Here is a 144,179-nt window from a genome sequence, read left to right as displayed (position 1 = left end):
AAAATAAAGGAGGGATTATTTTCCACTTTCTGTGTTGTAACTGGGCATCACCAGAGGTTCATAAGAATCACAACCAATATAGACACCACAGCATTCAAATACAGTACATCATAACAACCATCCATAAAACTTGAAGAATGAAAACTAAAATGCACAATGACTTTATATTAATGTAAGTTTTGAGCATCATGAAGGATATGTGTTCTTTATTCCCTGGCACAGTTCTGATGATAGAGAAACAATTATGCCCAATCTTGGAAAAAGCAAACTCATATTTCTTCTAATAATGTGCACAACCATACCAAAGTTACCCTATATACTGTACAACTACTGTATGCATGTTTAATGGGTTTCAGGGTCCTACCTATTCCACAATATGTTGAAGGAAATCAAAATTTCCTAAAATAAAAAACATAAGATGGCAAGATCTCTTGTATAAATGCTCAGAATCTGGTACTCTTTATAATATTTTATTCACCTGCACATACAGTGTGTCTGCTCCTGTGTTTCTGCTGTGGACAATTTCTAGGAATGGCCCAGTGTCACTATTTGCTTCAGCAAATTAATTCACAATGGCTACAATAGGGAGAAGAGAGAGGGAATGGGCATAATCTACTGTAGACATCCAAATCTACAAGGAATCTTTGCCTACAGTAGATGCTCAAATCCTATAAATGTGTAAACGTTGTTTTCAAATATGCCACAAAGGCTCTGTGTTTCAACAGATGCAGGCAGCACAGTCATGAGTGGTTTTGCTCTCCATTAAAGTCCAGTATTCCTTAGGTCCACACTGTTTATTCACAACAGCAGCTAAGATTTAAAGACTTGTCATTGCACTGTTCCCTGCACATTAGCTTCAATTCAAATCAGTCAGTCTAAAGTTAAGACTGAATTCTAAAACTAGGATAGCTTCTTTAATCTTTATGCCACTCACAATAAATAAAATGCTGAATCAGCAAAGCACCCTCCCCCAACAGCTCCAAGAGTCAGAGTTCCCCTGTCTGTACCACTCAGCTTTAATATTTGCTGTTCATATAATGTTCATACATCTGCAAGCGATCGATTACAAAAGGTTCACTTTAAAAGGTTTCTCAAAATTTCCCATTTAAATACTGGTGTGTGTCACAAATTGTGATGAAAGAAGCTGAGAAAGAATTAGAATTTCAATCAATTGCCTTCAGAAGAAGCAAACATCCTTCGGGAAAGTCTTAAACATTGCATCATTGCTGTTTCTAAGGTCTTAGCGCAAGCTTTGGGGACCTTTAGAATCTTAGATCTAATAAGTCGGTGTTGATGCATTTGTTTTGTATGAAAGTGGAAAGCAACTTTCTGCTCCCAGAATTTACTAATATCTTTGAATTCTCAGTCTGCTACTGTATTCTAAAGCATTTTCTCTTTGTCTTCACTGCTCTATTATGAGTAAAAATGAACTACAGTGCCTTGCGAAAGTATTCGGCCCCCTTGAACTTTTCAACCTTTTGCCACATTTCAGGCTTCAAACATAAAGATATAATTTTTTTATTTTATGTGAAGAATCACCAACAAGTGGGACACAATTGTGAAGTGGAACGAAATCTATTGGATTTTTGAAACTTTTTTAACTAATAAAAAAATGAAAAGTGGGGCGTGCAACATTATTCGGCCCCCTTGCGTTAATACTTTGTAGAGCCACCTTTTGCTGCGATTACAGCTGCAAGTCGCTTGGGGTATGTCTCTATCAGTTTTGCACATCGAGAGACTGAAATTCTTGCCCATTTTTCCTTGCAAAACAGCTCGAGCTCAGTGAGGTTGGATGGAGAGCGTTTGTGAACAGCAGTTTTCAGCTCTTTCCACAGATTCTCGATTGGATTCAGGTCTGGACTTTGACTTGGCCATTCAAACACCTGGATACGTACATGATTTTGGATGTATGTTATAGAGTTAATGATTCAGAGACACCACTGTAAACTTTTAAAGTGGTTCAGATACTTCTTAATATTTTTATTTTTTTTAATAGCAATTATTTGCATTTTTTCCAGGACATTGGGTTCAAATGCAAAATGTACTGTAGCACCTTACTATAGTGAATGGCAAACTCCATTCAATTGTACAGGAACTTATAAGGATTACAAAACTTAATTAATGTTAGAAAATAATGGATACACTTCAAAATATGGGTTAATTCCAGTGCATATACAGTACACTTTAATTACCTCATAATTATTTGTCATTTACACTTTGAAATGCATGTATTTACATATAAATCAAATGATCAATATTGTAGAAGCATTATGTAATTAAGATTAATGAGTTACAAATATAGATTGGCATGCTGTGAAAAACTACATTTACAGTGCAATTACTGGTTCAGTCAGGAGTATTATGTGCAATTACAGATATTGTTGTATTTGACAGTGAAAAATCTACAGTCTAGATGCTGTAACTGGAGTCAAAATCTGTTCAGACAAAGCCTACACATCAACTACCACAATTTATATTATTCATCTTATTCATCCAGGTGGTGCTGCACATTGGTGGTGGTGGAGGGGCGTCCCTATTATCTGTAAAGTACTTTGAGTGGAGTGTCCAGAAAAGTGCTATATAAGTGTAAGCAATTATTATTATCTTAAAAGATTTGAGACTATTATGACAAGAAAAGCCACTAAACTATTCAGAGCTTGTTCATTTCCTTTACACTGAATGTTTCCCTAGCATTAAATCCAGAGTTCTTAGTAATTATTTAGTTAATACTCCTCTGTATATTTTTCATTGCAAAATTTTGATAGTTGAAAACTCTAATGGGAATTATGGTCAATTCTTTAAACTTCAGTTAAATTGAATTTTAAATATTTTACCAAAACCGAGATTATTTTGACATAATAATCCCTTAGATTTTGGAAGAGCAACTGTATTCCAATTTACCTCTTTATCTTAAATACTGTACATTATATCGATCCATTTTCTAAACCACTTTATTCAGCATAAAGTCATGGGGAAGCCAGAGTCTATGTTGGCCAGCAACGGGTGCAAGGCAGAATATACCATCACAGGGCAGACACACACTCACAGCAGGGCCAAATTTCCTAAAAGACAATTATCCTACCAGTATGCCTTTGGACTGCTGGAGATCTTCTTTATTTTTTAAATTGTTTTCTTATTTCTCTTTTTCTCACTATTTTTTCTTTTTTCATTTCCTTTTTTTTAAATCTTACATTCAGAAAAAATAATTAAAACACAACAAGAAAATAAAAGATTAATTCAAAAACTTCCTACTGATATTCTTAACATTCAGTGCCATTCAAGTATTTCTCTTATGGGCCACAAACATTCCTATACTCATTAAGTTTCCCTTGTAAATTATATGAAATCTTTTCAAATTAAACTTGTGATTCAGTCTCTTTAATCCATTCTTTGTACAACAGTTCTGTACCGTCCACCCATTTTCACAATATTATTCTTTTAGTAATAGTACAGAGAGTCAAGAAAGCAATTTTATTTTGAATTGCTGCTTTTAACCTTTGATAAATAACCAAGGATACATGTAATGGGAGTAAGTGGAATTGAGATATTAAGGTACCTGAGAGCTTTCCCCACTGTGGAGAACTGGTGAGACATCTTAAGACTTCTTAAGACATCCAGCCGAGTAGATATCCTGGATGTTTTTCCCTTTCCAAACCAAAGATGTAATGATTTTATGCAGCGCCACAAACCTATAGGTAGCATTCTCAATGTATAATTTACTTTAAGTAATATTGACATCTTAACTAGATTAATTCTGCCCACATGGAAATAGGTAAACATCTCTATCTAAGTATGTCTCCATTTATTTTATTTAACAAGTCTCTTAAATTTACATCTCTGGTACTGTAGCTTTTAAGCTAGACTTTATTCACAGCCCCAGATACCCTATCTCTGTTGTAACGTACAGTGTAGCCTGACATCTTACCAAAACTTTCAATAACATCTAGTACTGCAGAGACTGATTTGTACACATCTGTTAAAAACAGTATAACAACATCAGCAAATACAGTAGAGTGATCTTATAAACTTTTTTTATGAACACCTATACCTTTTATCTGGAATATCTGATGCTCTTATATTGCAGGCTAAATAAAATAGTGAAAGAGGACACCCTTGTTTGGTGCCTCTATATAAACAAAATGGTTTGGGTATTCAGTTGTTAATCACTATAGATGCCTGTGGACCACAATATAAGATTTCAATCCATCTAATGAAATTTGGGCCATAACCAAACAATTTTAACACATTAAATAAGTACTTCCATTCAACTCTATCAAAGGCCTTATAAGCATCCTGTGTGCATATACAGTAGCTGATGCTGATTTACTGAGTTTATCATGATTAATCAAATTAAACAGCTTTCTTGTATTATCTGAAGAATATCTGTTTTTCATAAATCCTGTTTGATCTCGATGTATGATTTTTGGTAGCGCCTAACCGATTAGCGAGTACTTTAGCTAGAAACTTATTGTCCAAATTCATTTAGCTTATAGAGCAACAACTACTGCACAATGATGGATCTTTACGCTTCTTAAATATGAGGGATATTAAAGACTCCTAAATAATAGTGAAGTCTTATCCGTTAACCACATATTATTAAATGTTTGCAGTAAGATTGGACTAATTATGGACTGAAATACCTGGTAGAACTCAGTTGTATACCCATCGGGTCAAGGAGATGTTTTGTGAGATAAGGAGGCAATAGCTTCTTTTACTTCTGACAAAGTGAGAGATGACTCAAGAATGTTCCTATTTTCTGTACTATGTTTTGGGAGCTCTGTATCTGCAAGAAAGCACTGCATATCTTTCAATGTGCTAGAGGCTTCAGATGAATATAATTTTTCAAAGGTTGAATTTCTTTTTCTGATCTTGGGTAATTGACCCATCCATTTTCTTGATGCTGCTAAGAGTATTGCGAATAAAGCGCTTTTTTAACCTGGCTGCAAGCATTTTCCCTGGAGGAAACTTGAGAACCTGGTGGAAATCCCCACAAACATGGGGAGAAATTATATATATAAATATAAATATAAAAATATAAAATATAAATTCCCCAAGAATTGAAACCAGGGCCACAGCTCTGCAATGCAGCAATGCTCACCACTGTACCATTGTACCATCCAAAACTGTATACTGTATATGTATTATACATTTTTTATGATAAGGAAATTACAACTTAATGTGGCATTTCAGATGTGATCTAATTTGAGTTTCTTACAGTTGTATTTGAACAATTTCTCTTGATGTGTATTTTATGCCTTTTTCTAAGAGTGTAAGCATGTGTAATGTAGCAGTCCCTTGCCTGAATACTGAAAAAATAATAGCCCCCATACTGTAGAACATAAGTCTTTAATCCATCATGTAATTTCTCCAGAGAGAAGCAATAAAAAGAACAAAAGCTTGGATATATAGTAAAAAGGTTATTTTTCAAGTTAAATCAAATACTTCTGAAATGTCATGCTCCAGTACCTAGTGTGCTGAATTGTGTTAAATTCTAGAAGGAAAAGCCACATGAATAAGGTAATCACTGAAAGGAAAGATGCTGAATTTCTTTAGAAATGAAAGAATATAGGAAATTGTTTGAAATAATTGTTTGAGATAATACTAACAAAACCACTTTAAATTCAATTACATGATGGCACAAGTGTAAATCAAATTTAAGTGAATCGATGCCAGAAAACATATGGCTCTTCCTTCTGTTAAAATATTAAATCTACATAGCTTGCCACATATCTTTCTACTTCTGAATCGTACTTAAAGCATCTACAGTAGCATTAAGATAGATGCTTATAGTTCGGACTATACACTCCAGCTTAGAACCATCATGAAACGTATGTAGCTTACTGTTTATACTGTGAATTTTCTTTCTTATGATGTCTTTCTCTTTAGTATGTACAATAAAATATCATAAATGTTACTATGTGATAAAAGTGATCAAAGATACCCTACACTGTATATTGAATTTAGCTAAAATGCTCATTTCCATTTGCAGTCCACAAGCAGACAGTGATGTACAGTAATCTCAGCATTCCTTAAACACACACTGTTAAACAAAAATGTTTATTATCCAGCAGTTTACAATACAATGCAGTACAATACAGTCAGTCACTTGGGACAATATGTCTGCTGTTATGGTATATTGTTAACTTAAAGTTAATACTAATAAAGCATAGCTCATCATTAAGATCACACATACAATATAATTCATAATAAGGAACTCACATATCTTAAATGCATACCAGTTAAGTGACAGCTCATAATTTTACAATTTACTGTTTTTTACACATAATTCTGGCTGAAATCTCTGTTCATGAATTACAACCTAACAGAGCTAAACTAATGATTACTTATCTGTTTAAACCATAATGTATTTCTATGGGCTATATCTCAGTTTATATTCAAATTAGAAGCCTTGCCACTCTACCCTACACAGATTATGTTCTATTAATCCATTCTGGTTTACTCAATGTTTTATTTTCACTGTTCAGCCAAACCTCTGGCCTCTAGCCACCTTCAGATGGTCTCAGACTCAGAAGAAAGAATAGCCCCCAGCAATGCCAGGGGATAGGCTACCCAGAACAGACAAATGCCAAATGTCATATAGAGTCATAATTGCTTAGAGTATGTTGACCTTTTTCATAGCCTATGTCATGTCAGCATGCCCAGCTACATTAAATATGCAGTATTTTTGACTTTGTCTTGTTGCTTTCATGCAGGGCAACAAACTGACCTTGAGCATCATAGTAAAGAAAAACAATAAGAACAGCAAAAACTGAAAAGCACTAAAATGCTTCCCGCCTTTGTAAAAATATATTTGAAACCTTTGGCACAAGTAGCACACAGTATATGAGTGCCAGCTTTTTTATACAATGAAAACATTATAAATCTGCAAAAACATAGCAATCTAATCACCACAAATATTCTGCAATGGAAGCACAGAAAATAGAGTTTAAGTTCATTGAAAGATTGGTTATATTATTAATGGTTGCCTACACTTACATCCAGATGGATCCCAAAGTGCTTTCTCATTGGAGGGGATCCATAGACGAAGGAGGAGATGGTGATGATATCAAAAGAAGGACATTTTACATTAGAGGAGCAGTGGAAGGGTTGAAAACATTTCCAATCCATCCAATACGAATTGAGGGTGTGAGGTGCAACTCCGAATAGAATAGTATTTTGAGCCAGCTGGAGGTACTGATGAAGAGGGTTTACAAGAGTACTTGATTTAAAGGAATATTGGATCTGAATAAGGAGGAATTGCACAAGGATCCAGGTTGGTATCTGGGGCCAAGTTCTTGGAAAAATCAACAATATTTTTTAGATGACTGGGGATGTGAGCCGCAACAAGTAGAAACTGATTTATTAGAGAAAGCCATTTTAAGCAATGGAGGAATTTCATGATGAGTTTAGACAATGATTTTCCTATGTTGATGATATGTACAACTACTGTGTTGTCTGAATAGATAAGGACTGATTTCTGTTTCCAATTGTGGACCCAAACAGAATCAGTTACGACAATTAGAAATGATTTGAATAAGGAAGATGAATAACTGGATGGACAGATAAAAGACAACTTAGAGGGCCAGGATGCCAGAAACCATTGGCCTAGATAATAACTTCCTTAGCAAATGGAAGGGGTTTCAACTATGAAAAGCTGGTCTTCTGGAAAGGACAAGAAATAGTTGCAGAAAAAATATAGCCAATTTGACAAAAACAGGTACGACAACCAAGGTTTTGCCTTGCAATTTGGATTGAGAGTCACATGGTGGTAAAAAGATTAGATTGATGACGCAAGGTCAAGAAGATATGAAATGAAAGACTGGCCCTGAAGAATAATTCTCATAGTATAGTTGAAGGGACCCAGCAAAAATAGAAGTTCTTTTATAGTACAAGAGTTAGCTGACAGGAAGTTGGGTGTATATACTGTAATTTAATGCATTCAAATTTGTTGCTAGTTACAAATGGTGTAATCTTGGAATTGAGTATGATTCTAAGGAATTCCAGGACTGCAGAGGAACCAGATGTTTTATCTAAGGCAAAAAGACTCAAACAGTTTTGAAAACTGATGTCAAGATGGAAGTGACCTTTGAAGGGGAAACTTAGGGAAAATCAATTGCAAGGAAATTGTCAGAGAGATAGAGGAGAAATTGGTGCTTGTAACTGTTTAAAAGAATCCAACAGAGGGCTTCAGCCAGAGTGTTGAAGATTTTTGGGCTGCTCCTATAGCTAAATGTTAAACGAACTGCTAAGTAGAATGTATTGCCCCAACATACTCCAAAGAGATGTCAGAAATCAGGGTCAACAGGCATTATTTAAAAAGTGTTAGAAATATCTGCTTTCGAAAGCCAAGCTCCTAGTCCTGCTTTCTTATTTAAAATGGCATGATCAATGATAGCATAATGAAGAGAAAAATCAGAACAGGGAATAAGGCTATTTTTGCTTGGTACGGAGGAATTATGGGGGGTCCGATAGGTCAATTATCAGGAGCCTTTTTCCAGAATATTTACAAATGGCGATTCTGATGGTACTGTTTTTTTTTCTATCAAAACAAACTTTATTTCACAAAACACATCTCACAATAAGTACACATTCTAGCAATACATTACACTTTAATTAGTTAAAAACTTTTTTGATTCAGTGATTGTGCTTTTTCAATCAATCAGATCAAGTGGAGGTTGGAGCTGGATTTGCACAATGAAAGAGTCCCTCCAAGCCCTACAACTTGCTGTTTCCATGCCTTTTCCTTGTCCTGGCTCTGAAACTGAAGTCTTCCAGTCCCCTGCAGGAGCTCAGGGAACAGGGATTTCTTCTTTAGTCCCTGTACAGGGCCCAAAGTCCCTTTCAGCACTCCTTTGCCATTGAGAAACCCCATTAGGCAACGTTGCACTTCATCTACCCTTTGAGATTTGCAAGAATCCTCTGCTCCAGCCCTCTCACTCCCCACTCTGTGTCAGGGCCGATGGGGATTGTAGTGGTAATGCTTATTAATAAGGATAGAATTAAGTGTCGCTGTGCTTTCCCAGTGAGGCCTCTCTCTCATCTCTGTGGTCCAGCCACAGAGAAGCCATTCATTGCTTATTGACTTAGGAATGTTGTGCTTCTGATAAGAAGAGCTCCCAGGATCAGGAGGCAACCAGCTATCATAACAGAAGGTGCTGGGATGTCTGGTCAGAGCTACTCGGACCCTACACACACCTGGTTTATGGTCCTACGGTCAGAGGTCATGGTCAGTCATTCCTCAAGGTGACCAACCAATCAGGAACCTGTAGGGCACGTGGGTCTCAAATCCCCTCCAAACTCTCAGCCAAGCACCGCCAATACAGTATGTGTTAACAGACAGAATTGGCAACTTGGCTCCTCTGTTCTCTCTCACGCTCAACCTAAATTCAACCACATGACTGTAAGAAAGAGACGAGCCGGGGGAAGACCGTACGTAAAGACAGAATTCTGCCCGAGGTCGAGCCGCAGCAAGACTTCGTGAATTGCTTGCAACACCGTGAAAGCCTGCCTGGAGGGAGGAAATTATTTCATTATTAATTATGAATTACAGACAGCTGAGGATGATTGAACTTGGCAGTTATCCTCCCACCTGAACATTTGTTATAAACTCAATTTCATAATAAAAGTTTGTGCCGTTTTAATCTGTCAACAATAAGATTTGTTATAGTATTCTTAGATGCACTCAGAATCAAACAATCCAGAGTTTAAAAAATCTGTTTTCAACATACAGGACTATAAAACAAAACAAAAAAAATGTTATCGTAAATGCTGGTTTTCAAATATGAATGTCAACATACAACAGCATACCATAGAAATTCAAAAATTCCTTTGCATTACAATAAATGCCTCCATGGATTTATTCTCTTCAAAAGACGAGGCTGCCACACAGTAAGAAGATAATAGTCATTCTGCAAACGTTGGTTGTTTCAAATCTCCAAACAAATCTAGACAGCTAGCATATTTGATAAGGCTATCAAAAGCCAACTCTGGTGTTAAAGTGTAATAAATAATGCATTGAATGAATAAGTGCTCCCAGCAGTTACTTAGTAACAAGAGAGACAAATTAACAGGAACATAAATGAAATCTTTAATCTAACTCTACAATGGAATACCACTACCATCACCATACACATACTGCACACTCCCAGTTCCAAGCAACAACAAGAACCAAAACATCTTATCCATCCATTTTCTAACCACTTTATCCAGTACAGGGTCGCAGGGCAGCTGAAGGCTATCCCAGCAAGCAACATGGTACTGTACAATTTATAGTACACCCTGGATGGGATGCCAGTTCATTGCAGGTCACACAGAGACACAAACATACACATACCCACCCCAGGGCCAGTTTTCCCAGAAGCCAATTACCCTACTAATATGTCTTTAGACTGTGGGAGGATGCCAGAGCTTGGAGGAAACTGGCACAGACATGGTAAGAACATAAAACCCCACACAGATAGAACCCAGGGCTCTCGTGCTGTGGGGTACAGTAGCAATGCTTTTCACTGCTCCACCATGCCACCCACCGGCACACCCAGGGAAACCCACATGTACAGGGCAGAACATTCACGTTCCACACACATAGCACCCCAGGCACTAAACATGGAGAACCAGTGCTACAGGCCACAGAGGTAACCACTGCACTATTGTGCTCCATTATTTTTTCAAAAGATGTTTGAGTTAAGTCAGTTTTGTGTTCTGTACCCAGCTTGCTTCAGCTTCCCCTCTTGAAATTTGACTACTGTAAACAAGTAATACTTTTTTAAGTATAGTATACAGTTACAATGGTGCATTTGCATTGATTTGGGAATTAAGTCTACCAGATGAGGAGCCAGTTCACTGTTACTTTCCACATACAAATCAAAATATAGAAAATTCTCTTTCAAGGTCAATATATGTTGTTAGCCTTAGTCTAACTGTACAGTAAGAGCTATGTGCAGTCTGGAAGTGGCTTCCATCCCACCATTTCCATGCACATCCCAAATATTCGCGGTTCTCAGCCTTCCTCCAACCCTGTACAAATGAGATCAGGACTATTAGACTGGCTGCCTTCGAATTACAAGTACTGTAGGTGGCTATTTTTCCTCCCAATCATCTTCCTTCACTTTCTTCTGACATTGAATTACCTGAGTGAATTAGTATTTGCTAAATCTATCCACTTGAAACATCTTTTTCCTTATTGTTTTTCAAGCACCAATCCAGTGGAGACTCACCTTCACTCCGGCAAGCTACTGTCAGCTCTCCCAAGTCATAATCTGCTGCTCTCCACCTTTATTGCAGCTGGTTCAGCTATCTCCCTAAGACAATTTCACTCCAGCATCTCTGCTGCTGCTCGCCAGGCAGCGTCTATCCCATTTGACTTCCTGTCTTTTTCTCCGACAAGTCCTCAGCCAACTTTCTCACCACTCTATTCTCCCTCAAACATTCTGCCTGCCTGCTTCTTCTCTGTCAAGTCATCACTCTCAGCCACACTCCCAACAGATCTTTCCAGAAACTCCCAAAGAGCCCCTGAGTCCTGCACTTGGGTTTAGGCCTGTCAGGTTAACTTCTGTTATTAAAGGAACAAAGGAGATAGTAAGTGGATTTGATTCAAGTATCCGTTACCCTGGAAGATTTTAAAGTCATACCAAAAACCCTTATACTCATATTAAAGGAGAATTGCAACCCATTTTTAGATTTCGCAAATAGAAATCATTTGCATTGATTAGTGTATTTCAAATCACAATGAAAGGAAAATGTACACAGTAAGATCTACAAAATAGACCAAATTGCCCAGGTATGCCCAGTGCCATATTCTGCAATTACAAGAAAACCAAAAACCAGTGAGGTGAAGCGGTTGTATTACATTGTAAATAAGCACACTTAATCCAATAGAAATATTGCTCTCGACCTTGAGATATTGTTACAAACAAAACAACTTACTTGTTACCTCTCATTACAATCATATTGCACCATTTCTGTGGTGAAATGTCAACTGCACAACCTGTACTTGTACATTGCATTACATTAGTCAATAAAAAACTAGTGAGCAGGAAGGGCCCCTTCATGTCACAATTCATACAATCCAGGGTTTGTGACAGCATGACTACTCTGTACTTTCACAAAGTTAATGATTTTGTACTCTATTTGAAATTTTATTACCAAGGTTTAATAACCGGTCTGAGAAAACAGGACTGTAGTTTCCCTTTAAGTACAATTACTAATTATCCTAAGTGAAGGATGGCTATTATTTAACACTAACCAACTGGTAATGTTAACCAGCTGGACAATACTGCAGTTGTCAATTCCTCCAACTCCCACTTCTCCTTTCCAAAACTGTTGCCACATCTATCCTCAACTTAATTAACGAGTACTGCGTCTGAATTAATTTACCACTTCAGTTATAGGTGCTATAAGAGCTCAGCCTGCTGTTGGCTGTTAACAAATTCACAATGTCTGAGTGCTAGATATAAGTCTTTTGTCATGAGGCTGGACCAGAGGAGGTTTGACAGAGGACTTATAAATGTTTCATTATAACTATTGGCCTATTTGAGACATGTACCCACTCTTAAGCAAGCTCTTTTGTCATAATAATATATAATAATATTTGTTTAATAATGTTTTTAATTATGTACCCCTAAACTGGTCCATATTCTTATATATTTTAGATTTCAAATGCAATTTAATCTTCACTAAAGTCTTAATCTAAGATAAAGACAACATAATTAAATACTGCATAGTGCAAAAACATACTGTACTGTTTACCTGGATTATTCAATTAACAAAATCATCCAAAGGTAAATAACATTATGTAAATACTGTAAGTATGTGAATCCTTAGATTCAGAAATCTGTTGCACCTCCTTCATTAATATTGACTCTTGCATCATTTTTTAGGACTTTTGGCATATCATTCCTTATGGAACTGCTTCTAGTCAACTTTGAATTCTCACAAGAGTTTTCTTGCATGAACAGTTTACGTCAGATCTTCCGATAACATTTCAGTGGGTTTACTGTGTATATAGACCTTGACTTGGCCAATCCAAAATGAAAATGTTTCCTTTTTCATTCATTCTGTTCTAGATCTGCTTGTATGTATAGGATCATTGTCGTACTGCATGACAAATGAAAGCAAGACATTTTCCTCTAAAAAATGTGGATAAAACACTTAATTCATGGTTCTGTCAATAATGGAAATGACAATTCCACCATTGTGCTTAAGGCTGGGTTGGATTATTTGGTTGAAAGGTAATGTTTATTTATTATTTATTATTTATTTTACAGAGATTTTATACATATTCGCCTCATGATGTATTAGGTCAATAATACAGGGTGATGGAAATTCAGGAGTTGTCTGGTAGAGATTCAGCAAGTGGAAGGCTCCCTGTGATCTATGAAAACACAACCCCTCCTGTGATTTTACATGCAGTTGGTGAGCTCCTGCTTCAGAAACAGTGAGCACCTGCAGTCAAGTCGCGATACATCACTGACATAGCATCTGTCTCTGGGAGCTAAAGACCTCTGCAGTTCTTTGAATAAGCTTTAATTAGCCTGAACCAGGAATGGTGCTGTATTAAACCGCCGAGAGAATTAACTGCAATTTGATTCCACAGAGAACCAGAGGGTTTATGAGGTCCCTAAACAACTGCACAGGTCAAAGTTCAAACTGCAATATGCTTAAACATATTTCATTTTTGTTCCAGTATTTTTTGTTAAGTAAAATTTGTTTATAGTTTAGAAAATCATCATTGAGGTTTTCTTTGTATTCTAACTGTATTGAAAATCCTTGAAGACCCACAGTGGGGGGTTTATTTAATTGTGCAGGGAAAACCCCTATCCCCTAATGGTGCATTTAATTATAATACTAAAGATGAGGATTAAATTGTATCTACCTGTAAATGGACCCTAGCCAACTTCTTAAGACCCGTAACATTTACTGTCAATAGGCCATACAATTCAATGGGATATTACTGTTGCATTCAATATGGTCTAAGTATGATTTATAGGAATATATACACTGAGTTGCTTGTTTTCACAGCATCTTCACTGAAATGGCAAATAGATCTTAAATTCTGATCCTGCAGTGTGAATGCATGTTACAACAACCTAAACCAGGGTTACAGAATACAGTCATTAATAACAGTTCCACAATACTCTGTGCTGTACAATAAGCTTTCCTTCTAACAGAACGTTTAGACAGGGGCAATCACAATCTGCTTGCACATTTCAAATTGTATAATATAGTTAGGATGCAAAAGTAATAGAATCAATGCATGAGAGTACTGTACTTATAGGAAATGTAAGATGAAAAAGCAAAAAATTGTATTCATTACTGTTTTTTATTTTGCATAAATTAGGTATGCTTTTAAACACAAACAAACTTAAATGAAAACAAATGATGATGTGCAGTCACAATGAACACACAATGAGCACATTAATTCCTGTAATAAGAAATTGTCTGTGCATCTGTGCTGATGAAGACAGATTATTAATAATATTATTAGTGTCCAACAAAATAATAAGTTTACCTGCTACTTCATCATCATTGGTTGGAGCTGTACCTAGTAGTGAGTCATAAAGACAACTTACACTGTCCTTAAACATTTTTTGCAGTATAAATCCTCTAAAGTACTCCCCTTAACCTTAGAGAATAACACAATATGTGTTTTTCAAGATCAATACGTGACATTATCAAATGTCAAGCAAATCTACGAAGAAATGTGCTTCAGAGAACATCACAGGACAGATCATTAAGGACATTTATAACAAACTGATAAAAGACCGTGATATAACATCAGAAATATTTTTATGCAATTTATGATATTTTCTCTCTGCATAGACTCATCATCAATGAATCTTGGATTTTGTGTCCCTGAATCCGAATAACAAAAAATGTTGCTTCATTATTAGAGAATATTCCAGGGGGGCCATTTTGTATCTGTCACCATGCAACACCACCCATCCATAATGCGGGCAGTACCTAGGTTGTCAATATATACAGTACATGCAAGCTACATCTCAGTTTTTGATCTGAGGCAATTTGTTGCTTTTAGAAAAATTACAAACAGAGGAGGCATTCAACTCACCTTGTCCATTTAAATGTTAATAGTTTATTGATCAAGGGATTGTACTCTGCTTTGTTGTCTCAGATATGCACATACAACGTAATTAAGCAATTGTAGATGAAAAAACTAATTACCCACATCTAGAAATTATTGCTGCTTATATATTTCACATATTATAACACACGTATATGTATACATATATACAGTATATATATATAGTACTGTAACAAGTAATAGGTTTATTCAATGCTAAAAAGAGAAGAAAGAAAACAACATTTCAGCAGTGGAGCCTTCTTCAGGTGTGAGCACAACTCACACCTGAAGAAGGCTCCGTGGCCGAACCATTATGTTTTCTTTCTTCTTTTTTCAGCATGGAATAAACCTATTACTTGTTCCTTTGCAGCCTACGCATGCTGACGCAGCTACCCACCTGAACTACTTGTCACGATTATAGTCCCCCCTCCTTAAGGGTGCTCCAGCCCTTTCACTAAGACTTTATTCTCTGCACTTGTTCCCTATTCCCAGCCCACCTTAAAAGCCAGGCGCTGACGCTTATCCGGCTCTGCATCTGATTTCCATATCGTGCGAGTCCGGGACCTGGAAGCGCCTGGTCCCGTTAAGGTTTTAACCTCGGTTCCCGTTCCCGTTCCTGTTCCCCGTCCGCCGGTTCCGACCCGGCCTTCGTGGTTTTTTAACTTGTTCTGATGGATCTTCTGGTTTTGGACTTACCCTTGTGTTTTGGATACTCCCTAAGGACTACTCTCTCGGATTGTTCGCCTCGGCCACACCTCCCCCGTGCACCAGCGCACCGTGGACACGCCCCCCTGTCTTCTGCCCTGTATTCCTGCATGACGTTTCCCTAGTGTCTCCCCACTCCGTCGGATTGTGTCATCCGCATAGGGTCCGGAAAGAACTGTTCGTTACACTACTACACTATACTGTATATATATATATGCACTGTAGAAACAGTCACTAGCTTTAGGTTTTTTGGAACCCACATTTCTAACCTGGACTGTGAATAGAGACACTATCTTGATAAAAACTCAGCAGCGCCTCTATTTTCTAACATGCCTGAAGCGATGGGATGCCAGTTCCTGTTTTGATGCACTTGCTGTTATGGTTTCTAAATTATTAGAAACTGCTAAAGAACCTAAACAGACCCTATGCAGCACAGTGGAAGCCCTTAAAGGGCAAGAACCAGAACTATAGTCTGAACATACGTTTGAATACAAGGTTATAATAACAAACCCATGGGAAATAATACTATAACATTGTCTAAAACACAGCCTAAAGTCAAGGCTATCAGGTGAACAGGATATCAGGATTTACAAGTCCAAATACAGGCATAAGACAAAATACTGAGTCCCTCCAAAACCAGACTTCTGCGATCATGATGCTTCTGATTGGCCACCGTTTTCTGACTATTAACGCTTCCTGACTCCTACTGTACCACTGCACCATCGAGAGCATCCTCACCAATGGGATCACTGTGTTGTATGGCAACACCTTGAGAGAGGAAGGCACTGCAGGGAATAGTGAACCTGACCCAGAAGATCATTGGCTGTGGTCTCACAGAGATTAAAAAGCTGTACAAGGACCATTGTGGTAGAATTCTGGCCATCACAGAGGACAGTCACCACCCCGTGCATGAGCTTTTCACCCCACTGCCCTCAGGCAAGATATACCACCAGTTTCCTCAGTAGCTTCTACCCACAAAGGTGCAATTGGCGAACACACTTGGCCATGCACCTCGGACCACACCTACACCATCTACCTCATTGTAATTTTATTAATTTATTGCACATCTGCAGTCATGGCTGCACTGTTTACATTCGAACTGTTTACTTGTATATTATCTACTGTTTGCTTGTATAGTGTCTAAATGTACTGTCTGGACTTTGTGTGTTTTTTGGGGCTTTTTGTTTTACAATCGAGAGACTTTCTGTAAGTAATATTTCCATTGTACCAGTACATGTGCCAGTTACATAATAAAGTTCAAGTTCACTTACTGTACCATTTAACAAGTAATCGGGGTAATCAATTGTAATAGCATATTAATTAAAATGAACACCCTAGAACAGTTGGTGTTTTAAATTTTTTTTTCTTAATTTCACTCTGACAATAAAAAACTCTTCTCTGGCTTAATAACACTGGCAATGTGGCTTTCAGGTAGAACAACATAGAGGTTCTGGATACTGCAAATTACAAAGCACAACCTGTCTACTCACCATGATGAGTCCTAAGCACAGTTTCCTATATTTAAAACAGAAACAGACATGAGGAGACTTGGAGGGGAAAGTTAATTAAGTATAAACTCCCAAAGTGTTTCCAGCACCCACAATTGCATTTTCTCTCTCTCCCAGCCTCTCTTCTCAGCTACATTCACGGCACTCACAAGTATATTTTACTTTGGCATGTGCCCATTAATCAGGTCCAGTCTATGAGCACAGAATGCTAAAATCTTGCATTTTCTCCTAGTCCAGTAGCAAAAGGACATCTTAACCTTGCAGCTTTTCTTAAAAAATTATTTCCAATCTGAAACTTGGCAATTCAAGAAAAATATGTTTTTTTCAGCTTTTCCCATTACACCATAAGCTAGAGATCTGTTATGAGTGGCATGAGGAGAGGGATACTTTTGACAGTTGAGGATAAGGCTTAATTCTGTAATCTTATCTTGAAATCTCGGCCTGCAATAGTGCAGGATACTTGCAACCATAACTCCTGCTTTGATGTTTATCATTAGACACCACGGCACCAATAATTTTCACATTCTGTCTTTGCTAAACCACTAATTCTACTCTGAAACATAACTATAATGTGATATGCTTTAAACTTCTTTTTTTTCAATTACAGAACAATTTATAGAAAAAAATGATTACAACACATTTCCCAATGAATTAAGGTTTTGACAATTGCATAAGGACATCTTATTTGGTGGAGGAAAATTGTTTTTCAATTTAATTTTACATTTAGACTTTTTCATTAGGTGTGCTTAATAAACAATATATAATACAATATTATAAATGACTAATATTTATAAAACCCTAATATTTGCCCAATACTGAATATTTTGTTTTCCCAGGATAGGTTGTCCACAAAACCCTTGAAGGTCTGTCTAGTTATTTCCTTCTGTCCATTTTTACTTTATAAATTGCCATCTCTCCAGAAACGGATTTGAAGAGGGAGTGCTAAACCCTTTATAGTGGGACTTATCATGTTTATAAACTATATACTGCAGGCAAAAACTGGATGGAGAAAAATGATTTTTTTTAAACTCCCCAATCAATATTTCAGTAAGTATAACATACAGCAACCTTCCAAAGATTACTGTACATCAATTTTTTTCTGGCTCAAGGCAGACATTTTATCAGACATAACCTAAAAACAAATTTGAAATCTGAAGAACCATAAGGAATTTAAAACAATGTCATACATTAATCCACATTAATTTTTTTACACTACATTTTACCGTTCTGCTTACACATTTAATGTATTAAAGCATGAAAAATTCTAAGGAGTCATAATCATCTAACCTGATCCTAAATTATGTTTACACATAGAATAAGTGACATCTGAAGATCCCCAGCAAGAGACTCAAACATGTAACGAGAAATACATGCCCATGGTGTTATGAATTAGCACATCCTCGAGAGTACTGAGTCACCTTCTATTATCCAGACATTAGAATTTAATCAAATTTGTCAGAAGAGTCTTGATGTAACCTGAGTGCTCTAAATAAAAACTTGTTCAATAGCTTGAAGCACACATTATCTCAAAAGCTGTGTGAAAGCATTAGGCACATTAAGGAGGAAATGTCAGAGAGCAACAGTAAATGATACCACACAGCATGAAGAGGTGTCAGGATTTACTCTATAATTCAAATAATTGTCACTCTACACCTGTACAATAACCCTCAATACAGAAGATCTTGAAATTTCAAAATGCATCTCAATTTTCCCTCAACTGCGTCTTTTCATTTTTACAAAGTAGCTATTCTATTATTATTTCTACATGAGGTACTATAATGGTGTTATACTGTAGCTTTTATGTCAGTAAAGTGTAATAATTCAGTAAGTACAATATTATGATAGCATTACAATCACCAAAATATTTTACATTCTCTCAGTGATTTAATACAGTTCCAGAGATACCCATTCTTTACCATTATTCAACCATATTCATAGATGAGGTGGTGTTTCTTAATGCATCTGAGTTCATTTTTTCCACTTTTTCCAACATTTTGGTAAATGGAATCTTCATCTGTCTATAAAACCTTGTCATAAAACTCCTGGCTCATCTTTGCATTTCCAAACAAATTCTAAAGCATTTTGGAAGTAATGTCATGACCTGGCATGTATAACTGCCTTTGGAACTGGTTTACTTATCTTTATTGATGATGTAACTATTGATGGCAGCAGCAGAAAGAATTCCCATAAACATTTTGTCTGCTTATGCTAAAGAAAATGCTTCCATACTAACTCATCGGCACTTTACCAAGCATCATTGACCCAAATGACTCAAAGCATACAACCAGTGTAACCAATGAGGAGAAAAAAGTGGAAAGTCCATTTTCTTACTTAAATCCATTTGAATGCTGAAGTACAGATTGAGGTCACAACTCAAGGAAGAAGAAGCAAGGATTGGCAAAGTATCACAGAGCATTACATAGAGTTACGCAAAAATACGTCTCTGTAAGTATTGTTCCTGATCTCATCTCAGTCTGTCAAACACAGCATACATTCGACTGTAACTACCTGTCCTCACCTCAGTCTGACAAACGCAGCGCACATCTGATTGTGTAACTACCAACTCTCATGTTTTTCTGACAAACACAGCATATTTGACTGTAACTACCTGCCCTCACCTCAGTCTGACAAACAGCACATACAGTATCTGATTGTGTAACTACCTGCCCTTAACTCAATCTGACAAACACAGCACATATCTGATTGTGTAACTACCCACCCTCATCTTGGTCTGACAAATACATCACACAACCTATTGTGTAACTATCTGCGCTCACCTCTGTCTGACAAACATGGCGCTCAGGTGACTGTCTAACCATTGCCCTTACCTTGGCCCTGACCTCGGACAGTCTGGCTCCACAGCAACAGCAGGATCAGGTTGCCCAGCAGCAGAGCGGGTGTTCTGACGCTTTCCTGTCTTCCAGCCATTTCATTATTGGGAACTAAAACACAAGTAAAAAGGAGATGGAACATTTCTGGGCTCAATGTAATGTGATCATTAAAATCTGAAAATTTCATTTAAAATTTAAAAGGTACTGTGTATATATTTCAGAACTGTGTGTAATGTGTAAAGTTGACTATTTCCTTGTACTAAACACTTTCAGCTTAATTTAATAAAATATTAGTTGTCCTAAGAAAGGTTGTCAAAAAGGCACAAAAAATCATTCCATAAAACTAAGAACAGCGTCAGTTGGATTAATTCACTGATTCTACTTTGGAAATTTAATGACAAGGAAATCATGGGTTATTCATATTCTTGCACTATTTATCCAGCAGTCTTAATCTCATCTATTCAGTTCTGTCCAAATATTTATTAAATATTTTTTTCTGACCACACATGGCCTGAAAAGTGTGTTTTTAAAAATGGATGCCCTACACTTACTGTATATCTAATTTTTATGAACAGTTTTTAGATGACACTTTATCTCTTGAAAAGAGGAAAAGCTTGAACTACTTGTAACATACTTCAATGATAGCGTCTATGATAAAAAATATTTATAAAGCATTTCACAAAGGAAAATGTATAATAATGATAAAGGGCATTAATGTGGTTGACACGCAGCCCTGACTTTTTTAACTGTGTTCTAGTTTTGGACAGAACTGAATAGATGAGATTAAGACTGCTGGATAAATAGTGCAGGAATATGAATAACCCATGGTTTCCTTGTCATTAAATTTCCAAAGTAGAATCAGTGAATTAATCGTAAATGGATATGTACATGAATGAGAATTAGGTTTGTAGTGAAGGAAGCAAGAAACTGAATAGCAAAAATTACTGTCTGTTCTCTGCCGGATTTACAATAGATGAAGATATATGCCAAAATGGCCCTTACATAGCATGGCCATCAAATGAAAAGGGCTGTTGTAATCATGCAAGAAAGGTCTAAAAAGCAAAAGCTTTCTAATATCCAAGAAATAAATAGAAAAAGGAATGTAAACTCTGCTGCACCAAAGGTTGCCATTTACAAATGAATCCCATTTAATTCTTGGCAGGATTATCACAGAGTAGACCAAGTAGACATTGAAGGGTTGTGCTGGAATTCAAATTAGAAAGGTATTTTCCTTTAAAATATTTTTCTTTTAAAAGCACAAGAAAGTTTAAAGAAGAAAAGAAAAATTAAAAAAAATAAAAAATGTAATTTAATTTTAATGTCTTAAATAGCAGGAAGTGTCAACAATGATGGCTAACTCAATACAAAACACAAGAGACATGGTAAGTGAGAAAACTCAGAGAAGACATCACCAGCTAATTAAGGGCTAGCACTTAAACAGGCACAAAGTCGATTTGCATTTACACGAAAAATAATCTTCAACCTTGAAATTTTGGATTTTAGGAAATTAATCAATTTAAATATTTTAGAATAACTTTATAGTGAATATGATAGTGAGTGTTTAGGATTTGTGACTACCTCAATTCAGGAAAGGGAGTTACAGTATGCCTCCTTTTAGAGGACCAGGTAAGGATTTGCTTTTGCATGTTGAGAAAAAACACTGCAGCTGCTTGTTTTCTACTTTTCACTGCAGAATTAATTTCCACTTGTTCGTGTTTCCTATTGCTTTCATATCAGATTATCAACATTTAAATTGGTTTTAGCCAGGAAACCAAGATGCCCAACAGAGAAGAGTATTCAGAAAAACTGTACAAGGAGGGCTGTGTAGTAAGTCTAGATTCTAATAGGAATGCATTTTACAGTGCATTCCAAATGTACAAAGAAAGATGTGGTTTACTGTTAGAAATGTTTCTGTGGTCTATGGGAAGTGTGTGTGTGTATGTTTATGTGTATATATGTGCGTGTCATACAGGGCTTAGGGGCTCCCTGGTACATGAACAGGGTGTTTGTACAGTATATGAGGTAAGAATACTGGAGGTAAAGAGAGATGGTGGGAAGAAAAAGAATGAGCATGTCTATTGACAGAGGGATCTACTGTATATAACTGTGGATAGGGAAACCGCATACTGTACAGAGTGGTGAATACAGAAAATTGGTGGACATTTTTTCTTCACCATTGTTTTTCTGTTTAACCCCCCTTGGACTTTTTCACATTTTATTGTGTTACAATATAGAATCACAATATATTTCCTGATATGGGATTTTTGCCAAACAAGAATGGACAATTCTGTTGGTCTGAGGAGGTGGAAAGCAAGTTAATGTGGTGATGAAATGCCTGGAGAAGCTGGTGTTGTCAAATATCAACTCCTCCTTTGCGGAGTCGCTGGACCCCTTACAGTTCGCCTACCAGAACAACAGATCTCCCAGCTGTGTTTACAGCCTTGGAACAACTGGACACTAGGAACTCATATGTGAGAATGCTGTCTGTGGACTACAGTTCAGCATTCAATTCAATCCCAATACCCAGCCAACTGGTGTCAAAGCTCAGGGGACTAGGACTGTGCAACTCTGTCTGCAACTGGCTGCTGGACTTCCTAAACGAGAGGCCACAGGTGGTGCAGATAGATAATAAAACATCAACCCAACAAGGTCCAACATCAACATTCCAAGGCTGTACTCCCTATTCACTCATGACTGCACAACAAGACACAGCAAAGATCACATCAATAAATTTGTGGATGACTCCACTCTAAAAGGCCTGATCAGCGATGATAATGATTCCACTTACAGGGATGTCGTAAAGCTGCTGAGGTGGTGTCAGAACAATAACCTGGACTTGAATGTGAATAAAACAAGAGACACAGGCTGCACACTCACAGCCCACTCAGTATTGATGGAACGGAAGTGGAAACAGTCACCAGCTTTAGGTTTTGGGGAATTCAAATTTCTCCAGCAGCCATATCACTCTGCAACTCACAACTGGCAACCCACTGAAGCTAAGCAGGTGTGAGCCTGGTCAGTACATAGATGGGAGACCTCCTGGGAAAAACTAAGGTTGCTGCTGGAAGAGGTGTTAGTGGGGCCAGCAGGGGGCGCTCACCCTGCGATCCATGTGGGTCCTAATGCCCAAGGATAGTGACAGGGACACTATACTGTAAACAGGCGCCGTCCTTCGGATGAGATGTAAAACCAAGGTCCTGACTCTCTGTGGTCATTAAAAATCCCAGGGCATTTCTCGAAAAGAGTAGGGGTGTTACCCCGATGTCCTGGCAAATTTCCCATTGGCCCTTACCAATCATGGCCTCCTAATAATCCCCATCTATAAATTGGCTTCATTACTCTGCTCTCCTCCCCACTGATAGCTGATGTGTGGTGAGCGTTCTGGTGCACTATGGCTGCCGTCGCATCATCCAGGTGGTTGCTGCACATTGGTGGTGGAGGGGAGTCCCCATTACCTGTAAAGAGCTTTGAGTGGAGTGTCCAGAAAAGCGCTATATAAGTGTAAGCAATTAATTCATTAATTACCTAACCTGAACTGTGAACACGGACATTATCTTGAAGATGGCTCAGCAGCTCCTCTCTTTCCTGAGGTGCCTCAAGTGATGGGGGACGTCAGTACCTGTGCACCATCGAGCATACATACATGTCTGCTTTGCTTACATTTGAACTGGTTACTTGTTTATGTAAGGAATCCAACTGACGAAGTAAAAGGATCCTATGGAGGTGAGAGAGTAGAGACAGCAAAAACACAGGTGTCTAATCCAAATCGTCACACAAGTTCATGGTCAAAGAGCAAACTAAGTCCGAAAAGCCAAAAGAGGTCATTCGAAAGGGTTTTCCAAAAGGGTGAGGCAGGAGCTCTCAAGGAGAGAGATCAATACCGAGAACAGCAGGAGATGATTAGTTGACGCATGCGGCGGTGTCTTGTGTAATTAAGTGGCTGCTCAGTCTGTTTAACTTGATTTTCAACGGGTGAAGGATTGACAGTTTACTTGCACAGTCCACTGTTTATTTGTATATTATCTTGATGTACTATCTTCACTTTGTGTTTTACACTTTTTTACTATTCAAAAGACTTTCTGTAAGAATTCCGTTGTACCAGTACATGCATCAGTTGTATATGGCAATAAAGTTCAAGTTCAAGTTCAAGTTTCTGAACGTCATTAACGGTATCATTGTATGGATCTAAATATAATACATTTCTATACAGATCCAGCCGTTCAGAATGTGCAACAAATAACGTGTCATAACTTGGTGCACATATATATCCCACGTAAGAGGACCCGGGGAAGGGTCATTTATAACCGGTATTTCCGGAACAAAACACTGAAAATACTCGATATAGACCTGGGCAAGATGGCCACCCAGGATAACCAGCTGACCTGCTATTGGGAAAAGCCTATACAGCGAAACAAGGAGACACATCTGAACTACATCAGGAAACAGGATATAAATGCCCCAGAAGCGATGAGCCGGTGCAGAAGCCGATAAGGTGAAAGCGTTTCGGAGGAAGAAGAGATTTAGGACTGTGCTGGAAGGAATTTAAGAATAACGGACTATTGGATATGGGTTTTGACTAAGATTACGGATTACGGCTTGGATAGATTACGGATTACGCAGAGTAGTGTGGACATCCGGATTTGGGAACTTGGGATCATTTAAGGATACTGGCAACTGATTGCAGAACGGATTTGGGGAGACATATGGACGAAGAACACAGAAGATCAATGTGGTGTGAGATATATCTCTTTTACACCTATTTTCCCCTGGCAACACCACACCCATTACAAAGCATTTTTAAAAAAAATTCTGTTGCAGACTGCACTATTTTGTAAAACTGCCATGTGCATTCTATAATGCCTCAAATGTCACCAGAAGCAAGGGAAAGAACTATTGGCATGCTGCAGGCAGGCATGTCATGTGCCAGCGTTGCCAGACACTATGGAGTAAGTTGCTCCACTGTGCCCCGACTGCAGAGAAGGTTTCAGCAGACCGGCTGGACAGATGACCATCCAAGGTTCGATCGCCCTCAAGTGGGCCAGACAGAGGCTGTGATGGACTTGCCAGCAGTGACTTCAGCTCCTCTTCACGGATGAGTCACTCTTCAGCGACGTCCTTCAGACGGGAGGGCCAGAGTGTTGAGGAGGAGGTGCTGCGTTTCTTTTTCCATTAGCATATTTGAAATTTATACAAAGGGTTGTGGAAGTATAGAACAAGCTAACTAGCCATGAAGTTGAAGCCAACAACTGATAAGAAATGAATGATTGAGATCTTTAAATTCATTAGCTACTAGATATTGTCAAATGTGCTAGTTGGGCCTATTTTAACTTATAATCTTTCTTGTGTTCTTTTTTGCAGAAATATGCAGTCTGATAGAGAGAGATTAGATAATTTCAGCACAAGATATTTTTTATTTGTAAATATGATTTCTTGACTTTTAAACCTTAGAAGGAGATACAGTATTTGAGCATTTGAGCCCTCATTTTTTCATTATTAATCTGTAAGTATAGTATGTGCTGTAAACAAGAATTGGGAGACCAGAACAAGTAAAAGTTCTATTTGACATCAGAAGCATATACTTTACATGCCACCATTTTTTAAAGATGGAAATACTGCCAATGTTATACTTAATCTAACATTTATCTTACCAGGACATTTCATACATTGCAATCATATAGATATAACTCTTCATTAAGCATATTGGTAAAACCCATAAATTTTATCTCCAAGTGTACTCTTAAAAATGCATCATTAGAATTTGATGAATTGTTAGTTCATAAAAGCTTTATGTATAATGAGTAGCTCCTATGGGCTGGAGGGTAATGTTTATTTGTGTTATATCTTCAGTATTAAACTAATCCTATTACAAAATTGCTTCCCCAAAGACTAAAAACAATCTGCAAGTACACGGGTTTTTAATTAGCTTTAGTAGCTAAACAATAGAAACAGTATATTAGTCTTACAAGTTGTATGCCTCACAGCCATACAGTATTTATATTTAGATGTTTTTATTTCTTCCAAATAGAAATTTATTATTCCATTGCTTCCTAATTAACAACATACATGCTAGAAGGGAAATCATTGAGACCATCATCATTGTAAGTAATATTAAATCGGCATTGTGCTATGATCCTGGGTTCATTTCTAGTCTTAGCTGTTTAGATGTGTTCAGGTGTTTCGTATTCCTCAGACCTTCAGAAATTTGCTGGCTAAGTTTGATTAGATAATGCAAGTTGTCCCTTTCTCCTTGTACCTGTGATGAGAAGGAGAGGAGGTACAGTAAGTGTTCTCAGCCCTGAGCTTCTCTAAAAGGCTCTGATTACACGAAGTCAGTACATTATGGAGCAAAGCAATTGTTTGAGTTACATATGGAAGTATGTTTGCAAAGTATTGAGTCAGTGCCCAGATTAGCTTTATTGTCCCCATATGCAATTATTTTACACATTGTTCAGTTTTAGATACGTCTGCTAAGATTGTACTGTAAGTACTTTGCCAGACATCATTTCCAGATGTAGATATTATGAAATTGTGGTGAAAATCTGTGTTGAAAAGGAACGAATTCCATCCACTCATCCAAAGCCTAAACTGGCAAGCAATGAAGGCCTTGTGTCCATTATACTGTATACACCCTGAATAGGGCTCTAGCTAATCATAGAGCATAACAAACACTAACACGCACATACTCACACCAGGGCTAACTTTCATAGAAGCCAATTTAGTTTCCACTATATACGGTAGGTAGGGGAATACTTCATACAATATAGCATGGTGTGGTTTGAGGGGCTTTGCAGGTGCTAGACAGGAGGCCAGGTTGAGTCCCGAGTACTCTCTGGATTTACCATTTAAAGGCAGGTGCCCTTGGAAAGCATGAAAAGTAAGAACTACAAACAGCTTGTTGTGTCACGGGCGCAAGTGTTGGTTACAGAGGTGTCCCTGGCCAAACAAGATCAACAGGTATAGTGCAGACAGGTTATTAGTTTAGTGAAGATGTGGTTCTCTGTGAAAAAAAAGAGCAAAGACTTGAGTTGAAGTGAACACAGTGTAAGTCTAATTGTACACTCCAGTGCATGGTTGTCAATGAATAGTGATTAATGAAGATTAGATTTGGGCAACAAGAATTAATTAGGTTGAATACTACAGGGCTTGGTGATTGATGAAGATGGTGATGTGAAGAATTGTCATCTCATAACTGTAAGCATTTGCAAGTCTTTATAACTAATGAAGGATGCAGTGAACATCTAGTGACTTGGAGTAGAACAACTAATGAAGGTGGAGTTAAGATCTAGTGACTTTGTATACAACAAACTGAACAGCAACCTAAAATGAGGAATACTGTTTAGATGTCTCTGAGAGGGCAACTAGCAAGAGCTAGGATCCCTGAGGGAGTTCAGAAGATGAATGACAGTAAGTGGGAAAACATGCTGTGTCACAGTCCATCAATTATGGTGTTCTTGATGTACTGTATAACAGATGTGATATTTTCTGTTCTATGGTGGCATTAGTGCAGCTGCTTAGAGAGCTATGGGCTCTGTGTGTCTTCTATGTGACGATTGCATATTCTCCATGTGGATTTCTTCTGTGTGCTGAAGTTTCCTCCCACAGGTCAAAAATACTCTATATTATCCCACATGTGCACTTTGTTTTGGTTTAGTATTTCATCCAGGATGTGTTCTGTCACCCATTGCCTTGACTTTGTCACGCCCTCTGTAGCCAGAGGGCGCTCTTTCTCTGTCCTGTCCCTAGTTTCCGGTCTGCTGTCCTTCCGGTCCCTCTCTTTCCCTTGGGCTATATATTTCCGGGTCTTGCACTCTGTCCTTACTCAGCTTTGACGTTCGGATGTCCTGAGACCCGCCTAGCACCAGGGCGCCCCACGTCCGCTCCCTGAGGGCATAGATTTCTATGCGGCATTCCTGAACTCTTTGCACTAATGAGCCCGGGCCTTTTTCCCGTCTCGCCACTACGCATATGGGTCTTTTTCCGCTCTCCTGCTCCCCACGGTTAGTCCCTTTGGACGTCCGTGACAGACTTGTGCTGATGTGGGCTGTGGTATACTGTATTGGACTAATCTGATTGATGAAAACATGTCTGAATTGCAATATTATATTTGAAAGAAAATTTAAGGAACCAAATAAACACTTGCCCTTACCAATAGATTCTTTTTTGAATGTTTCCACGTTTAAGTCAGCACGAACTACAAAAAGAAAGTACTTTACATTCCACAAGGAGAAATCAATAGGGAGTGTTCCTACCTTTAAGTACAAGAATATTCAGTCTAGTTTCCAAGAATACTCCAGAAGCTTCTGTGTTGCAAGAGGATCTTTCTCTTGGATATGATGTCAAACTATTCACATTGTGAACTTTTACGTCCTCATGACTAGAGCTGAGGTGTGAATCACTTTGGAATTTCCACAGCCACTGCAGGCCAACAAACCTATCCTGCTTAATTTTGGTTCTGTCTTTCTAACCCCCTCATTCTATGTACAGTATACACACTGTCATTGACAGTAAAGCAAATACAAACCTGTCAGAGTGTCTCTATATCTTCTTATTGTCAGTAAAGATGCAGTGAGTGCAAGTCTGTCACTTGGAATTAAATAATATGACCTTGTACTCTACACAAAAGCTGTTTCACTGCATTAATACATCTTTTTACTGTCTCTGACACTCATTACCACAATTCTTATGATGATTTTCATGACTTAGGATCTTTTTAATGAAATGTCTTTAGCAATAAAATCATTAAATATTGTTAAATGTGTTTTTCATTGGTGACTTCATGTATCTTTTAAAAGTCTCTTTTCTATCACTCTCTATTAATCTAAATTATGACCACCACTGGGGAAGTGTGTATATGTTCACAGGTCGGTATATAGATCTGAATATTCTTTTAAGTAATACAACAGTCCAAAAACATTTAAGGATAAAGAAAATATATTTTGGGACAATACTTGAAGCTTCAAACCAATGAAACGAAGTGGTTGGACTTGCTAAATAAATATTTTACTAAGGAAGAACAGAAAAAATAAAGTGTATCAAATAATATAAGCAAAGAAAATGTACTGTACTGTGCTTCCAGTACAGGAAGCACTCAAGTTTCATAAATCCCCAGAGCCTGAAGATATTTTGACAATTATCAAAATGATCCTAAGGCCCAGTCAATGTACTTTTGTAAAAAGCAATTTTCACCTGAAAAACTTAGAGTTCCTCAAACAAGCAACAAAAAAATAATGCACACGTAGCCCTTTACGAGGTGGGGGTTCAGATGTCGGGAACAGCCCCTCACACAAGGCAGGTAGTTAGACCCTTGCTACCAGCTTGCTGTCCTCCCATCTTCTAAATATCTCTAGAAAGTTTTATTTTTTATTTTTAGGTAAAACCTGTAAACCTGAAGCAATAAGGTTTTTTAATGGTCTGTAGTTTTATGTTTAGTGATGCCACAGTTTTGTTGTTTAAAGTTCAAGTGTTTATATTTGTTTTAAAAGGTATAAAAAATATACTTGGGGCTGCAGGATGTCAGAGACAAATATAGGACTTTATTATCTGAATATGTTAAGTCACTTCAGTAGGTGAAAGGTGTCTCTGTGTTAAGTGTATTGTGATAATAATGTTAGAAATTATAGTCTTGTGTCATGTTTACATGTGTTGTAGCATATTAAAAGTTTCAAACAGGGGAAATAACATGTATGAGGTGGGTAATTAGATACTCTCTACCAGCTTGTTGTACTCACAATTTGTAAATACAGTATCTCTGGAAACTCTCCCATGTTTTTTTTTCTTATTTTTTTAGAAATGTAACTTTTAAAAAGGAATCCTGTGTGAATTCCTTCTGCATTTGCCAGTGACAAGAGATGATCAACCATGAAGATGCCAGAACCGGGAGTGACCTGCAAGACATCACAACAGCCAGACAGAATAGGAACTGTGAAGTAGATACAGTACCATCAGGAAGTTGCTCAGTGCTCAGAAAACATGAACCAGAACATGTAGATAGAAACTACTGTACTCTTAAAAATTGAGAACAGATTGTAGTATTTTATCAAAAGATCTGCGAAAATCTGGAACCACCCTGTTCACGAAGCTAATACTAGCTTCCTTTGGGAAACAGCTGCAGGAGACCCGTGGTTCAATTAGCTACTTACTATCAAATTGGCTTCATGGTCTGAATGACCTCCTCTCGGTTTGAAACCGTTCAATGGCTAGTAAGCAAAAGTGCTGACTGATTTAGTCTAATCTCCATTGGCTAACATAAATGTTACTTCAGTGAATCACAGGCAATCACTTATGATCATTCAAACAAAACTACTTCCACATCCATCCATTTTCTAACTACTTCTTCCAGTTCAGTGTAATGGGGGAGCTGAAGCCTACCTGCTAAGGCAGGGTGCCAGTCCACCGAAAGGCAGACACAAACATGCACACACTCACACCATGACCAATTTTCCCAGAAACCAATTAACCCATGTCTTTGTATGTCTCTGGGCTGTGGGAGAAAATCAGAGCACTTCAAAATGTTTAAAATCCAAAATTCATACAGTATGTTACATACAGTACAGGAGAAAAAAATAACTGAGCAATTATTTATTAAAAAATATTAAAGATTCAGCTGTGCAAAGGTACAATACAAGTCTTGGAAGCTGACTGCCTGTCAGACATGTACTACATTTTTCTAAAAACATAAAGCGATATGTTTTTTTTTTAATGTTCAGTATATTTTTTTCAATATCAATTATGACTTTCAATGAGATTTAACTGATATACAGTATGAGGAACTTGTGAGACTGGTTACAAATATGAGTTGTGAAACAAGGGAATTACATTTTGAAAGGTACTGTATATTCAAGAATTTTTCAAGAATTTTGAATACTTGGTTCAAGTCCCTTTGTCTTTGTCTGAGCAGTGCGGTGAGCTAGCTTTGACGCAGCAGCTGGTTACATCACCAGTCAACCTTGTCTCCTGTACTTTCCCTTAGTGCATTAGACTGTTAAAATTGCATTCTCTGGCTTTGACCCATGTCCATGATCTTGGACTGTGGACCCTGGTTTCCTAACCTGTCACAACACTCCACCTTAGCACAGCTCCCTGAACAGTTTCCCTCAGGGCACACAGTCTGTTCAACCCAGACTTCCTTTGACTCAGCTGCTTTTTTCCCAAATTTTGAGTTTTCCCTAAGCTTCAAGATCGGATGCTAGCCCCACCTTAGAAGCACAACATTACAATTATGCATTATTCATTTTAGTTAACAATTATTATAGTTTAAAGAACATTTAAAAACACCCCTTTGTACTTCTAAGGTCTATTACTGACTGTACAGTATGTGCTGTTGGAAAAACATGGAATTGAAAGTGCCTGCATTTTCCTGGTGACTATGCATCCACTTGCAAATGTCCAGTATTGTGTTTTGCAATACTTGTGTCTATAGTTCATCATACTGTATGCACCTTTTTCCAGAAAGGAAGAAAACATTGTACAGTGAATAGGAGGGGATATGTAGTTAGAATTCTGTTAATGATTTAATCTTCTTGTAGTGTACTGTCCTTTGCAGATACTGTACTTAACCACTATGGCACAATCTCAGATTGCACTGTCACAGGTACTGAAGTTCGGTCAAGCTATGGCTGATGTCAGTGGTTCTTTTTGACAACCACTTGTTAAGCAAATGGAATACAGTACCTGTAATGGTAGACCTGAAAAAAAACAGTGGAATCCATTTACTGATTATTTAATGTTGGTGTCTGTCATTTCAACTTTAAAGCATTTTGTATCAGGTGCTACTGTTCTATTCCTTTCATTCATGGATTTCCTTATTTATGCAGAAACAGAACAGTTAACCATGTTGGTTAAAGTTAACACAAAACTCTGATTGATATATATATATTTTTTGTAATACAAACCTAAAATTATTTTAACATTATTGATATGTAGAGGAAAAAAAACATCTTCCTCATGAGGAATGCAATCAATGACTTGATTGGAAATTGTGTTGAATTATCTACTTCACTGATTCACATTCACTGTCCTTGTAAAATTTTCCCTGAGTTATTGTGAGCAACTTTTTGAAGATTATTATCAATGTAAATCAAAGATGATTAAATGAGAAGCTTGATTTCTTCTCACCTAACCTAAATTGTACTAATAACAAAGTTGTTATAATAGTAAAATTAGAATAGCAGAAATTGCTAGTACTGTATGAGTATATTATTGGAATAATATCTATAAGACACAAATATTGTATCTCTATAATGTGTCTATGAAGTCACAGTCACACTTCACTATGACTATGGCTATGAAGTCACAGTTGTGCACAAAATTGTACTGTATTTAATTGCGTTTGCACAGTACATTGAGCATGGTTGTTCTGTTATGCTGCCCCCCTGTCTCAAAACAAGTATTTAAAATTTCTGCTCTCTTGTTATACAGTGACTGTGAAATTCTGTCTCAGTCCCCTATATCTACAACTATGGAAAAATGCATTTACAGGAAATGTATGTATCTACAGTGAAAACAAATCTAATGGTTAAAAACCTGAAATGTTAGTTGTGAAAATGAGAAATGTACTACATTTTTACAGAGAAGGTCACAAACACATTAATGATTTCAATTCAATATACTGTACCAGGGTCATGGCAGAACGATCTATTAGGGATCTATTTCCAGAACTCTATCAGTAAAATCCTAGAGAAACAGATGTGAATGACAAAACAATGTAGATTATCCTCCTAATCTGTTTGTAAAACAGAAGTTGCAGAACCCTCTTAGGATTCAGTTTACTGCTGATCCAAGCATATCCACAGTAAACTGCAGTTCACTAAGTGCCATTATTCACACATGGGTTTCACAAGGTTGTACAGGAAAATCAATAGGCTTTACTTACAAATCTCCCATTTGCTTCCCTTTTTAAAACACCTTCAGCTGGGATATAAAAGAGCAGAAAATTAAGTGTTGCTATTGGATTTTGGTAATAAATGAAACAAAGACATGATTACATGTCTCAGTAAGCAGAAAAGATTTTTAAAAAATCTTAGATTCTGTTTGTGGGAATAAACATACAGGCAACACAGCTATCTTATCAATTTGTGTTTCTTCAGTTTTATTACATGATAAAACGTTTTGTTACCTTTTAAGGGTTAATGGCCAATAATGTCTTTAAAGGTACAATGTACTGTATACTGAAATGTATTTGTGTACTGAAAAATCCTTAAATATGCACTTAAAAAGATTGGGTAAGTGCCAGATAAATGAACTATCTAGCACAAGAAAAGAAACAAAACCTAATAATTAAGAATGTGCACAACAAGCTGATGTTTCTCATCATGAAGATACAGATGCAGCCATTCAAAGTGCACGGTACAGACTCGTACCGGAGGTAATTGGCTACGGCGTCGCGCATTGTGATGCAAGATGACGCACAGTACCGCGGTACGTGATTGGTTGACCGACAGGGGCACTCGTGGTCCGTTTTTACAGTAAACGTCTTTACTGTGCCCGTTGTAGTATTGAATATTCATATGGAATTTTACCACTGAAGGGAAATCTTAGTAGCTGAGCATAAAAAGAAAAAAGAGCATACTGTAACGCGTGTGAAGGCCATAAACGATATTAATTTTGGAACATAAACATACAGTATATGGCTGGTCTTGGTACTTTAAAGAAAAAATACACACCAGTATTCCATTTCTCCCTAAACATTTTAAGCATCGAAGTCTTTAACTAAAGAGATACCGGAGTCAACAAGCATACTTTTAGAATTTGTTTAAAAGGGAATATAATATGGAATCGCGTATCTAAAGAAATTAATAACGATCTAATTATATTCATGTACCGCAACACAAGAATAGTACACGCTGTACATTGTCTGTCGATAATGTTTCTGTAGTGCTTTTTCAGCACTCTGCATGTGACCTTGCTGGTGGCGCTGTGGGTTAGGTTCCTGACTCCCATGTCACATGGTCTGTGATTGAATCCCATGTAACTATGACTTTTTTTTTAACAAACATTTCTTTGAAAAAATGAAACATTTCCCTTGGTCAGAGATTAAATAAAACCTCACTCGCACCAAACAAATTTATATTTCTAAATATCACAACATGATCGAATTTAAGTCTTTTTAATAACAATGAATAGTCACCTATGCGTTACAAAATAAACATATTGATTTGAATCGCGTTTTGATTTAAATCATAAACGCGTGTTTAAATATATGTGTCTAAAGGCGATATATAAAAGCACTGATTCTTATGGAATGTGTTCCGCTGGGGATTCAAAAAAATTATTTTTTTTAATCGTGTATCTAAGGAAAATAGCAGTATAGCTTTGTTCATGCACGTCATTATACAGTATCTCATTTTGTATTTCTATTTAAAAAAATCGTTTGCCCAGCCACTATTGTTGTTATTGTTTTTATCCTGTAAAGCGCTTTGAGGAGCACAGCTTTCTCACCACTTAGATTACTTTTTGATACCATCCTTACACAAAGCAGAAACTTCTTGTATTTTCCGATGGTATACAAGTGGAAAGATTACAGATTTTAATCGTTTATTTTCTGAACCAGGGAAAATCTGATCATGTTTCTCTATAACAATAATAAAAAACATTATTTTACATATCACCTTTAAAAGTGGCATCTCAAAACAATACAGTAGATGTAAACCACAGATTACAAACTAAATACCCAGACAAACGCAAACGCGTTTTTAATAAAATGTTTCATTCATTCAGCAGAGAGAGAGCGTAAAACCTGGGTGTAACAGCTGTTCCTTTTTCTGATCACTCGCTCTCTGGATGAACGTCTCGCCTGTCCTGTTCTTTGTTTTCCTAATTTGCCGATTATGCCTGCTGCGATCCACTCCTACCCTCACACCTAAAGAAGACTATTTTAAATTTCTTTGCGCGTCCTTAAGGTGATATCACATAAAGGTGATATGTAAAATAATGTTTTTTTTATTATTGTTATAGAGAAACATGATCAGATTTTCCCCGGTTCCGAAAAACAGATCTAAAGTATACTAGTTAAGAAAAATAAATCTAAACGGGGAGAAAGCTATGCTGAAAGTTTATTAAGATACTTAGAAGACAAAGATATCAATTTATTTTAGTTAAAATTTTATATATCACCTTTAAAAGTGGAATCTCAAAGCAAAGTAAATACCCAACACTGATTGTACCCATCTGTCATGCTAATAAAACACCTTGAATTGAATTGAATTGAGGAAGAGAGGGGGGGAGGGCGAGCGAGATAACCAGGACGTAAGGCAAATAAGATACACTCCACAGACATTCACAACAGCGACATATGAAACGTTTGCACATATAGTTAAGTTATTACTTGGTTTTCAAAGTGCAATGAAATACAATATTGTTGTTGTTGCTGTTCTTGTTGTTTTTATCCTGTAAAGCGTTTTGAGAAGCCACCTTTAAAGGCGATATATACTGTAAAAGCGCTGATTCTTATGGAATGTGTTCTGCCGGGGATTCAAAATTGTTTTTTTTTTTTTTTTTAATCGAGTATCTAAGGAAATCTCAGTATAACTTTGTTCATGCACAAACAGTGGCATGTTACATTATAAATTTGGGTGTCTCCTCTTGCCAGAAAGCTCTAAATTGCATTTTGAGTGCATTTTTTGACTTTTTCTTAATTGCAACCCATAAATAAACTGCGACACTTATCATTCAACCAGAGCTCAAAATATCACAAGGACCCTCAAGAGCACAGCAAAGACTGTATTAAAAGAATCGCGTATCTAAAGAAATGAATAAGATATAATTATATTTGTGTACTGCGACAGGGCTGTGTAGGGCTGTTTCACCTCTCTCTTCATGTGACTCTATACAAAAGCCATTTAGCAGAGAGGGGATGAGAAGAGTGACAAACTAGTATAGCAATATGTATAGTATAGCAGTCAAGCAATATGAAGCATCTCCTTTTACTTTTAAGTCCCTTAAATACATTGAGCACAGCTTTCTCACCACTTAGATTACTTTTTGATACCATACTTACACAAAGCAGAAACTTCTTGTATTTTACGATGACATACAGTACAAGTGGAAAGATTACAGATTTTAATCATCTTTAATTTTGTTACGTTATACGTTTTAGGAACGTTTCATCTATACAAACACCACAAAACTATTCTCGATTGTATTTCTGAATGTTATGTTACACCTACAGTAGTTCACTGCTTTAAATACATTGAATTAAGAAAGTTAGGTGTAGCACTTTAGATCTTTTTTTCTGAACCAGGGAAAATCTGATCATGTTTCTCTATAACAATAATAATAGACATTATTTTACATATCACCTTTAAAAGTGGCATCTCAAAGCAATAAAGAAGATGGAAAAACAGTTAGAAGGGACCAAAGTAAATACCAGACAAACGCAAACACCTTTATAATAAAATGCTTTTATTCATTCAGCAGAGAGTGAGAGGGACATCCAGCAGAGAGAGACACTCACACCGGTTTCCATTGACAAAAGTAATTGTTTTTTTACATTCCTCTTGTCTAGTCGCACGAAGTAAGGGTTGAGAATCTCCGATTCACCATGCTACTAATGGTTTCCCGGAGATTGCAAGGCAAGGCACTTTTGCCTCTTGACCCATCGAAATTTACAGACGTGGTCCACCCCCAGTAAATTTCAAAAGTCACAAGATTTTGAAACACGAGAGCGGCGTAGCGGTCGGCTCTTGCTTTCCCGTCTATGCCGATGCACTGCAAGTACAACCCCCCCTCCATCTCTTGAGTGATGAGTAACGGTTGGATATCTGGGAGAATTATTCGTCCCACTGGCGTCTGTGAATTCCGCTCTGTAAACGGTGCTTCCTGGGGGGAGATAGACGGCGGGGACAGCATCAACGAATTCCTGCACGGTGGTGAGCGGAGAGGCCGGGATGGAGTGTCCTGAGGCGGTGTGTGCTCTGCAGGGGGCAGAGCTTCCGCAGGGCATTGGAACCTGCGCGGTGGGGAGTGGCACTTTTCGGGAGACAGCTGCTCAACTGTTTGACTGCTGGAACATACTGTCTCCTTCCTCTGCATTTTCAGGAGTGTCTCTAGCCTCCCAATCCTCCCCAGTAATGCGTTGTACTGCTCCCGCTGCTGCCGAAAAGTCTTCTACACGTTGGCACCCTGGCCAGTGGCCGAGAGCAGAGACCCACGGCCTGTGGCAAAATAACATAATTCATGTAAGAAATAAAGTCACACAGTAGTATTCATCAGTCGCGGAACAGACGTCAAAATAAACTTACCGCTTTCTTTTTTACTGTCCTGGTGGTAGATTTCGAAGATCGTTTTGCCCGTGTGGTGTTTTCTTGAAGAACAGGGTACGAAGAAATAATTATAATTGAATTTAAAATTCAAAACGGCAATAATACCTTGTAATATGCGCTGTAATCGCGTATTTCAGATGAAGTCTGCTGTATTTGCTTACCCTTCGCTCTTTGAAAGCTGGGGCGGCAGAAGCACCCCGTCTCTTCCCGTAAAAGGTCTCCATACTGTACTGTGGTCGCTGTAGTGCAGGTTCGCAGTTTTTTTTGTAATGGGAGCTCACCCAATCCCTTGGTGTATGTATTTATGCTATATTCACATGTACTGCTAGAATGTGTTCATTGTCTTCCAATGAAAGGCGGGTGCCTTTTGCCGAAGTCGGGAGACATTAGAGGCTTGCCACGCCTGGACTGTTAAACCAACGCATTAGCACGTCAAAGCCCATTGAGGACCCGGGCGCAATAATTGTTTTGTCCCTTGATTTACTGATCTGCATTAATTATGGAAATCGAGTTCCTGCTCTTTGCAGACGACCTTGTCCTGCTGTCGCCCACAGAACAGAGGCTGCACGAGAACCTGGCACTGCTGGAGCAGCACTGTCAGACCTGGGCGCTGACAGTCAATCTGGACAAAACCAGAGTTATGGTTTTCCAGAAAAAAAGCCGGACCTCAGGGAAACAGGTACAAATTCACACTTAACAACACATTAACACCTAACAACGGGAGCAGGGACGAAATAGGCCAGTACCCACTATTGTTAAACATACAGAAAAGAATATTAAAGTATTGAAGTATTGGCTTTAGTATTAGCCATACAGAACATTAAAGTGCCCCTTTTCCATTCAGCGGGTGCCTGAGCCGCTGTGTCCTATCTTCTGACAGTCGCCGTTGTGAATATCTGTAGAGTGTATCTTATTTTTTGTACTATATTTTTGTATTATATTCCTTATTAATCAAGCTCTAAGAGTATGTATCGGCTTGTCCCCTCCTCCCGCCCCTCTCTGTGTACAGTAGAGCCTCCTGTCCAGCCAGCACATGTCCACAGACATTCACAACAGCGACATATCATAAAACGTTTGCACATATAGTTAAATCATTAGTTGTTTTTCAGGAAGTAAAAAAAAAACACTTGAATTACTTATCCAGTCTCTCGAAATAAAGTTATTTTTCAAGCAATGCAACAAATGTCGGGCAATGTGGTTTTTTTAATCCAACATTGACAGCCACATCTTAAATCTTGTCAGTCAGCTCTTTTTTCTCTATTTGAATTGTGGCTTACACATCGCACAACTTTAAAAGCTAGAAAGACAGGTTTCGATTCACATTAGCTGGCGAGCCTTGTTTTGTCAAAGGACAGCACAAAAAAATACACAGGGAGGGGGAGGTCAAGCGAGAGAGAGGGTTTTTTACCCTCTGTCAAAAAACCCAAATAACCCGGGGCAGAGACTCTGGGGGGATCATTGCGTAGTACAGAGCGGAACTCAATCAATTCTTATGGAATGTGTTTTCTTTCTTCTTTTTTTCAGCATGGAAATTTCAGCATGTTACTTGATTCGTATGAATGCCCAGTTCCGCCGAATGGTTTGGCATTCGTTGAAAGACTACGTTCGGAAAACTGCTAAGCCCGTCACAAAGCAGGAACTGATCGATGCAATCTATAAATTCTGGGAGGAAGAACTGACCGAACAAAATTGTAACAATTTTATTAACAGGCTGTTTCGTGTTCTTCCTAGGATTGTTGACCGGGGCAGGGGACATTTGGGAATATGAGTCTGAGAAAGATAGTCTCACGTTTGTGGACAGTCTGTCCACAAACAAAACATGTAAAAAAAATGTAAAAAAAACAATTACTTTTTGTCAATGAAAACCTGTGAGTGTCTCTCTCTGCTGAATGAATAAAAGCATTTTATTAAAAACGCGTTTGCGTTTGTCTGGTATTTACTTTGGTCCCTTTTAACTGTTTTTCCATCTACTGTATTGCTTTGAAATGCCACTTTTAAAGGTGATATGTAAAATAAAGTTTTTTATTATTGTTATAGAGAAACATGATCAGATTTTCCCTGGTTCAGAAAAAAAGATCTAAAGTGCTACACCTAACTTTCTTAATTCGATGTATTTAAAGCAGTGAACTACTCTAGGTGTACCATAACATTCAGAAATACAATCGAGAATAGTTATGTGGTGTTTGTTTAGATGAAACGTTCCTAAAACGTATAACGTAACAAAATTAAAGATGATTAAAATCTGTAATCTTTCCACTTGTACTGTATGTCATCGGAAAATACAAGAAGTTTCTGCTTTGTTTAAGGATGGTATCAAAAAGTAATCTAAGTGGTGAGAAAGCTGTGCTCAATGTATTTAAGGGACTTAAAAGTAAAAGGAGATGCTTCATATTGCTTGACTAATTTTAAAAACTAAGTTATAAATGCAGACGCTCCCTCGGTGCCGGACCGGGTGTAAATATCTAAATATACATTCGTCCCGGGCAGAGGCCGAAGAGCGCCCGGCTGGGGTGCGCGGGGAAGAGCAGGACAGGAGTGAAAGTGGTCAGGGCGGGGTTTAGGAAGGCGTACAGTCTGGGCAGGTATAGATTACACTTTTCTAAAACGTATTTGAAAAATAAAAACGATTACAATCTAATCCTTCCACGTTTGATCCCAAAATCCCAAGAAACATAAATCTAAACGGGTAGAAAGCTATGCTGAAAGTTTATTAAGATACTTAGAAGACAAAGATACTGTATCAATTTATGTTGCATTAGTTAATTAAACACGCTTTTGCGATTTGAATCAAAATAAATGTTTATATTGTAATGCATACTGTCCAGCCTCCATTTCTCTAATTTACTTTATTACAAATTTACAATTTGTTGATAATAAAAATGTTAGGTTCTCTAAAGCTTTGTGATAGCTGACCCACCCAGGCAGCAAAAGATCAGCTGCACTGGTAAGATGTGACACCGAAGATATGATTAATAACCTTTTAAATCTGAAGGGAGATCTGAAGGGATTCCCCCCCCACACACACAAACACACAATAGAAGCAGGAAGCAGAAGCAGGGACCGTTGTCAGCTTCGATCATGTTGTGATATTTTGAAATATAAAAGTCAATTGATTGTTCATAATATTGCTATTCTATTTTTTCGAAGAAATGTTTGTTAAAAGAAAAGTCCAGCACCAGCTGGATTTGAACACACAACCCATGAGTTGGTAATCGGGCACGTAGACCAGTGGGCTACAAGGGAAGTCACATGAAAAGAGGCGAAACAGCCCTACACAGCCCTGTCGCAGTACACGAATATAATCATATCGTTATTAATTTCTTTAGATACACGATGCCATATTATATTAGCAGAAAAGCTTAAAACTACCACTTTCTCACACGCTATTTCACATGTTAGTTAAATACTTCGATGCTTAAAATGTTTAGGGAGAAATGGAATACCGGTGTGTATTTTTCCTTTAAAGTATCGATTCCTGGAATCTGACTGGCTTCTGAAGTAGTTCCATAATATCTGGTATACGGAAAAGAAAGCGTTGATAAAAAAGCCTGGATTCTCATGTATCTCATACAAGTATCTTTTAATACAGTATTTGTTGTGCTCTTGAGGATCCTTGTGCTATTTTGAGCTCTAGTTGAATGATAAGTGTCGCATTTTAAATCATTTACGTAGTTAGAAATTATGAAACGCCATGTTAAAAGCAAGGGAGTTTTTATGCCCATTTAAGTAAAAGAAAATGCCTGACAAAGTAGGGCTTGGACAGATTCCAAGTGCTTGTACAAATGTGCTAAAGAAATTATACTTTGAGTATACAGCTTGTCCAAAGTCATTCATTATTAATACTATTAGTAATATCTTCGGTAAAGGCTTTGATGCATAAATATTTCTGATAAAGGTAGGTTGTGTACTTTTGTCCAACTGAGCAATCTTGCTTTCATAAAATATACCAGCATTTTAATGACTGATGATTAACATGCTGTAATACACAGTTCAAATTTAAAAGCTCAAATGCTGTACATGAGAGGTTAAGCTCCCCCTGGCGGTTTTACAAGGTGATGCCGGATACTACTGCATGATACCGCGACACGCTCACTGGGGTATGCCGCGAAATACCCCACCCATTTTGAATGGCTGCATCTGTAAGGCTGCTATCAACATAAATTAGGAATATGATTCAGAAAAGACATACAGTACAGGATATAATACACAAACTATATACAAAACCAAAACTAAAGCAGATAGAATAAACAGAGAAAGAAGGTCGCATGGTGGTTATCACCACTGTCTCACAGCTCTGGGTCCTGTGTTGGATTCCAGCTAAGGACACCTGTCTATTTCTGTGGAGTCTGCTTATTCTATTGATTTTTAAAACTTTTTCCTATTTGATTTTCTGCTCTAAATGATCCTTTTTCCTAAGGCAGGAAGGGTCAAAGAGGTTATCATTTCTTGGGGAAGGTATTATTTCTAGTCTTACCAGTACTGCTTATTGGCTATAGAGGTCATTCTGATAAGATGAAAAATACTCCCACACACTACAAAATTCAAAACTCCCATTCAACAAAACAAAATAAGATGCCAACACAACATAGATACCATTCTCCTATACCTTCTCCTATGCGTCTGCAGAGACAGTTGAAATGTGCAGATGTTATACCTTTCTTATTTTTGCCTTTTCGATCAAACAATTCTGATAAGTGCAAAGGCATGCAGCTCATTCTTCAAACCAAGGTATATTATTTACTAACAGACCTTCAACTTCAGTTCCACAGTGTTTGTCTTTATATAAAAAAGAGAAATATCTTTGAAAGCTTTGTTATGCCATAAAGTTCAGGATGGTAAAAGTCTCTGTCCATCCATCAAAACAACATTTCAATTTGATTGAATTGTGGTACATTGTTTACATACTGTAGTTAAATAATGTTATTTCTCTTATGCCCATGGAACCACTGATATCATTGTTATTGAGGCATGTAAACAATTGTTGCACAGATTAAAATCTGAACTAGCAGTAATTGTGGCACATTAAAAAGGTGAGATTAAATGAAATCTGATATTGAAGGACATCTCTAAATGGGCAGCATATCTACTGTTATAAATTATTTTAGCAACACAACATTAATTTCCTGAAATACACCTACGGTATATCTTATTTATTATTAGCCAAGCTTTAACAGATCATTACAAAGATGCACATATGAGTGTATTAATTTCTTTCCATTTTTAAAGAATGCTAGCTCAGATTTCCAACAAGGAATATGCATTGTTGGAAAAAATACATATTTACCTCAGTGCTGGGGCCCTAGTTTCATTTCTATCTGAATGTAGTTTTTATGTTCTTCTCATGTCCATGTGAGTTTCCTCAGGGTACTCAGGTATCCTCCCACACTCCAAACTCATACCGGTAGGTTATTTGGCTTCTGAGAGAATTGGCCCTGGTGTGAGTGTGTATGTTTTAGGTGTGTGAACTCTGAAATGAACTTATGGCCCATCCGAAAAAAGCATAAGCAAGTATGCAAGAAACATAAGGAAAAAGTAATTCTTTATTCCATGCTGAAAAACAATGTTTCGGCTTTGGAGCCTTCTTCAGGTGTGAGAAAGAGAGGAAAGGCATCACCTGTAAATATACTGTATATCCAATACCCCACATATTCAAGGCTCCTCTGTACAATTCCGGATCACTCAGATGACATCTTGTACCTTCAGCAACCTTATTTACTGCATCTCTTGCAGAAAATACCCAGCTATCTATATTGGGGAAACAGGAAAAAGACTGGTAGACCGCTTCAGGGAACATGTCAGGGCTGTGAGTATCAAAGATCTCTCCAACCCCATCGTTTCTCATTTCACCTCTAATGGCCATGATCACACTGATCTCTCTGTCTGTGTTCTCTGTGTCTGAGAGGGGTTTCTCAACTCCTATTACAGAAAGACATCCGTAACCAAAATTATCCTGAAACTAGGATCACACCTTCCCCTTTTTCTCAACGACAGACTTCACACCTATCTTCCCCTCTCTTGACTTTGCACCGCCTGAGTGCCCACTCTTCCTCTTCCCTGCTCCCACCTCCTCTCCACTCTCAGCTTTTGTTCTCCCATGCTATATCAGCTGACATTTCTCTATTTCTCACACCTGAAGAAGGCTCCACAGCCGAAGTATGTGTTTCTTCTCTTTTCAGCATGGAATAAACCTTACTTGTTCCTTTGCAGCCTATGCATGCTGATGCAGCTACCTACTTGAATTGCAAGAAACATAATATGTATAGATAGGAGAAAGTGGACAAGGTGAGGGTTTGACTCCCTGTTGAACTTTTGTTTTTTTATCATATTAGTACTCCTAAATTGTTAGGTACTGTAATCCTGTTATTCTACAGTATAATAATTTCACAGATACAACGATGTCCAAATTCCCAATATATTTAGCTGGTGATTAAGTGTATAAAGTAATAGCACTTTAAAACAGTTAACCTCTGTGCTTGGTTTTCCAAATCCTTCTGTTCTGGTAGTACTCTTTGTGTTACTTATGCTTGCTCTCTTTGAACATTAAAATAAAAGTTGGCTCTGTAGCTGCCATTTCCTGTTTGGGAAATTATTATCAGAGGTGTTAAAGTCAATTGTGTCAGCATTAACTTTAAACATAGCAGAATGTTCCTTCATCAGCACGTTGTGAGAATAAGCAACATCTTGGAAGATTAATTGCCTACGTGCTAAGCTGGTGCATAAACATTAATTAGTCAGCACTGGCAAAGTACAGCTCAGTATTTATTGTGGTGTGTTGCCACAGAAGTTGCAAGTCTGCTGAGAGGTACTCATGGGGTTTCTGTGCCCCCTAACTACAAGTGGAAACCATCGTACAGTTTAGAGTACACCTTATTGGCATGTGGAAATGTCTTCTGTTACAGGCAGAAAACAAGTTGTGTGAATTTAGTTGTATGACTGCATCTATTCTCCAAGTTTCAGGTTATGAGTTATGAGTTCAGCTTCCTCAAGAATGTCCTCTCTACAACCACAGTTTACATTTATTATGTTAGCATGAACAGTGATTTTAAAAAATCTTTTTTTTACAAAAATTCAGCATAAAAATTTATTTGTAGATGCTTAAGATGAAGAACTGCAGGGCAGTGTACAGTATATTCATTTTAAATATCCACAGTTAATCTTGCTGCCATGTTATTTTGACAAATTACTTTCAATTTTTATGGATTGTAATTTACCTCTGAGCCATACTGAATTTTGTAGTGCCATACAGGAACTTAAATGTTAAACTAAATAAACACATTATGATGTTTTGCTTTACAAGCTGTTTTTTAAATGATCAGTAAAAAGAGTGCAAATCTTAAGTGCTCAGTAGCTGAATGCCTAAGTGAGATACCAGATTAATGTGTAATGTGCAATACAATATTCAAAATTTCACAAACAAAATACTAATTGATGTAAAAATAAATTTTGAAAAACTTTAATTCGGAAAGAAGTTATATATTCAATCAACATTCTTAACAAATTTAGATGTTTCATTATGTATGTTTTTAAAAATGTCAAATTCTAGTATGTCAAGTACTGTATGTTCTATTTCTACTCAATTGACCCCAGTTCAGTTCTACCCAACTGAACTGTTCCCTTTTGTAACCACCTTCAATCAGTGACAAAAATATGGTTATGGATTATAGATTTATTGTAATGTAATGCTTAGAATTATATGTGGCTAAAACATTTGTTCCATTTTCTTTCCGTATGCACATAACTATAGATGTTACAAGATGAAACTTAAATCATGTTGTGTAAATGGAAACAAAAGGACTTCAGATGTACTGTATGTTTAGCTGTTAAACCAATGAACTAAATTATTTTGCAAGAAAATAATGCTCATAAAATATACCGTCATTACCTTACAAAACTATTCATACCCTTCCTATAATGTCCTATTTTGTAAAATTATAAAAAAGATTCATAAACTTCTTAAAAATAAAAATTTAATCTTAGCCCAAATGCTCAAATTGAAGACTTCTAAGAATAAGATATTGTAAGCTACAATAAATGTCAGCAAAACCTAAAGAGAAAAAAAATGAAATATCTGGGTTTCATGAATATTCAGATCAGTAAACTCAATATTAAGTGGAGGCACATTTGGGAGCAATTACAGTCACAAGGTTTTTGGGGTTAATCTCTACAGACTTTAAACACTGGCTTACTGCAGTTTTGTCTATTCTTCTGGGCAAGGTTGGTCAAACTCTCTCAGTTTGCGTAGGCATCTCTTATGGACAACAGTCTTCAAGTATTTTCAGAGATTCTAAATTGGATATAAGTCAGGAATTTGACTGGCCACTGAAGCACATCCACTTTTTTATTCTTAAAACACTCCAACATGTTTTTGCCTTGTACTTTACATCATTGTCCTGCTATAAGGTGATGTTTGTCCCAGACTTTGGTCTGAAGCATGTTTCCCTCTAATATTACCCTGTACTTTACTCCTTCTATGTTCCTATCAGTCTTGACAAGTTCCAATTTTGTTGTGTCTGACCACAAAACATTTTGCCACTTTTAGGTATCCATATTAAGTACCACTTTAAAGCTTTGCTGGATTTTAGATTTATTTTTTTCATTTCCATACCGTACAAACGTTCTTTATGGTTCTGGGATATTGCCAGCCCATGGACATTTTCTCCTATCTCAGGAAAGAAAGTGATGTCACTTTTTCAAAGTTTTAAATTTTTGGTCTCACAGTTACATCTCTAAAAGTTTTTTTTTCTTTTTTGCCTGGCTGCTCTGTTTGGAGAGACAGCCTGATCTAAGCAATGTCTGTCTCCTACATCTCAATTATTAATTTAATAATGGTCAATGGATATTAAGGGGATACAGTATTTTAAAATGTGTTTTAACTTTCCTCTGGACTGTGTCTTTATACAACTTTATCCCTGAGTTGTTTTCAAGTATGCTTTGTCTCCATGGTTAAATCTTACCTTGAAATTCAATACTTGACTGAGGGATCTTATAAAGAGGTACCGTACAGTATGTGTATTTATTAAATCATGTAGTGGAAAGAACCACCATTTTGCACACAGAGTGATAAGTTAATTGTGTGGTTCATTAAGGTAATTTTGTTCAACTAATTTAATTGAGTTTTGCCAATGAAAAAGGCTTGAATATTTATGCAATGATGACCTTCTATTTTTTTTATATTGTTCTTTTTTTCCTCTGTTTTAACTTGACCACTTCAGAGTGTCATGAATGCAAACTTTCAAGCATCAAATTGTGAAGACAGTGCAGGGTCTGAATATTTTGAAAGGTACTGATTGTTGCAATACTGCATTATTATTTTAATAACAAGCTTTACAATAACAAACTCATTGTATCACAAAGTGCAAGTGAGATCATTTTCTACTTCTGATATGAAACTCTAACTAAAAAACATAAATTGACAATAGAGACCAGCACACAAGGGATGGGAGAAACACTGTTATTGCCAGGAACACTGCCATGGGCATTACATGTGGTTTAATGCAACTGACATCCCGTTAAAGAAAATCACGACATGGAACAGTATTAAAAAAACACTGTTGAATAAAACCTGTAACTAAAGTTTGGGTTGTCTGTGAATAACACTGCAAGTTCAGTCAGAAGTAAAATATAAATTTCATATCCATCAAGGTTATAACCATTCTTTTAACTTGCTATTTACATTCACTACTCACAATACTAGTGACTACTAAATAAATGTGTTCAAATAACAGGAAAAGTTTCAGAAAGTGATGACCAATTTGATTCCATTTTTCCATCACGTCTATATTTAGTTGAGGGTAATTATGTTGATGCAAGTTCTACCAGTTTTCAAGAGATTTAAGATCTGAGGGTTTGTTCTGGCCAGCGGAGGTGATAGAAACCTGACTCATGCTCCTTGATCCAGACCACATACTACCAAAGATTCTGCTCACTTCATTGAACTAATCTATTCATTGTCTAATATTTTTGCCAGGGGTGTGCATTAGCACTATTTGTGTACGGTGCTATACACACATACAATTACCTGTTGCACTTGGCAAGTGGTTGCCAATAAACCTAGACAGAGCAATTGTCCTTTATTGTTCACCTTAATATTACATTTTGAACAGGAATTAAAGTCATTGTCACACAAGTGATAGTTTACTATCTGTATATAAAAACCATGTGATTTAATGTAATTGAGTCCTCACAAAAGTTCTTCATCACATGGCACTACAGCACATACTGTACATTGCTAGTGGAATAAAACTTGGGACTAAAGTGTGACTTGTCTGCACATGACATTGAAAGTTCAATCAGAAATAAAATAATAATTTGGCTCGGATTAAACTAGGAAGCAAAAACTCATTATGCAAAGCAAATCTGTTTGTAACTGATCAGTGCCAATAAAATGAATAGCAACTGTTAGAAACAACAGGATGTAAAATTCTAAAATTCTTCATTTGATTCTTTTTTTCTCCCAATATCATACAGGCGTGAATATCTTAAACTTATTAATATTTCAGAAAATACAAGAAAAAATAAATGAATTATTGGAATCTTTGAGCAGGTGTGAGTCTTCTAAACTTTCCAGTTAAAGGAATGAACCTGTGGCGAACACAGTGCATCCGTTCGGTACTGATGCCATTCCCACTGCCTTGTTGGCAGTCTTTGCACTAAGAAACCCTTCAGCAGAGACAAATAGAGAAGCTTCAAAAGTGCCAGGCTATTGCATTCCTGTCTGGTTCAGCACCTTGACAGAGTGAGCTGCATCTGCTGAGACAGGAGACTCTGATAAATGCAGGTCCAGTGGCCTGTACCTTTTGAACACATTGGCCTTTTGGAAATTTATATTTTTGTCATTTTGCTGCAAAGGCATTCTCCATTAAAAGTAATTAATAATACAAGGAAGAACAGGACAGTCAGTGCCTTACTTCTCTTTTCCTGCTACACCATTGGTCATTTTATTGGCAGGTAGCCCAGAAAAGACTGACTGGAAAGAGTGTGCTGTAATATTCACTTATTACTCAGAATTCCTGCCCTTACCAGACTAATACAGTATTGGTACACTCAAATACTCATCCTACAGTATGTCCAGTAAACACATTCTACAAATATACTGTAAACGTACAAGCATTGCAATATTTTCGCAATAAGCTTTAAAAAATTGCATTAAAATTTAATCAGACACTTTGTTCCATCAACAAGTGACTGGACAAAAGACTGAACAAAATCCATTTTAATGATCAAAAATGGTTTCTTTCACAGTTCTTTACAAGATCTATATCTTTGCAATGCACACATAAAGTGACAAGATGTTATTATGTAGGAAAATTGCTTTAGAAACGCTGATGTACAGTAGCAATTGATTTGTAAAACATCTTGCATGTTACTTGCAGAAAACATTTGCTTGCATGCCTTATTTAAAACAGACTGAAAACTTGATTTTATTAGCTGAATTAACAGGTGCTAGAAAACCCAAAACAGAAATTTAGTGCAAATGTAATATGCTTGAATATGGTTAACGTGCTTAAATTCTGCAAACAAACCCAGGACTAGAGCAAGCAACACTTTAAAAAGGTACATCTTATCTCTTAAATTACACCAAAGTGTTACATTACAGGCAGCTTCACTTTCAACAACAGATGTGTCATCAACAGGAGATCCCAATTCCAGTTGTCATGCCTCATGCTGTTTGATTGCTGTTCTAATTTATTTTCACTACATGGTCACAAAAAGTTTAAGGGAAGATACAAATGTCATTCTGAGCTGCTAAATTATAAAAGTTACCTGCTGATAAAGCCCTTTCTGTCCTCTACAACACTGATAGGGACATGACTACTTGATGGCTTTTTAAATTATAGGATAAGGCAGGAATGCTGCTTAAACCTGCCTGCTATAAATCTCTCTTCTAAGCTTTATCTGTTTAAGGAATCAAAACATCCTCCTGTTTTACCTCTGCCTAAGTGCTTGAAAAAGAGATGTGTCAGGGCACTAAACAGTTTTAGCACAAAGGCCAAGAACCCCTAAAAACTGTCTATTACTGATGTAGCACTTAATGATGGAGATTAATGTCAAAAGGCTGTATCAGTATACAAGCTGTCTTTTTCCTCATTGAATAGTCTACTTTACCTCACACTTAATGAAAATCAAAGAAGGTCCCTCACTCACCTCTGTCTCACCCCCTCATAAAGCCAGATGAGATTTATCTGCCTGTGCACTCCTAGCGTAATCCAAGTGAAGAGAGAGTAGAGTCCTGTTTCAATTGATCGTACTGGGAGCTGCTCCTCAACTACAACTGGCAGTTCACTCTTTCCCGGCGAGTAAAAAGCACAGCCCCTCAGCTCACACAGCGAGAGATTGCCTGGATAATGGAGATTGTCATAGGTTGCATTTGAGGTAATCCAATACATATAACAGACTGCGAGCACTCTGCTTCAGAGTAAAAGCCTCTGTCATTTCAACAGACTCAATTAAACTTGTTTTACTCATTTGAAGTGATGCTTAATTTTTTTCATACTCTTGCAAAGTACTGTAACTGCTTCTCTGTTCTTGTCAGTAGTCCAAACAGCACATTTTAGCATAATTGTTTCAACGATAGCTTTTTAATTAAACAAATGGATTGAACAGCCTACAAGAGACTAATATTTCATGATAAAAGTCTTTTGGATTTGTCAGAGAGGGCATATTAGGAGATAATAAGAAATTAAAAGTAGCTCCACAACATTAAAAGATAAATAAAAGAGCATTCCAGATCTGTGTTTTGTAGCACTGTATTCTCAACGAAGTGGACTATTTTTATGAAGCAGTCTTTCTTGAGGTGGCTTACTGTTCCCAATTCCTGATTCCTGTGATCTCCACATTCATTGCATTACAATGTATAGGAAATAATACCAACTAATTATAAGCAGTGTACGATTGTGCAGTTTGAACCAGGTGAAGTTTAAGTTGAGTTGGTAAGAAGTTTCTTAATGTTTTCTGTCCCCAGAGAGGCTGTAAAAAGACTCTTAAAATATCAGAAGACATATTTCTGCTACTGGTCTACAGATTTGGTAAATTTCCTGGATTTAATACAAGAAAACTCTTAAACTCATTAGCAATTTCTGAGTGCAATATCAAAAGAAATGAACTGCTATATATGAGTTTTGAATCCAATTTGATAGTTGTTGTGCCAAATCTAATTCACTTTACTTGCTAAAGACCAATAAGTAAATAATAATTATAAACAGGAATAAGGAAGGTACATTCTAAAAAAAGCAGTTTAAATAATGTATTGCCTTCACAAAAAAAGAGGACTTAATAACTTGTATTGATGTCTCTTGCTTTGTGCAAATCAGCAACTTGCTTACACAATGCTGATATGATCAGTCTGGGAGATTCATTAGCAGAAGGAAAGCTGGACTGTGTGACTGGAATGGTCTACAGGACTGCATCATTCCTGGCCTAGAGTCTTAATGGAACACTTTTGTAGATTTTGGATGTTAATAGCAAATACACATTCAAAGGGGCTGGTGTCTAGGGATTTCTTAACAATGACTGAATTGCAGTGCCTTTACATTCATCTAATTACATCTATGCACTGAACAGATGGTGTGAGCTGGGGAACAAATTTCTCTAAGAATACTAACTTCTTTAGACAGACCATTACTAGCATAAACGGGTCAAAATGTTTCCCAGAGAATTTCGTAGCAGATGTTGAATCTGTTCTTACTGATAAGAACCAGGTACTGACAGTATCTAATGATTGGAACAAAAACTCAACACAAATGTAAAAATCCTTTAAACCTATTGGTTTCTTTTGACTCATCATTGAAACATGAGAGCAAAATCTCAAACTTATATTATAAGAAAGTGGGCTTACACTCACATTAGTAACCTCTTTATTTCTTATTTTTGCCCAGGGATTCTACAGTGAGTGAGAATCACAAGCAGAACAAATACATATCTGTGCCTCTGTTTTCTCTTAATAAAAAAGCGAACCTGCATATTTATCTGTCCTCATTTCCTATTATATTCATGCTAATAAACCAGCTCATTTTCTGTCACTTTCACTAGCTTCCATCTTTTTGTCAGGTTAGTGAATGTGTTGCCATACAGTATACAGAAGGAAGCTGTTTTTCTTGTACAATGAATGTTAATTATTTTTGTAAACTTTACTCATGCAAATGAAAATATGGAAAGCAAGCACCTTACTTTCCATGAATTGGCTTCATTACTCTGCTCTCCTCCCCACTGATAGCTGGTGTGTGGTGAGTGTTCTGGCGCACTATGGCTGCCATCGCATCATCCAGTAGCAGTAGCAGCGAATCTGGGGCATTCACAGATTGTCATGGTATTGGCTTGTTTGCACTCCCACAGAAACAATTCATGCATTAGTCTAGTGTAATGGTGGGGATCAGTGAATTCTGCTCTCTTGAGTAATTGCCTGAAAAACAGTTTCTAGGAAATCTCTCTGCTAATGCACTTAAAATAGACAGTCCAACACCTAATATCTGTTCCTGGAATGAAGTATGAGGTTATATCCCACATAAAAATGAGATACTTCCAAATGGTTTTCTTTTCATGGACTATTTGTCTTCAAGCTGTTGAAGGTGTGACAGGAGAGTTACTATATTATATCTGGGTCCTCCGCATCACCCTATCCTGCATGATTCATGATAAGTCTGGTCTATTTCACTTAGTTCATAAAAAACATGTATTGTATGTCACAGCCATGGCATGATTTAGTAGTATACTGTACATGACCACCTGACAACAGTTCATTATATTTGTCTATGTATCCTGTAATAGTCCATCAGTGTATGTTCAAAGTCACACATTTTAGTGTATTTTACTGCCTGTTTTAATACATATTAAAACTACACCAAATGCTAACCCTCTACTGATTTCATTAAGCTATGTATCATTAGCAATAATTCTACTCACAACTAACTATTAATTATTAGTATATGCATTAATAATAAGATAAACAGTGATGTCAGTGGAGTATCTTTGAAATCTATCTGTTGAAAGTTTTAAGCATTATTGAGATGCACAGTAATCAAACTAGCATGTAAAACTAATAATAAATGTGTTCAAATAATGTGAACTGTGTACTAGGTCATTTGACTTCATTATGGTGTGTTAAACACCTATGAAACTGTACAGATTGTTGAATCACAACAATTTAATCTAATTAATACTTTCTAGCAGTTTAATATTTTCAATTTTTTTAGAAGGTCCTGTACATTTTGACGGTCCCTCCCAATATCCAAAAAACACAGGCAAAGATGCAAAGCTGAGATATTTTAATGCAATTAGCATCTATTTTTTTCATTGGAGAATTATTCATTACTTGAACACTGGTACTATGTTCAATGCAACAGATCTTAAAGTCATTGCTTATATAACCTTTAATAGAAACACTAATCCATTGATATGCTGTGGGGTACCTTAGGAGCATGACTATATATAATATTTGAGAAACTTATAAAAATCTCCAGACAGTTCTACACCAGCATACAAAGCACCCCAATGTCAAATCCTAAATATGGTTTCTGTCAGATTTATAGTTATTTTATTTTATCACCATAAATGTATTGATCTATATTGACAGCAGATTTGTGACACTGTCTGAGGATTTCAAGGTCAGACTAACTACAGAATCAGTCTGGTAGCACAACTATATAAAACAAATATTCAGTCAGGTTTGACCTATCAAATCTTAGATTTATAGCACCAACATTCAGGATTCACCAGTTAATTTTTCAAAGGAAAAGTCTTTGGACTGAGAGGCTGTTTATGATCCAGGAAACCTAGCTCTGTGAACTGTCTATAAATTAAAAGTAACAGCATAATCTAAAAACACTATGGCATGCATTCAACTGTATTGGTGTGAATTAACAGGTCAGTACAGCCAACAAAGTTGCTGGTGGAACAATGGTTTGTTGCAAATGTAAAAAGTTCATAATAACATATACTGATGGAAAAAAGAAGCACAACATTTTCTGGAATGGCAATACTATAGTTATAGCTTATGTACTTTCACAAAAGGTTGTCAATTTGTTTTAAGCCCTCTGACCACCTATACAGCTTGCACAGTAAGGCATTGCAATTTGCCATTCACACGAAAGTTTGTCTGGTGCACCCAACGAGGTCCAGGTGTAACAATGCCTGATCAGGTCACCTTTAAAAAAGCCTTAATTCCAAGCTTAGGTCACTGCAAGAAAAATGCCACACTTAGTCAGTTTTCTGTGCATTCCATAATGCCTCGAATGTCACCAGAATTAAGGGAGAGGGTCATTAGTTGCAGGCAGGCATGTCATGTGCCAGTGTTGCCAGACACTGTGGAGTAAGTTGCTCCACTATTTCCCAACTGCAGAGAAGGTTTCAGCACACTGGCAGGACAGACGGCCATCCAAGAATCGGTCGCCACCGAGTGACCTCACCAGAGCAGGACTGACACATCAGACTGGTCCATCTGAGAAATCGTTTCAGATTTGCCACCCATACTGCTGCTCAAACTGTCTGCTGGACAGGACAGTGAGGCTCCGTGCTGCTGGCCTTAGAGAAGAGCAACCTGTCAGAGGCCTTCTGCTCACACCTCCTAGACGTCACACCCGACTGGCCTGGGCCAGACAGAGGCTGCGATGGATTCGACAGCAGTGGCATCAGGTCCTCTTCAAGGATGAGTCACTCTTCAGCCTGTTCCATGCAGATGAGAGGGCCAAAGCATGGTGGAGTAAATGTTGGGTTTCTTTTTTCCATCAGTATATTTTACATTGTAGACTCCACTTCATCTCATAAACATCTACATTTAAAAAGTTTAGAAACTATACTAGAGATTAAATCCTATAAATACAAAAGCACCCACCTCATTCCAGTTTCTCCCTTGCCATTAATGCCTGCCTTCTTGTCTAAGAGCAGCTACAGCCAAAACCATATCTAGGGAGCTAGTACAAATTTTCTCTAGAGTGGGAATTTCTAAGGAGATCTTAACCGATCAAGGAACTCCTTTTATGTCAAAAGTCATGAGAGACTTAAGTAAGCTTTGGGGTATTCATCAGATCAGAACCTTGGTATATCACTAACAAACAGACGGACTAGTGGAGCACTTTAATAAGACCCTGAAAAGCATGCTGAGGAAGACCGTGCAAAAGGATGGCAAAAATTAGGATCAACTGCTCCCTTTTCTAATGTTTGCTATTGGAGAAGTACCGCAGGCCTCACACAAGAAATCACAACATTTCGGCCGTGGAGCCTTCTTTACCTCACACCTGAAGAAGGATCCACGGCCAAAACTTTGTTTTCTTTCTTCTTTTTTTCAGCATGGAATAAACCAATTACTTGTTCCTTTAAATTATTTATTGACAGGATAAAAGCTCTTCCCAGATGGATACACTGGAATTCAATATATTGTAACGTAAAATTTCAAAATGCAGTTCTGTTTCTTTTACTCTTTCATGAACTCCGGACAACGATTCATTCAGTTAAATTCGAAAAACTTGTCAGTGCTTCCTGCCTATCCAACACTTCAGATCTCTTGAGGTGTGTCACTTTCTCTGGTTTATTGTGTTTCGTATATGTCTTTGCTTGTTTGTTAAATTTTGTAAAAATATTTAGATTTTATTTGTGGTAACTTATTTGCATAGGAATAGCTAACTATATTTATGTATTTATCATTTTATTAATTCATTAATTTATACTGTGACAGGTCATGAAGGAGTCTTCATTCCTGAGTGTAACATGCAGCTGAGATATCCCTACGAGGGTTCTGTAGGAAGTAACCATTTTGGCACATCTGGGAAACAAGGGCAGTTACTGAGCTAAATGGTGACCAACAGTGCAGTAACTGCATACTGTCCACCTGCAGGCAGGTATAATGAGGCCTAGTTGCTTTATAAACCCAGTGACACATAACAGGACTGATTTTTTTGGTAAAAGGCAAAGGGGGAAAACAAAAGCTACAGTATGCAAGTACAAAAGTTGAAATGAACAGGTACCTCCTAAAAAAGTGTTTGTTAAGGTGTTTTGTAGCAGTTCTGTTACATTTCTGGATTTCAGGACTGTGCTGAGGAGTTAGGTTTTTGTTAGTATTTGATTATAGTATTTTAGTTTTGTTTTGAGTTTAGTATAAACAATCTGAGTATGAAACTATCTCGAACATACTGTAGATGCATTTTTTGTCCAATAAGGGAAATTTGCTTTTACAGGCAGGTAAAAGACATAGAATACACAATACATTTAACACAACCCTTTTACAAATACGATACATACATATATGAAGAGAAAGAAAATAAATACACACTATATAAATATACTGTAGTAAGATATTTGTCAATTACCCAAGTTAAACAGGGTAATAGTTGTGGGAATAAAGGGTAACTTAGTTCTATTGCATTTGAAACTAGGTAGTCTAAATCAACACCCAAATTGAAAAAGCTCAAAGGGGTGGTCATGACAGTCACTGATTATATTGGCAATACCTTGCATTCCTTAATATTATTCAGCCATTTCACACAGACCTTACTCTGAGTCTTAATTGTAGCCTTTTTGTACAAGACAAAGATCTTCACTATAAAATACAGTACCTCTATGCCTGTGCATGTCCTTTATATACCAAACACATTTGAATCAATACCCATGTGAGTGTACATTTCCAGAACCAATACCAATAATTAAATAATTGACACCCAGTGTGGCTATTTACAATAATGAGTAGGTATGGGGATGGCATGGTGGAATAGTTGTTTGCATTGTTGCCTTAGTGCTGGGGCCCTGGTTTCCATTCTGGACGTTGGGTGCTATCTACTGTACATGGAGTTTGTATGTTCTTCCCTTGTTTGTTCGGGTGTCTTCCAGGTACTCTGGTTTCTTCCCACAGTACAAAGACATCCTGGCAGGTAATTGCCTTCTGGGAACATTGGCACTGGTGTGAGTGTGTGCATGTTTGCATCTATATGTCCTGTTCAGGGTATACCCTGCCTTGTGCCTATTGCTTTCCAGGACAAACTCTTCTCCACACCCCCGATTTGGAAGCAGATATAAAATGGATAAATGAAGGTTGTAATGGAATGGCAGATTGTTGGTGAACGCGGCCCCATCTTAAGCCTAATCATACTTCCATCCTGGCAACAGCACAGAAACAGTATATTTTTCAATCAATTAGACACATTTATTAAAATATTTTAGGAATTTAACTAGGATAGTAAGAAGTTCTATAGAATATTTTTATAAAATTTCAATAATATTTCCAAACTTCCACAGCACTACAAATCTCTTATGTCAGATCTTCTTAGAAACTTAATAGGCATATCCAGCCATTTTATCTAATCATCTAATTTATATTGGTATGTCCAGATTGATAATGCTTCTTCATACTTTCCACTGCAAAATTGGAGTGGATCAACTTTCATTCTTGGCCCTGTACTGATCGTGCTCTACTTGCTCACTTTAGGCATCACTATTCATAAACATAATGTGGACTTCCACTGCAATGCTAATGATAGATGGACGCTCATATCTCTGAAACCTAGTGCCACTGCATCAATGACTTTCCCGTCTTGGTGATGTCAAAACATTTCTTAGTCCATCAAAACTACTCATTGCAAAAGGGGAGTACATCTTCATTATCAGATGGTGTTTTTCACTGTAAGTCTGCCTGACTACATCATTATTTCATAAACGTTCATTAGGTTCATTAGTTTCATTAGGTACTTACTGCATCAATAATAAAAAAGTGAGTCTAAAATATAGATATAATCTTCATCCTGATCTGACATTTGAAAATTCCATAAAACATTTTCCATTCTTTCACCTTACTGACATTGCCAAATTAAAACATTTCATTTTAATGTAAGATGCAGAAAAAAGTCATACAGTATCTGCAATACATCCAGTCTAGCCTTTTTTATCACTACTGTTAAGAAGCCCAAACTGAACCCTATATAAACCCTATATTAATATCAATTAATACAAAACACTACAGCTGCAGTACTTATCAGGCCTAAGATACATGAACACTCTAGTACTGGCTTTTCCTCATTGGCTCCCAGTAAAATACAGAAGTATTTAGAACCTAAAGTATCAAGTCAGAGAAGGGCTTACATTTACCTGCCTGAGTGAGTTTCAAAATCTGCATATTCAAGCAAAACAACTCTGTCAGTTGTCAAATCCTTATTTTCACTGGCTTACAATTCAAGCTAAAACTTCACTTCTTTGGAATTGCATAAACTTAGATACCCATACTTCTCTTGATGCCAGTGTACAGCATAAATTGCTATACATATAAATATATATATTCATATTTATACTGTATAAATACAGTATATAGAGTATATATTAAATTGCTATGCAAAATATATATAAAGTATAAATTGCTATGCAAATACTGTAAATTGCGGCTCTCTGTCTTTTCGACATTATCTCACACAACCCAGAAGCAAATTAGCCTATTTTTATCTTGCAAGGTCTTCAATATCTCAACTTGATAGAGACCCTGGACCAAATGTTAACCAAGCCTTACCTGATGAGTGACAGGCCTGAAACTGTGGACATGAAACCCTTAAACCCCAGCCTGCCCCTTCTTCAGCAGCCCCAGACACAGAGTCTGTCTTTCCAGTGGAGACATAAGTTCTCAGTTCTAAGAACCGGGGAACCATACTTAGAACTCAGACGGACTAAAAACTTTCTGAGCTTTCTTCACCAACTAATCAGCCTACAGTTAGCACAGTGAATTGAATTCTTACCTGTTGCTCAGGCTGGTGTGTTTATGAAATTATTTTCTATATTTTTATGAGCAAGGTGTTGACAGGCTTGTATTTTCACATTTTACATCATTATTGTATTCTCAGTAGATATATAATAACATTGTATATATGTAATGTTATTGTATATCTACTGGGAATACAACATTTGTATTGATGTTCAAAAGTCTGCAATGGTTACACAATACATCTTAAGCATCTCAAGGTGCTGTATCTAATAGCATTTTTAAATGACAGATTTCTAAACCTTTTATTTTTAATAAATTATAAAGAAGATTGTCACAAAATATTAGAAAGCATTGACAAATATCATATTAGTCATAAGTGTCAAGAAGATTAACAATTTAAAAAAATAATATTCAATCTAATTTCCCTCAATTTTATTTTAACTTTGTGTTATTCAAACGGTTCAATGGTTCACCCTGCAGTATATATTATTTAATACATAACATGTGCAGCTGAAGTCTTCCATTAAGCAGTGTGTTGTTCTGAAATCTAAGACAGAACTTTGAAATATAGTTCTTGTCACACACAGTTAACTGAAGGATTTGCAGACTGTCTTTTCTTGCTTCTGTCTAGATTTTAGTGTGATTGACAGTGCATGCAAACTTGAAGCTGCAGTAAGTCAAACAGGAGCTGTGGCTATAAAATCTGCAGATGGAACTGATCACAAAGGTATTAAAGACACTGTTCCAGAACAGTGCATACAGTACATATAGCAACTGCTTCATGTTTGTTAAAACTGAACATGAAGATGATGCCTCAAAATTATTATTGGCTTACGAAGACATATACAGTATATGAAGTTTACATTCAAGTACAAGTACATATACTGTAAGCAACAATCATGAAAGCACAACAAGAATAAATTAATAAAATGGTAATGAGGTTAACAAAGCTGTACAGTATGTGCAATACAATGCTGCTTTAAGTAAGTTGAAATAGCAAGAATACATTAAATAGTGTGGATGAAAAATAGTAGTCAAAACAGGCTTTTAGTACATATTCTTACAGTGGATAAATACAGTATACCACATTGCTAGTTTAAAAGTATAGAGACCTTTCAGTTTGAGAAGACAGAAGAATAGCTGACAAGGACAGTTAATAGATACTGGATGCTATTGAAAACAGGCATGCCTGGTACAAGTGCTAAAGGTGCTAAAGAGAAGATTGAGAGTGGGGGAGGACAGAGATCCAAGGCAATGGTCACAGTCCTAGAACCCTATTGTACTCCACTGATACCACATGGCTAAAATTTTGGTGTTCACCCTTTATTTATACTGATTTCCATTTGCCAAATCTCCATAGAAACATATGAGAAACAAAAGAAAATTATTCAGTGTCTTTTACTGCTATAAAGTCATTTAGGCAAGACCTACATTTTCTAAATTAATTTGGACTTTCCCCTAGAATAATATTTGCAAACACTGTAGGTGATCCTCTGATTTAGTTCTAATTGTTCTAAGGGAACAGAGCTCCCTTGCAACAGAGCTCGCTGTATCACCTGCAAGTACACAGCCACCACCACACTCATTCAGACCCCTCAGGACAATTCCGGATCACCCAGACAGCATCTTGTACCTCCAGCAACCTTATTTACTGTATCTCTTGCAGTAAATGCCCAGCCATCTACATTGGAGAAACAGGAAGGAGACTCGGAGACCGCTTCAGAGAACACGTCAGGGCTGTGAAGATTAAAGATCTCTCCAAGCCCATTGTTTCTCATTTCACCTCTGACGGCCACGACCACTCTAATCTCTCCGTCTGTGTTCTCAAAGACGGTTTTCCGAACTCATACATCAGAAAGACCACCGAAACTAAAATTATTCTGCAGTTAGGATCACACATTCTCCCTTCCCTTAACGACAGATTACTGTTCTTTTAAATTTTCTCCATTCATTGGAAGTTTCATTTCACACCTCTCTGCACCCATTCTGACTTCACACCTCTTGATTGGCCTCTCTTTCTGTCCCCTGCTCCCGCCTCTCACTCCTCCTCCCTCCCAACCTTTGTTCTCCCGCTACTTTACCTTTGCCTACTACCCTGTCTCTCTCACACCTGAAGAAAGCTCCACGGCCGAAACGTTGTGTTCTCTTTCTTCTTTTTTTCAGCATGGAATTACTTGTTCCTTTGCAGCCTACGCATGCTGACGCAGCTACCCACCTGAACTACAGTTTAAGATCTCCAGTTTTCCCAATAAGAAAATGAGTTTATTACAATCCAAGATACAGTAGAAGTGCTAAAACACACAGGTGCTGGTACTGTATATGTAAAGCAGAAATTAAGACCAAAACCATTATTGTAGCACAGACCATTTTTACAACTATTATCTCTAACTTTCAATTTAAAATCATAAGAGAATACTACAATTACAGGCTTGTGCTGCAGCAGCTAAAATTCCACTGTCCAGTTAATTCTTTCTACTTAGGGGTATATGTTTATTTCAAAACATCATGCTCCTAAATTATTGAAATTGTAAGAAAATTCAAATGAGGCTATCTTAGCCTGAATCCTAAGTGTCGGCATTATTCACACCACTTAAGACAAACAACCACAAAGTTTTCCCAGAGAGTTTCAACTTAATTAACCTTTATTAGAAATATGATAGAAATCCACATCCTTATTAGGGCAGAATTAAGGCTTAAGGCTCTGCAAGTACCATTAGTGGGTACATTAGTGGTGTAGTTGTTAGCATTGCTGCTTCAAACTACTAGGCCCTGGGTTCAATTCTGGACCTACAACACTACCTGCATGGCTTTTCTTTGTCCCCTTGGGCTTCTTCTAGGTGCTTCCTCCCACAGTCCAAAGACATACTGGTTGGTTAACTGGCCTCTGGGAAAATTGGCCCTGATGTGAGCGTGTTCTTGTCTATCTGTGTGTGCTCTGCAATGGCGTGGCATGCCAACTAGGTTGTATCATGCTTTGTGCCCATTGCTTGCAGGGATAGGCTCTGGCTCCCCCACAGCCCTGTATTGGGTTAAGTTGTTACAAAATAGATAAATGGAAGTACAGTACCAGTAATGAGGCAACAAGATGAGGAAATTGAGTTTAATGGTACAGCAAGTATTGTTTAGTACTGTACATACTGTATATTACTGTATATTTAACACATAACAGCCTATACAAACTAAGTTTTGTTTATAGACTCCCAGTAAGAAATTAGAAGGCTGTGAAACCAAATATTTTATGTAGCACTTTAAACTCACCTTCAGCTTTGAAAGGTACAGCTCTGTAAGCAAATGCAGAAGATTAAAAGTAAGATTTGCTTCTGAACATCTCTAGACTTCATTAACAGATAAACAATAAACACTCAGAGCAGTAGCTCCATATCCCACAGTACACAGAGGAGATCGTTACTAACTGTGCACACACAGCCATACTGTTGGCTTGCATTATGTCCTGCAATTCTCTGGAGTCAAGGTTACAGAGCTGTGTGACTGTGCAGAAGGAGCTGCTGAATCCAATCAACTTGGTGCCACAAGCAAATTAACATGCTTCACCTGATTAATTAAAACTACCTGCTTGTGAATGTCGCCAGATGTGTCACGCCTGGCTGAAACCCACCTGGTGTGCACTGATAAGCAGTTTCATCAGTACAGTCACAAAGCTCATCTAGTCAGTCTCTTCTGCTGGGAAGGAGAGAGCAGCCCATGGGTAAGAGGCTTAATGTGCAGTGCACATCATCTGAGAAATTGTTACAAATTCCTAATTTCTTCTCTCCACTCCCTTGTGAAGACAACTCTTCATTTCTGCCTTTATTTAGGAAAAAAAACATGCCCTTGCCCTGCCCTTGGTTTCTATCCTTCTGGACACAAATTAACTTGCTAATTCTTCTAATAGACCATATAGAGAGTAAATAATAATATATTGCATCTGAGAAATCAGATCAGTGAAGTTTCCTCACCACATTTCAAAAGTCTGCTTTCTGATTTGAGGTTGCTGAAGAGCTTTTTATTTCATTTGGAAGAGATATGTTATCATTCAAAGGCTGTCCATAAAATCTACTTTACAGTATCTATATTTTTCCTTAAACCTAGAGAAATGTTTCAAAAACCTCTGAACCACAAAAAGCATATGTAGTTTTATACTTAATTTAGTATGTAATGCACATTGTAAAAGTCAGTAACAAACTGACAGCTTTTGTTTATTTTTTGTGTCACATCTAAAGGATTGCATTACAAGGACTGGCAAATTCCCCTGGGGTGTTGTACAGCAACAACTTTACTGCCAAATGGGATGATGGGCTGAATAGTTTGTAACTTTATGTTCACACCAACTGCTTAAGCACACAACTCATCAGATGGAGAAAATATGAATGAAATAAACTACAGAGGATTTTGGCAATGTACAGTAAGCAAGGGCATTGAAATAGGATACTGAATAGCAATTCAAATGAGATATTAAGAGTTACAACATTGGGAGTTTTTCCCCACATACAGCAGTGAATTCACAAAATACATTAAACTTGAATGTACCTTAACTAATAAACATGAGAATTAAGACATACTTTTCTCCTAAATCAGAGTTGCTTCCAATCAGTGAACATTAAATCATACCTGTACGCATTGTGGCATTAAGCAGGGGAGTGTTCAGTATGGAGGAGGAGCCCTAGATGAAGGGTGACGCATTACTTTAGTAGCCACAGCTGTACTGGCTGCTTGAGGAAGAGTCACAGCTGAGAAGGTGCTTTAAAAACACACTGAACACCCCCCGAAGGGACGAGCAGGGCAAACACCCAGAAGGGGTGGAACTTCCAACGGCAGTCCTGGAGGGGATTGTACCCGGGCGTATTCTTTTTTTATTTTGTTTTGGCTTTGTGCTCCCTGCTCTTCCAGACTGGACCCCATTAAATAGGATAAGTCCAGTCTGGTTACCGCTGTGCTAAACTGTTCTATTTTCCCAGACTGGACCCCTTTAAATAGGGTAAGCCTATCCTGGATGTCTCAGTTCACATTTTTCTTTTCCCTTTTTGTTCTTGTTTTTTTTCCCCTTTCTTGTGTTATTTTTGGTTCTCGCTAACCTCACACCGGTGCCTCAGTCCCTCAGTCGGGGTGTCGGCTCCTTCCACTCCCACATTCTTACGGCATCTATTCAATCTTAAACCTACTTTGAACCAAACACACTCATTTATTCACAAGTCCTGTGTGAGAATGAAAATATTCTAACCAGATTTACGATACATAACGGTAACATATTTCACAGCAATAAGTTGGAGGTCTCTAGTGGCATTGTGTGGTATAAATACGCTATAGTCCTTTCTGCCACTAGACTTACACACTGCTTACTGACGTTTTAAATTGATCAGTTAAGCAAATAGTGAGATGATAATGGTCATTAATATCCCTGCATCACCAAACGCATGTACACACACTAGTCACCAAGACCTGTATTAGCAGACCCCAATTTAGATCATCTGAATAGCACAGGACATCTTTCCATATTTTCATTTGGTTTCAGCATAAGTATACATACAGTAGGAATAGGTAAAGGTTTATTCAATGCTGAAAGGAAAAGAAAAAAGACAATGTTTTGGCTGTGGAGCCTTCTTCAGATGTGTGACGTACAGTATCTACTTACTTAAACTTCTTCAACCCTTAAATATACAGTACATATATAAATTGTTCTTTTTATACTACCTACTGTAACATATACACTGCTGTGCAAGGGTACTGCATACGATTGACTGAGGAGCAACTATTAAAGCTTTTTAAACACATATATTAATTAGTGGTTCCATCCCTCACCCCAGCCATTGCTGTATCTGTAGCTGTATGCCCAGAATAAAGGGGTAAGGAGGTATTTGCATAACTAAAGTGGTAAAGTCCTAGAAATCATCCATATCTGAGTACAGACCAGATAGTTGGACTGGTCACCAAGTGAGCATGTGGTATACAAAAGAGACAGAAAAGAGCAGGTGGTACTTACAGGAGGAGATGAGAAGTGACAGGAAAAGAGAGAGTAACTACTGTATGTTACAACCTACAATGCCCCTGATTTCTGTGTTGTTTCATGGAAGGAAGATCCTTCCCTTATAGTTATATTTAGTCTATATCCCTGGGACAGACTTTATTTAGAGAATGGACTACATTATCATAATAACAGAACAATACAAGTATTTTAAATACACCAAGTTACTGGTTTATCTGGATGCATTTTTGTTTTTGGGAGAAAAGGGGTAATTGAACACTTTTTGCTTTTGCACTGCTGGAAAAATGTGTTGTATTACTTTATCTCAAATGCATTATTCTTTTCAATTTCCAAAATATACATTCTAATTTTCTGAGCTGCGTTTGAACCTTTGTGTATCTTATCTTTGAATCTTGGGCCTTTTACAAAGCATGAAGAGTTCTTATTTCTTGTGATTTTTCTTTTCTCAGTTTCTCCATTAAACCATTTAGGAAATATTTGCCTCGTCTTGGATTTAATTGTTTGTGGGATGAATTTGTTTTGAGGCCTCTAGTATCATTTGTGAAGTAAAGTATATACATATATTCTTCTTACTGTATATTCACTTTGTATACATTCACTTTGTATACTGTTTAGTACAAGTTTAGTACTTTACCTGTAAGCTTTGACCCATATTCTTTTTTATGAAATTATAAACACTAATTATTGTCAAATTTAAGGGAGAGCAAATTTAAATCAAAATACCATTACGGTCACTATTCCCAAGTGGATCCATCATGATTTTTCTTTTAATTACAGACTGGTCGCTTGAAAACATCTTGTAAACCTACTCTTTCCTAGGTGTTTTTACAAACTGGACTAGGAAGCACATATTAAATACAGTATATCCATTTCAGTTTCTATTCCCTTTCAGTTTCCCAATTCATATTCATTAAGCCAAAATCCCCTGGTAATATAAAACATCACCATAGCTACAAACCTCACTAAACATCATATAGAGAGCTACTTGTGTATATATAGACAGACAGATACATACTGTATATACAGAACATTGTGTGTAGATTTTTGCAGAGACAAATGTATATTTTGTAAGACATATTGCAGCTTGTGCATGTCCAGGACAGAATGTTTAGAATTCAGAAGTCAGAGATGCTGGGGTTGGCATGTTGTATGAGTCTCAACTTTCGTAGGATGTCACAGGAGACAATGCCTTAGAGAAACAGGCTTGGTCTCAGGTGGAAGGAGTCTTAGCAACTGTCTTCTGCCAGTAAGACCCCTCCCACAAGGTCTGCAAATGAGGGTGTCCCTCTATGTTTTGTGTTTTAAAATAAATTGAGTATTTTAAGATAGTATGGGTCCTGATTTATGCTCACTCAAGAGGCTGTGGGCTAGACCTTTACTGCTTTACAGGCAATCATACTGGAGAATGTCAATTTATTCTGAATTGTACCTATAATGAGCTTATAGTGAATGGAATTGACAAATAGTGTGACATGACAGTTTCTATATACCTGTATATTATCAGCTGCATATACTGTATATACCATTGAAGCAATTATCTCTTCAGTGATGCAGGGATAAAAATCTAGGGATTACAGTGAAGAAGGAACAATATAGTTCTCTCCCTCAGCCTGTCTGTACATGGCATATTCTCATCATCCTTTGTAGAAAAGCCCATAATAAGTCATAGCCAACACATTGCCATACCCATTGCTATGTACATTTATTCTGGTGCAATAATGCTTAATTTAATACATCCAGAATATAAATACGAATACTTATGATGGAGTCCCTGCTGTCAGATTTTTATATCAATAGCCTCATGAGTGACTGTACTTGGAGAAATGGACAAGTCATATTCACCTGCTTCTGATACACTGTAGATACTGTAACCTTGGTTTGCTTAGCCAGGAAAAAAAAGCCTAAACAATACTCCTAAAATTCGTCCTTCAGGTACAGTATGCCACTGAATTTGATTCATACCGTATGTTATCTTGAAAAGGCTGTACTTTGTATAACCACCAGATGGTAGCATTACACAAATTTACACTTGGTCATGTACAATAAGGGTTGTTATGCTCTAATTCTGTTTGTTTGATTGTATGTGAATATTGTTTTTGTCTAGTAATATTCCTTAATAATAGTTACAGCAGGAAATCCTAGAAAAAAATCATCTTTTGTAATTATCCCAAAATATATTCAGGATTTTATATTTAATTCAAACTATCTGGGTTAACTGGCTAAATTCCCATAGAATGCTCATTTAAAAAAGAAATGGCAGGTGAGTTATAAATGACAATAATTCACACAATACTTTACTTTACACTATACTTTAACTGATTATTTTCTTGTCTTTAATAACATACCCTTATGTTTTCTGTGAAAACATATTCAAGCATATTTCTGACTTACACTGTTTATTTTTCAGAGATACACTGTAAATATTTCAGAGAAAAAAATACATTTTGTAAGACATATTGCAGTGGTTGCATGTCCAAGTCAGATTGTTCAGAAGTCGGAGATGTTGGGATTGGGCAGGTTGCATGACTTGTGTAGGATGCCACAATACCTTAAGGAAAAAAATGTTTGGTTTTCCAGTGGCAGGAGTCTTAGTAGCTGTCTGCCAATAAGCTCCTCCCTTAAAACGTCTAAAAATGAGTGTGTCCCCAAACTGGCTGGTTGTTGGAATAGGGGGACTGCCTGCTGGGGTGACCTCCTTAAGAGTAATTAAGTATTAGTCGCAATGCCAGTCTTAGTTGCTGTATAAAAATTCTGGTTAAGGACTCAAACATTCATCAGAATATTTTTTATAGAACTATCTAGTGTAATATTTGGTGTAATATTTCTTTACAGCATTGTGGTGCAGTGGTTAGCATCACTACCTTGCAGCACTGAGGCCCTGGTTCATCCCCAGACCTGCAGTGCTATTTGTGGAGTTCATGTGGTTTTCTTCTGGGCACTCTAGTTTCCTTCCATACTCCAAAAACATACTGGTATGTTACTTGACTTCTAAGAAATTTGGCCCTAGTGTAGGTCTTTGTGTGTTTGTGTCTGTGTGCCCTGCTATTGACTGGTGTCTTGTCCAGAGTATACCCTGCCTTGTGCCTGTTGCTTTCCAGGATATGCTCTAGTCCCCAGTTAGTAACAGTTAGAAACAGTTAGTAAATAGATGGATATCAATACATCTTCTTAATACATTAGTGCATGATAGAGAAATCTATTGTAAAATGTAAATAGTATTCTGTACTTCAAAAAAGTACAGATCAGATCGAAGAATTGTCAGAAATGTATATGATTTGAAATTAAAGTTTGCATTTCTCAAATAGTATGTAAAACAGAGTAAATATTAAATAACCTAGAGGTTATAAACAAAGCATTCCGTAGCTGACAGAGTGCACACTTGTTTCAGCTTATCATATTTAATACATGTACCTGTATTTTATTTAGCAATGTGACTGTTACTGCTATTTAAAAAGAAAATGTGCCTAAAGTTCCAACTGTCATTTAGACCACATGTTAGAAATCCTACAAAAGTCTTGGCAAGGGTGTCCTCTTTAAATACATTTTTCAATCTAGGCTAAGAAAAACCCATTGGCACTTGTTGGCTTTGATACCAGTACTATCCTTTAGTATTCAGGTGTCCAGCATTAGATTATTAATGGGCCCCTAATAGCCTCAACACCATGCAGTCTTTTATTTGATAGCCTGTTCTGCAGCAATATAATGTAATAGGGTGTTCTTAAGGTGGAATAATATACAATATATACTGTACTGAATATGCTAGTGGGAAGCAATAGGAGCTACTGTGAATTGCTCAATTGATTATTTTACTGTCAGCTGTCTAAATCTTATTTGTACCCAAAGCAGTGTTTAATATTTATTAGTAAGGCACTGCTTTTTCATTTCTTCCCACTCACCTTTCTTGGCTTCATGACTGCAACTTAAATACATGCCATTACTCAGAAAAGGCATCTCAAGATTGTTGGCAATTCTTGGGAAAACTGTGACGCTATTTCTGATTGAGGCAGTGTTTTCCATATGCCTCCCATACAATGCTTTAAAAACAAATTTATCTCTTCCTTCCTGAGCAATGGCTTACCAACATGTGGTGCAAAATACATATAAATTAGCCTTGAACCTGGAATGTGAAGTACAGTATTACTAAAAAATGCTGAATCAGATCAAACTATTGATTTGACTTAAATGCATTATCAATACCAAAAGAAAATATAACAGGAATGTTTTGCTGTAATTTAAAAAAATATATTATTACTAATATAAACCCATAATTGCTTGTTTCCTTGTATTCCAGCACAAATACCTGGTCTCACAAATGACAGTTCACTCCACTCTGCCACACCCTTATATACCCTGAGCCCATGAACTTATCTTAATTAACTAAATTATCTAAATTAAATTTTTCCTTTTCATCACAAAATGGGAAAAAGGGTTAAAGACTAAGCCATTTATAAGACTTACAGTAGAATTACTTCATATCAATGTTTTTTAAATCAGGGCTGATGGAAAAGTAGATCACTTTTTGAGAATGTTGTGTTATTTTTACTGGCCTCCAGTTCCAAATTTCTGCATTTCTGGTTTGAAGAGAAATTCCTCCTTATGTTTTCTCACTTCTAGTGCCTCTATAGTTACATTAAACTATGCAACAATAAAAATAACACTCATGCCAATGCCTCTATGTAAGTAGGTAGGTCCCTTTTCAGGCCATAAAAGCCCATCGGGAATGGGTGGCAAGGGCCATGCTCCAGCCACCCGATAACCCCCAGACGGATTAACCCCCAGTACTCACTTGGAAAGCAGGCTGAATGGACCTGGGAGCCATCTGAAAGGAATTAGAGCAAACTAAATCACTTGCCCCTACCTGGGGTTAAACCCAGGACCTTCTGGTCAGGAGCTAGAAACCCTTGCCATCTGAGCTACCATGGGTCCGGAATGCCTCTACCTGTATGTACAGTACATTATCAAAAATCAGCTTTTTCAAGGAAAAAAGGAAGTATATTTAATTCATTTGTAAATAAATACATCCATTTTTCTACCTTAAGAAACACAGTAAGAAAAGGATAATTTAACCAATGATATCCCTACATGGCCATAAAGTATGAGCGTCATTTTCATGCAATTAGCCAGTTTCATTCTGCTGATGTGTAATCATGCTGGAGTCACTGCAGTCTGAAAACTATGCTGAAAGATCAAACAGATCTGGTCCAGGGCCAGTGTACTGATCTGGCTTGTCCTCACAGATCTACAGATTGCTGGAGCTGATTATCTCATTTTCTGGGCATTTTCTTTCACAGACAGGTCATCACAAATCATACTGAAAAGACAAGGCCTTCAATCATGCTATTGCCATCCATGTCATCTTCAGTGTTTAGGCAGGACTCAAGCTCTTATCCAAGCTGTTCTTGTCTAAATGAAAACAAAGTCTCTTGAAAGGCTTTTTATACAGATTCATTGCACCAAATAGGTGGGTGCTGCACATTGGTGATGGTGATGGAGGGGACTCCCTATTACTGTAGCTGTAAAGGCTTTGCATGGAGTGTCCAGAAAAGTGCTAAATAAGTGATAGAAATTAGCTGAAGCTAGACCCATTGTGAAGTGAGAGTTTTGATTCTGGTGACTTAATTACTATCACATACACAGTGAGGAAAAGTACATCATCACACAATATAGACCCAACATGAAGTCTTAAATGTCAACTCTTTCATAAGCAAATAAAAGTATAAAAAGCATAGAAACTAGAAGAGACCATGAAGCCTATCTTTCCCAATTGGTAAATAGAAGTTAATTGAACATAAGGTCAATTCTGACCCAACCATTTCTTAAAAGAAACCAGGATATGGAATTCAAAAATGTGACTAGGAAGCTTGTTCCATCGTCACACAGCCTTTTGGGTTAAATACACTTATTAAAAGAGCTTATTTCTGCTTCCTCTGAAACTCTTATTTCCGTTGTAGTTTTCTCACTCTAGTGAGGCTTGAGTCGAGGCCTAAAATAGAAGGATCTCATCTGAACCATTACTTGCACACCTAGAAATAAAGGAAATGAAAAAAAGGTAACAGAAAGTACTGTATGTCAGAAAGCTTTTATAAGAAGAAGACCACTAAGAAAACTATGAAAGCAGGCAGACACTGAGAAGAAAGATGGATAACAAATCCTGATTAATTGAACATCCAGAGAATTAAAACAGAAAAGACAGAGAGACCATAGAACAGAGCATTGAAATGAAAAAAAAGGTATTGTAGACTAGCAGGATGGTTACTGAAAAAGCGACATAGCATGAAAATTAAAGTTGTCTTGTATTAGTTGTACTGTATGTACAGCATTAGCTACTCACCATTTGTGAGACTTTGGTGTTTGCAGTTAAAAGGACTGAAGAATAGTTTGGCGGCTATAAGAAAGTGGCTACGAGTATCACAGTGTTTGTCAAAGGCACTGTAAAAAAGGTGACTAAGTCACTTGCAAGACAGGGTAAAATAGCAACTGCTAAGTATGTTAAGATCTGAGTGCAATAGGAAGTCAGTAGGGTGGTGTGGTAGCACAGTGGTTTGCATTGGTGTTGTAAGGTGTTGGGGCCCTTGGTTCAATTCCCAGGGTGCTATCTGTATGGATTTTAAATTCTGTCCCCTTATAATAATAATAAGCTTGAAATGATTCAAACATCCAAGATATCACGATTCACAGTGTCGAAAGCAGCACTGAGATCAAGAAGAATGAGGATAGAAAGAGAATCAGAATCATAAGTTGTTCTTGTGGGTTTCCTCTGGGTGCTCCAGTTTCCTCCCACAGTCCAAAGACATACTGGCTTGTTAATTGTCTTCTGAGAAATTTGGCCCTCGTGTGAGTGTCTGTGTCTCCCCTGCAATGTACTGGCATTCTGTCCAGGCTATGTTCTGTCTTGTGCCAATTGCTTGCTGGGATAAGCCATTAATTTTTTTCAAAAATATTTTGAACTGAAAATCAGATTTAATATTAAAAAATACTTTACCTGCAAAAATCATTCTGATAGTTTTTAGACAAACATTTGAAAACAAATCATAGAAAAGGTCTATACGTCCAAGAGGGATCAAACATTTATTTCCCTTATTTCACTAGTTTGCTTTAACTCTCTAAATAATTTACTAACATCATTTACTAACTATCCTGCTAGAATAATGGAAAATTACTAACTGCAACTTAAGTGTGAGCTGGCTACACGCCTGGGATGTGAGGGCAGAGTCAGCTTCGGGCAGCCTGACCAGAACTGAGAGTGCCTGATATCTGCTTAAGCCATGATTAACAAAATCTAGTTGTACTGTACATAATGTCTGCTTAAACGATAATTAAAGGAACCCAAGAATATTCTTACAATTCTTACAGTTTATCACGTACTGTACCAAGGCTAGCAGCCTTGGCTTTACACCATATATGGCATGGAATTGTACTGAAACTGTTCTGGGTGGGTTTTCACTTTGTGATTTTATATAAAAAGTGTTCTTATGTATCAATGAGTCGAGTCAGTGCTTCATCGGCTTTGGCTCCAGTATACGGGATATGTAATAAAAGAAACGCCTGCTTCATACACACAAGGATTGGGTCTCCTTTTGTTGAACAAAACGAGTTTATATTCTGTCACCTTATAATAATAATAAACTTTTATACAGCACCTTTAAAGGTGGCTTTTCAAAGCGCTTTACAGAAAGACAACAGCAGCAACAACAATAAAAAAATATACACAATATAAACACGATGAGAATTTGTAGATGGTGGTGATAAATACAGTAGGAGCAGAAGGGGTAAATAAAAGTACCAGTTAAGCAAAGGCTCTTCTAAAGAAGAAGGTTTTGAGTCTGGATTTGAAGGAGTTTAGAAAAGGTGACTTTCTGATATCCTTTGGGAGAGAGCTCCAGAGCTTTGAGGCATAACAGGAGATGGCCCTGTCCCCCATTGAGTGTAGAAGGGCATGGGGGACAGTTATGAGACCAGAATTAGAAGAGCGAAGGTTGTGAGATGGGGAGTAGGGCGATAATAGGTGACAGGTACTGAGGATTTTGAAGTAGACACAAAACTTGACAGGAAGCCAGTGCAAGGACTCCAGGATAGGAGTAATGTGATCACTTGCACTAGACCTGGTCAGGATTCTGGCTGCCGAATTTTGACATACTGCAGTTTGTTCAGAGTAGATTTAGATACCCCAGCGAGTAGAGCATTACAGTAGTCAATTTGGGAGAACACAAATGTGTTGATCAGCTTTTCAGTCATAGTTAGTGATAATATAGGGCATAGTATGGTGATATTTCTGAGGAGAAAGAAAGATGTTTTGACAATATTCTTTACATGTGGGTTGAATGTCAAGCCTGAATCAAATATCTCCCCAAGGTTTTTCAATTTAGACTGAAGCTCAAGTACAGTACCATCCACAGATAGGGTTACAGCATACAGTTGATAGGGGGTGCCGATAAACATGACTTCAGTCTTGTCACTGTTAAGATGAAGGACATTTTGAGTCATCCAAGTTTTTACAGAATGTCAGAGATGCAATTTAATAGAATAGAGACAGCTACATTACTGTCAGGTTTAGTATAGATTTATATTTGAGTATCATCAGCATAGAAATGATAGTTCATGGCCATGTGATCTTAAAAACTGACCAAGTGGAAACATGTAAATGCTGAAAAGTAAGGGGCCCAGTATTGAGCCCTGAGGAACACCAGACTTAGCGAGACCAATTTCAGACCTAAATCCGCCAAGGGAAACAATGTGACAGCGATCAGTGAGGTACTGTAAGACTTGAACCATTTGAGAGCAGTGTCAGAAACTCTCAAGACAAGAAAGTAAGATGTCATGGTTAACAGTGTCAAAAGCAGCACTGAGATCAAGAAGAATGAGGATAGAAAGAGAACATCATAAGTTTTTAGAAGTTCTTGTTCCCTTGTTCTTGTGGGTTTCCTCTGGGTGCTCCAGTTTCCTCCCACAGTCCAAAGACATTCTGGCTTGTTAATTGGCTTCAGAAAAATGTGGCCCTGGTGTGAGTGTTTTTGTGTTTGCCCTGCAATGTCCAGGGTATATCCTGTCTTGTGCCAGTCGCTTGCTGGGATAAGCCATTAATTTTTTCCCCACATTGTAACAACTGAAAATCTGCTTTAATATTAAAAAAATACTTTACCTGCAAAAATCATTCTGATAGTTTTATTTAGACAAACATTTTAAAACAAATCACAGAAAAGGTCTATATGTCCAGGCACAAATGGAGAGAAAATGTTCAGAGGAGTCCTGGAGAACAAAAGAAATTACAGCTGTAATTTCAACATTTTAATGCCAAATATTACCAGAGAAACTTCATTTTTTATATCTGGTAGAAACAGACTTTCATACTTTGCAGTTGGTTATATGGTCAAACTGTTGGTTAATCAAGTTTTCAGAACATTAATTTTATCACATCAGTTTTGGAATGAAGGTTATATACAGTAGGTATTAGCTTTTTCTATTGCAACAGCTCATTGATGTTTCTACTGTACATTACATTTTTGCCATTTTTGCCAAAGTATTATCAAGTCTTAAGGATTTTTTAAAACAACATAAAAAATGTACATGCATTTATAAATATTAAGAAAATAAGTTCTTTTTTAAATTTTATAACTAATTTGTTACTTCCACTATTTCGTCTTTCAACAAAAATACATAACTTTGAGAATTGAAATAAATATCATTACATGAACTGTGAGTTTTAAAATCATATTTTGACACAATAAATTTATATTGTTTCGATTTTTTTTCATTACAAAAATAAAATGATATTTCAAATACAAAAAAACAAAACAAAAGCTACATTACAGTATATACAGTTTGAAGCATTCCCCGGAATATATGTTTCCTCTTAAATACTTCTATCATGTTCAAGGTTATGCAGCAAGATTTTCTTTCCAGGGCTTCCCGATCTTTAAAACTGCATGTCCTGACAAGGAATGGGTCTGAATGACACTTCAGAGTTTTCCTCCAGAATGAGATCATATCTGCACAGGGGCGTGCTGGAATGAAAAGAAAATACAATTAAATAGTAAATGTAGTCTATTTACACTGACTGTAATATGCCCATAGATACAAAACTTTAATATGTCCATATATAATTGATGTTCACTATAATAATAGGACGAGAAAAAAAATACAAGACCTTTTTGGAATGACAGATAACCAAAAAGTCCAAATGACACAAAGGAAACACACATTAACAAAAGTGAGAAAAGAAATGTGATGCACACTAAAGTGAGAACAAGAAGGTAAGCACTCCATTTTCCTTCTCTAGGAGCACTGTATATTGCCCTCCATTTGAGTACTCACAAAAATAAGATTAGTTTTCCCATGAGAGTGCTCTGTTTTGGTCCCTTTGGTTTGTTTGACGTGAAACAAGGATTAACACCATGTCCAATGAATGTAATTGTCCAAGACAAGAAGATGGTGGCACAAGACAATATTATTTTCAAGAACATGACGCAGTAGATTTTATTTTTAACTAATTTGTCCTTGCTCATGGAGACAACCTTGGTTAGATTTGCCTTTGTATGCAGAACAAAATCTGGCTTTAATTTATTTTTCTTCTCTATCAGATATCATGACCTAACATATAGTGCAGAAATGGGAGCAACTGAATCTTAAACAATAGTTAACCTAAACCAGTAAAGAAGGGACTTCTGTTTGGAGAAATGTCCAAAATGATTAAATGTTTCAATTTATTCTCATAATCGTTGAATGCGTGGAGTTGGAGATTTATATTTATATTTATGCTGAAAGACACAAATAAGTGTCTGTCACAGTTTTATTGTAAATTCTAGCAACATAACAGGGTTACTAACAACATGTTAGCATTTACTCCATCTATCCTATTTGATTTCTAGTAGCTGATTAATTTGAGGATCTCATTCAAATATTTGTTGAAGGAATTTGCCAGATCAATTTTGACAATATATTATTGCTTGGTAGCTTGTTTCATAAAACTAACACTTGGAGCTTTCTCTTTTAAAGCTTGTGCCCTTTGATTTGTGTTTCAGTGTTAATTTTGAAGATAGCTGGGTTGCTTTATCAGTACCAAAATCAGATTCCCTAGTAGTCTGTGTTCAAGTTAGAAAAAGTTCAGTTAATTTAGCCTTTCAGCACAGGACATTCTTTTAAGTCCAGGAATGCATCTGGTCATTCTTCTAATGAACTGCTTTGATTAAGAAGAAAAATAGTGAATTTAACACAGAAATAAGACTTCCGCTTATCATGCAAAACAGAGAGACATTACAAAGCATTGTGATACAGCACATACCATTGTACTGTAATAAGACTGGCCTGTAATGAATAATAAACATAATAGTTTTGCTTTAAAGCTTGTGGCAGGAATAAAGAGTTCAGTTTCATTTTAGGTGTAATTGTGGTCATTCAAATGTAGAGTCTAAAATACAATTCTCTGTGTTTTTAGGGAAGTGAAAATAACAGACTTTAGGGCCGAACGTCTTGTTTCCTGAGATGTTAAGTAATGCGGGGGCTTGCAAGGAATGTCTTTCTTTAGTGAACATACTGCCATTTAATTATCTGTTAACGCCTATGTTTGTGAAAACAGTTTGAAGTTGTAGCTGTTTCTGTTTTTCTGGATTGGCATCTATGACCACAGAATTTAGAAAAGAAACAAAAGAAACTTGTTCTAATGAGACTCTTGAGTTCTGCCAAAGTTCTTTCCAGGCAGGTACTGTATACAGTATATGCATTTCTACAAACAAAAATGATACAAGTAATGGCAAATAAATTATTTAGACATTAATAAAAGAAATATGGTCTACTTTAAACTTGTACAAAATTAAATATACGAGCAAAACTCCTCAGCTACTGTATAAAGGGACATACTGTAGAACCAATCAGAGAAATATTAGGAGCTGAAGAGCCTCTAAAAAAGTTATATTTTATGGCAACAGTCATGAGTGTGGTGGTTAAACAAAAGCAGCTGATTCTAACCAGTTACTGAATTCAGAAGTCCGTTTTGCCATCCCATTATAAGAATGTGTATCACTATGAACATGACAATTATAATCAATAATTAATTACCGGTTACTCTTTTCCAAAGGTCTGAGTTTGAACCTGATGACTCTTAGCTTGTATCTTGGTCCAATCATGTTTCCAGTGGAGAACTTCAAAGAGATCTTTTGAATATTCTCGAAGTCTTCATCAAACTGTGCTAGCAGGCGTGTCTCTGTGTACTGCTCAAACTTTGCTGCTTTACTGAAAGACAAATAAAAATATTTCCACATGATCAAAACAAACTGCCCCCCCTGTTTTCATTAGAAAGTTTAATAAAAAATATTTATTGAAATAACATTTTAAGTTTATTAAAGATTAAGATGTACTGTAAAGATTGCATAAAATCACTTGGTTAGCTCTTAGTTCCTCTCAACAGTATATATTAAAATATACCGAATTTAAATAAATGTGTATTCATCTTAAATCTTTTATTTATTATTAAGATAAGTGAAAACTACAAGAAATTGTGTTAAAACTGTGAAAAGGGGACACTTTTTTTTAAACAAAAGTTTTTTAGAGTCTGGATAAATCAATCATTTTGTACTGTATATGCTGACACCCAGGCTTCATTCAAGAAATAGTCATCTGAGATCCTCAGTTCAACATGGATGGGTGAAAATAGGGCCACCAAAAATGGCTTCACATGTTAACCTGATACTCAACTGCAGTATATTACTGGAACTTACTGGTCTATTTTGGCCTCTGTGACATTTCTGCCGCTGAATAATTTTATTGTGACGAATCCCCACCGTGTGTTTTGGTTCCATGTAACAATATCCACAAGGTAATTATGCTCTTGAAATAGAAAACATAATTTTCAGTCAATTGTAAGATATACAGTATGATGCAACATGAACACCTAGAGAGACATTACAAGGGAATTTCCCTCAAAGTAGATTTTTTTAAATCTGCTGAAAGATTCTGTAAAAGTACAAATCTGGTGGAGAATACTGTAAATGACTGTTAAAAACAAATGCAAATCTATCATATTTTCACATCAAACACTGTATATATTTATAATATAAGACATACAGTAAGGGATATTAGGTAACATTAATTTAGTAAAGGGAACTGATTGCAAATTTCGCACTGGAGCAAAATGCCTTGAAAGTTCGTTCTGCCATTTTAGCAGTATTAGCAGTTCAGTCAGAAATTAGGGTGTAAACGTTTATTTAAAAACTTCAGAAGAGACGGCTTATGATATATAATATATCATATAATATATAAAACTTCATATGTGGAATTGTTGGAAAATATCCACATGAAGTAGGAACTTTTTTAGACATAAAGTCTAAACAAGTGAGAAGATCAATTAAAGACATCTATCAGCACTGGTGATTAAGACATCATCTGGAATGAAAACCAGCAAAGATAGCAATCCTACAGGAGCTGGGCTGGGAACATACTACAGGGAAGGGAAGTTGAACAAATCAATGCAAAAATAGTCAAAATGATTTAACTTACTACAAAATGGATCTTTTGCCGTTGTAGAAAAATATGTTTTTGTTTGGCCAAGTTTTAAAAGAACATCTTTCCACTTATTTACATAATAGCCTGAAAAAGGAACAAACCACAAGTATATGAATATGTTTACACACCTACCTTCAGCATTCTAGAACTGATGCATGCTACGAGCCTATCATTTAATGCAGAAATATAAAACAAAACAAAGTAGCAGTGTTGTAATATAACAATGCCCTATTATAATTGGTGTAGCTGTCTTCATTACCAGGTTTAAAATAACTACAGACATTTATTCTCTTAGTATCCTGATCCATCAATTTTTAGTAAGAGCTTCATCATTGGTTGGTCCAAGTGAATCAGAGTCCTAGCCAGAGGGTAAAAGGCGGGACTATATCCGGGTGGGACATGCAGACTCCACACAGAAGGTGCCCTAGCCTACAATTGAACCCAGGGATAGGAGCTAACCACCATGTCCATCTATCTCTTTTTAGTATCTATACTGTTCTTAAAAATAGAAGACATGGTTAAACAATTTAATGATATGTGTTTTAAACACTGAAAATAAAAGACTTGGAATAAACATTATAGAGTGAAAAATTGCTAGACATTTTAGGAATAATCATTATTCTAATATTAACCTGCTTATAACTTGTATACTTTGCAGTTTCCAATTCAAGGAGTGAGAGATATTGAAAGAGAATTTGCTCATTAATTACCCAAATATCACTGTTAAATTACAGTTTAAAATACAAATTTAAATCTATTTTATTAATATGAAAACACAGAATACTGTATATGTAAATGGGACCTTAAACAAAAAAAAGGGGGAAATGGTAATTCAATAATGTCAAAAGGAACAAAATATCGGACCATACTTTTGCAACTTTGCACAAGCAAAACATAAGTTAACCACCCATCCTTCCCTAAGAACTGGTTTCTACAAATCAATGCAACTATGAGAAATTGAAGGCTGCCTCAATGTTTACCCATCTTCATCAAGTGGATTCATCACAGGACTAGACCTGTGAACAAAAGTCATCATTCTGATCTTGGGAATTATCACTGAGAAGGAGTAGTTATGGAGTCAGCAGCATGGTCATGCCCAAAATCACAGTACTGTACTCTCCCACAATGTGTGTTGGTACCAGTCACCACCTGACTGCATGTGTGACTTAGAGGTTTAGAGTTGTTTTCTTTTGGAACCATTGGTATTGTGTTCTCATGTGTAGATTTAAAATGAATTAACTGGTTCACCAGGTTTTCAGAGGAACAGGAGCATATTCAACAAGTTTGTTTTATTTCCCTACACAATATCTGTAACTTCGTGGTCCTAGATGGTAGAAAACAACTTACAGGTATATGACAAGAGAGCAGAACCTTCATGGTGTCTTTTGAAAAAATTAGACCAGTTACTGAATGGGATGGTAAAGTAGCATCCCATGGAACTTTATACAGTAGCCACGAAGGACTAAGTAAAATAGGAGACCCTGGGCAAGTAAGTTTCCCTCAAGATCCTGAAACATGTACAGACCTCTACGATGTCACCAAGAGTGCAAGCATTTCTTAGTAACTAGTTAAAGGGAATGGGATTTTGTCTTCATGAAGAAATGAATCAAAATTTGTGAAAGCTTATTGATACCTGGGAAGGACTGTCAAGAAAGCCAATGTGTTTCCTTCAAATCTCCAGAAATATTTGTAAAGATTGGCGTCATTTGAAGGGAATTGCTTTGCTCTTAGTAAAACTTTAATTAAGGAGTAACTTTAGTTAGGTTAGTTTAACTAAAGAGCAAGGCATTTTTGAGCTGAGGTATAAGCAGCTGCACATGGTGTGTATCTAATGTGAATCTAGTTATTTTAGCAGTAGTGCACACAGGTACTTGCTGTGGAAACAGAAGAATAATTGTAAGTATGTTTGTGGTGTGTATATATTGTACCTCTACCACTACTGTATACAATACTGTGAAAAAAAATGTGTTTATTAGGAGGTATTCAGTTAAAGAATACATCTTACCAAAGAGTGGACAGGGTGCAGGATGAAAATCCTTACAATCCAAACATTTTCCGTCAAGAAAATCCGAATATGATGAACAGGGGTAAGCAGTTATGCCACATGTCTTATTTAGTGAGCTCATAAATAGGAAGACTGATCTCTGATGGTCACACACAAAGTATTTTTTACCTGAAACATAAAAAAGTAGAACATTTGAATATTAGTTTTATTAAATATTCCCTACCTGTGGGTGAACAATCCAATACTACATTAGGAACTAACATGTTGTGGCTTGACTGGCAATCTGAACTGACAAAAACGTAGTAGGATTGCTTACAGTTTGTGTGTGGGTTCTGAAGTGCCTTATAAGTAGAAGAATAAAAGAAGATTTACAGAGCTACCAAGGAAATTCATTAAATTTAAGAGACAAACAAAATTGCAAACTTCGTTGTTCTAAATAACCTGGCCGGTCAACCATATTCTATCTCAAATATTTTGTAGTGCTCTGCTGACATGGTGTGCTGAATTCCACCTGATTCTATAGCCACGTATTTCCTGAGGATCACATACAATGAGTCCTACAATGGAAGCATGCTTCTGTCAAAACAAAGTAAGACTTGCATGACTGGTCACTTGATATTGAGGAATATTATCACAAAGCTTCTAACATTTTGGAGTCACTTTAAACATTATCTTTAAATTGTTATATCAGAGCAGCCTTTAGTTTCCTTGAATGTATGATCTTAATATAATTGATAGATAATTATTTTTTTTTTGTTTTTTCAAAGGATCAATTTTTGTTTAAATAGACTTATTTTTAAATGGATAAATTATCGTCAATTCAGACGGGATTCTTTTATTCTGTTGGGAATTTTGCAAGGTCTTATGAATGTGAAATTGCTCCTTTACAAGCTGTAACAGGAAAGGCCACAAGTTCAGAATCCCCAAATCACACACTTGTCTTTACGGGAATGAAGTACAATAACCAGTTCTCGAAAAAAAGCTCACCAGAAAAAATGGTTTTGGGGCAGCCAGGCTGGTCTGCTCCTCCGTTGGCATAGAAATCGATATGACCCAAAGGAAGTCTGAATCCTAGAGCTGAAGGTTAGAAACAACATAGTCTTAAGATTCACTGAAAAAGCAAAAGGTAAACAAAAACATAATGGAAAGAATAATAGATTGGATTTGTCTTGCTTGAAAATATTGTAGATATATGATTTGATATTGACATTGTATTCAGCACATGTACAGTAGTACTTTTGGTTGATGGTAGATAATTAGCACAGCAGTTTCATGAAAGAAGTCAAGGTATTGGCCTCCACATTTGTTCCATATTTCCACAACACTGCTGTTTTTTTTTATTTGGCACTTCAGTGTACCTTCAGCTTTTGTGTTACACTGCAGATTCAGAAAATGTCTTTTGGGTTGATGAACACACAGAGGATAATACTGTTAATGTATGCCTACCTCCTTTTTTCTCCTTTGTTTTTTTTACTGTATTTAGATGTCTTTTGTATTTATTTTATGTATAAATAGGATGGCGCGATGGTGCAATGGTTGGCATATCTCACAGCTCTCGGGCTAAGGTTTCAATTCCAGATCTGGGTAATGTCTGTGTGGAGTTTGTACTGTAAGTTCATGTTTGAGTGGGTTTTCTCAGGATGTTCCATTTTCCTCCCACAATCCGAAAACATACTGGTAGGTTCATTGTCTAATTAGGTGTACATGTGTGCAAGTCTGTGTCTGCTTTGTATGTCTGTTTGTGCCTTCCAGGGTATATCCTGCTTTGCACTCCATGCTTGCCAGGATAGACAATGGCTTCCCTGTGACCCTGAATTGGAACAAGTAGTTAGAAAATGAAAGAATGGATTGTACAAATGTACAAATATGTTGTTGAAGGTGAAACCCCACTGTTCTCTCTTTTGTAGGATTGTTTTTACTCTGTGTTTATGATAATACAGTAGGTCATAATACGTTGGTCGTGATATCAAGCTACTTTCAGCAGATTGAATTGTAAATCTAAGGCAGGCATGAGTTTACTTGGAAAGGACATTTTGCAAGAGAGAATCTTAAAATCTGTTGCAGTGATGCAAAAAGAAAAGTACAGTGAAGTTTGTTTTTCAAATCATTGTGGCTTCCTCCCACAGACACTATAAAAAAGGGTTAGCTCATGTCCTGCATGACCTAGTGCATGATGGCATTTAGCAAATGGGGAAAGAATTACTATATTCCTATTGATGGAAAAACAAAAAAGAACTAATTTTATGTGTGACTCTTAACTCTTTACTTTTATTTTTCTTAGCAACTATTTTGTGCTTGCATTTACACTGTTCAATACATTGTTTTAATAAACCCAGCCTGTTTTTACAGCAAAGCTGAATGACTATAGAGTGGTAGACCAAAAAGCAAGGAAGAACTCAAAATACAACAAAATACACAATAGCTGCTAGCAATCTGTCCCTAAAAGAGAAGGCTAATTCTCTTGAATATACAGCAGAGCTACATCTGCAAAAAACTCAAGATCCAAACAAGATTAGAGTTGTTTAATCACATGTGGGCATTTTAATAGATAAGGAAAAGGTTCATAGCAATGTAATTAGTGTCAAAGATAAAATAAAAAGACAGTAATGTAAAATGAGATCTGTCATGGTAAAGTTACAATGGTGAAGGTGCCTATCCTAACACTGCAGATGGATGTTCACAAATATGAGCAGCTGCGGAATGTGTGGTGCACAGCTCAAGAAATGTGTAGTAACACAGTGCTCACACAACCCAGCATTACAGTGTTTTCAGACCAGCCTAAGGTTGCATTACACAACCTAGTGTTACATTCTTTTTAAAGAGACAGCAGGATGTATTAACATGTCCCTAATACAACTATTATTACACCCTGTCTTGCATAACCAGATCCATACCATCCATGTCAGTGTGTAAGACGTCAACAAACTCTGCATCACTGCTGTCCAGTCTCTCCTCTGGGGGCTTCCCAGTGAATAATGGGCCGGCAGGGTCAAGCCCTGAGGAAGGACAAAAAGGAACATTTTAAAGGAATGGCATTTACAGCATGAAGGATGATAATGTAACAAATAGAGGTTATGAAAGTAGTGAATATAAAAATATGACCAAGGGGATTAATAAATAAAATAAACAAATAACATAATCATAATCATTGTAAATGATATGCCAAAAATAACCCATTAGTATAATTAGAGGCACCTGAGTTCTTGTTCTCTGGTTCTCACCTGCACAGCTTTGGTGAAAAAGTAAGAAGTCGGGCAAACTAGGCTAAACAAATGTTTATTAACAATTTGTAGTGCACACAAAACGACAACACACAACATAAGCACGCAACATACAAGTTACACTATATACTGTACAAATAAAACATTCCGGCAGCCTACATCCCCCCAAAAAACAGACTTCTTCCGGATATTCAAATCTTAAATAACACCTACACAGGCCAACAACTTGAATAAATAAGCCTTCTAAACTAAACAGTATCCGTCCTATAATTAAATCTCTCTCTAGATAAATCTAAATGCTACAAAGTGAATGAGAAACATATCTCCCTATTCTAAAAATGCATCGGCGACCAGGAGAGGCCATTTTTCAAATAATTGAATCGGTCTTTAAAGATGATCTGGACGTGGCATGCGCTTTCTTCTCTCTCCTTGTGTCTTTCTGTCTCTTCCTGTGACCTTCATCTATCTGCTCCTTCTTTCCCCATGTCCCAACTCTGTTTTCTTCTCTCTCTCTCTACCTGCTTGTTGTGTCCTCTTTCCTTCTACTGTTGATAACTCTTAATCATTTACCTATGACTTAATTGGTCAAGATAAACCAGACACTTCCTTTGAATGTGTCTCATACGCAGCACAACTAAATTAACACTTTAATTTCTTTCTTGCTTCTGGGCAGCTTCCAAGAACTTCAGATGTTGACCCTAGACAGGTGTTAACCAGTTTTATCTAAATTCATAAGATTCCTCAACACCCACTTCCAAATACTGTACATAGAGTACACTATTGATAAAAATGTGAACTGGTTAAAAATAATTTTAAATTACTTTCAGAATTCATTTGCTCTTTCTTGCCACTGAGGTAAAATTATTTCATTGTGAAATAATGAAACTAATACAAAGAAATTCAAATACAGTATAATTCCATTAATTGAACAGTTTTAGTTTCATTTAATTTTGTCAGTAAATGTGCTATAGTGTTAACAACAAAGAAAGAAATGGTGAAGAAGGTGAGAAGCTTGTGTTGTAGCTCTTTAGGCAGCTGAACAGGTTACACGTTTACCTCCTCACTGACACTACATTGAGAGATTAGTACCAGTTGCACTGTGATGTGTGAAAATATTAATTTAATACAAAGACATTTTGCAGCAAGCATCAATCTTTCATGCTTAGGAAATGTGTTTTCACTTGCCTGCACCAGTACTTATTCCCTTGCTAAGAGCTCTTTCAGGAGTTCTCTCTTGTACAGTAGGTTTTGGAAAAGAAAATGAAGCTATCCACCCCTTGTGAATCTTACCAGTGATTCTTCCAATTTTTCCATTCAACATGCTCCCCACAAATCCAGACAGATGAGCTCCCAGACTGACTCCGATCATGTGAATGGAGCTCAGCGATGCTCCATTCTCCTAAATCAACAGGACAATAGACACACAAGGAAAAGGCTGTGTCAATCATTGCCAATTCAGTCTTTGACCACAAAGATGCATGGTTCTGCTGGAAAAGGGACAGTCCTCAGAGAGCCTTTAATGTTCTACATTTTGCACTCATGCAGCACACTGGGTGAGAAACATACCAGTTTCCAAGAATTTGAAATAAACGAGTAAATTGTGTCAAATATGTACAGTAACTTTACCATCCTTGTATCCCTAATTAATGCAACTATTTCTCTCTCAGTAGTGAGACAAAGACACGTGGTAGTAGCTGGAAACTAAATTGGAAAAGTTACTTAAAGTAAGTTCTTATGTAATTAGGTCTAATCTACACTAGCCATAGTTTTGATGTGTTTTTTTCCACACATCTGATGTGCCCATTATAGTCTATGTTGCAATATACACTAGCAGCATGCACAGTGCATCTCAGCATATAAGCCTCTGAATCTTGATCTGTATGCTTCAAATCTATTTTCATGCTTCAGTGCTTGTAAAGAGGAGCATAAAAAGGCATAAATCAGATGCAATGTAAAGATCTTATTTTTCTTCATATCAACTCAATTGGAAGTACTAATGCCTCACTAACATCATCCCCCCACACTGTAGGCAAATACTGTACTGTACATACAGTATTAGGCAGCTTGTAGGAGTGCTGCCCACCTCAATTGCCCAATTTCCCTAGAGCTGTCATTTGCAAGCCTGTGGCTGAAGCGAATGACCAGCTCATGAGGTCATGCGCCAAGGTATCAAACCACATCTGGGATCTTGATTTTTTTCCAGTGAAAAGTTATTGTAAAACGTATTGTTGAGGACAAACAGCTCTACACCCCCACCAGTCCTTCATACAATGACAACACAAAACAGGGATATAGAATACATTGCTGATTCACAGGCTGAGTACTGTGTCCAAATACAATTCCATTAATAGAACTGTATCATCAGTTGTATAGAAATTGCAGAAATGTTGTCAAAAATGCGGTTTTGTCAATATCCGTGCTATCATGTTGACAAGAAAGAAAAGAAGAAGTACTAAGGGAGCTTGTGTTACTCTGCATGACAGGCTTAGGAGCAGGCAGCACTTCAGACACAGAACTAGTGTAGTTCAGCAGCTGCAAGCAGAATGCACACAATGGAAACCAAGTCATGTTCTTTAGAGTAGAATATACCATTTACAGCTTGGGTGATACAGTATGTGCATCATTTGTTTTCTGTTTCATATAGTACTCCTAAATCCTTAATACAGTATATACTGTAGAACTCGTGAAAAGGTAATATGAAACAGATATTGTATAATCAGTATAAAAATGTGGATATAATAGAGAGAAGTATCACTGGGAAAGTACAGTATAATCGGAAATATAAGTCTTCTTCAGTGATTCATTACTCTTCATGCCCTTGTCATACATCAAAAATCAGTGAATCTTCCTACACTTCAAATGTCCAATTTTTTAGAAACTGGAATATGGCTGAGCTGAGAATGTTAAGACTCGGAAGTGTCATTGATAAACATTTATCTATCCATCCATTTTCGAACCGCTTCTTCCAATTCAGGGACGCAGGGGAGCCAGAGCTCAACCTGGCAAGCAACAGGTGCTAGATAGTGTAGACCCTGGACAGGATGCCAGTCTTTCGCAGGTTAGACAGACACAAACAAGACAATCACCAGTATGTTTTGGACTATGGGAGGAAACCAGAGAATCTGGAGGAAACCCATGTGAACATTGGAAGAACATACAAACTCTACGCAGATAGAACCCCAGGTCCAAAATTGATTCCAGGATCCCTGCACTGCAAAGCAGTAATGCTAACCACTGCACCACAGTGCTGCCCTTATATAGTTATATTCAATATAATTATTCTTCATGTTCTGTGCTTAATTGAATGCAGATAAAACTATATAAAACTATAGAGGTTAATATGGCACAATTGCATCATGTTTTATTAATATTAGGAATTATTCAATGAAAGTTTTAATCATTGAGAATGACTTGATACTTATTTTAAAAGTCACAGTTAGCTTTGAGATTGACAACACATCCACATGGCCTTCTTCAAAACAACTTAAGAAATCAGTGACAAGAGGAATACAGGTTGTAGTCCAATAACAGTCTGAAATAAGACAAGCATCAAATTTCACAATTTTAGAAGCAAATACATCACCTAATGAGCATAGATTTGCCCTTACCTTCATCAGCTTAACAAATTCTGTCAGGTTCTCTGCAGCTTTCTTTGTGTTGGTCACAGCTGTAAAGTAGTTGAGATTTGCAGCCCCTCTATTCCAGTCCACTACAATCACATTCATGTTATCTGAGTTAACTAGCAATTCGACTGTTTTATTTACCCACACTGGAGGGGCACCAGTGGGCCTGTATCCATGGATCAGAAAGGTGGTATTTCTTGACAAATCAAAGGATTTAGAGTGGGAAATGTTTGTATGACTAAGTTCCTCTCCACAAAGCTGGGTTTCTTTGGTGTACAGCAAGAGTCTCACGTGCAGTTTGGTCCCTATAAAAGAGTCGTGGAAATCCAAGTCTGTGATGGTGTCACACTGTATGTCCTTGCCTACAAATGGAAAAAATACAATGGCAAAATTAATCAACGAATGGTAATCATTGTTATTTTAATCATTACAGTATGTACTTCATCAGATCAATAAATAACAAAAGAGTACACTATGAGGCTACTGTATATACTGTATACTAGGGTGAGCACATATCCTTTGAAGTAGCGCAGTCCTCATTCTTTTAAAAAGAAATTCACAGACAAAACCCTTCAAATGTGTTGGCAAAGTCAACGAAAACATTGCATGTCATTTAGAACTATGATGGGCATTTCTAGGTGTAAAACAAACTATTAACACAACTCTAATTTCATTTACCCTGTAATACAATGGTGTGAATTAATATTAAGCAAGTTTTTTAAAAAAATGTATACAACCATTGATTGGACTGTATTGTTGAAATACTGTCCACTTATATTTTATCTGCTTTTCTTTTTTTCCTAAATGCAACATGTTGCAGTAAGAGATTATCTAGTTTCACATCAATGAAAACAGTTTCTCATGTGTCATGTGTTACATTCACAGAGCTGACAGTTGAGGTTCCAGTTTAAGGTTTTGGGTAAAGGAAATATTTTCTTCTCACCTCATTCTGGTGAAGTCTCAAAACATCAAAACAGCTCGGCTAGATATATTTATGAGCAGATTAACAGAAACCCTTCGTTATGAATGAGCAGTAAACTTGCTTAGCATTTATTTATGTTTTCCATGATTGTACCATATTTTTCTCTGCATTTAATTTCCATTTTCTTATTTTACAAAATACTTTTAATGATTCACTTTAATTTCATACACTTTATGTACTCTAACATTGGCATACACCAGTAAATGTATGTAAAAATATGTAAAGTGACATAATTTGTAAAGTAAAACATCTCCTATCTGTCATGGTGAGCCCTGGCTTAAAATCTTCATCTCAAAGAACTGGATATTTTAGAGGAATTATCATACAGGTTCAGTATGTATAACCCTAGATGATAACCACTACTAATGAAAATGCTGACATATCTTAAACACATTAAGAATGAGGACAGTTCTGAAGTCTTTTCCCATTACACATTTCCTTTTACCTGTTATGAGTTGAAAACAAATTTACAAATATACAACAAAAACTGAAGTCAATTAGCCTGTGTTTAAGAATCAACTTGAGCAAAATCCAGAAGACACAGTACATCCCCAGTTTGGGAAGCATTGTTTCAGGTGTTCCACTGCAAAGTACAGTATATACCTATTCACAAGGATCCACAGTGGAATCAGAAGTTCATCCTTAAGGGGCTTATTGTTCTGCAGCTCATGTCATTGCATAATAGGTCTTAGCAGTAGGCTTAGTTGTTTGCTTAAGGCTAATAGCAGGTAATTGTAGTGATAATCTTGCTGCTGGCTAGTATCAAATACCCTTCACACAAGAATACCAATGATGTAATACAAATTAGTGCCATTGGAATATAAACCTAAAACATTCTGAACTCCAAACAGTTAAGGTTTTCTTTAATACTCATAATCTGCGTGAAACGTTTTTAGACGTCGATAAAAATAACCTTCTTTGAGCCTTCAAAATCATTAAAGGGGGAGACAAAGTCAATCCTAGAGATTTCTTTTTCAAAATCAACAGTGAAACATGAACCAGAGGATACAAATAGAAACTATGGGAAAATGTAATTACAACGGCGAGCAGGAGGCATTCTTTTTTTATCCAAAGGGTTGTGGGACTAACAAAAAGTCCAACCTTCTTGTTGAAACTCACCCCCTGGTTTATTTCAGGAAAGGCTGATTAGATCCTTGGATCAATTAGCTACTAGGAACCAAACGAACTAGGAGGACCAAATGGACTCCTTTCATTTGTTAGAGGAGATTATATTTATGTTTTTGATTTTATTTGACATTTCATAGGCTTCAGTCCTTGATTTTATTATACAATATGTGCATATTGTGCAAATTATGTTAATGCAACAAATACATCAAGGATGTAACAAAATTATCAAGCAATTTTAGAATATAAAGATGTTAATGTTCTAAAAACCAGACATCAAATCCCATGAAACTCCAGTCTTGATGCGGTGTGGGTACTCTGTGAGTGTTAGGATTATAGACCCATGTGAAATAAATATTTTAATTTAATGTAATCTATTCATCTATTTAGGTCTTGATAAACACAAACAATGATAATAATTAATGTCCTGACAGCCATAGTGTTAGTAAGCAAACACTAATTTGTCTCATTAGAATCAATTATACATCCATCCATGTTCTAACTTCAATAGGGGGTAACTATCAATAGGGGGTACATGGGAGCCATATCCTATGCAACAGATGCAAGAAATAATACACCCTGGCCTGTCCATCACAGAGCAGACATAGGCACAACACTACCAGTATGTCTTTGGACTGTGGGCAGATAGTACCCAAGATCCAGAATTGGCCCAGGGCTCCAGGACAGCAATGCTAACCACTGTACCACTATGCCAACAATAAAGTTGTGTGATGGAAAGTGAAGCCAGAGATGTTTTTGTTCCTGGGATATTTTTATATCTGATATTATTTATTTTTTTTTACATTGTGAATGAACAAATAACAACAGAATATACAGTACAAAACAAAATACAGAAGGAAATATGCTGTTACTTTTTCTACACTCATATAAACAGTGGCTTGAATAAAAAAAGTGCCACATTTTCTTCCAGATACAACTTCAGCATTTAAACTCTGGAACAATTAATTTATTATATAACAAAGTTGTGAACTTTAAAAAGCACATTCCAGATTTGTAGAAAATAGGATCCGTAGTTTAGAATGATTACATAGATAGAATAGAATGACTACTGGTAAATAGACTGATTTTGGTTTTGCCTATAACAAACATTTGTAACATTCATATATTTTTCCCTAGCCAAAGATTACTTAGTGGACCACAATAACATGGATTTGTTAGAGATGGATAATGCAGAAGTAGAATCCATTTTTAATTGTATATATTTTTTAGAAAGCACATTTCTGTTGGAATATCATTTTCATAAAATATTCATTTAAAAAACAATATGAATATATATGATTTGAAGACACGTTAATAGTGAAACTAAATGTCCATATCCCTTTTCTTTGTTTTTCTTAACTTATATTTAGAAGCTGTAAGGTTATTGTGCTTTCCAATGCGCATTGCTCCTTATGGTCTCTATTCTTGGAATTCCCCTTGTTACTTTTAAACAGATTCCAGACACAATAATCCATGATTTGCATCCTAGATCCTGGGTCAACATCCAAGATTTGTTCCCTTCCTTGATACACTTACTAGTGCAGTGGAAGGAATGCTGTGTGCACAATTTAGAGCACATATTTTTTTATTTGATATCAAACCTTCAAGGCTGTTATGTTAAGATCAGCTTGTTGATGTTACGAGAAAAGGATGACATTTAAACAAAACAGTCATGAGCTTTAAAGGTTTTTTGTGTGCCTTAATTAGTCCACACTTTCAAAATTGGATCATGCTTCTAAATTAAGAAACAAGTCGTGTTGATCCACACTGCATGCAGTTCTCTCACTGATGCAAAATTTAATGTTAATAAATTGTGTTATACTTTGGGATTGCATTAAATTAACTCTTTTTAAATCAACTCAAGACTCAATTTTTGGGCAAAATGGGTATTGTCTCAGCCTTCTGGATGTTTCACTGTTATTATCCTTTTTCATTCACTCATACATTCTTAACCTCTGATCCCTTTATATAAGAAAGAGGCTACTACATGGAAATCCACTGAACATTTGCAGTGAAAATTGGATTTCACATTTTAGCTTCTTTATTATGTTTTCTTCAAAAATCAGCAGCAGGCATAACACACAGAAAAAAAGATCAAACATAGTTTTATAGAACTAGAAAATTTGAATACCTATCTAGTCTCTTCTAAATTACTTTTTTTTTGTTTTTTACTTGTGTTGCTCTTTATGTAGAACTTTGAAAATATCCAAATTCGACACACTTTGTTAAACACAAAACTCAAACACAAAATAAATGAGACTTACCTTCACAGAAGACAAAAGTGCCACAGAACACCAATATCCACCAGTGGAACATCCTGCCTTGTGGTGGAAACCTAAACAAACAGAGAGGCTTTCAGCACTAAAGCACAGCCTGCAAGCACGCAGTGACCCAGTGAACACTCATCAATATGTAGTTAAGTGCCAAGCAGAACCTGAGGTCTCAGAAAGCTGTTCAGGACAAGCTGCTTCTGAGGATGAGGGTAAAAGGATTATTGCAAGTTAATTCGAGTTGAAAGTATCTCCAGAATGTGATTTCTCCAGCTTGAACAAATGGAACAATAATCACAGACCTACAGTACGTGAATGCTTTACATTTATGATAATGAGTAAGAAGTTGTACTTGGCTTTTGGTAATGTATTAAAGCTATTTTAAGGATCCAGTGGTAGGCCTAATCTGGAGTTCTGGGTGTTATTTTAACTTTGACACTTTAATGAAGTTGTACAGAACAAGCATTAGGGTGTAACCTGATTGATTGGCCTTCCACATCAGTATGGACCACTTTTATGTGTGAGCAGCCAATACATTCAAAGCTTTTGAATTTGAAATAATAATACATAATTTAAATCACAGCATGACTGTTGTATAATTTACAGACTGTGCTTGAAATCTCCTGAACCTACAAAAAGCCCAGGAAACTACAAATAAAGAAACAATACCTATAGCAATTTTTTAATATATATTATATTTATATATATAAATATATTAATATATATTTTTACTATATATTTTCAGAATTATCCATCAGCAAAGTGTCCCATCAAAGCATTGTCCATATTACAAAAATAATGATTATTTACTATTAGCCAAAGAGTGTGTCACCATCTGCATACTTTGTTTAATGTATCTTTATTATACAAATGCGTCAAATCTTTGTACTATTTTTATAAATGTTTAAATTGTCTTGAACTCTTCTAACCAAAATAGCATCTCAAAAACCTAATGCCTGAAGAAAGAATGCAGTATTACTGTATGTACTGTAGTCAGACTTTGGCTGATTGCTGTAAAATAATTACTCAAAAAACTTGTTTTGCAGCATTATTATTTTCTGGTTTTAAATTATTTTTATATATTATTTTGAATGTTCTACTCTGTTTGGTGGCCTAAATGTCTGCTGCAAGGCATATTTCACTGATAATTTCAAACTCAGATTTTGCGGTTTTGGATCTTGGTTATTTTTCAAGGAGTGTCCCAAAAGTCAGTCTTCCTTCCCACATCAATGCCATGTAAAAGAGTTTAAATATCCATTACAATTCAGCGAGTTTGGCACATGTTCTGCTAATGCAGGGGCCGGGAACCTCATAAAATATAGGTCTTCTGCTTCAACTGAACTATTAATAGCACTTGGGAATTGTCTGTGGCTCTCTAAAATATATGTCATTTCAGTGAATTGCATATTATTTTCACAGGATAATTCTAAACAGAAAAATAAGAAAAATGCCAAAATGCTGCTTCTATTCATGAAAGCAGTAAGATTCTGACAGAAATTAAACAAAAAAATCAATACAGTATATGAATACACACATACTGTACATGCATCATTGTGTTTACAGGATTCTGGCACCATTTAAAGTTTTATCTCATCAAAGTAATGCACAAACAAGTAATGTGAGATGTATTGACAGGAGCTTTTACATATTGAATTTCATGAACTTGTGAGCTCTGCACACAAGGAAACAGGGGAATAACACAGTATTTTGTAACATTGTGTGCAGGTTTGAAGTTGTGGGAGCTGCAGTAGGATATGTAGTGTTTGGTCTGAAATAAAGCACACAGTTGTTCAGGAAGTAAGGAAAACACAAGGAAAAAGTAAGTACCTGTGTCAAACAGAACATAATCCATCCATCCATTTTGTTAGTGCTATATCGATTAAAGGGGAACTGCAACACTATTTTTATATTTTGGGGTTAGACATTATATACTATAATGATAGACATTGATGAGTGCATTTCACAATGAAAGTAACATGTAAAACTTCAAATTTACTTCACAAAAAAAGACTACATTTCCAGGTATTACATTGTAAACAAGCAAGCTTGTGAATACATCTTTTTAAATACAATAATAAACATTCCTTACACTTTTCTGGTCTCTCAACTCAAAGCGCTTTACAGGTAATGAGGACTCCCCTCCACCACCATGTGCAGCATCCACCTTGATGATGCAACAGCTGCCAATATGAGCACACTGTACATCAGCTATCAGTGGGGAAGAGAACAGAGTGATGAGGCCAATTCATAGATGGGGATTATTAGGTGGCCATAATTGGTAAGGGTCAATGGGAAATTTGGCCAGGACTCCAGGGTTACACCCCTACTCTTTTCGAGAAATGCGCTGTGATTTTTAATGACTACAGAGAGTCAGGACCTCAGTTTTACGTTTCATCCAATGGAGGGCGCCTTTTTACAGTATAGTGTCCCTGTCACTATACTGAGGCATTAGGACCACAAACTGACTGCTAGGTGAGCGCCCCCTGCTGGCTCCACTAACACCTCTTCCAGCAGCAACCTTAGTTTTTCCCAGGAGGCCTTCCATTCAGATACTGACAAGGCTCATACCTACTTAGTTTCAGTGGGTTGCCAGTTGTGAGATGTACTGTAGGGTGATATGGCTACTGGCCAAATATTGCTATCGACACTAAGGCGGTTTTGCTAAAAAAACTATTTACTTGTTTCTCACTCTGCATGATCTGAGAAATTGGAACAGCAGTTCTCCTTTAACAGATACAAGGAAGGATACACCATGAAAGAATTACAGTCCTTTGCAGGACCAATTTTCCAGTCAGTGAACCTATCAGTAGGTCTTAGGCCTGTGGGAGGAAACTGAATCATTTGAAGGAAACCCATTTGAACACAAAGATAACATGCAAACTCCATGCAGATAGCACCCCAAGAATTGAACTACAGGCCCCAGCAATGCTAACCACTGCACTTCTCTATACTTTTATATTAAATTTTAATTTTCTTCATGTTTTGTATTAAATTATATTAATTGTATTGGTATTAATACCATATCGTTTATACCTTATATCATGTTGTCTGTGGCTTCAATGGTACTAGCATATCTATCTTAAGTTTGAGTCTAATTAAATTATAGTATAAGACATGAACAGTTTATTAAGTTAATTAATCAGGATTCAAAGTTACTGTAAAGCTTCTCTTGAATTATTTTAAGAAATGTTGTTTTAGTGGTTTTTAAAGTGTGTAATAAGCCCTCTGTGAGTGTAGTGATGATATTCTGACAGAATGGATTCAGTTCTTTGATCTGTCTTTGATCCTTCCTTAAGGTCTCCTTCTTTTCATCATTATTATTGTACAGGAACAAGTAATAGTTTATTCCATGCTGAAAAGATAACACAACGTTTCAGCCGTGGAGCCTTCTTCAGGTGTGACCTCTTGTTCTTTTGTAGCCTACAAATGATGATGCAGCAACCCAACTGAATTATTATTGTACTACAACCTGCTTTGGGCTTTTACCCCAGCCTCCCCTGGTATTCTCATTTTGTTAAATTATAAAGCACAAACACTTTCTAGTTTACTTAAAATGAAGATTCAAAACTCAGAGAAATTTTACAAAAACGTTTATACCAACGTTTATAAACTGGGGAGCACTTACCCCCAGTGGTAAGTTCTTTTTGGTGGGGTGACATGATAGATTTTTTACAAAGTAAACCATCAAAAATAATAATTACTTCAGCAGCTTTTGAGAATCTAAGGGCTCCTGTCTCCTTAAAGGTTAAAGGTTAAAGGCTCCTTAAAGAACCACTGCTATAATGATACATGAAATATTACACTACATTTCTTTCTTCTGAACTTCCTTTTTAAAAAACCAAATATACTGTATTATCATTCAGATTATTCATATATGTGCACCTCATTGTCCTCACCAAGAAACCTGATCAAAGAGTGATATAGTGTCAGCATCAACAGGGTAAATTATGGAAGAATTCTTTCTACCCTAGTGTTGCTTCGGTTACCAAGAAAGTCTGTTAGCATTCCAACATCTCACCAAAAACAGATGAAGGCTGGAGCAAAATGAATTGTCGAGCTTGGCCTTTTTACCCCTGGATCAAGCTTGTGTTCAGTGTAGAAACTGGTGTGCAATGTTAGAGCCGATGCAGGAGGACATTAGGAGCTGTTTGACCACATTCTTGCTGATTCTTTGGAAATAGGGTTGAGCATACTGTATGAAAGGAAAAACAATATCTTCTTGCACAAGATTCCAAAAAAAACTATTATTGAATTACTGTTACAAAACATCTGATAGGCCATTGTCAGCCTTTAATTATGTACTTAGAATTATTGTAACCAAATGTGTTTAAAAACACTTAACACTGTATTGTCAGCATAATGAGTCATTATGAGCATTGAATGAGCATTGAATGAGAAAAATTATAATGAGAAATTATATCTGTTGGAGTTGACCCTTCATTTTTCAACTTTTCAATTAAAGAATATGAATAGAAAATTAAAACTCTATGATTGAACCCAACAACAATTAAAACATATGGTATTTGATTTATTTTTTTGTTTTAACAGAATTAAGATAAGATAATTAGGCCCTTGTATTTCAGTTAGTAAGGACTGTATTTGTATTATGGTTTGGTCACTGCAGAGATGTTTTCAAGTCTAAAATAGAATGCCAGAAAAGTACAGTATGTTAGTGTTTCAATTCAAAATGCTTTCCACAATAAATGATCCACTGAAATGCTCTGCATACACTACTTAACCTCTCTCTCATATATATGTTTTGTCCAGGGTTGTGGTAAATACCTTTATACCCATTTTGGAAATATACTGTACATATCTGGTTAACTTTCAAAATCATGTTTCCTCTTTGTATGCTATTGAAAACAAATATATATATATGAATTGCTCTGAGCTGTTACTCTTGCTAGAAGAGGACTCTAGCCATGGACTCATGATGCAGCTGGTCTGGTTAGCTGTACCTAACCTCAACTAAAAAGATGTTGTTGCTGCATTAAGAGCCTTTAAATTCCTGGCTGTGGAGCTTTCTACCATTCATATCCATGGTGCTGGGAACAGGATGTGGAGGCTTGGGGTGTTGCTGCACTTTTAACACAGATTTGTTTTTATTTTAGGGGTTCTATTGAACTTAGAGAGGGGAACTCATGGTGACCTTTTTTTTAAGGTGTTTTTTTAAAAATACATGTGTGCTCGGCACATTGGTTCAATGGTCAACATTGCTAACTAGAAATGCTATGGCCCTGGGTTCAGTTCTGCACCTGTGGTGCTATCTGTGTGGAGTTTGTTTGCAGTGTCTCCACATATTCACATGGGTTCCCTCCAGGGGTTCCAGCTTCCTCCCACAGTTCCACAGTCTAAAAACATATGGTAGGTTAATTGCCTTCTGGGAAAACTGGCCCTGGTGTGAATGTGTGCATGTTTGTGTCTGTGTCTATGTCCAGCTATGGGTTGGCATCCCATCCAGGGTGTACCCAGCCAGCAGCCATATCATCATGCAACTCACAACTGACAACCCACTGAAGTTAAGCAGGTGTGACCCTGGATGGGAAATCTGGGAAAAACATAAGTTGACGCTGGAAGAGATATTAGAGGGGCCAGTAGGGAGTGCTCACCCCTTTGTGTGAGTCGTAATGCCCCAGTATAGTGACAGGGAAACTATACTGTAAAAAGGTGCCGTCCTTCGGATGAGACGTAAAACTGAAGTCCTGACTCTCTGTGGTCAATAAAAATTCCACAGTGTTTCTCGAAAAGAGTAGGAATGTTACCAATTTGCCATTGGTTTTTACCAATCATAGCCTCCTAATAATCCCCATCTATGAACTGACTTTATCACTCTGTTCTCCCCTCCACTGATAGCTGATGTGTGGTGAGCGTTCTGGCGCACTATACTGTAGCTGCCATCGCATCATTTAGGTGAATGCTGCACAGGAGGGGAGTCTCCATTACCTGTAAAGTGTTTTGAGTGGAGTGTCCAGATTTACACTATAAGTGTAAACAATTATTATTAGTAGTAGAGCATCTAACCCCCCCAGATAGGATGCCAGTCCATCACAGGGATTACTGCCAGCAATTACACAGTACACCTGAATGAATTTACAATTGAGTAAAACATCTGTGGGGACTTGAACCCAAAACCCACTTATTCAGAGTCTAGAGATTAACCGACTGTGCTACACCACCACCAGTATAAATGCAAGGGTTTATTTATGATTACTATTAAAACATAAAGTGTTCTATTTTTAGAAAATCTAAGATTGGTTCACAAAATACAAAGCTTTCCATTTGAAGTCTCACATTAAGAGCTGCTGCTATCAAAAATAGTTTTTTGAAGTGGTGGGTGGTTTTCTGCATGACTTACTAATGTGAGAGCATCTGTTACAAATCATCATGAATGCCATTAAAGTAGTGAGGCATAAATAACATTACACAGAAAAAGATTGGATTTAGAGGAAAAATAAACATTTGTTTATTTTTTTAAAATTACAGTTTAAATGTGTTTCTTTATAATGTTACAATTATGTTTTTTGGTGGTGGTAAATAGAGTGTGGGAATGAAAATAATCAAAATTAATTATTGAAAATCCCAAATGCCAAAGATATATCTGAGCAGTAGGTATAATTTGAGGCATCCAACTTTCTTATTCGCTGACACATCTCTGGCAAAAGAGTGATAAATCAGAGGCACATTAGGACAAACAACTATTTATTAACAAATGACACAATGTAACACAGATAAAACATAAAAACTATTACACTATTTACAAAACAAAGTGTCTCATAGACCTACTGTATACAGGTACCTTTCCATAAATCCCAGAATTCTAGCCCTGTAACCTCAAATATCTGGTTCCCTAAATAAAAATAAAAAAAACAGAATACAATCTAGTGCTCAATTTCACTTCCTATACACAGGATGTCCAAAAGTGAATGGAAATCTCTCTTCCTTTTCTAAAATACATTGTTAGCTAGGAGAAAATCTTCTTAGCATTCCACAATAAATGAAATCTGATTTTCCAAAAATAAAGGACAGCAAGCTCTCTATAACAAAATTCAAATTACTTAACCAAAATCACAATTTTGGCTTTCCAAGACTCCAAAAACAGAATAAAGTCCCCTAATCTGGTACACTTCTCCTCTCTTCTATTCCTTCCCTGTCTCTCTCTCCTATCAATTTATGATTAACCAGAGTAATTCCCCAGAAGACCCCCTTTGATCATCTGTGTTTACTGTCCTGTAAGCCTAGCTGCAACAGAGTAAAAAGCTCAACTCTACAGCTTGAACAATAACATTCAACACATTTTTAGGTCTCACATAATTGATCATTTAAAGCTTACTTTAAAATGGTATAGACTGGTTGTCTAAAATTAGACCCCCATTGTACAAAACACTTGTTGTATTGGATATGTATTTCTCTTTCCTTAACAATTCAATTGGTTTCATTGTTAAATTGTCACACTTCACTTGAATTATCTTTGATTCGTACCTGTTTACAAAAGGTCCCTGTATTAAGTAAGCCTGTGTTTTTATACTGAGCACTAAGGCAGAAGACTAACTTTTTCATTTGATAGTGTACTGTATTAGAAATGTATTCACTTTGGTATGCCTGGAATAGCAGTGGTGAGAATTTGTCAAAACATCGTTTTCATCTGAAAGAAATGCATTTTTGCAACCTTTGGCATCCCCCTGTAACTGCTGTGGCCAGAAGTGCGTACCAAGTCAGATCTCAGCAGCAGTGGTGTTGCTGTATGGGCAACAATCTATATGCTATATTTTTTCAAGCATACACTTCTGTAAAATAAATCATGAGACATATTGTTTCTACTTCCTCGTCTGCTATCTGATTAAAAGAAAAGTTGTTCCTACTTTAGAATTAATAAAGTACTATAATAGCTTCATTGATCCATCTCTGACCATCTCTGATTCTTTGAATGTAACTGTGGTAACAGGGTTGTTTTGTGTGGGGAACCTGTCTTACACCTGTCTGTGGTATCTAGATTTATTGGTTGATAAAAGTTATTAGAGACATCGAACATGAAAAGTGAGTAATGTACACATTTGAACATCTGAGGTGAGCAAAGACAGCTGCTCTGTTACAATAAACCTTGTTCTTCTTGTTTCATGATCAAGACATCTACCAAGTAACAGAAGACAAAGTAAGCACCATATTCTGCAATGAATCAAGACAAAAAAATGGCTGTATTGTACGTCAAATATAACTGAACTTCACTATTACAGTAGAAAAGAAAAAACAAAAGAAAGGTAGTGACACTCTGAAATGTGTCAGATTTTCAGACTCTTATACAGTATTTTTGTAATGGAAAAGCATGGACAGTGCAAGCTTGTATCTGACATTACAAAACAAATTACAAATAATCTTAATAACAGCACTTTCTCAGTGAAAAAAAAGAGCAGATGAGTGTGCTTGTTTAATCATAGCAAAGTAAGACTTTATGTTTGAAGTCTGAAACTAAAACAAACTAGTTTGTCACAGAAAAGACTATAAAAAACACATATACATTTATCTTAGTGGGACAACTTTCTCTGAATATAGGTTGCAATAATGTTAATATACCTACTATTGTGAAAGTGCAGTTACAATAGACAATGTAAACATAAAGTAAACCATAAATTGAAGGAGGGTATACTGTTACTGTTGCGATATTACAAAGAAATGAAGTCAGATGCGCAATATATTAAAACCTAAAGTCTTTACTGGAATCTGAGGACATTTTTCTGTAGTGTTTATTTGATATTTTTCTGTAGATTTCATTTTAATTTTTGGGGGTTTTGTTGTCAGAAGAAGAGCAGGAAAAGATAATACATTACCTCTCAAAATAGCACAGTGGGAAAAATACACCAAATACAAATACATTTTGGTAATACTGCATTCCCTATCTTCAGAATCAACACCTTCATGTATGCAGAATTCAAAGTGGATATTTACATTGTTTTTAATTTAGATTTATTTGCCTGCCACCCAGAATTTCACAACTTGTCAGCATTCTCATGTACTTATCAGTTGAACAATCAGTTGCTGAAAGAATTTGCCTGAGGTCAGTTTTGCATGGGAGTATCTTAAAACTCCCCAGGTGATATACAACATAATAAGAAGTCAGACTAGATTTTCAATACAATGTATGAAGCCATGTAAGTCCTTAAAATGCAGACCTGAACTAACAATACAAACCTGTTTAAAGCAGGCTAGTGTACAGTATATGAAGTCACATGATAATGTCTCTGAATCCAGCAGTTCTTTTCAAAGATTCTTTTCAAAGACAACAACACTTTTGTTGCCTTTTTTCTTATTTTTCACAGCTGTGGATTCATATTTTTCTCTAGACTCTACCAAAATTATTAGCACAACAGGCAAAATAAAAACAGCTCTTTATAACTCTATTTATAACTCATTAATGTAATGGAATACCCTGCGGGTGCATTCTTTACAGCTGCTTCCATCTGTAAAGGGAAACTTAGGTTTGCACAGGAATGCTTTCATTTCAGGGCACAGCTTCTAGCGGAGTAAGAGAATAGAAGAGTGCAAAGTCTTCTCTGCACTTCATCCCTGCAGTGATTTCCAGTGCTACTGCTTTTGAGCTATTGTACTTAACTACACTTTCAGTTTTTTTTTCGTAATGTTAATAGCTATGCTCTATCACACACCTTCTCTCACATTGACAACATGCAGTTGTCCAGCCCATCACAGTTTATACTGTACTCTTAGCCATAGTGCATTTGACACAAAACACAAGACTTCAGTGCGACCAGCACTATCTCATGTATCTTCACCATGAACAGCCAAAAAGGACCTGCAGATCAAGGAGTTCTCAATGGGTTGCCATTAAATTAAATTTTCTCTCCCATCAGAAGCGCATTGTTTGTACTTTAGAGGGATTCATGACTCCACTGTGGTCATTTCCACATTGGATCAGTGGTGTGCGGACAGCTGCTCAGTCATAAAATCCTGTGCAACCACTCTACAACGTCATGTGCAGTTCACATGCTATAATACACACAGAGGACTTCTTCACTATTATACAAGCGATCAAATTGCAAAGCTATGAAATGACAACTGCCTTTTACTCAAAAAAACATTACAGAGCAATGTCAGCACTGATCCATACTGACAGGATCTAGCCGCAACAGGAAGCAGATTGTCTTTATATTGTACTATGCAACTACATGTACACACTCGTTTCACAGAATGCGGCCTCAGGTACAATCCCTTACTAGCGCAAGGATAAAAATTGATTTATCTGTTGGAATTATAAACTAATGGATTGTAAAAAAACAACTTTATTTGAAAATTAAATTTAATAATGGCAGTTCGCAGACTGCATAACTACCAGCCTGTCAGAACTTGAGCTACAGTAGCTGAAACAAAAGAGAAAAGTGACAAACTGGATTAGTTGAATAGTTTGAGACATGATCACTCTCAGATGTGAGTCTCTGACACTGGTGTCCCTAATCACCTTACCACAATCTACTGAAATATCACAACATAGTATTTCCCCTCACCAGCTGCCATATCACCCTGCAGCTCTAAACTGGCTACCTACTGGCCCTAATGTTTGGCTGCGGTAGACTTGCACCCTGTCCAGGATGTACCCTGCCTTGTGCTCGTTGCTTCCCGGGTAGGCTCCGGCTTCCCGCGACACCATATGGTATAAAGCAGCTTGGCAAATTACATGACAGTATTTCTCCTCCAACAGCTACAGTGACTTGCTATACCTTCAAGTACTATAAATGCACTGCAGTGCAGGATTATTTACATGACTTTTTATGCAGGCTCATACTGCTAATTATGCTGTCAACTGCAATTTTAAAAACAAAAAAACAGTAAAAAAATAATACAGTACACCAGAAGTCAATGATCACTACATTGCAATGTAGTTAAGTAAGTGTATCTTGTCTCCTCAGCATATTTCACATGGCAGGTCTGATCGGCTTTATGAAAATACACTTAATCTAAATACATATTTTCAACAGACATGCTACTTTGTGTTTAGCAGCTAGAGCAACACAGATGAACTGGGACAGTGGCCTCTTTAAATTGACTAAGAAACAGTTCTTTAAATGCCCGAAACCACAGATGAATGTTTAACTAAACAATTCTAATGAAGTCATATTAGTTTATTAAGCAATTCTGAAATTCTGGGCAAAGCAGTAGGTTTACAGTAACTGGCCTTGCCTTGATTACAAACATAACTTAAACTATAACTATAATACTAGAATTTAAACTACTACTACTGGTACAGTAAGTATTGTGTACTGGTATAACCTGAGGCCAAATGATAAATAACCTTAAAGCCTTGATAAAGTAAGCTCAAATTTGCTTAAAGTAAAACAAAAATCAAATTTTGTATTCTGCAGTTTCTATACAGTTTGGCATCATTAGCAACTGAATGACAGAAACTATTTACACATGATTGTAGTGCATTGACAGATTGACCAAAGAAACATCTCACTATGTCTGACAGTTATTAATTCTGTCATACATCCCCCATCATGAATCCATAATTCTACCAGGACGAAATGTATTACATTAAATTTATTGTTTAAGTGTTTTAATATATGCTACAAAGAATATTAGCATCTTTATTAAAAACACTTTTGTAATCATTAACACATTTTCATAAAGATTTGAAAAAAAATCATTGGTCATGATGAAAAATTCATAACCGGTCATTACAGCTACTGCCTTTCGTTGTTAGTGTTGCGCAGATCTTCTTGTGTATGACATTTATTTGAGTAAGCATGGATTAAAAAGAAGCAATTGAAATGAAGTTTTGCACAGAATTAAGCAAGCCTTACCTGTCAACATAGAACACCCAGGAAACTCCAGGCAGGAAAGTGTTCCCCAAAACATGTGTTCCAGGCAAACAACTAAACTGTACAAAGGTACTGTGAAGTAACTCTCACGATTCCAGTGCCTTCAGAGGACTTTTCTTGTCTTTGCGAGGAGCATGTTAAGATCCCACCACTGATACTCAGTTTGAAAATAAGGAAGTGGGTGAAACTGAAACTACTGACTCCTCCCCTGTGCATACCTACACACACACTCACACACACACACCCCTGCGTCCTCCCCAGCAACAACATTGGTGAAAAGTAACAGAGGCAGAATGAGCTGAACTGCACCCACACTCAATGTTTGTTTAGAACACGGTCAGGTTAAACTTTCTTGCTGGTGTAGAAGCTCCGGACACACCTATTAAGATCCTGCATGAATCTTCTATAGAATAATGGGAACAGCTTTATACATAAAACAGGTTTTTACAAAACTATAAAAATCTTATATACTGTACAAGTATTGCCAGTTTGTCAAATAACTTCTATTACACACAATTAAATGATTGTCTTTATTGAGTTTCTGTTCATCTGTATGTACGGTAACATGATATTATTTTCTACTGCTATACACAAGTATTTTTTTCGCTTCTCAAAAAGTATGGTTCACATCCTTTTACTCTGAGGTAGTGTTAGAGATACAGTAGACTCTTAAATAAAATTTACAGAAATGTTTCTTTTGTGGGTCTTCAGTGACAGACATTAATAATTATTAATCTTCCCCAACAACAAAAATCAACTCATGGTTTAATATCGATATTTCTTTAAAAAATAGCAAAAAAGCTATACTTTTTCTAAAAATACATTGTACTATAATGTTTAAAAAATACCAGTACTTTATAGTAAATAGGTATGTTCCCAAGTGATAAAAACACTTATTATATTGTATTATATATTAAATATTTCTCCACATAAAAGTCAAATCAATATATGTTAAAGTTTTACAGTGTCAACCCAAACCATCACTTCCAGCTCAGGTCAAATGTAGGAGCCGAGGACCCTTAGAATGGTTATAAACAAGAGGAGCCCAATATATCCATAATGCTCGGTTGGTTGCTTGTCACTTATTGATTCCAATATTTCACACAGTTCTCTCTTGAAGATTTTAGGAAATCAGCTTATTCTAGAGACCCATCAGCCTCTCTTTAAAGACTATTTCATCAGTGGTGAAATTTAAGTGGAGAGAATTTAAGATGGACAAAAGGATTTTTTTGCAAAAGAGTTCTAGGATTCTGAGATGAACTGTCAAAGTGCAGAAGTTGGATAGCTGAGATTTTTCAATCAATAAGATAAGCATGGTCGAAGTGCTCTTTTTTATCTGAAAACATAGTACAATTAACCCCTTTACTCTTAACAGAGTTGCGTGAGGGCCAGGCCAGGCTGTCTTGGGGGGTGATGCTCATTTCTGCTTCATAAATGAGGACATGAAGTCAATGGGAATGGGAAACAGGATGGTGGAGTTCCTCTCAGAAGCGATCTCTGACAGAGTCTGCAGGTAGCGAAGCTGCAGGGCAGAAGGAGCCTCAGACATGACTAAGGCAGCTTCCTTCAGTGCACGGGATGCATTCATCTCCCCTTCTGCTGCGATGACCTGCAAGGAGGATCTTTTTAGTTTTTCCCCAGGCCCAATACAGGATGTTGTTTCTATCAGTTTAGTGCCTTTTCATCAATATTATTATAAGGACCTTGACATGAAATAATATCTTGTTTTTGTTTAATTATGGCACTAAAGTAAAGTGGTTTAAGCAATTCAATTTAGTCCCACTCTCTGCGTTTAATGTCAAATTGATACACAATTCCAGTCACTCGTTTAAATTGGGTTTCCTGACTATTGTTGGCTAAAATCTGTATTTTCCCAGCAGCAGAAGCCAGCATCTGTTTTTCATCACACAATTCATCAAGTCTTTCTGAAGAAACGGCATGCCACAGGCATTAGCCCAGAACCTTAAGTGTCATTTACGACACCTCAATAACAATATTTGAGTACACTGACATACTAAGACACTGGTACTGTATTTAACATTAATTATGTTTTGTTTGTATCATTTCTGCCACATCTGCAAATGTTTGAACAGGTAACACTAGTCATTTCTAGTAGTTTTTTCCTAAATATCACCCATGGTAGAGTCAAAACAATAATAAAACTGCAAATTATGAGTGCACATTTTTCTGTGACTTTCATGAGCACAAAACAATAGGACCTGTTTCCTCATACTTTTATTTATACCAATGTTATAACTGTCGTAAATAAATTATTAACATGCTATTAAGGATTTTAAAAACATCATTAGAAAAGTATTCCATATCTCAAAAGCCTACTGTAGTAATAGGTTTTGGATTCAGAGTATGATTCATTTTGTGGTGGGGAGTATGGTTTTTTAACTTACAATTCCACACTTATATTAATTATATTAATACTTCCTCTATTCGTCCAGCTTCTAACCCCTTTATCCAAAACAGGGTCATGGGGGGTCAAAGGGGAGCCGGAGCCTATCCTAGCAAGGAATATACACAAGGCAGAATACACCTTGGACAGGATTCTAGTCCATCACAGGGCAAACACAGACACAAACACACACCAGGGCTAATTTTCTAGATGCCAAATAACCTACCAGTATGTATTTGGACTTGTGGGAGGACACCAGAGCACCATGCAAACATGGGAAGAACATACAAAATCCACACAGACAGCCCCACAGGTCTGGAATTGAATGCAGGGCCCCAGCACTGTGATGCTAACCTCTGTGCCACTGTTCTGTCTTCTATTAATACTATTAATAGAAGACAGAATCTATTAATAGATTAATAGATCTATTAATACATCAATACATTTTACATCTAGTAATCAAATATGTTACAAAGACACGTTGAGGGGGGTTTGATTACATGAATTTGATTACATGAATTGACTTTCCATCCTGATTGGAATGCCAGGCCAAAATGTATTTCTCTAAAGTAGTATATTTTCTGATTATTATATACTACTCACTCTGTAGCATATTGAAAAATGAGACAACCAATACAAAAAAAGGAAGAAGGATATGTTACTTTTGCACGGGCCTCCCGAGAAGCCTCTGCTTCAGCAGCCATAGCTCTCTGCAGTGACATTGGGAGTTTGACATCCTTGAGCTCCACTCTTTCCACCTTGATGCCCCAGTCCTTTGATGCATCATACAGCACATGCTGCAAAAGAAAGGACAGGAAGATGGAAGTGACAGCTGTTATGTCTGCTGAAGGCTTTGTTTCTGTTCATTCCAGAACCGATGTGGCCTGTGTGGATGTCCATACATCATCCTTAGGACATTAGGGACACGACACATTGTTTAGCTCAAGAGGTAAAACTGTCCGGATGCAAAGAACCAGAACAGAAGTGTTTCCCCCACTCTGCATTAGCGCTCTGCAGGAGAGAGGTGAGAAAATGAAAATCTGACTCTCTTAGAGGCTGTTAGTGCTTTACCTCTTATGTTACTCAAAAGATCTAAGACTCCCTATGCACCTTTGTTAATTGTTGAAAAGAACTGAATGATAAGAAGACAATAACTTATTGAATACGAAGACACAGTGTGTTGGTTTATATATACTTTTCCCAATTACCAGCACCCACTATGAGCTACTGCACATTCCTAAACACTGAGTCAGAAACTCTGAAACATATCCTTCCCATTGACCTCGGGGAATTGTATGGACTATATTGAAAAAACAAAAACATATCTATATAGAGAGAACCTACAGAGAGAAGTCATTTGAAAGCTTAGCCAAGCTTCTCTGGTTTATTGATAGACAACAGTATTCTCAAAGAAAACAGGAAATCCACTCATTCATTCTGTTGAAGGAGCTGTACTGCTTTTTTACATGGATTATAACACCAAGAATGGATATACATTTTAAAGAGTGGGGACACCACAGAGAGAGGCTGCCACACATTCCTCTTTATTTAATCCCTTAATAATCAAATGCTCATGGACAGCATACTTCCAAAGAATTTTAATGGAATCAAACATTGAAAGTAGACCATATATATAATATAATATATTAATATTCTCTACTGTCTTCCTTAGTTATCACTGAGTTTTAGTTCCATGGAGTAGAACTCTTATTTTTGGTAATGTGTGTGTCAAGATTTCTCTCTTTCTACCAGGCAAGCACTGATTTCTAAATGTTCTTTTAAAAGTTGCCCTTTTGTGGCTTGTAGAGCAAGCCTAAAAGTTACTGTCTGAAATTCTACTTTAAAAATGTTAAAGGAAAAAATATTTCAAGCCACTGCTATTAGAAAAAAAAGTAATATATTCGCTGTGCTATTAAAAAATACCATTATTAGGAGAGAGGTCACCACCTACTCTTCACCATTGAGTCTAAGATAAACAGCCCCCTCTCAGGAAGAGAGGTACACTTCTGTGTTGGTCCATTAGATCCAAGACAACTGTGTTTTATTGCAATTCCCACATGGGTCATCTCATTTCCCAGATTCATTATGTGAAGATCCCTGGGGAACAAGAACATAAAAACATAAATAAGGATACAAATAAAACAAGGCCATTAGGCCTTCCTGGACTGATATTATTTGATACTGGGGTACAGTATCATATTGATCCAAGGGACTCATCCTTCTTGAAGGAACATAAAAGCATGGGCTTCAACAACATGGCTAGGTAGCTTGTTTTGTGTAATTCCACAGCTTACTATGTAAAGAATTGCCACCAGTTCTTGGTTGTAAATGCAGTTCCACATTGGTTCCATGTTTTTCTCTGGTTCGTGTTTCACTTCATTTTTCATTTGCAAGAAACCAGCTGGGTTTAGTTTGTTAATGCCTTTTAAGATTTTGAATACTGTACTTGAATTAGACCCCTCCTAGTCCTCTCTGTCCAAGACTAAAAAAGTTCCGTTCTTTCAACCTGTCGGACATTCCAACAAAATTATCTTGTTAACTTGTTTACTAGATATGGCTTTGTGGCCCTCTGGTGACTATACATGGAATTACAGTATTCATTTCTAAAGACCTTTTCACATAAGGTAATTGCAATTGGAAACTGACTTCTCACTGAAAATCTCACTCTTAATTTAAAAAATCATAATAAAAAATATTTAATCCAATAAAAAAAAAATTATCCAAAGACCCCTTGTATTTCTTCTGATAATGATTAAATGTGTTTTACAAGCAAGTTCTTAATTTTGTTTATGTATCCAGAATATTTTTAGGAGTCTGGAAAAGTGAGATTCATTTTTCTTCTTTTATTTTCCTGATGGTTGTTGACTGAAAGGATTAGCAGTTTATTTGACTATACAGTATGTGACTTTATTGTTCTCTGTCGTTCTGTCTTACATTTTGCTCTGCTGTTTTTACATGTATTATATGGAGGGACATTCGAGCTTTAATTCTGTTGTGGGGTTAGAAATGTTGCTTGTTCTGGGATTATTCTCCCTATTCCTGTAGTTCTCAGGGATGCTGCAGAGCCGAGTGTGAAGGTGTTCACAGTTAAAGAGCAAAATTAAGGTATATTTCTATCACTGTCATTTTATATAGTTATAGGTGATGACCTGGGGAAAGCCTTACAGACAAAAACACTCCATTTCAGTTTATACCCCTTCACATTTTCCATATGTTCATAAGAAATTTTATGTCTAATGTACAGTAGGACTGATGGAAAATATGGTGTTTATAACCATTTAGCCATAGTTTCACCTGATGTAAACCATACTACAGAAATGTTTTTTCTCCATCTGTTTTTTCTGTGGTTTGAAGTAAAGAAACAGTACCTACTGTATGTTGCAACCAGATCACCATTCATACATCTACAGATCTGTACTTACAGTATACATCATTATGTAAAAAGCTTTATGAAAGATAATTCTACTATATTTGCCTCAGAGGTGAACAAAACACATTTTAGTAAAATAACTGAATTGGGTTGTTTTTTCTAGAGCATGCTCAACAACATATATTGTCTGATGCCACCATATTGAAAACAACCCTATTAAAAATGAAAAAAGTTGCTCTTTAGTAAATTATAAAATTATATAAATAATAAATTGGGTCAGTGATGCTGATGCATTGAATTTCATATTACACAGTATATCTATCAAAACTGTGTGTGTATGTGGGGGGGGGGGATTGTTTGTTTATTGTTCTGGTTCAGAAAAGTTTTAATAAATAAAAAACTGGTTTATGAAGAAAAGATTGGTTTGTGAGGAAAAGTCCTCACCTCCATCTGATCTGCCATCTCCTCTCGGTCAGTCAGTATCTCAGAAAGGTTCTTTGTCCCCAGCATGTTCCTCAGCGTTGTCTGAGCAAGCATCTTGGTAGCCTGGTCTGCATTCTCTACCTTCGTGATGGCAATTGAGGGGTTGAAGATACGATAGTACACAACAGCATCCACCATGATTGTCACAGAGTCTCTCGTTAAAACCTGTGAATAAATCAAAAAACAGGGGAAGGATTAAATGATATTAAATGATTTTAAATGATAACAATACAGTTTTGTTGTAGTACTACATTCCTTACTAAAGGACCACCCCAGTGTAATATTTCTAATAATAAAAAATATTATCAATATGTTATAATGTTGCATGTCCCTATTTGGTACATATTCTACAATTTATTAAATTTTACAAAGCTACAGAATTACTTTGTGAAATAAACTTAAGAATTATGTGCCTAAAACTGGTTTAACAATAATGATAGTTAAAGCGAAATTAGAAGAGTGAAGCGATGAGAAAAAGGCATTTTAACTGATAATCTTTACAGGATTATAGATTCAAATATTTTTAGAAAACTACTTAAATCTTGTGATGAAAGACAGAAATTAAGACCAGATCAGAAGTAGGCAGACACACATCTGATTTCCCATTTCCGGAATGACAAATAATGCATTTCTTAAACAAATTTTAAACAAATTTGACACCTGAAGAAGGCTCCACGGCCGAAACGTTGTGTTCTCTTTCTTCTTGTTTTAAACATGGAATAAACCTACTGTATTACTTGTTCCTTTGCAGCCTACGCATGCTGACGCAGCTACCCACCTGAACTTTATATATATATACAGACATGTGATACAGTATTTCTCACTGGCTCAGGGTGGCCAACTCCAGCACTTGTCAGACTGTGACCCATAGAGATTTATACATTATACAAAGGACACAAGCTCATATGGCTCACTTTTTTTATTTTTTAGTGGAAACACCTGGGCTAATCTGCTATAATTGAGATTGATCTTATTAAAAATCTAAATTTGTCTGGGAGCAATGGGAGCATACTCTCAGTTGATACTGGCATTCCCTGCTTGAAAGTGACATTTTAATTTCGTCCACACTAACAACAGAAAACATCTGTCTTCAGTACAGTAGGTTTTAGAACTGTAAGGTTATGTTGAGTTCAAACTTTGTTTGTTAAAGTTATTCCAAGTTAGGTTTTCAACTGGGTCAACAACTCCACCTGCTATACCTACCTAACTATAATTTGTTTACATAATAGTTAATCATTCTCTCATTTTAAAGAAATTAAACCAGCACCTATCTGTTGAAACTCAATTCTTCTGTGTCTAGTTTCAGTTACATTTTTTCAGGGGCTCATTTCTATGAGGGTTTATCACTGAAGTACATGTGTTCCATGTTAGGACCAAAAACTCAGGGCTTGAATACTAAACCCCTCCTTTACACTGTGTTGAGCCTCAAGATTTGGGAACATTGGTAAAATGAAAGAAATAGCTATTGCTACAGTACATCTTCAGTACCTACTTTTTAGAAAATGAAGTCCAAATCTAGGGACATATGGCCTAAATGGTTTACTAAGTGTGAGAGCTTTACAGGCTACATAAAAGACCCCAAGATTCAAAATAGAAAACACAAAATAATTTACTGAGCTGGAAAAACATATAAGAATTGCTAAGAGGGAGACAAAAAAGAGTATTGTATATTGTTATTTCAGAGGCAAAAAATAATGTATGTTTTCAGTATTACAACAGTAAAACATTGTTATTGTAGAGAGTAAATTATTTTAATCAAAAGGTGTTAAAATAGAAAATGATAAAGATAGATTAACAGACTAAATTAATATAACAAAGGTTTTTCCAATAGAAGATTACATAACTGACAATGAGGTTCTACAGGGGACGGGGCAGCTAAAACGTTAAATCACTGGATCCAAATGGTTTTATCCCATTAAACTCAAGAAAACTAGGGATGTTACTCATACACCCATATCTAGGATATTTCACATACATGTACAATAGGAACAGTACCCACCACAGCTTGGGGACTTGGAAATGTATCACAAGTTTATAAAAAAGCAGGAACAAACTGAACCAGAACAACTATAGAACAATTAGTCTTAATTAATTTACAGGTAAACAATTGGAAATGGCATTTTTAACTAAATTATAAGATGTTTAAAACAATAAGATTAATACAATGTTTTTTAAGAGCCAGTCAACACAGATTAAGAAGAGGGAGGTTTTGTTAAACCATCAAGTAGCAAGGATAGTAAACAAAAGCATAAACTTAGATTTCTAGAAAGCTATTGATAAAGTCTTTCATTTAAGGAAGATTGTCAAGCTGAACGTGTAGTGAATGTAGCACATGGATCAAGAACTGGCTAATGAACAGGAAACTGTGTCACTTTAAGGGTCACAACTAATTGGGCAGATAGGAGTGATGTGGTGCTATGGTTTAAATGTGATTAAAATTTGTTACACTTTCTGATGAGAAATTACCAATAAATTACAGATAGGGTGTGGGATCTACATCTCTTCACAAAAAGGAGATTAATTTCATTCTGGTACTATATAGAGGGAGGAGCTGTCATGATGGAGAGGGGGGAGTAGGGATAAATGTGAGATGAAGTGTGAAAAAGAGAGATTTGTGTATTATACTGTATACAGTATATACATCTATCCCTTGATTTATGCAAGCTTCAAGAATATATATGTTATTTATGCTTATATGTTGTTTATTTTATAAATTATGGCACACTACTGTACATGGGATATTACAGTTTAACATTGATTTAAGTTATTGTTTCTAAAAGTACTATTTATGATAATTAGTAGTTTGTCTTTGTTTATGTGAGTGTTGTTATTTACAACACCTACCATTCATCGTATAACTGTTAATAGCAAATGTTCAAACAGCACTTAATAATGAATGTGTGCTTGTAAATATTGTGGGGTGTATTTGGAGCATTTACAGGTAAAAATGTGTGGAGGTTATGGGGTCAGGAAAGCATTACAATTTTCCCCCATATTAATTAATGGTAATTAAGTATTTAATTTATGAGTTTTCTTTATATGAGGATTTTTTTTTCAGGAATGCATTAAGCTCATAAATCGAGAGATAGGTGATTATATACAGTTTCTTTCAAGAAATGACACAAGCTATGGTTATTACAGCTAAGGCAAAAGTGGTTTTGTTGTTAATCCTTCTGAACCATCAATTCCATATATAAGATCCTATAGAAACATAGGGCTAACCCAGGGGTGTATGCAGTCAGTATACATTCAGTACTGAAAGGTAAGCATTGGAAGGTCACAGTAACTAAGGAAAGGGTCACAGTTGGAATCTAAACACAAATATTTAGGATGGAGAAGAGGAAACACTCTGTGCACAAAGAGTTGTGGGTAACCACCTAGCCAGGTGGTTAAAGCTAAATCTCCGGACATCTTTAAGAAACAGCTGAATGAAATTTTAATTTCCCTTTCAACTTGTTCAATCAAGTAATCGCCCCCCTCCTGTTTGCAACCTTTGTTATGCTTTGACTGACACACTGTGATGACCTGGCTGTGTGTTGCGTAAGTAATCAGGCAGCTGGGATGAATGACAGGCAATTGAAGAGTAAGTTGCAGATGAAGCAGACAGGGAAGCCTGCAGTAGCTAGAACAGGCCGAGCTCAGTTTGCAAGCACAGAACACTGATTAAGGGATTAAACAGGCTCCTGGTCAAAGTGCAAAGTGCAAAATGCAAAGTGCAGAGTTTGGTAACAGATAATCAGAACATAATATCAGGCCGAAGGGAAAATCCAAAATCTAGGTCAAGAGTGCAGGCAGAAAGTCAGAAAACAGGAAGAACTGAAAAGAAAGACTGAAGCACTGAAAGCTGGTGAACAGACTCAATGTCAGAGAGCCAAATGCAAACGGATAAGATTTAAATAATCCTGTTGGCAAGATTAACCGGGGGCTAATGAGGAAGGGCAGCAGCTGGTTGGAGTTCGGCAGGCAATGGGCCGATGAGCCCCAGTGTGGGCTGACCCAAGTGTGACACACACTGTAAAGCGGAACACACTTAAATAACAATGGGTCAGATATGACAGGAAAACAAGAGCAAAATATTATTATTGTTTGACTTTTACTGCAAGAACTATTCGACTCAATCCTAAGAGACCACAAACACCTCCGATAAAAAAACAAATGCAATTTGTATGTTTGCAGGTTTAGAGCTGAATAAAGATAGTTCAAGGCCAAAGTTCATAGATTATTAGGAAGATGATCATCCAGGAGAGTATAAAAGCTGAGGATATTGCTGAGGTACACATACAGTATCATCATTAACAGCTCCTTTCAAGGCCATCCCAAGATCTCCCCTCACATCTCCATCATTACAATCTGCTATTGTTATCATCTTTATTTTCCTTTCTGTAAGGTGTCACTGTTGGACCCTGCTGTTCTCTGAGGTCAAGTCAAGACTCACCCTGTGGTCCACATGGGTCCTAATGCCCTAGTATAGTGATGGGGAGACTATACTGTAAACAGGTGCGTCCTTCGGATAAAACCGAGGTCCTGACTCTCTGTGGTCATTAAAAATCCCAGGGCGTTTCTCGAACAGAGTAAGGGTGTAACCCCGGCGTCCTGGCCAAATTTCCCTTTGGCCCTTACCAATCATAGCCTCCTAATAATCCCCATCTATGAATTGGCTTCATTACTCTGCTCTCCTCCCCACTGATAGCTGATGTGTGGTGAGCGTTCTGGCGCACTATGGCTGCTGTCGCATCACCCAGGTGGATGCTGCACATTGGTGGTGGTGGGGGGGAGACCCCATTACCTGTAAAGTGCTTTGAGTGGAGTGTCCAAAAAAGCACTATATAAGTGTAAGCAATTATTATTATTATTATTATTAAGTCCAGAATCTCTTGGTTTGAGATTGTGTCTAGACAACTGTCATTTGAATTCCTTCTTTCAAACAACAATCATAAACCCTTGGTTGTCCCTATATAAAATATCTTATTCTACAGCTTCTGAATATTGGTTATGCTTACTTCCTGTGGAGGGATATTGAATGATACTGTCCTCAAATCAACTCGACGGAATGTGTCCACACAGGGGATGATCCAGAACATTCCTGCAAAAAAAAAAAAAGATTTCAATGAAATTAAATCTAATTTGTAAAATATTCTGTATGCCAGGAAACTGCTTTAGTGTAGTGTAACTTCAGATTACCTTTTAAAAACACAGAATTAATTTATACCCTCCCAGTTTTGAATTTCTAATAGTTGTTTGTCTTGGCCTGTCCATTTTAATTGCAGCAACATGGACGGGGCAGGAGGATAACAGTATTCTGCAAGATGCCCCTGCTACACCAGGAACACAGTGATGCATCCTAAACTAGCAACACTACAGATTCACAGGTACCCAGCAAGTCTCTGGGGTAGCTGCTGCATCATAAACCCAGGATACCCCAGCACCACAAAACTCAAATATGCATCACCACTTTGGGATTCCTGGATTCATTAGGTGACTAATGATGCTACACAGGCCCACAATAGCAACACTCGAGCTCTGGAGCTCAAGCTATACAATGTTCAGCCAATGTAGTGTTATCATTTTTTGGCAGTTGTAGTAACTGTGAACCATATGTATTTTTGCAAGATAGACAATTTCAAAGCTGAATTGTCATCCATTAAAAGTAACAGTGGTGAACAGGGGATATCTTCCTGTAGTATCTTAATTAAATGGAATTAGGTAGATGCATTAAAAATGTTCTGTGGGATTACAGAAAATTCATCACATTAATTAATTATTTTATTAATTAATTCATCGTATTAAATCAAAGCCCAGGCAGACAAAAGTATTAATCCATAGCAACACGTGATATTGCCTGAATCTTTATGAAGTCACATCTTCCACACAGTAATTCCAACCGTGAATAAAAGTCCCTGATTGAAATCCTCATAGTTACAACATGTGGGTCCTCCACTTCAGAGTTGACAGCACTTTGGCTAATCAAAGTTGAACCTGCTTTACTGAGGAGTCAAAATGACTCCCAATACTGTCCACATAGAAACAAAATGTGGCGTTCTTCAGAAAGAAAAGAGATAATAAATTATGCAGTATATACCAGGTCCTTTGGCTCCTCCTTTGCTTATCCTCCCAAGTCGAAATATGACAGCTCTCTCATACTCTGCCACAATCTGGCCAGAAAGAAAAAGCTGTTGTCAATATTTTCTCATCTTCAAGCTTCCCTTTATAGACTTGAACATCCTATGAACATACTCCTATCCCACAGCCCAACCTCAGAGGAGGGAATTAAGTGCAGTCACATTTGTCCTCGCCATCCATGCATAATCCAGGTTTTAGCTTTTATTCATCAAACCAAATGAGCAGATTTAATTTTTAAACTTGAACATGATTAATTGCTGGCATTAGACCCATTAATTTACAAGGATGTAGATTTGTCATTGGAGGCCTTCTGTTGGAACATTAAGAAGTGTTTAAATTGATTGAGCAAAGCATTTGTTTTTCATGTTTAATGTCACAACATTAGACATGAAAGGTGGCTTTGGAGGCCCCTCTGCTTCATTTGGCTTCCAGTTTAACACCACGTGGTTTGATAATTACAGTATATCAAAAGCACATACTTCTTTGTGTAAAGAAAACCCTCACAGTACACTGTGAAATTCTTTTCACTGAGCAAGCTTAATCAATTTCCTTTCACCAGACAGACTATGGTAGTCACTCACATCCACAGGTCTATATTTCAGGCTAAAAGGTTTCTTTAGGTTGAATTGTCAAGTGTCTTTCCACATGAAGAATTATCCGGGTTAACCATCTTTCACTCTTTTTAATATCACAACAAATTCAGGTTCACACCTGAATTCAGTGCTCTACCAAGAATCCACTAGTTTCAACATCTCATCTTTTCCTTGAACATGATGAACAGTTTCTCAAAAAGCTGTCTAAAAGAAATCATTGCTGGGTCAACAAATAAAAATAGCATTACATAGTATTTAATTAGACTGTTATTATTAATTTACAGTGTTTTAGGTCATTTAAAATAAGTAATTTAAGTTGAAGTAATTTTAAAATATACTAATACATTCTGGGTGTTTTAATACTTTAATAAGATTATCTACATCTATCTTTGTTCACAACCAGATAAGGGTTGTTTAAATAAGGGAACAATAATGTTAATTAAGAAGATTGGACAAAACATAGTACATGAAAACAACAAAACATATTTCCATAACAACAGTGTTGTGAGGTACTGTAGACCTGGGAACCGTGGCAGATGTTCTCATTTTTTAATGGCGTCACCCTATACTAATTATTCTATTTACAGTTTCTACAAAATGAACCTGTGAATGCTGAAAGGACTACAGTAAATCTAGCACTTTTTCCATACTATGTATAACAATAACTTATCTTAAAAGTGTAATAAGAACAAACTGCAAACTGTATTCCTCATAATATTCAAAATAAGAACATCAATGATAAAACTGTATTTTCTCATAATCTTTGCAAGGCACTACAGTATAGATTTTGTTCCTGGGCATTGCAAGGTTTTGACATGATCAGGCTGCACTTACCTTTATGCAAAGCCAGATCGAAATTGGAAAAGTCAGGATAATTAAAAGAAAAGAACAGGCTATCAGGATTATTCCACAGCAACCAACACCACCTGCTCCACCATCTGCATACAGTAAAATCATGTTAAGACAAATATTATAGCACAGTTCTTCTACACCTCATTTATCTATGTTCTTCAAGCTTAGATCACTAAGCAACACATTTGAATTGCAATTTTCAACACATCGAAAATGTGGAATGGAATTTCCTTTACTCAATTTCCCGTATACAATGCCTTAATCACTGGCTTATTTATTGACTTACTGACAGATTTCTATAATTCTAAAATGTGCGGTCTTTCAATCTTGATCATCTCTTGTGTCTGCAATCAATAAACAAAAGTAAGATAAGCTTAAATGGTTCATAGACACAATAGATATGACCAGCGGTTTATTGAAATAAGTTAAGGGAATCAGATTTGCTCTCTCAATGTTGCCAGTTATTGGAGTCTTTATAATTACAGTAAATGTACTAATTCTGAAGATCTTATCATAACTGTAATTTTGTTTTTTTTTTCTAAATAATCCAACCATACATTTTCACACTGCTTGTCTCGTGAAAGCCACTGCACTTGTATTGCAGCAGAAAAAAGGTTTGTAAGTGGTCAGTTTTTCTTTGACTTCAGTACTTTTATTGTTGTTCACTGCACCTGATGCAGATGTTATATGTACATTTTTATACTGTACAATTAATAATTATGTGCAACCAATGATTATCTACAGAAGTTCAAGTAGGTACAGTAGCTGCATCAGCATGTGTAGGCTGCAAAAAGGTTTATTCCATGCTGAAAGAAAAAGAAAAGACAACAATTTCATCATGGAGCCTTCTTCAGGTGTCAAGCTGTGAAACGCGGTGTCTCTTTTCTTTTCCTTTCATGGTGGAATAAACCTGTACTTGTTCCAATCATTATCTATGCCTATTGTTATAATGTTAATGCTGTTATGTACAACCAGACTTTCAATTTTTACACCATAGTTTATCCTCTCATCCTGGCCACTAGCCCATTGAAAAAAAATTCTCTAATGTTGAAATATCCTTCATGAATGTCTGGCTTTGATGAGATCATTTTGCATCTGAGCTCAAAGAAGTGACTGAAAAAAAGCATTGTTTTTTGGTTCAAAAGCTCTCTGTGCTGTAAGATTATTTTCATGTGTTGCTAACAAATTTGAAGATAAAGTACAATTCATTATACAGTACATTCATTACGTTTTGTTTTAATGTGTGATGTGCGCTACGGTTGATTAATTTAGGAGCTGCTATTAATAAATCAAAATCAAGTAGGATTTAACATTTAAGGCTGAAATCAAGACTTAAATTACTTTTTCAAACCATCCTGAACTGTACGGTAACATTGTCGGATTTACAAAGCAGAAATGTTTTTTCTTAACAAATAAATCAATTTATAATTGTGGTTATGAGTTGCAGACACTGGGTGCAGTGAGAACACCTCAGGTAAGGCAGGAAGGTCTGCACCCACCTAGGATTCAGTCAGAGGTGTTTACTTTGTCATGTAACAAACAAGGTTCTCTTGCTTTTGCTCCATTAGTCCTCAATAGCATTAATATATGTGTTCACATTTTATGGAAGAAATTACCTTCATAATTTTCCACCCTTGCTCTCCCGTTGTCTGCAGCTTCTATGTTTCTTGAGTGTTGCTTTTCCATTTCAGGTTCCACTTTATTGACTGACATGAACAAATTTATTTTCCTACTAAAATAATGGGTTACCTTTCTGTTACCTTGACTCTGACTGTTCTCCAAAGAACTGTAATGTGTTCTAGGAAAGGAATGGGCCAGGTGCCCATAGCTACCCTGTGTGTGGCAGCCACGCCTCAGAGAGCACAAGCTGCAAAAGAAAACAAAGGTACTGTATGTTGCTGCCTAGTAACATGAGAACATTAACCATTACAAAGCATCAGCTTTCAGGCCTCACTCTGCGCTTGCAGCCGCGAGTCTCTGGCTGTGTCCCAGTTGTCACACTAACCCTAAGCCCTTCCTCCAAGTCCTCACTTCTGTGACGTAGCGCAAGTGTGGACTTAAAGAGGCCGAGGATTCGGGGGGGCGACATTATAAAAATGGTAATGGTACGCCCTCGCGCGACGTCACTCTCGGGTTACTCGGCTCAGGGGCGAAACGCTTTCGGTTGTTGATGTTTCTTTTTCAATGGCTCTTTTATGTCGGCGGAAAATTTTTAAAATACTTTTTCATTCTCCGCTCAAACTTTGATGAAATTGAATTTCATCTCGTGTATCCCTGCACATTGACACATTGTGTTCATTCATGCTGAGCAGGTTCGACTCAAAATGGGCGAAGTAAGCTAAGGAAAACATGATAATACCGTCTGTCTGTCCCAGTACAAAAATGACAGTACGAGGAACATAACGCGTTTAATCACGTTCATTCAGTAAACTAAGTACACTTGGCAATACTTCAAAGCTTTGTACTATTAAGTACGTGTAGTAATTAATATTCCGTGTACAAAATACACTGCAATAATAATACTAATTCCTTGTACTTAATGTATATAGCGCTTTTCCAGGTGGATGCTGCACATTGGTGGTGGTGGTGAAGGGCAGTCCCCATTACCTGTAAAGCGCTTTGTCCAGAAAAGCACTATATAAGTGTAAGCTCTTATTATTATTATTTTCTGGACACTACTCTCAAAGTGCTTTACAGGTAATGGGGACTCCCCTCCACCACCACCTATGTGCAAGATCCACCTGGATAATAATAATAAAAAACGTTATTTTATATAGCGCCTTTAAAGGTGGCTTCTCAAAGCGCTATACAGGATGACAACAACAATAAATAAGAAGAATACACAAGATAAAACACAATTACAATATAATGAGGAGACCTTGGATGGTGGTACTAAGAAAGGGGTGAAGAAGTAAACCAGTTAAGTAAAGGCTTTTCTGAAGAAGAGGGTTTTAAGTCTGGATTTGAAGGAGCTTAGAGAAGGTGACTCTCTGATATCCTTGGGGAGAGAGTTCCAGAGCTTGGGGGCATAACAGGAGAAGGCCCTCTCACCCATACAATGTAGATGGGCTTGGGGGACAGTAAGGATAGGAGAATTAGAAGAACGAAGGTTGCGAGGTGTGGAGTAGGGTGATAATAGTTCAGACAGGTACTGAGGTGCCAAGCCATGCAGAGCCTTATAGGTAAGAATGAGGTGTTTAAAGTCTACACGAAATTTGACCAAAAGCCAGTGCAAGGACTCCAGGATAGGAGTAATGTGAACACTTGCACTAGACCTGGTCAGGATTCTGGCTGCTGAATTTTGGACATACTGCAATTTGTTCAGAGTAGATTTAGATACCCCAGCGAGTAGAGCATTACAGTAGTCAATTCGAGAGAACACAAATGTGTTGATCAGCTTTTCAGCCACAGTTAGTGATAGCATAGGGCGTAGTCTAGCTATATTTCTGAGGTGAAAAAAAAATGTTTTGACAGTATGCTGCACATGTGGGTTGAATGTTAAGCCAGAATCAAATATAACCCCAAGGTTTTTCAATTTTGATTGAGGCTCAAGTACAGAACCATCTACAGATAAGGTTACAGGACTGGCTTTATGAGGTTGATGGGGGGTGCCAATAAGCTTGACTTCGATCTTGTCGCAGTTAAGATGAAGGAAGTTTTGAGTCATCCAAATCCAAATTTTTATGTCAGAGATGCAATTAGATAGAATAGAGACAGCCAAATCAGTGTCAGGCTTGGTATGGATGTATATTTGAGTATCGTCAGCGTAAAAATGAAAGCTGAGGCCATGTGATCTTAAAAGCTGACCAAGTGGGAACATGTAAATGCTGAAGAGCAAGGGGTCCAGTATTAAGCCCTGAGGAACACCAGACTTAACAAGACCAATTTCAGACCTGTACCCATTGAGAGAGACAAAGTGACAGCGATCAGTGAAGTAAGATTTGAACCATTTGAGAGCAGTGTCAGAAACTCCAAACACAGTCTCAAGACGAGAAAGTAAGATGTTATGGTCAACAGTGTTAAAAGCAGCACTGAGATCAAGAAGAATGAGTATAGAAAGAGAACCAGAATCAGAAGCTATTAGAAGATTGTTAGTGACTTTGATCAGGTCAGTTTCTGACCAGGATGATGCGACAGCAGCCATAATTCACACAGTACATTCACCACACATCAGCTATCAACGACGAGGAGAACAGAGTGATGAGGCCAATAATAGATGGGGATTATTAGGAGGCGATGATTGGTAAAGGCCAATGGGAAATTTGGCCAGGACACCAGGATATATGTCAAAATGTTGTACCTAGAATACATACAATATTGTAACGAATTCGGGTTTCAGTACGGAATAGAGCAGGCATAGGACTCAGGGAATAGGGTTGAACACATTTATTAACTTGAACTTGAACCGGGAAAGGTACACACACAAGGACAGGGGTTACAGCGCTGTACCTTCACTAACACACAGACACGAAGGGAAGAGGCTTTCTCCCAGCCTCCGCCCACTATAGTATAAACAGTCCTGTAGTCCCGCCCCAAGGCGCTGTTCTCATGCTAAAGCACCCCGCGTGGTGCTAGAGTATGAATCTAAAGTAACCTAATGAAATTTTGCAAAGGAACAAGTAATAGGTTAATTCCATGCTGAAAAGAGAAGAGAGACAACACAAAATTGTGGCTGTGAAGCCTTCTTCAGGTGTCACTCGACGAAGGCTTCACAGCCGAAACATTGTGTTTTCGTTCTTCTCTTTTCAGCATGGAATAAACCTATTACTTGTTCCTTCGCAAAATTTCATTAGGTTACTTTAGATTCATATTGTAGCGGACTACACATGCTGACGCAGCTACCCACCTGAACTAATGAAATTTTGTTTTACATACAGTATAATATTAAGAGTTTTAACACTGTAAAAAGATGAATTTTACTAACACGTAATGACTTTATTCTCTTATCTTTGATAGGCTAGAACATGATGTCATCATTTTGCGAGGGGGGTATTCCCTTCAGCAGACTTCAGAGAAGGGAGCATTGGTGGACATTGTGAGCAACCTTGTGAAACACAAATTTAGAACCCTAAGCCTTTACAGACTTTAGTGGGAACGTGTATATGAAGGCCGCAAGATCACAAGTGTGTCACAACTGAAACCTTGGACACTGCCAGTGTCTGTTCTCATTCTTGGTTTTCGCACAATCACAGCCATCCCTTCTACCAAGATGCAGCCTTTTGTGTGCCAGTTTGAGAATCATAAAGATATCAACTGTTGCTAACATCACAAAATCTCTACCAAGAGAGTAGCAGGTGATATCTTTAGTGTGACATTGGAGTTAACAGCCCTGGCCTTCCTTTCAGTATTTGTTCCTAGTAGAAGTGAACATAAGTGGAAAAAATACTTTTTTTGCTGGAACTAAACTAATGGGACACTTACAGTACCTTGAAAAATTATTCACACACTTTCAGTTATGCCCTGTTCTTCTGGATTTGAAATGATATTCGTATTAAAATGAATATTGTTCATCAGAAGTTCAAGTAAGGAACACAGCACTTTTATGGTGAAAGCAGATAAACCTCTGTTAAAATAGCAAGAAAAATCCCCAAATCCCAAACTGAAGTATGGGCATTGCAAAGCAAGGAAGAAATCACTTACTACCCAGTGTATCTTGCACATGACTCTAAGCTCTCACACAGTTGTTTTCCCAAGCACGCATTTCTCACACTACTGAAAATCACTTCCACATTTGTTTACACATTAGCTCACAGCACAGGACTAAATGATTTTCACAAGCAACTACCTAATTAGCAGATGTCTAAAGACTAGTTTGTCTTTTCACAAATATTATTATTATTATTATTATTATTATTATTATTTTGCAGTCATAGCGTACGTCAGAGGATATTAGCTGTATCAAAGATGTCTGCAGTGGTAAGATCAATTGCAACAAACTGAAAGTAGCTTACTAGCTGGAGTTCATCCCATGGTTAGTACACAGCTACAGTAGTTCATTACCTTAAAGACCAAATACAATGAACTTGGCTGCTGAAATTAGTCTGCAGCTTCATACTAAAACTGTTTCTTAATTGCAGTGAACCAAAAGTGAAGCTGCTGCCCTCTAGAGTTTACTGAAGTAGGAGACTAACTAAAGTCATCTCTTCATATGGTTAAACAACTTTGTCGAGTACTAAGCAGAACACTGAAACATATTGGAACGTTCCCTAATATAGTGGACAAAATACTGTCACTATGTCATGAATCTGTTATACCTCCATCACTTAGAAAATGTAAATATTTAACTGATAGCTTTCCACATTTCACACCACATTTATTAATAATAATTTGTATTAGGTGTTTATTAATAAAAATGTCATTTTAAAATTTTAATGTTTATATTTTACTATAATGTTTTATTAGTTGCTGTATTAAAGATAATGCATTTAGAGTCTTTAGTAGATTACAGTGAATTTTAAGAAATCCTGTGGAGTGAAGAGAACTAAAATTAAGTCCACAATGAACTGTGTTCTGTCATATCTGGGTGTTGATTAAATAGATCTATTGTATTTTTTATTGTGATGGGACTTTACACTTGTAGTTCTCAGGGCATAGTAGGGATATTGACAAATTGGGGACACAGAGAATTAGTTGTGTAGGCAAATGTAAGGGTGCATTGAAGAACAAAAACTCTTAGATGAAGTGCAAGAAATGTAGCCCTGAAAATGCACAAGACTTAATTTTATAGTACTACAGACATAAATGTTGTCTATACAGTACATAAAACCAAAATAGTGTTCATTTTTTCATCTGAACAATCTCCTCTTGAATCTACAGTATATCATTTATCAATGGAAATAAAAGCTGCTGTATTACATGTTCAAATTCAAACCTGCTGGTGTAGTTGTTTGTTAGATGACTAGTTGCAATTGACTAGTGCATTACTAGTTACTTACTTTCATCTGGTATATTTTAGTATAAATGCAGTTCTTAAAAACTAACATTAAACAAACAGCCAGAATGACTAATGAGAAGATTCCATCTGCACTGTATTGGTTTTCCCTGAAGAGTGATTTTACCATCGCTCTCATCCTTTACTCATAGGCATGTTGCTCTCAAAGCACCAGGAGGGCTCCTGCAACAGAGAATGGAGACTGACTTTTTTGGCAGAGTCAGACAACATTTCACCACTAAGGTAGGCAAAACCTTAGTGTTCCTTTAAAAACAAAAGGCCTGAGGGTATAATCTTAACGGGTCCTTTCTATAATGTGTCTTTAAACAGGATCAAACTCAGTATCTCATACCCTTTCCAGGTATCACTGATTATACAGTAGCCCTGACACTTTCATAAACTGTTTGTGCTAATTGGGTAATCAAAATTCAAACTGATGAAATATTAGCCACTACATATTTTTTTCTTTAAGACAAGAAAACTTTTCAAGACAAAGAAAGTGCAAAGTGTATCTTCTAAAGAAAGTACTTAAACTGTTAGAATGATAATCTCTCACTGAAAACAAAAACAGTTTTAACAGTTGTGCACATTTCACTCTCTGACCCTCTACCTGCTCTGAAAGACTCCAGGAGTGCCTGTCTGCCCCCTGCAGGACTCCAGCATCAGACTGATCCTGTGCCACAGTGTGGGGATGATCTCTCAGACCGTGCTGAGCTCCAGTCACACTGGGGCCCCGAGCTTCCCAGCCAAAGCCCAGCTCCTGGAGACAATGATGGTCAGTGTCAGCTGCTGCAGTGAGACTATTTCATTTAATTCCACATTTTACAGCAGTAAAATTACATGATTTCACAGAATTCCAGCTCTTTTTATACAAACAATAACTAAAAGTTGATAACTGATCAGTACTGTGTCTGCTCTAACTGTATCTTGTTGTACAATTGTTTCAACCCAGTGCTGCCTGATGTGCACAATACCTTACTGCATATGTGTGCAAAGGCTGTGCTCACATTGTCTCCAGAGGATTGCAGTGGGCCTGAGCCCCAGGTAAGGAGTGACACACTCAACTGTGTTGAATTTAGTGTAGGACACATATGTTAGTAAATGTCATAAGAATATTGTCACTTTAAGGTGTCCTTTGAGACAAACAGGTTGGACAGATGACTTTAACTATTTCATTTTGAAACATAACCTTTGTTAAATATATATACTGTATACAGTATATTCATCTTTATGACATCATGTATTTTGATGTCTTAATTCTATTCTTTAGTGGGTTTTGTCATTTTGATCAACTGTGGGAGGGGCTAGGAACATGTGTTTTTTTTATCCAATTAAAACATACGAGGGAGTCATGTGTTAAGGACTTAGGTAATGTGAGTTCATCTGAGCATTCTGGGATAGACTTGTCACTCTTTTCTGAATCTGTCATGATGGAAGATGGAGAAGGCTTCACTGACCATATGGTAAGTACCTGTATTTATTTTATACATAACACAAATTTGTGGGGCACATTTTTAAAAGCTATTCATTTTTAAGCATGATATGACATGTTAATGTGAAAAACAATCTGAATTATATTTGTACTGTTCTCCAAATCTGACAGTAAATATCTGTATCCCCTGGGATACGTTGCCTAAATGGGGGCATAAAACAGTCATTAATAGCACTATGGGTGCCTGTTCTTTAAAAGGCCATAAGTATTAGATATTAAATAACAACAACTGAAATGCTATTTTTTATTCTTTCATCGCATACATTTGCATTATTGATTAACTTTAATATAATTTACTAACTATTTCAGGGAATTTCCACAAAGATATTTTATAGTAGGTCTAGGAGAGGGATTCAGCCAGTAGTCTTGCCACCTGATGGCTCTTCAGATTCAGAGCAAGGGACAAGTGAGGAAGATGATGAAGCCTATGTATGTGCAGAAGGCCGAAGAGAAGATAGCAGCAGTAGCAGCGAGGATAGCAGTAGTGACAGTAGCTGTAGTGATGAGGCAGCAGAAGGAGGACAACTGTCCAAGCAAATTAAGAAATTTAGGTGATGTAAACCAATAAATAGGATATTGTTGATAAAGTAACACTATATACTGTGTGTGCATGTGGGTGTGTACACATGAATGTATGCATGTGGACTGGAAACCAGACAAAAACTTTTATGTCCAAGACTGCTAACTGACCACAGAGAATGTGTCCATGGAAGTAATACATGTTATTTATAGAATGTATAGTGAGCAAAAAAGGGAGTGGTTTACAATAAACCATTATATATTTTATTCCTTTCTAGGTGGAAAAAAGCAGATTTTGAACACCAGTCAGCTACAACACCAACATATTTCATGGCACCAGATGGAATCTTTTCTCCACGAACCTATTTTTCCAATTTCTTTGATAATGAGATTTTTGAACTAATTGCTGATCAGACCAATCTGTACTCATGCCAACTGATTGGTGGAAGCATAAACACCAACATCAGTGAAATCAAAGCATTCATAGGTATCAAATTGTTCATGGGTGTAGTGAAAATGCCTGCAATGGAAGATTACTGGGCCAGTGATACAAGATATGACAAAATAGCAGATGTCATGCCAATTAAGCACTTCAAATGTTTGTCCAGAATGCTTCACTTCCAAAATAACCTGGTCCCTGAGTCCCAAGAAGACCGGCTGGTGAATATCAGGCCTGTGATAGACCATATGAGAACGAAATGCTCACAAATTGAAAGTGAAAATCAGTTCTCGATTGATGAAATGATGGTGCCTTACAAAGGTTGAAAAGCTGGAAGTCTGCGCTAGTACCTACCTGCCAAACCCGAGAAATGGGGTTTTAAGATCTTTCTGCGTGCTGGGGTATCTGGTTTTGTGTATGACTTCTTTGTCTACATGGGGAAGTCTACATTTGATGGTGCTACACAAATTCCACTCAAAGAGTTTGGCTTAGGGGCCAATGTAGTTTTGCATCTTTGCAAAACCATCAGGAACCCCCCTGACTGTGTGGTCTACTTTGACAACTTCTTCACATCTCTTGCTAACCTATTTGAAGGATTCCATGGGCCTCAGAAGTTTGGGAACCATTCGAAAGAATCGCTTGATGGGCTGCAAACTGGAAGATGATCGAGAACTACTGAAAAGAGGAAGAGGTAGTTTTGACTACCGAGTTGAAACGATGCACAGCTTGCCATAGTCAAATGGGCTGACAGCAAAACAGTCACCTTGGTTAGCACATGTGCTTCTGTGATGCCTGTGGGTGAAGTGAAGCGCTTCTCAAAGAAGAAGGGAAAACAGATCTGTCCCATGTCCACAGATCGTGGCAGAATACAACCATCACATGGGAGGTGTGGATTTGGCTGACATGATGATTGCATTATATCACACTCCAGCCAAGTCCCATCGGTGGTACCTTTGCATATTCTGGCAACTGATAGACATTGCTGTAAATAATGCATGGTTGCTCTATCGGCATGACGCAGCAGCAATTGGTCCAGTAAAGCTGAAGAAACTGAAGGCCTTCAGGCTAGATGTTGCCAAAGGTCTCATCTATCCAGAAAAACAAAAAAGAGGCCGCCCTTCGCTAGGAAATGAGAATGATGCACCAGTGAGGGTTGTCAAGCAGCCAAAGGTCTCACAGCCTATAGATGAAATGTGCTACGATGGAAACAGCCACTACCCAGTTCTGTCTGTGAAAGGGAGATGCAGGATGTGCCCTGATGGACAGACGTCCATCAGGTGTGAGAAGTGTAATGTTAGGCTTTGCATTGTCACTGGACAAAATGCACGCAACTGCTTACGCAGCTTCCATCTTTGATTAAATACTGTTGAACATAAGGACAGGTTCATAGTACCAGTATTAAAAAAACAATGAACTGTAGCAATTTTTTGCCCAAATGAATTGGGGTTTTTGTATGATTTTACATTTTTTAACACTAGAGTAACTTGTAAGTTTTAAGTTTTAACACCAGTTGTAGTTTTTTAAACACCACAGCATGTAGGGATAAGGGTGTATTGTATGCTTGGCATCATTTTTTTAATGAAACATGAAACTTAGTGAGTTTTAATGGTTTTATGGTTCTTTTGACTATGTGAGCAGTTGCCAAAAACAGTTCGGATGTATACCCCAAATGGGCACCGTATCCTGTGGGGTATAGTTTGTAAAATGGAAAATAAACACACAGTTTTGAAAGAACTTATGTAATTGTGTTATTTGAGACAAAATACACTAACACACAAAGTTTTTTGGTACTTGCCCATTAAAGCCTTAACGGCTGTGCTATGTGTGGGGTAGGTGCTGTACAGTGACTTTGCTGAGTCTCTCCTGTACCTGCTGCTCCACACACTGCAGCAAAACATCAGCACAGCCGGACTGCAGGAAGCACTTGAGGTCAAAACTGGTATCAGAGTGTTACAGACTTTCATTCTGTCTGCCAATTACTGTAGATGTCTCAAAAGTTACAAGCTATATATAATATAATATTTCTGTAGTTCTTACTGGTACATATTGACTGAATATGGAGTTAAATCTCCTATATTTGTGTACAAGGTAAATATTAAAGGAGTGTGTGAGCATTGTATATTAGAACAATACTAATTGTGTTGTTGTTTTTTAAAACTGTTATTTACTTTATCATGACACTCACTGTCTTTTCCTTGTTTTCCTCAGCCTATGCAAGCCTGGCTCAGCTCTGCCCATACCTGGGAGAGAGTGAGAGCCATTGAAATCACAAAAGCCCTTCTCCTGTTCTACCTTGAGAACTTTAATCCCATGGTGAGAAAGAATGTGGTGCTTTCTGTATGACACAACAGCAACATCAGTGTGTCATCTGTTACCATGGGACCTGCTGTTACTGGACTGATCTAGGAAATATTACAAATAGCTTTGCCTGACAAACTGGGTTATACTGTATATTAACAAAGTGAAATTCTTTTTAGGGAAAATCTCTTCTTAATTAAACACACCTGTGACAACATGATATGAGGAATTGAAGGGAAACTATCAGTTCATGGTTGCCATAAATGTAATTCCGCAGCTGAAGCAGACTCATCAGACTCATCTCTGGAATGTGTTCTCTGTCCCAGAATAACTTGATGTTCCCTGTTGGGGAGCTCCTAGGACTCCTCTTCCCCCGGTGCTGTGATACAGAGCCATCTGTCAGGGAGAAGGCAATGGAGTGTGTCATCACAGTACTGGACATCTGGATGAGGGGAGAAGGTAAAAATGAAGCAGCTCACAGTACAAACAAAAACAACTCAAAACAGTGTGGATCGATGGTGTTTCTGTACTGTATATTCAGAGAGTCTGTACTTCAAGACTGTTAATGGACAGTGACCTTTTATCTGATGTGGACAATGAGATCTTTGTCTAGCAAGAATTAATATCTAAAATATCTGAGAATCTCTAAGAGACAGTTTGTATCCTGTGTGTTAAATCCATGCTATTTCTCTGCAGGTGGAGCTCACAAAAGATGTGCCACGTATCTCAAGGGTCTGAAAGAATCAGTCTTCATGGAGCTTGACCAAGGCACAGTCAGGGTCTCCTGCTCTGCTGTCACTCAGGTAAGGCCAGTCTCTAACACAGCCATGGCAAGGACCTTGGCATGCAGTCTGAAAATTATAGTGCAAAGCAGTAAATACTGAAAACTGCTTTACTTTGGTGTTTCTTAGTGTGTCTGTAATTACTTCATTATATTGTTTAATTATTAATTGGACTGGGATTGAGATTTTCAGGTAATTGGTTTAGTTCCATCACAAATTTTGTTCTTTCAACATAGTGGGGTGGCAAAAGGTTCCTGCTTGTTAGTGTGTTGTTACATTTGCTGTGACCTCCTGAAGGAAGGTATTGTCTTGTCTGAACCTCTGTGTTCCCTGTTTACTTAGTCCCAAGATAATGATACCTCCTGCACTGGCTTGTCCTGAGGAGATGGAGCCTGATACTCTCTCTGTCCCTGTTTCCCAGCTGGTGAGTTGATTGCTCCCTCAGCACCAGATGAAAATCATGCAAAGAAGTTTGTTTGACAGGCTGCTGCTGGACTCCCAGCCCAGCTGCTCCAGTGCAGTGTGTATCACCATCACACACCTCTTCCAGGCTCAAAGCAAGGAGCTGGCCAGCATGGTGAGGACATAACAGCATCGTCATCATTCATAGACAACAGCCTTATACTTTCAGCACCCTCATGTGGTCTGTTGGCGTACTAGAGAAGGAGAGTGCTAATAAGTCCATGAAAGATGCACTGACCGCTTTTTATTTTCTTAGAGTACCATTGCCTCTTACTAACTGAGAGACTCACTGTGCTGGATCTGTGAGCAGGGACACAACTGCTTAATCATAGGGTCTCCTTCAGAAATGCCCCTTTTCAGCTCCTGAAAAGAAAAGGTGTTTTTGTAATTTAAGATACCAGGACCAGCACAAGGATATTCCAGCGAGAGAAATACTCAAAGTCTTATGCCAGCTTCCATAGCAGCAAAGTGATTGGCCCCTGATGTTCTTGTTCCCTTTAGTTTCCTGACATCCTGCGAGTCTTTGTCTGCTGCTGGACTGGCAGATTAAATAGCAATACTGTGCTCGATATACAGTGTGGCAGTGCTTTATATCTCTCTGTAACACTTGTCCCAGCTGTCACATACATCTAATCGGACTCAAATCTTTCCCTCATTCCTCAGGCACACACATACGGCAAGGAGCAGCTGGCAGCACAGGATTCAAACCTAGCATAGCAGGAAACCCATGTGGAGCCAGTTGTCCTGCGGGCTCTATCAGTGCTGATGACAATCATGTCAGACTGGGAGAAAAGTCAGGCCAAGTTGCTGCTGCCCTGTGTGTACCAAAGGGCCAAGCTCTGCCTGGAAAGTGTAGGTTTTGGGGGTTCCATTATTCAAATGTATTTCTCCATAAAATCCAAGGAGAATTGTTACATGTAATAATTCATATTTATCAATCACAGTATTTGCACAGTTAGCAACAGTGACACTGGAGTTAACAGCAAGTATTTTTTGCATGTAAAAGTGAACAGAAGTGGGAAGATAATGGATTGTATTTGTAAAATACCCCTCATTTGCTGCATCTTTCTTACAGGAAAGCCATGAAGTCAGCTGGGGTTGTATGCTTCTTATAGGGCAGCTTGTCAGGCTGGGTTCAGAGGATGCTGACATGAAAAAAGAAGTCCACAGCTCCCTGGTGATCCTGCTGCTCAACCTCTCTGACCCCATTCCAGAGTAAACCCAGGTAAAGACACATACCTGTACCACAGAAGATGACTACAGTGGCGTCTCTGGACTTTCTGCTGCGCAGGACACACCTTTGGGTTTAACAAAATTTCAGTACTTCTTACAGGTGTAGCTAGAGCTGACAGTTTCCATAAAGTCTCAGTCAGTTGTGCCATTCTTCTCTTGACCAGTCTGAACATTTTGAGAGGTAGAAAATATGTGTTGCCAAATACTGTTAAGATTTTGTGGTATCAAGGAATAAACAGAAAAGGTCATTTTTCTTTGTCTTCAAAATAATTAAAACAATAAATGTCACATTACTGTCACATTTATTATTGTCACTTTTAAGCTTCAAAATACAGATGTTAAAGAATATTTTGTGTCTTCAGTGAATTTATTTCCCTCATATCCGATTTGTTTTTAATTAAAATGTTAATAATTTGCCTATGAAAATGATTACGTAAGACTTACATACATTTTCTGACTTTACCAAAGCAGAATATTAGATAACTTATCTGTCAAAATCTTTGAATGATGTCACTATGTTTGAAGTGAATTGTGTGAAGAATAATTTAACAGCAGGCTTTAGCTGTACAGACCACATACTTGCAATGCATAAATTGAAATCACAGTCAGACTTTTCTTTCATCAGGTTGGTGCATACGTCCCACTTTGTGAATCATAACCAAACCAAATGGCTTTTTTTGAGCAGTTTGGGATATGAGCAATGTTTCACAAAGCACATGATGTCTTAAAAAATCCAAATCTTAAAAATATGTTTCTGTGAATGTGACATTTACAAATTTTCTATTCACCCAGCTGCAATGATTCACAAAAATTTTGGCCTCACATTAATTGGCCTTTTTGTCCCACGATTCATGATAAAACCTACCAGCTTTTTTCCCCAAGTCTTTTATGAGTGGTCTTTGAAATTGAGGAAGAAAAAAGTCATTACCTTCATTGTTTTCTAGCAAGTTTAGAAATCCAAATACTTCTTACAGGTACTATCATTGTTGTACAAAAATATTTGAGTGCTAGTTTATCTTTTTGGTAAACTACCAATCTTATTTTTTCAGTTTTTCTCCTGTGTGAATATTAACCCTGGTTTTAATTGGTCTGGCTTTTTCTAGGCCTTCAGGACAGCTCTGAGTCCTCTGTTCCATCAATGGACTTCCCAGTTATCTAAGCGTTTCTGGAGGAGAGCTTAAGCCAGGACAAGGAGCTGAATGTAATCCAGTTCATTATGGACATGGCCAGCATCCTGGTGAGTGAGGATCTCCTGGGACTGTCTTCTGGATTGATGGAATGTGAAGAGGGCACTCATAAGGCACTGACTGCTGCCTAGCATTTCTACCTTTGCAACTGCTGTAGTATTCCGTCTGATTTTTGCCATTAATTGTAACTAAGATAAGCTTTGCATAAACAAAACAGTGTGTGTCCTAATTTAAAGTGTACTGTGTGAAATGTCTGTAGATGACTTCACATATAACATCACAAATGTCAGACTCAATTCACAATAGATGGTGCCAGTAGTGTTCAGTAGGTGAAGTTAATCCTGAGATGAGGGTGTGTACTCCCACATGCTGCCCTGTAATAGAGTGTTGTCTGTCACAGGGAGGCTTTTTCCACTTAGTAGAGTGGTATTTCACTCTCTGTTTAATTTTCCTGTGTACAGATAAAGACATTCCCTACCCAAGTCAGCCTTTATCAGAACTGTGCCCTCAAGTTTGCAAGGAGCAGATGGGCATGGGTTCGAGAGAGTGCTGCTATCTTTATTGGTAAGAGCATAACTAAACTAGTGATGTTTTGTTTTCGAGGTAGGAGTTAAGTCATTATGAAGTTCTGTTGATATTACCTGAAATTGCCTTGATTGAGAAGATATTCTTCCAGAGATTTCCCCAAAACACTTTGGCACATCTCTGTCATATTATCTCATGCTGGTAAAAAAGACTCTTGTACAGAATTCTGAAGCAGAATCAGAAAAAAATGCCTGTATGAGACATGTTCCAAATCTCTGTACCAGATGCCTTCTGTGTCTTTACTGCAGTACCAGTTTCTTCTTCGCCATGCTTACGATTGTCACCAGGAAATAAGCTGCCATAATGTTTTGTACTTTCAGTGTCACTATGCCCAGTAGCTCTGATTGTTAAGCCTCTGTGTTTCAGGCCTCCTAGTGCAACAGCAACAGAAGAGCCTCTGCTCATGCTTGGCCATCAGAAGAGCCGGTCAAGGTGAAGAAACCTTCCTGTATCTCTTTAAAGAAGGTCCAATATGTTGAACAGTTTAGAAAGTACAATTTAGAATGTAATATTATAAACAAGGTACCCAGAGTGGAAAGATGTGAGGGTCTCACTGCATCAATGTGCAATTGTTTGTCTACTGACTGAGATGAGGGAACCCCTGTGCAGCATTTTAACCATTTCTGTTTTGAATGATTTCAAATGTATTCAATGTGTTCAAATTAAAATTGTAATGCACTATGGGAGTTCCTTTATATTTTTGTCCTGTGAGCCTTTTATATGTCAATATTTTTTATGAAACAGCTGTTCTTCAGCAATGGAAGTTAAAATAATTGTTTCTTTCACAGCTACATTTCAGAGAAATCAGATCTTCAAGGTTTTCAAGAGTAAAAGGGTTGTTTAATTTCTTCCACAGGGCTGAGGGTTCTCCTGCAGGACCAACAGACCAGCAGTGCAGTAGAGGGCTGCTGAATCCATGCTGTTCTTCAGCCAGCCCTGAGCAGTTATGAACTGTGGGGTTCTGGAGGCTGCAGCCAGAGACTCCTGAGTGCCCCCTGTTTTGGAGAAGAGGCCAGTATGGACTTTGTGTACAGAACTTGAGAGGCTTGCTGAGTTCATCAATATTTGTATATATATGTAGTGTATTTAATATGTCATGTAATAAAAAATAATAAAAGTACAGATCTTTATTATTCAAAATGTTGTAACTGATAAAGCTGGCTGGAAGTAAAGTAACAATGTATTGTATGGGGCACTTACAGTACCTTGGAAACATATTTACTTCCTTCCAATGTCCTGTCCCTCTGTTTTGATGAAGTTCTTATGATGTACAGTATATGCACTTTATTAAAGTGAATATTGTTCATCAAAACTTGAATGGTGCATTACACAATATTGATAATGGAAACCAAATTAATTTACAGTTAGAGGAGAGGAATGACAATCAGTATCTGGAAATGGATGGATACATGACAGATTAAATAATGTAAAAACAAAGAAGTTCACATTCTATATTCAACCAATATGACATGATTCTGGGAGAACAAACCCATAAAATGAAAAGGAATATCCCGGGACACGTGTTTCATTGAGGAGACTCAGGAGCACGTGTTCTGGAGCTGTCCCTTCCCCAAAGCGGTGTGGGGCAGAATGGACAACACCATGCAACTCCTGGAAACGGGTGCGGTGCTCAGTTACCAGTACATTCTGCTGGGGCTGGCACCTACTGGATTGGACAAGGGGAAGCAGTTCCTGACGTGGCTGCTGCTGTCCCTCACAAAAAAAGGCCTGTGGGACGCGAGGAACAATCTCATCTGGCACAACATACAGTGGGGAGCAAGGGAGCTGGAGGAGAGGATCCTGGCGGACCTCAGGAGCAGGATGAAGCGCGACGTCGCCAAATGGGGTTTCCCTACAGCAAGGGAGTGCTCGAAAGGACTTTGGGCCCTGTAAAGGAATTAATGGACAATAGCAAGTGGTAGGGTTTGGAGGGACTCTCATAATAGCGCAAATCCGCCCCCACTTGCAATGATTGATAACGGACAATCACCACCGTTCTCCCGTTGTTTTTATTACATGCAGTGTTAATACGTGTGAGAAGTTTTCCTTTTGAGATGGATTTTTTTGCAGAATAAAGCATATTTTGTAGGGAAAAAAAATCTCCTCTCTATAGTTTCTTGATGAAGTGAAGAGGTATAGGAAGGTCTGCGGTGTTTGAGACAGAATGTGTATTTGTGGGTGCGGGTTAAGGATTAGAATGAGGGAGCGATGTTTTGTATAAGGGGTGGGATGATGGGAATGAGGTTTATTGGGGAAAAGTTTAAGATATGTGATATGACTGTGATTTATTGGAGTTAAATATGGAGGTATTCATTCTGCTGTGTAATATTTTACGTTGAAGTTTGGAGGGGATTGTGGTGTTGAATGGTATGGATTTCAAAGGGGGAGGGATTTGGTTTTGCATAAGGGGCTGATTATGGAAATGAGTTTTATTTGGGAAAGTTGGAGTTATGTGGTTTGATTGTTTGTAAGCTATTGGATTTAAATATGGATGTATGGAGTTATTAATTTCACTGTATAATGGTTTTACACTGACGGCTGAGATGGATTGTGTTTTTGAATGGTATGATGGTTTGTTATCGTTTGTTACATATGGGTTTGGTTGTGATTATGGTCTTTGTTTTGGTTGACTGGAAAGGTTGTCATGGGTTCTTTATTAATGTTTGTCATTATGTAATTTTTATAGAACATTTTTTTTTAAATCTCCTCTTTATATACTGTATGCCCTCTTTTGCCATACTTTTTCTTATATACATTGAAGCGTACACTCGTTTGGTATGTATAGATCCGAGAATGGATGGTGTCTTGGTACCAGGGAGTGGAGGAAAGAGGGCTAAGATAGCACTATATGCTGACGACCTCATCTTATTTATGAATTCAGATGCTGACCTGCATCTGGGGCTAAATTAAACAAAGAGAAAAGCAAGATCAAATTCTTTGGAAGGTGGAGAAACAGGCAGGACAAGGTGGGTGGTTTACAAGTTTGCAGGAATTCTATGTGGATACTTGGGATCTACTATACGGAAGAGGAGGCAGCTAGTTAAATTGGAGAAAGCAAGAACTCACCTAGGCCAATGGAAGAACAAAAGCTTAACTAGCATAGGAAAGGTGCTCATAATAAAGATAGAAGTCCTGTCTATGTTGAGCTATCTGGCATCAGTCTACCCTGTGCCCCTAAGACTGAATAGATATTTAACAAGAGAGATCTTTTGGTTTATATGGGGTAAGAAATATGAGTATATCGCACGAGTTGAAATGTACAGACCAATACAGAAAGGAGGAAGGGCGGTACCACATTTGCCCATGAAAATCAACTGTATCTTTGTGTCTGCGATGTGTATTGCCTCTAAAGAACCAATTGAGCATATGGCTCAATTTTTTTTTTGTGTTTTTGGTTGGCTGGGAAACTGAGGGGATTGTTTAAATGGGACAATAAGCCCCCTCATGGGGAAGACCTGCCCTGGCATTACCGGCACGCGATGACCTGGATACAAAGGCATGCCAAAGATGTGGAGGGTGGGGTGTTATCTAACCACAGGGCACTCTATGAGGACATCATGGCCAAGGACAGAGGTTGGAGGACTGCCGAATGAAGCATGGAGATGGATCCAACACAGAGATCTACAACATGATCTTATGGATTTAAATTGGCTCATAGCTTGGCAGAGGCTTCCAGTAAGGGATGTATTGTACAGGCACAAGTTGACGTTGCAGAAAGAATGTCCAAGAGCACAATGTAACAAACTAGAGACTATTTGTCATGTGTTTTGGGAATGTGGGTTTGCAAAAAAGATGTGGGGAATGTGCAACTCTGTGTTGGGGATGGTGGTACCAAATTTTGTAATCACTTTGAATGTAATATTGTATGGACTAAAAAAAGGAACATATCCAAAACAGACAACTTTGGTGTTATGGGTACTGATCAGTCTTGTGAAAATGGAGTAATGGAAGGCACTAACCGTTTTGATTAAAAATGGGGTACATCTAAGCGTGGTAGCTTTATATAACCAACTGTTATATAGAATTAGGTGCGAGGTACTGTAGTATTGGACGTAAAAAAAAGGGGTTAGCACGCAACTAAAGAGAGATGGAAAGGTTTATTTGTACATTACATGTCCTAATTTGTATTACTGTATTTTGGATTGACTGACGGTTTTTGATTTTGTGTTTCCATCAGATGTAAGATCTTTGTAAATAGTGTGTAAATATGTTCTTTGAGAATAAAAATAAATTTCCCCTTTATATGTGATTCTCAAGTCAAATACATGTTTGAGACTGTAAATTACTACTTTTATTGATTCTGAAGAAAGATATAAGATGTGAAAAAAGGGTTAACTGACTTCTTTCTGCACAAAGACTTTTCAGGATAAAAGACATTCCATGCTTAAGCACCTTTGAGTTAAGGCAGGGACGGGAGTTAACTGATAAGAGAAACACAGGTGACCTCCCTCCCATTACCACGATAACAATTTGCACCAGAAACAGCTAGTTTGCTATATAAACTGGAGTTTTGGACCAATATTCTGAGCAATACTTTGATCTTATGGTTCCTTGCATGCAATAAACTCAGTTGTTTAACCTTCATCTTGGGATCCAGAACTTATTTGTCTCTTACAACAATTCCTAACAGTCATCAAGTATTATGGCAATTTACTGTTCAAATTTCTAATGGTTACTGTAAATTTAAACCATCATATCACTACACTGTGTAGTATAAGAAAACTCTAAATTTAGCTTTTGTGTCTGGGTAGGGCAGTTGAGGAGATAATAGTAGGAGTTAAAATGCTTTGACTAACGAGTTATGATTTACTGCATGAGTTTATCAGTCTCATATAATTACATCGTATTTATATTCTAAAATACAAGTAAATATGCATTTGCTGTCATAAACTAAACATAAAACTTGTGTTTGGAATAATAGTTCAACTCTCGAGAATTATAATGTGAAGAGAGAAGTTTTGGATTGAAAATGATGCTGGTCAAACGTTCATGATTTCAACTTCCTGCTGGTAAGGCAGTGCTTGGTGGACTGGTCCATGGTCTAACTTGCATCTGTTCTCTCTACTGTATATCTGCCAGAGAGAGAGAAGAAAAATGCTTTGCCTCCCAATGCTGGGTAGCCTGTATTGGCTCTCAGGGAGCTATGCTAAAGTAAGTGTGCCTGAACTGTGGTCTTTGGAACTGTCTGTGTACACTGTCTTCTTGTGGTCCAGCTGCAAGTTAGACATGTTGGGAGAACTTGGTTGGTCCCACCTATAGCTCAGTGCTATATATACTCAGATAATCAGTATGTTCACAAAAAAAAACAAATGTCTAATTTTGTTGATCAAGCAAATATACAGTATATGGGTTCGCAAACAAAAATTTATTTTGTTTGAGGAAGAATATCTTGGACTTCTTCACTTTCTGCACTTTACTGACTTTCTCTCTTGGACTGGTGTCAGTTCCTAGTTCAGTTGGAGATATAAGCATCCAGCAGGTTAACCAAAGAAAATTAGTTGGGTTCTGGTTTTTAGGGTATTAAAAATAAGTTGGTGACAGGCTGAGATGCCAACGTTACGATGTTTCATCAGAAGGGCCTATTAGCACACTCCTGTGCCCCAACACAGCTAGGCACCAGACTGCTTGATCAAGGCAGCACAAAGATGATTAGAAATCGCTAATAATCCTTAATTCTAAGTGTAATAATTAGCCTTGTCTCTAGAATACTATCTTTGTTAGAGGTACTTTTGTAACTTTTGTTAATGGAGCACATTATAATACAATTGTCACGATCGCAACCCCTCCTCTTAAGGGCACTCCAGCCCTTATTAGTTTCATCTCCCACACCTGTTCCCTGTTTCAGCCCTTTTTCAGTTCCTCCTTAAAAGCCACACACTGACGCTAATCCGGGCTCTGCATTGGTTTCTGCATCATGTGAGCCTGGGACCTGGATGCGCCTGGCTCCATTATGGTTTTAGCTTCTGTTCTTGTTCCTGTTCCTGTTTACCCTGCCGGTCTTGACTTTAATTGTCTGTCTCGGATGGATCACCTGGCCTTGGACTTTTGCCCTGTTTTTGGATTTTCCCATTTGTCTCATCCCTGGATCGTTTGCCTCGGCCACACCTCCACTGACCACCGGCACTCCATGGACAAGCCCCCCCTGTTTTCATTCCCGTATCCTGCATGCCTTTTTTCCTCATGTTTTCTCACTCAACCCTTGATCGTGTTGTCTGCATAGGGTCCGGAAAGAACTCTCCTTGACAATAATAAACAATAAACAGCTGATGAGGTGATTGTCTGCTGTTGTTCTTGGTCCGTGACATCCTAGAAGACTTTATCACTTGCTGAAATCTACATGAGAGTGTGAGGGAGAGTGTGAGGGAAAGTTTTAACTGTGCTAAAAGGAGTAAAAAGATTTAAGCAGACTAAAATACCTTAGCTTGATAAAGGTACTGAGCTTCAGATGTAGGTAGATGCTTGATCCTGTATTTACATTTTGTAAAATAGTCACAATGAAATTATTTTTATAGTAACAAAAGCAAACACAAAATATAATGAGAGTGTTATGTTTCCCACTGTTTACTTCCCACTGTTTAATTCATTGCCCTACGTTAACAGCAGGAGTGTAACACCAACTTTGAGAGTGTGTCTTTCAGCTCACTCAAGGAGATGTGGCAGGCCCTCAGTGCCAGTCAGGTGGCACCCAAGATCGCAAAGCACCTGGCTTATAATCTCTCCCTGACCAAAGGAATGAAAATGGCTGATGTCGCCCTGTGAGTGACCATAGAGTCTTATCATCTGACATTGTCCCAGCTGTCATGTACATCAAATCTGACTTCCGTCCCTCGTCCCTAAGGTACACAGATACAGCAAGGTACACCAGGAATCCCAATTAGAGCCAGCTGTCCTGCTGGCTCTATCAGGACTGATGACCATCGTGATTGACTGGGAGAAGAGTTAGGCCACATTTCTGATACCTTTTGTGTATGTGCAGTCTGCAGAACAGAAGTGGAAGCATTATGAGTTGTGTGCTTAAAATGTGCCTGTTGTCCTTTATCATTCTTGCAGGAGAGCAATGAATTCCACAGTACCATTGTGCTTCTTCTGGATAGCTGGTCAGGCTGGGTTCAAAGGATGCTGCCATGAAAAAAGAGATTCCCAGATCCCTGGTCAGTCTGCTGCTCAACTTCACTGGGCCCCAGCCTAGAGGTCAAGTTAAACAATCAAAACTGCTTTTGACTGCAGTCAGGAGATAACTGTTAAGAGCACAGAAGGAAGACTCAGTGATTTTTCTGCTTTTTTTGTGGGGCAGGGCACTTGTTTGAGCTTAAAAAAGATTTCAGTGCTTCTTACAATCTAGAAGTTACTCTGTCCATAAATTGTTCTCTTGTGTCATTCTACACTGAATCAGTCTGACCCTGCAGACCTTTCTGCTTGTGAAAACTTTCAATATTTATTTTGAGTGGTAGAAAATGTGTTGATATTTTATAGTATACATTTGGAGAAATTTTATGGTACCAAAGAATAAAGAGAACAGGTTTTGTGGCTTCAAAAAAATTACCAAAATAACATGGATTTAAATGTTTTATGGAGTGATTATTTTAAACATACTGTATTGTGAATATTAAAGTAATACTGGTGTTTTTACGAAAAGGAAAACTATGATACCCAAGTAAGACCACTTCATTAACGATATGGCCTCCATTCTGGTAAGTGAGGATCTTCTAGGATTGTCTTCTGGGTTGATGGAGGGAGAGGAGGGCACTCATTCGGCACTGACTGCTGTCTAGCAGCAAACACTAGGATTTCATCCTTTGCAATTAATACTCTGTCTGATTAAGGGAATTACTTAATTGTAATTGAGACATAGAAGGTTATGTGGACCTTTAAATAAACTAAAAAAAAAAGAAAATATAAAAAAGTGTGTTCCAACCAAAAGTGTAAGTCTGAAATATCTGCAGATTAGCTCACATACAGCATCACAAATGCCTGCCTCAAGTGTCACTAGGTGAGAACAATTAAGATAGGTGAAGTTAATCCTGAGATGAGTTCACGTTTTTAAAGCCATTGCCCTGTAACAGAGTTCTTGTTACACAGAGGGGATTTTTACATTTAGTAGAGTGCTGATTCACACAACCCTGCAATATTTTGCATGAACAGAAACAGAATCCCTTGCCAGATCAGAATTTACCAGAACTGTGCACTCAAGCCTGTATGGAGCAGATGGGCATGGGTTTGAGAGAGTGTTGCCATCTTCAGTGGAAAGAGAGCAATGACATTAGTGCTGTATGAGTGTAGTAATTAGGTTTTTTTTCTGGATGAGTTCAGACATGTTTACACAGACGGTATTTCATTACTGAAATTTCTCCAAAGCTCTTTGACATATTTTTGTTATATTATCTCATGCTGGAAACAAAGGGTCTTACACCAAAGCAGTCAGAATATCTGAAATCATGTGATGCAGTTAGGCTTCCTCTATGAGACATGTTCCAAATCTCCGTATCAAGTATCTCTGTATCAGTACTGCAGCTGGCTATTCTGAGCACTAATGTAGGCATTACAAGGAAAACAACTGTCACGATGTTGTGTCCTTTCAGAGTCTTCTGACTGTTGTGTGTCAACTAGCTCTGGGGTGAGTTCCCCAAAAACGATTAATCTTAGAGACTAACGAGCAACTTTACGATGTACGTACGTAACGTACAAGCTATTTTTTCGTTCCCAAAACCCCTCTTAATCGGTCATTTAACGAGCGAATATAAAGTACTTATTTGTTAACCCCTCCCCTGAAGTCGCTTAGCAAAAAGCATTACAAGTCAATTGAAAAACAATCGATTGACAATACTTTCATTATATGGTGTCGGTTTTGGTCCTTCAGTGTGATTAAATAAAGCTGTGAAAAAGTAATAAGAAGTAAACATGACATCATTTAATTACCAATTAAGCAAAAGCGTATAAATAGGAACAAAATTTGACACCTATCGTTTCAAGGACGAACGCCAAAAACAATGACAGATACACGGCGTAAAAGTAAGTCGCATTTTTCTAAGGAAGAGCTTGCTCTTCTTTTAGATGAAATTGAGAACAACTGAGTGTTATTGTTGACAAAGGCACGCGGCAGCCTATCCAACACTGAGAAGAGAGTTAAGTGTAATGAAATAGCCGAGAGAATGAGTGCCAGCACGTCCCAACCTCGGTCAGGCTCTGATGTGCGAAAAAAAAAAGAAGAGCGGCCGAATTGAGGAGAGAGACGGCCAAGACTGGAGACGGTCAGATGACAACATTGCCCCTTTCTCTAGAAGAGGAAAGAGCCCTGGCAATCCTTCGGGCCTGTTGCTGCAGAGGGAATATCTGGAGGGATAGATGTCTGTGGGAATGAGTTTCCATCATCACCACCCCACGCTTCCTCACCCCAGCATCCATCCCTTTGTTCCAGCGAAGATTCCACCCCTGGACCATCTCAGACAGGCCCCAGTTGACGGCCACCTTCTGAACCACAGACACAGGTGAATGCCTGTGTCTGTAGTCAAGAGCTAATAGCTCTTGAACGGGAGAGTCTCCAACTAAAACTCCAATGTGAGCTTCTGGAGCAGCGAGAAAGGCACCACACAGAGCTAATGGAACACAAGAAGAGGAAACTCGATGTGATAGTGAGCTGTGTCGGAGGCACAGTATGACCGGCCCTCTATATCGGTGCCAATAATACTGCCTTCTGAACAGGGTGAGTTACAGTGAACATGTCTGGGCTATACTCTTCTATTGTAGTTTTCTATTTGCAACCTAATGTATGCATTACTTTACTTTCTTTTCAGGCACTTGGACACCGCCTGGAGGCAATATATAAACAAGTTACCAATGTATATATATATTCAATTTATAAAGAATTTCCACACTCCTGCAGACTATGCAAAGTGTGTTTATTTCTCAAATATACGGGGAAAACGAGAGAAAAAAACTGAAACTGAACTGAGGGGAAAAAAAAATGTGAAAACGGTAGTGATGATGGTCTGTCTAGCCTCCACACCAGCCTCGTATACACCCTGTGCTGTAAGATCAGGAGTATGGACATTTCCAAACTCCGTCACTTCTTCCTCATCATCATTGGGCAGGGGTACGTGTGCTCTAACAGCAATGTTGTACAGCATCGCACACACAACTATCACTGCGCAGCACTGCTGAGGTGAAAATCTGATGCCACCTGACAATTTATGAAGACAGCGGAGGTGCCTTTTCCAAATGCCTATACTGTGTTCCACCACGCTGCGGGTTCGCTGATGGGCTGTGTTGGCTGTTGGCCACTGTCCGGGGGTTACTTACAGGTGTCAACAGGTATGAATGAAGGGGATACCCGCTATCACCCAGTAGCCATCCACCACCAAATTCGCATTGTCTTGCCTTCTGACACACTGCCGAATTGGCCCAGATAAAGGCATCCTGGGTACTCCCATGACACTTTGCCACAATATCCGTAAAAAGTCCTTGGTGATTGCAAATCACCTGTATGTTCAATGCAGAGAACCCTTTACGGCAGGTGTAACTAGGCTCCAAGAGGCTGGGAGAATGAATCGGTATCAGCGTACCATCCACCGCTCCCACAAAGCGGGGGATGTGGCCGTTTCTGCAGAACCCGATGTTAGTTTCACGCAGCACTTCAGGGGTGCACGGAAATGTGATGTAGGTTCTTGCATGGCGTAGAAGCAGTCTGGTGACTTTATGCACACACTTACACAAAGATGCCTTGCTGAGTCCATGTGCATCTCCGACAGTCTGCTGGAATCCTCTAGCAGCATAGTATGGCAGCGCTATGAGGAGCTGCACCAGAGGGGTTAAAGCATAGTTTGTCGGGTGGGTCTGGAAAGGTCTTCCTCCACTAGATTAAGAAGTGCCAATATTTCTGCTTTTGGCAACCCATATCTTTCAATTATTGCCTCCTCACTGGAATGATCAAGTGGATTGAAGTTTGTTCGAACCCCCGCATGAATTCACACAGCTTGACTGCGCGGTCATCGTGTGCATCCTGGAAGGCATCTTTGATTTAAAGCAATAATTCTTTGACATGCTGCCATTGTTAAGATTCACAGTGTTTCATGAGAATATACTGCTGTTTTATATAGTTACTGGTTTTATTGGAACTACATTTTAATTGGTCAAATTAACGTGACATCTGGGAAAATGAACTAACACTGGCATGTGTCAAGTGCACAAATTAGGATGGTCTCGCAACACATACAGGATCTACAATCAACTTTAAAAGCAAATAGGTATAAACATTACCGTCAACAATCATGACAGAACATAAAACAGTATTCAAAATTTAAATATAAATAAATATTAGCCCTATAAATCACAAATAACAATAACCCTCTGCAATTGTAGCCTGTATAGCCTAAGATACAAGCCACCGCTACAGCCCAATGATATATACATAAATAAAGCATTACTGCATTTCAGCATGACAATGCTGATATAATCTAGTCAAATATTAAGTTTAGTATTCCAAATTTCTGTCTGGCAATCTCTGTCGCTAAGGTTGGTTCAAAAGGTAGCCAGTTTAGGAAGCACTTAGTGATTAACGAGTGGGTCGGGGAGCATGTAGATTACAAATGATTTAACATGCTACTTTAGTTACGATAGGTTTTGGGAAACACTCGTAAATTAACGATCGATCTTAAGATCGAGTTTACGATGTTCTTAGCGCTACGATGCTTTCAGGAAATTCACCCCTGATTATAAAATCTGTTTCAGGCCTCCTAGTGCAGCTGTGACAAAAGAGCCTTTGCTGATGATTGGCCATCAGAAGAACCTGTCAAGGTGAACAAACCTTCCTTTTTCCCTTCAATGAGCAGTTGTTCTTTTTGAAGATATACTGTAGTTTAGAATTC

The 144,179-nt window shown here is 37.3% G+C and overlaps 3 protein-coding genes and 2 long non-coding RNA genes across 5 annotated transcripts in view; 2 read left to right on the top strand and 3 right to left on the bottom strand.

Moving 5' to 3' along the window:
• The window catches only part of LOC138239135 (uncharacterized), a 55,526-nt gene extending 5,852 nt beyond the window's left edge, over positions 1–49,674 (bottom strand). Inside the window, exons 1-2 of the long non-coding RNA XR_011189556.1 lie at positions 49,523–49,674; positions 20,118–20,231 (exon numbers count right to left, since the gene is read on the bottom strand). This is a non-coding gene — a long non-coding RNA (uncharacterized lncRNA). The remainder of the gene's footprint in view (positions 1–20,117; positions 20,232–49,522) is intronic.
• Positions 49,675–73,171: 23,497 nt separating this feature from the next.
• On the bottom strand, positions 73,172–102,752 carry lipib (lipase, member Ib). The gene is made up of 11 exons (XM_006628266.3): positions 102,551–102,752; positions 90,738–90,808; positions 86,352–86,728; positions 84,034–84,142; positions 82,417–82,518; positions 80,510–80,599; positions 79,523–79,690; positions 77,512–77,601; positions 76,734–76,842; positions 76,075–76,248; positions 73,172–74,024 (listed from the first exon to the last, which is right to left on the bottom strand). Exons 2-11 carry the CDS (start codon positions 90,787–90,789, stop codon positions 73,937–73,939), a joined length of 1,359 nt encoding a protein of 452 aa, XP_006628329.2. The 5' UTR covers positions 90,790–90,808; positions 102,551–102,752; the 3' UTR covers positions 73,172–73,936.
• Positions 102,753–103,084: 332 nt separating this feature from the next.
• Positions 103,085–118,358, bottom strand: LOC102682896 (stomatin-like). The gene is made up of 7 exons (XM_006628265.3): positions 118,007–118,358; positions 116,373–116,476; positions 114,905–114,977; positions 113,826–113,908; positions 108,787–108,990; positions 105,635–105,769; positions 103,085–104,177 (listed from the first exon to the last, which is right to left on the bottom strand). The coding sequence occupies exons 1-7, from the start codon at positions 118,101–118,103 to the stop codon at positions 103,986–103,988; spliced, it is 888 nt and encodes a 295-aa protein (XP_006628328.2). The 5' UTR covers positions 118,104–118,358; the 3' UTR covers positions 103,085–103,985.
• A 9,612-nt stretch (positions 118,359–127,970) lies between these two features.
• LOC138239134 (maestro heat-like repeat-containing protein family member 2B) lies at positions 127,971–129,447 on the top strand. Its single transcript, XM_069189764.1, has 4 exons — positions 127,971–128,084; positions 128,396–128,528; positions 128,766–128,872; positions 129,273–129,447. The coding sequence occupies exons 1-4, from the start codon at positions 127,983–127,985 to the stop codon at positions 129,282–129,284; spliced, it is 354 nt and encodes a 117-aa protein (XP_069045865.1). The 5' UTR covers positions 127,971–127,982; the 3' UTR covers positions 129,285–129,447.
• Positions 129,448–129,925: 478 nt separating this feature from the next.
• LOC138239133 (uncharacterized) lies at positions 129,926–132,751 on the top strand. The gene is made up of 5 exons (XR_011189555.1): positions 129,926–130,165; positions 130,389–130,538; positions 131,650–131,783; positions 132,195–132,297; positions 132,685–132,751. It is a non-coding gene; the product is annotated as an uncharacterized lncRNA (long non-coding RNA).
• The last annotated feature ends 11,428 nt before the right edge of the window (positions 132,752–144,179 follow it).

This window comes from Lepisosteus oculatus, chromosome 5, assembly GCF_040954835.1.
Source record: "Lepisosteus oculatus isolate fLepOcu1 chromosome 5, fLepOcu1.hap2, whole genome shotgun sequence".
Taxonomy (NCBI): domain Eukaryota; kingdom Metazoa; phylum Chordata; class Actinopteri; order Semionotiformes; family Lepisosteidae; genus Lepisosteus; species Lepisosteus oculatus.
The sequence above is the reverse complement of the archived record's forward strand: the minus strand, read 5'-3'. Positions and strand labels throughout refer to the sequence as shown.

Coding starts and splice junctions, on each gene's coding strand:
- lipib (XM_006628266.3), bottom strand. CDS start 90,789: ATGTTCCACTGGTGGATATTGGTGTTCTGTGGCACTTTTGTCTTCTGT. Junction 80,600..82,416: donor CTTACACACTGACATGGATG/GTATGGATCTGG, acceptor TCTAACCTTCAG/CTCTAGGATTCAGACTTCCT. Junction 76,249..76,733: donor ACAGAGGCCAAAATAGACCA/GTAAGTTCCAGT, acceptor TTTGTCTTTCAG/TAAAGCAGCAAAGTTTGAGC.
- LOC102682896 (XM_006628265.3), bottom strand. CDS start 118,103: ATGTCAGTCAATAAAGTGGAACCTGAAATGGAAAAGCAACACTCAAGA. Junction 114,978..116,372: donor CGATCTGGCTTTGCATAAAG/GTAAGTGCAGCC, acceptor CTTTCTGGCCAG/ATTGTGGCAGAGTATGAGAG. Junction 104,178..105,634: donor CTCGGGAGGCCCGTGCAAAA/GTAACATATCCT, acceptor TCCTCCTTGCAG/GTCATCGCAGCAGAAGGGGA.
- LOC138239134 (XM_069189764.1), top strand. CDS start 127,983: ATGCAAGCCTGGCTCAGCTCTGCCCATACCTGGGAGAGAGTGAGAGCC. Junction 128,085..128,395: donor TTGAGAACTTTAATCCCATG/GTGAGAAAGAAT, acceptor TCTCTGTCCCAG/AATAACTTGATGTTCCCTGT. Junction 128,529..128,765: donor CATCTGGATGAGGGGAGAAG/GTAAAAATGAAG, acceptor ATTTCTCTGCAG/GTGGAGCTCACAAAAGATGT.